The 121,073-nt window shown below is 39.5% G+C and overlaps 1 protein-coding gene across 3 annotated transcripts; it reads right to left on the bottom strand.

Annotated features, from left to right (window-relative positions):
• Nucleotides 1–3,009: 3,009 nt before the first annotated feature.
• Nucleotides 3,010–120,124, bottom strand: SHROOM2 (shroom family member 2). 3 transcript variants are annotated; one of them, XM_021527747.2, is made up of 10 exons: nt 119,872–120,124; nt 74,111–74,262; nt 47,931–48,059; nt 40,080–42,711; nt 38,079–38,182; nt 19,993–20,742; nt 15,731–16,276; nt 14,670–14,850; nt 9,875–10,147; nt 3,010–5,831 (listed from the first exon to the last, which is right to left on the bottom strand). In XM_021527747.2, exons 1-10 carry the CDS (start codon nt 120,088–120,090, stop codon nt 5,565–5,567), a joined length of 5,253 nt encoding a protein of 1,750 aa, XP_021383422.2. In that variant the 5' UTR covers nt 120,091–120,124; the 3' UTR covers nt 3,010–5,564. The 3 variants fall into 3 exon arrangements, with proteins under 3 accessions (XP_021383422.2, XP_021383423.2, XP_021383426.2); XM_021527748.2 differs by having other exon boundaries at nt 40,080–42,708; XM_021527751.2 differs by lacking the exons at nt 74,111–74,262; nt 119,872–120,124 and adding an exon at nt 50,167–50,272.
• Nucleotides 120,125–121,073: the final 949 nt, after the last annotated feature.

The following is a 121,073-nucleotide window of genomic DNA, read 5'->3' as shown; positions in this document are numbered from 1 at the left end:
TTTCCCATTTTATCTCTGTGTGAGAAAGCTGCTGAAGCTGCAACTCCTGGGAGTGGCAATGAATAGTATTCACAGGACTCATGCCTTTCATATTTAGATACTGAGATAAAAAATCTTATCTTCCTTCTATTGCTTATTATTTAGCCTGCTACTGCTCATTGTATTTATATTTCTCTGAGGCATTTAGCAAAGACACAAGTGTAAGTTATCAGTAATACACACTATGAAGAGCGGATATCTGGGAAGTGAAATGGATGTTGAAATTAAATTATTCTCATCAGGAAGATTTTGTTCATTTCTCTCAGGCTTTTGGACTTCACAGTTCCACCAAAACAATGTTTTGGTACAACTCTTACAAGCAGACATCCATCACCCCGTTTCCAGAATATGTTCTGCATAAGGAGCCCAGCAAATGCTGCTGTCACAAGGAACAGCAGCAAATCAACAACTGTTGGTGACATCGGACCACAGCTTCCTCAGAGCCAGTACTGGCTCCTCTTACAGAAGTTGCTGGGAATAAACAGTTTAGTTAACACAGCTGCAGCTTGGTATGCACTTAAGAAAAGGCTTTCTTTTACTAATTCCATTAAAATATAGGACCATAGACCTAAAATTCTTGACAGTTCTCACGTGGGACATGTAACATGCAGGCTTTTTAAATGCCATTTTGCTGGAGATTTTATGTTACTAAGTAAGTAAATTTGATTATTTTTCTGTATCTTCCACTACATCTTCAGCTTCACAGTCATAAATCCACTTGCCTTAATTAAAATATCTCCTGTGTTAAGACAATCATGAGCAGCAAATTAAAGTATTCCAATAAAAGATGAAATGCATTGGGAATCTGGTTGTTCTCTAGTGGCAAGGTTGCAGGTTAACAAATGACACCTGGAGAGGAGCTACACAGAATTCCTCCTTCTGCTTCACCACAGAAGGGATGCCAGAAATCACCAGATAGTCTTGATATCCCAGCCCTGGCAGCAGCCAGCACAAGTCAGCAGCAAGAGGCAAGAGGTAATGGCAGTTTGTGGATACATTTCTTGTTAACTTTACAGGGAGCAGTTTGTTGCATGGAGGGGACTTGAGAGGAAGGGAGGGCACAGACTCCACTAACACTGACCTGTTTGGCACTAGTGGAAGGCACATCCTAGCCACAAGGCCATGTCCCCCCTGCAAAACTCCGGCTGCCTCCAAGACAGATATCAAAGCATCTAAAAATGAAGCCACTGTGAGGATTTTTAACACCTGAGAAAAAATTTTGCATTTTTTACTAGCCTTATGCTCAGGAAAGGCTCGACTGCTGTGACTGAAATAAAACTCAGTCTAAAATACACAACAGCCCACTGGCCCACAAGGTTACAACCAAGAAAAAGGTGTTTACTGTAGGCTGAAGTGATACTTGCTCTGCTTGTAGGTGTGCTACTGTAGCCTGAGTGAGAATTACCTCCTACTACTGACCTGCACTCAATTTATTTCAATTCAGATTTTCCTCTGGAATGTAGTAAGTTAACCTACCTCAAATGGAACAACTTTATTCATAGCAACATTATAAAAGCAGGAGGTAGAAAGAATGAAACCCAAGATTTCACAGGCGAGTTGCTAATTCTCATGGGTTACCCATCTTACAGTTTATGGATCATTATAATTGGTTTCATGGATCATTATAATTAGTTAAGTTGCAGACTGGAACTGTGGTAAGTAAATGTGATGACCAATTTTCCACTGCTGACAACTGACAATATATAATCCAGTTTAAAGATGTAATTTTTAATTTTCCTAACATTCTGTGGGCACGATTTTCTCAAGTATACAAAAAAAAAACCACCAACAACAATTTATCCTCTAAAAAATCTGCACAACTGAGAAGCCCTTAATTAGAACAGGCCTTTACACTTCTGCAATGAATGACCAGACACCACTAAAACAGGAGTTGCTTTCTACTGCATATCATAAGGGCTTGCTAGAGCTACTGGATTGCCAACAGGTTACTTAAGCTGTAAAAACTGAGACAATTAAGTACACTAAAATTAAGCACAATACCTTAGGAAAGGTATTGTGAAATGGTGACTCATTTGAAATCTGAGGGTCTCAAATACCCCATGAGAGAAAATAAAGAGCTGAATTTCAGTTTAAAGAAAGGCAATTTAAAAAAATGCAAATAGCACACAAAAACTAGACTCTTATTCCTCTGGAGCTGCCATCCTGGATTATACCTAATGTCACAAGAACAGGCACAAACAGGTGGGTCCATCCATGTATAAAGAGAGAGGGAGAAGGGTGAAAAGAAGTTTAGAAAACTCCTACAAATATCCAAGTATTTTTCTTTCCCTATCTCTCTTTTCCCAGATTTTATAAAGACCTTCACAGACAATCACAGACAATTAATTTCCAGGATCAAGCTATGCTTCTGTGATCTGTGGTCACCCCTACTATAAATTTGTGCATACGTGCCAGTGTTTCCCAATAAAGAAGAAGATTCTGCAGTTAATCTGAGAACCCCCATTAAACTGAAGTTTCTGTGGAAGTCTGTTAAGAGTTGGAGAGTTCACAAATTATCTGCTCTTGCAAAAAATCTCACACACCACTGACTTTGGATATTTCTGTATGAAGTATCCATTCTAAACATGGGATGAAGCTGAAACAGTGGAATTCCCCAAGCAGGAAAATCTAAACTGCTCCCCTGGCATGTGCTCTCTAAGTGGTGAGAGACCTCATATATATTTTATAACCTCATAACACATTTTACCTTTCTGCCATCTCATATTCACACTCTTAAAATACTAAATAGACACAAACACGTTTCTGGTCCTTACACTGGGAACTTGAGAATGATTCATTACTCAACACATTAAATAAGCTGTACAACAACAACAAACTACTTCAGACCACAAGATAACTGGCCTGGCCTTGAAAAGCACTATTGATGGGCACCATGAGATGGCCAACACTGCAAATCAGCAAAGCAAAGCAGAAGCTTTTGACATTAACACTGCACACAAAAACTAACTCTACATTGAAATATACAGTTTATTTTCTCAAAGTCAAGCAATACCATTTATCAGTAGGTACATGTTAAGTGTCAGGCAGGAAAACTGTACATTTTCACTCTGGGCTGAAGGATCCAAACAGATGGAGAAGCATTGTGGGAATCTTTCACTATACAAAAAGATCTAGAATTGAGAACAACAAAGGATGAAGAAACAGCCATCCCCAGGATGCCAAAGGCAAAACATTAGCACCAGGTTTTTTTCAAAAAGCAACAGTACAGCTATTTACAGATTTACATATAATATTGGGAGGCCATCATCTTCATGTTTCCAGGGTGAGTGATTTTCAAAAGTTTTGGAAAAGGAAATGAGATATTAGTGTCTACACAACTGTTCTGTGAAAAGGATAATAGATATAGCTTTCACAATATTGCTACCTTTTATTAGAGATCTAAATCAAAGTACTGTATACAAACACATTGTAATTATATTATTCTTCACATTTCACATACACATTTCAGAGTAACCACAATATGTAAAATTTTTAAAATGCCACAGATAAAACAATGCACACTTTTCTCCAAGCTAAGACAAGCATAATTTATTTATGTTTAGTTTTGGGTTGGTTACGGTTAAGGGACAGGTTTAAGGACAAAGGGATCAGTTGTCCTAGGAACATAGCAGCAAATAACTGTGAGATGCCAGAAGACTACATTTCTGCACTAGGAGGGAGAAACTAAGGTCAGCTCTAGGTCTTGTAAAATGGTAGCTCCATTTGACCTCAACTGATGCACATCAACATAATTTCAATTAAAATTTGGTCCAGGTATACAAAGTAGTGCACGATAAGGGTGTGTGGGGGGGGGCAACAGTCCTTTTAATGTTTGCACCTGTTTGTAAAGGAACTGGTTCCAGAGGATTCTTGTTCCCCGGTTCCCCAACTCACAAGCAATTCACTGATCAGTGCCTTTCCAGTTCTCTCCCCACAAAAGAGAGGATTCACGTAAGAAAGACAGAAAAACTCTTGTAAATGCTGCCATACTGCAAGAGTAGTGGGAAGAATTCTTTGCTGTCATTTCAACAGATGACTGTATTATCAACCTGCTTAGCTACAGACTGGCATTCACATCAGCCTTGAACATGGCTTGTGGTTGGGGAACCTATTTGTCTGAGGAGCGATAAATCTTTTCCTTACACAATAGAAATGGCATACACACAAAGTCTTCCCAGACTTTCTTTGCCTGCAAAACTTTATCTTAATGTAGAACTTGACACTTAAGACACTATAGAATTTTACTACCGGTATCTATGCAAGTCAGCATGACCCATTACTGTGCTGCAAACATGAGTTAGCACCTCTTTTTAGAGCTACTGGAAATAATCTAAGTCACTGGCAGTATTAGGAAATCAGATTAGTGATCTGATACTGTGAACTGACATCCTCTCCTTTATCACTGTTCAATGGAAAAAACAAGCAAAAAGCCCCACTTATGTTCACAGTTACAATGCAGTTGCTCCAAGTAATGCACAGTATTTACACGGCAGAATTGCTTCTATTGCATTTGGTAGTCTGAGAAAGAGGAACAAACAGCATTATGTAGGTCAACTTCAGTATAACTTAATTGGCTATATAAAACCATCACAATGTTGAGCAACCAGAAGAAAAACACAACCAGTGTCCTTAACCTACATTTATTTCAATGAAGTGTAGTGGGCTTGAGACAAGAATAAAAACATGCATAAAAAAGCACAAAAAGCAGACGAGCCTTCTAAATAATTTAGATTAAAAATGTTTTTAATAAAATCAGCACAGTACTTCCAGTCTGTTTCTTAAATTAAGTACAACTTGGTAAAGAAAATCACTTGCATTGCATTAAGAGGGTGTACAAATATGTCTTGCAAAATAATTTTTAAAAAATCTTCAGCAAGGTAGGCATTAGGTGATTTGCAAGCTGCTTAAGAAGCATTTAACTAGACTGATTTTAAAGTTGTTTTCTGCAAGGGGAAAGTGCCATCCTATATACAATATTACAAAAAGTGTCTGATGCCACAGGATCAGAGTGACACTGTATTTCAGCCATCTGAATATATTAGCTATAAGATGCTTCCCCTATTTAATGTGTCTTTAAAAAAAACCATGAAAACCCACTAAATTTAGAAGTTCTAAATGTGTGTGCATTTGAGAATTGCTGTAGGGTTTCCCAGCAGACTGTGCAGCATCTGAACATAAAGGAAGTACACAACCTATTCTAAAAACCATTGTTTGCATGCACAGCTACCAGATTTTGAACATACTGAGGAGAAGGGTTGAGTCTCTCCCCTTTTGTGGAGCTTTCTGGAAGTTAAGCAAAGAGAAAAAGCTGTAGAGTCCAGCAATAAAAATGTGTTCTAAAAAATTAAATACATCATTCAAAAAAAATGAAAGCATTATTGCTGTTGTGAGAGCTATTTTTCTCTTGTGAACTTGTTTCTCTACCAGACACTCAAGCAAGCCAAAAGACTCATTTGTATACTTGGAAATGGCCCTATCCCTTCCTTCTTTCCCATTTTTCTGATTGTTGGTTGGACTCAGTGCCCTTATTTGAGCCGCTCAGGTTGGAGGCTGTCAGTCAGACACTTTAGCTGCTCCTCCCCCAGCTTGATCTTGTCCTCAAGCTCTCGCTGCTCAATGATGAGGGCTGACTTCATTTTCACAAAGTGCTCATAGTCTGCTAAGTTCTCCTCGCTCAAGTAGTTCGCCAAAATGTCGAAGACAATGCGCTCTCGACGATCCAGGTTCTCCTTCAATTCCTTTGCATCCTCATGTTGCTGGGTCAGCAGCTTTTGCTTATCTACCAATGTCCGCTTAGGAGAAAAGAAAAACGGTTAAAAATTCACTCGGTTCACTAGGCTGGGACAACAGCTTCAATTCTTAAGTCTGTTTTATCTAGAGAGATGTTCCTGAATATTGAGAAAGGTGGAAAAAGAACATGCCTTAAAATTTAGATTAATAAAATGCATTAAAAAACTGATAAAAAACTATAGAAAATCAATGAAAGATGCACAATTACTTTCTGTTGGCCTCAAAAGCATTATTTCAAAGATTCCTTTACTATTTAATAGTTATAAATAGCTGTATACAATATAGTTGCCTTTGAATAATAGTTCTTCAAATTAAGACTTAACTGTCTTATATCTTCCATACAGCACTGGCACAGCTGTGGTTACAGAACCCAGCAACAGACCAGTTAATGGAGCCATTTGTTCTTATACAGCTCCTGACAATGTGTATTTCACAATTCTGCTGCAGCCACAAGCCTCCACCATGACATGTGAAATCCTGTGGTCTTCAGACATGAGCAAGAGTGAAAGCTGAGGCAAGACAAAAGAAGGGCAAAAGGGAAGCAAAAGAAAGAGGATGGCAGAAGACAGCAGCCTCCCTGCCAAGACCACCTGTCTGCACAGCCAAAGTCCCACCTGAATCACCCAGCTATACTCCTTTGGCAGTACATGGAAAGAACAGGAACACCATCAATCCAACCTATTTCAGATGTCTGCCTACAAGTGATTGCTTTTTTCCAGTGACACAGTATGGCTGGCTTACTCTGACATCAAGAATCCTATACAGATGTCTGAACTTAATTAAAAAGTGTCCCTAAGAGGTACCAATGCATAACTTCTAGCTTGGCTTCAGAGATGAATTTTCTTTGAGAAGCTTTCTTCAAATAAGCCTCAGTCTGTTCTAATAAACGTGTCCATCTTTTTAATTTGCACCTTCTGTTAAATCACACATGCTGTTTAATAAGCCTGAAGGATTTACAGAGAAGTGTTTTTGCAGGATATAAAACAATCTTTTCAAGATGGAAGTATGAGACAAAGGGGGCTACAGATCAGTGAGCTCTAATAAACCTACCTGTCAAAGAGTTGCACGTGCATCCTGTGCTGACTCTTTCTATAGACAGACCAAAGCTCAAGAGTGAAATGTTTTCAGATTTGTGCTCTTAATGTACTTAAAATACACAACCTAGATAAACTCAGGATTCAAGACAGCTATGGAAGACAAGTCAAAAAAATCACACAGTATTAGAAAAAACAGTCTAATTTCCCTTGAGTTTATGCCAGGGGAAAAAAATCCCAAGTTGCAAGCAGAACTATCTGCTGCAAAGAGATGGAACTAAAAGTTCTCCTGAACTCACCAGGACAAGAAGCAGACAGCCTCAATCCCAGAAGTGTGGCTGGACTGCTCCCAGAGCAGCCTTGCAGGTGTGTGCATGCTGAGCAGCAGTTAACTAGCCAGAATCTGATGAATGCAAGAGGGCATGGACGCAAAGCACAAGCAATAAGAATACACTGGCCTTGCTGTGTAAGAGGAAAGGGGTTGGTAGCTCTTCAGATGAAACCCCTTTCAGAAGTTGAACTTGAAATACCTGATAGTGTTCCCTGTGGCAAAAAAAAAATCCACCTATAGCAGAGCATCTGACAATCAAAATATTAACTCAGCAGTCATTATTTGACTGCTTTTATTGAGAAAGTCTGGTAAGCTGTTGCTGGCTCCTAGAAAGTGGAAAGCTATCAAAGCAATGTTTATTAGACAACATCATCTTGGAAAGAAAAATCAATGGTCACTGGGAATATGCTCCCCAACAATGGTAGCAAAATCCTCTGTTTTATTTATATGGTACATTAGTGGTTCACAACATATTATCATCTGACCTACTAAAATACTAAAGAACAACCAAAAAAGCCACAAGCACCAGTCTAAATTCAATACTTCAAGATACATTTCATAGAATCATAAAATGGTTTGGGCTGCAAGGCACCTTAAAGATCATGTAGCTCCAAGCCCTGCTCTTATCAGACCAGATTGCTGAAAGCCCCATCCAACCTGGTCTTGAATATTTCCAGGGAGGAGGGCAGATACCTCCTGAGACCTATTCCAGTGCCTCATCACCCTCAGGAAAGAACCCCTTCCCAGCATCTTATCCAAACCTGTTCTCCTTCACCTACAGGCCATTCTCTCTTGTCCTATCACTACATGCCCTTGTAAAAACTCCCTTTTGTAAGCCCCCTTTAGGTACTGTCAGGCTGCTCCAAGACCTCTCTGGTATTCTTTTCTCCCGGCTGAGCATTCCCAAGTCTCTGCTTGTGCAGTGCTCAGGCCTCTGATTAAGAGTGCCCTTACTCTGGAAGGGTTCCAACAGGCCCATGTCTTTCTTGTGTTTTGTGCCCTAGAGCTGCATGCAGCACTGCAGGTGGGGTCTCACAGGAGCAGAATCCCCTCCCCTGACCTGCTGGCCACGCTGCTTTTGATACAGCCCCGGACACGTTTGGCTTCCTGGGTTGCAAGTGCACATTGCTGGGTCATGTTGAGCTTTTCATCCACCAATACCCACAAGTCTTCCTCTCCAGGGCTCACCTCAGTCCTGATGGACCTCTCCTGATGTTATTACGGCAAGACTGGTGTCAGTGCATGAGAAGATGATTGGGGATTGAAATATATTAGGGATTTGGATTTCTGTCAGTATAAATTTGACATCAGAACACACAGACAATTTCTGACTGTCCTTACTACACCACCTCCTCACCATCTTCCTTTTCCACATCCAGCCAGTAAGCTATTTTTATCATAGATCTCAAACTGTGTTTCCTATGAGCACAAATCATGGTAGCTCCTTCCCCATCACACAACTGCAGCAACACTTAGAAAAGATTCTAATGAGGGATTAAATTTCTCCAAGTGTCAGAAGCTTTGATCTGCCCTTTAATAAGCTGTCAAATACTTTCCTTTCCACCTCAGTCAGAGAGAAGTCTGAACAGCCATTAATCAAGTATGTTTGGGCTCAGCAGCAAAAGCACAGCTTCAGATCAGTCCCAGCACTTACTGGCTCTTAAGTGTGAAATAATGCAACAGGCTAAAGAAACAACATGAAGCCACAGCCTGTGGAAAAAATTCTGTTAGAACACTTAGGTGAACTGTTGGCATTTCAGTCCACAGCTACAAGCCAAAAATCGTACTTCATATTAATTTAACCGTAGAAGCAAAACTCACTCAAAACACACCCCCCCATCAACACTCTCTATTTATTTTAGCCTAAGTTTCACACTATCTACATCTCTCTTTTGGTGCATATATGTATTGCTATCTATCTTCTTCTTAGGTTAGGCCTGATGGCATTTGAAGTTAAAAAAATTGCTGCAAGCAGAGGTGGGATTCAACAGGTTAAGAGCACCCTGAATACTCCTGCTCCTGAAATTTTCGCTTCTATTGGGAGTCCTCCACATCACTACCAGGCTATTCTGCCTAAGTAAAACATGTTTTCTACTGAAAAATAATTTTTGCCACGCCTTCTCCTGTTCCCCCCCTTTCCCCCCCATTCTTTTTAAAGGTTTGTCCTTCTATTGTTTCTTGCTCCTTACTAGATATTGTGGAAGGAAGCTGTATGTCGTAGATGAGAAGCACTTTCTTTTTAACAACCTTATAGATTTGTATCAAGATCCTCACTTAGTATAAAGAAGTTTGCAAGGTTTCTGCATTATAGCACAAACACTGCTTTTCACATCTTGAATTGTTACCATATTTTTGTTAGCCTCCTTTTTATGCTCTTATCAGTGGATTCCCTTTTTCTTTAAACTTTTGCCAATAAGTCTGTTTTTCTAGTATGTTGCACCCCAAACCCACTTTTTCTCAGCAAGCCACTTGTAGTTACAGTATTCCAAGAAAAGAAGGCAAAGAGGAAAGTTTTAAAAAATCTCAAAAAAAAAAAAAAAAAAAAATCTCTCTCTTACAAGATTTATCCGCACACTATCCCTCATGTTGAGCTCTGCAACTTATATAAACAAAACCAGGCAAACTCCCCTATCCCATGAGCTTCCCTAAATGTAGGAATATTATTGTTGGCCCTTCTCACCCGTTCTTCTGGAGAGGTGCTGTCATCCAGGTTATTGAGGGCATTTTCCACCCGGGCCAGACGACCAGACAGGGACAGCAGGAGGTTGACCACTTTGTCAAGGTCGCCAATAAACATCTTGAATTTGTCAAACTCATTTGGTTTGCAGACTTCTTTCACAATGGCCTCTACCTCCTCTCCCAGGATATTGTTTGCTTGGATGTCTTCCAGAAGTGTCTCCCGTGCTTCTCTCAGCACCTGCAACTTCCTACTAATGCTGTCAATAAGTTCTTGCTGTGGAAAATAAAAGAGATAAGAATTTATTAGCACTACTGCATTTTTCCCTGCTTCTGAAAGTAATGTCAGCTAGCACTTTAATACATTTCCAACTTCCATGAAGCTTTGATAACGAGTGCATTACAAACAAATTGTCTGTGTCAAAGGTCTAAACCTCTGCATTCAAAGGTTCAGAACATAGCTGCACAATACTCAGCTTAAGATCTGTGCTAAAGCAAATTACCTTGTGGAAAAATATGAAGGTTTTTCGCCCTACCATGAAGCCTTCCTGATTTTTCTTTGAGCAGCTTTAAAGCTGTTATGAACAGCAGAAAGTACAGCATGTGTCTGTGTCTCTAAATATCAGGTCAAGTCCGTAACACCTTGCTGAAGAGATACACTTAGGAAGATACACAGTACTAGAAAAACAATCCTGTATTTTCCACATGATGCAGTTAAAACTAGGGCACTGTCAAGCTTTCTTCTCCTTTCTGCATAATATTAACATTCCTCCAATAGCAGTCCTTCCACTCTCAGAAAACCTTAGCATTAACAGTGCTTTACAACATTTCTGCAGGGTAGTCATAATCCCTAGAGCACAGGGAGTAAAATCTACTGTGTTGTACAAAGCAGCTCTGTGCAAAGCTGGGCAAAGTGGCTCTGCCAAAGGACCAAAGGAGCATCACTGTCCCAGGCCAGGCAAATACACAGCCTCACTTGAAGACTGGGGGGCTTCTGTACTATAGTCCCCACTGCCTGAGGTGCACTTGCACTGCCTTAGTTTGCATGTCAGGAGCAGAACCAGCAGAAACCAGACCAAGAATCCAGACCTCCTTCAATCACCTGTGGTCCCTCTGTGCTACTTTCCTGCATTTGGGCAGGAGGTCTTGCTTCTTAAATGCCCATTAGCTTTTGCTGGTGCACAAGTGGTGTAAGTTAGCTCAGCCAGCTGTCGACTCTGAGATCATTCACACCCTAAAAATGCCTTGTTCATTTAAATGTAGGTGCCTATTTGGTATTCAGCTAATTTCAGGTAAGAAAAATTTCCAAAGCATTCTCTAAGCATACACCTCAGTATTCCACCTCAGTGGAAATTCTGAATGAAAATTACATCCTTTAAAATAATCATTATTTCACAGTACCCCTAGCTTTCTTTTTAATTACTCATGGCATTCTTTAAGAACTCTGCTTTCTAAATGAAAATCTGATTACAAGCCTTCATGATTACTGAGAAACATACTGAGAGCAGCTGCTGCTCACAGAGGCCACTGAACAGTCATTGCCAATTTATTTTGGGAACAAAAACCAGCACAAAACAAAGTCTGTCATCTTAACAGAAAGCAAGTACACCGTGAAAATGTAGCAGCCTTTTTGAAAGTAGAAATTCAACCCATGGATTATCAATACTAGTCTTTTCCTTTTGGATTTAATGTACTCAGTCCAGGTCAATCTGGATCTGGGTTATCTGTTAGCCTTGGTGCCCAAAAGATTAAGGTAGTAAGCAGTTCTACAGATGCCTGCTTTACTGACTGATTAATCTGCAGGATTTGATTTTTTCCCCCTTCTCTCAATGCAAATGCTGTTTAGATTATGTAGGTCACAGTGCTACACTCTCATTTCCCTGAGATGACATGCACTGTGCTGCTGTTTCACCATGTGAAACACAGCAAGATACTGTGGTGCTCTATGTTATTATCTCAAGGTTTTTTCACTTCTGCAACTATGCTGCAACTTTCTTTAATAATAATAATTAAAAAAAAAAAAAGGGCACATGGCTGCTAAGCATTTACTGATCTGGTCTGCCAGTCCAGACCAGCTCTCTCAGTTTCATTATTCAAAAGAGCAAGAAGCCATTTTCCCAGTAACATCCTGTATAGTAACATCCCAAGCAGCTGAAGCTAACCTCTAAAGCAACAAGACTGTCATATCTATTAAGAATTGGATTACGATTACCAATTGCTTCATACCCATATGAAGTAGCCTCTGCATGCAGTAACTGTGAACTCACTACATCCTTTTGCTAAACAGTAGAAAACCTGTATTATATTCCATATCTACTGAGCCAGAAGATCTGCAGTCTACATCTTCAGACTGGCTGATGAATAATTTATAGCTGTGAATTCTGTACCAGTACACAAGAAAACAATAAAGTCATTCTTGCTGATGTGACTAGCAACACAGAAGGTGGCTCAGCAGAGAACTGCTCAGGTGGCTCGCTGCTTGGTATGCTTCTATGAAAATGATACTCTACTTTCAGCTCACCACCCCATTCCTAAGGAATTCAAGCCTCAAACCAGATAAAAATTGGTATGCATGAATTACTTTTATACTCTTCAGCAGTCGCTGAAATTTTCCTAAGGGCAAAGGGGAAACTTTTACACAGCCATATGTGGATTTTCCTTGTCACAAAAAACACTCTTATAGCATCTTCAAAATCTTCAACCTTCAAATGATCAGTATTTTGTAATTGTGGCAAACCTACAAGACACACTCATTCCATTCCTGCTAGCTGGGAATACAGGGATTGGCTCAAAAAACCAAAATAAAATATAAAAGAATTAACAACCTTATATGAATTCCAGTACTTATTTCAAAAGTAAAAAATATCACCACACATTTCTGGTTTGCAGAGCAGAGAACGACAAATACAGGAATCATTCCACAGTGGACTGCAATTAAGGTATCTCGTAACAGAACTACCCGTTTCCAGGAACCAAGAAACAGGTTCTGGGCACATGGCCCATCTAAAACTACTGAAGTCAAAGTGTGCCATTAAAATGTTCGGGTCCCTAAGAATCCCTTGTTAAACTGTTGCCAAATACGAGAAGCTGGACCAAGCTGTATCTTCTGTTCATTTAATAAAGATGCCTTGACCCAGTTACAAAGAGTTTTATATGTTTTCTGACAAGATCCATGATGAAAGCCCACTGAACTGAGTGCTCCATCTCCACGTGGAAGAGCAGGGAGAGAAGCAGGGCGTGTGCGCTACTACATGTACACCCAGAGAAGATGGGAGGGTTCTGCTAAAAGCCCGTTGTGAAAACCTTCCTGTGTCATATGATTAGTGGCATATACTGAAGCTGGGGGATGCATGCAGAAGTATGAAAAGGCTAAACATGATTTTCCTGTTAAGAAACCAACAAAAGTAAATGGCACTCTTGCTTATAAAAGTTTTAGTATTTAGTTTGTTGAGCAAACAAGAAAGGTTTAATTTTACCTCCCTCCTATTCTGTAATTAATGAGAATGAAACTAATTGTAGCAAAATCATGAATGTGACAATCATGTGTAGCACCAGATAAAACCAAATTATTTAAAACTAAATAAAATCCCTAATTTGTGTAAGTAGTACAGCTGTTGGATTCAGCAGCTGTCTAGAAAGAGGGTGAGGGAAGGGCTCCTGCTGCAGCCACACCATGCCCCTGGCACTGCACAGCACACTGAACTGTGCAGTGCAGAGGCAGCAGAGGGAGGCTGAAACAACACAGAGCTAATAGAAAACACAACAGCACACTCAAATGCAGTGCCACCCATGCCTGCTCTGAACCACAGGTGGAAATCTCTCATTCTTATTGACTAAATACAGTCTTAATAATTCAAAATAATTTCTTTGGGACTGGATTATCAAGTACACCCTGGCAGCTGATTTTTAAGCAGAGAGCTGACTTGGACGGAAAAGGTTTGCACACCACTGCATTACTGGCTTAGGTACACAGAGTTAAACTACATCCCTTTACTCGATCAAACAGAACATTTCCTCCAGCTTCTCCATATTGGAAACAATGATTAAAATATTTTGTGCCAAGTTACTAATGAGATGAATGCAATGATTTTACTGTAGGAAAACACTTTCTCCAACCACACAAATGTCAGATCATCATTGTAGCATCTAGGGAATTATGGTGACCTTTGATCAGAAATAAAACACCAAAGGATGGGGATGAATAAGAAGACTGCTTCCCTCCCTTGTGACAAGCAACTTCCACTGAATCTACCAGGCTAATTAATTATCTCCCACAATTTTTATTAATTTGGGAGGCAGGAGAAATAGTTTGCTGCTCATGAAAACAAAGGTGGAGGAAAAGAAAAAAGAAGGTGTGTGTATGTTCCTTCTCTCTTGAGACAAATCCAAATTCTGGACCTAAATTTCAAAAATTTGGAACAACTAAAACCACCACCAGCTTCAGTGGGATACATAAGCACTGCTGGGTTTTTTTACATAGTGAGAAATAGAGAAGGACCTCAAATGGAAAACGGTATTTTAAAAATCCTCCTCAAGACTTTTCCCTTTGAGACTTCCCAAAACATACAAGTTGCAAGAAGCACCTAATATGAAGTTCCCATATTCACAGGTGTACACTTAACTCATCCCCAAAACCAAACAAAATAAAACCCCCAGAACCAAAGGAGACTGTTTTTTTCCAAGTGATCCTGCACATCTAGAAGGCATTTTACTGAAGACTGTTTAGTCAAACAAATTTACATTTAATGTAATGAATAGAACTCAGAGCCTCCCATTACTCTTTTATAAATGTCTTTTACCTTCTTCTCTGACAAGTCATGATCCAGCTCATCTTCAGAATCATCCTCACTCTGCTGCTGTTGCTGCTGCTCCTGCATGTCCTTCATTTTAATCAGCAGCTCTGCCTTTGGTGCAGATGTGCTGTAGTAAGTAGAATTGGTTGTCAGGGAGATGGCAGATGGTGCACTCTGCTCCTCTTTCCTGGGAAAAAGTCAAAACTTTCATTAACTGCCTTGACACCCTAATTAATGAAAAGAAAGAAGAATGTTTTAGAGCCATCATTTCCCCAAGCAAGCAGGGGGTTCAAGAGAAAACTATTACCTATATGAATAAAAAAACCCACTGTGTGAGAATAAAATCTGTATGAATTCAGTATGCTCAGCAAAAGTTAAAACTGAAATCATGCAGATGATTATACATAATGACAAGAATTGAAATGTATCAAAGATATTGCATCTGGAAACAAAATGGAAAGTTGCATTTTACAAAGTAGTGAAAAAAAATCTCAGTGTCATATCAGTATCCTATTGAATTGGGATAGTACAATATAAGTATTTAACTTTTTGATTAGGGAATCATAAACAAACTTCTTGAGAAGGATATAACTCATCAGATAATTTGCATTAAGAAAACAAAAACCAGAACATCAATGTGGATGGAATTAATTTTTTTTCCTTCTTTGATCTCGTTCACTTCTAGGAAATGCCTCAGCCTGTTTTAAGGTGTCATAATAAATTTTCATCACACAAAGAAAGTAAGAATATTGTTCCTTTTCTATCCAGTTACTAGACTGGATGATCTTGGTAAGATATGTAATCAGGATGAAATGGCAAAAGTTAATTATTTCTTCAGCTGTCAAAAACTGGCTTTCAACAATGTCTTGGAAATCTTTCATATTGTACAATGCTGTTGTTTCTGTCATTAATGGTATCATGAGTAGTATATGCTTGACTACTATTTTATCACAGAAGTCTCAAAAAAGACCCTCAACAGAAGACTCACCTCCGGCCCCTATGGAATACTGACACACTCTGGATAAAAGCTTACAAAGACATACCAGCTTACAGAAGGTAATACTCACTTCTCTTCTGAAATTTTTGGAGAGGGAACTTTTGGCAGAAGTTTCCTGCGCTGCTGAGCTTCTTCTAGGAGATGTTCATCTTTAGGGAATATACCAACCATCAGATCCATTGTTGTTTTTATTTTCACATTAGGATCTAGTATGTCTGCTAGAGATTTATCTCTTCCCACAATCTCTCTGGCGAGTTCCTCTGACTTCCAGTCTTCAAAGGTCTTTTCTTTGGCCTTTACATAGCTGGATGCTTGCGTGGCAGCACTGCTGTCCTTCAAGTTGCTCCCAGGTTCTTCAGCTGGTTGAGGGTCTACTGGTTTGGTTCTGGCTTCTGGCTCTACACCTTGCCTGGTGTAAGCACAGAATCGTGAATAGGATTGCTCAGAAGTGCTGAGTGTTTTAATCTGGTCCTTTTCCAAACCACTGGGTAAAGCAGGAGGCTCCATGGTACTGGCAAGGCTCTGCCGACTCTCCTTCTCTGCGCTGCTCTCAGAATGAACTATCTTGATGGGAACCATTTTCACTGTAGTATTGTTGTCTATAACCCTTTCAATTCTGGAAAATAAACAAAATTCATCCTTAGATATGGAAGAACCTTAAATCTCAATTTGTATCTGCAAATCAGAGGGGAAGCCCAAAAAGACAGATAAGAGTAAGGTATGGACTATTCCTAGCACAGTACCTCAAACCCTAAATCTACACGTTATTTTCTGCCCTGGTTTTAAATTGTATTATTAGTTAATTTGTAAGGTACCCTAACATCAGCCTTGTACAATACTCGTGACACAGGACTTCTGTTTGTTTCCATGAACATGAGGGTCCAATCTCAGCAGCCAGGCACCAGATTTCAGACAGGGCTGCTGAATCACCTTTTACCCATTTGCTGCCACAGGCACAGAGGAAAACACGCCCTCGGCCCATCCTCACACAGATCCAACAGTGGCCTCGCCTTTTGGCCTGACAGGCTGATGAGCTGCCTGGGGAGTCTGTGATGCCCCCACATCAATTCTCAGCTCCTCCGAGGCAAGAGACAACAGACCAGATGGGAGCATCCCACAGGCTAGGTTTTCACTGAGCTACAAGAATAACAAAGAAGCACACATGGGAAACCTGGAAATCATTCAAAATTTAATTACATGGTTAAAAAAAAAAATCTTCATTTATAAAATTTCACATATGACATAAAAGCATAATAAATAGAGCCTACCATAGTGTCCTAGTTTTCCACTTGAAGAAGAGAACCCAGTCATTGAAGAGGATAACACACAATTCTGGATATTCTTTTTAAGAGAAGCTTGTAGCAGAAGTTCTGTACTGCACAATACAAAGGGCCACCTTTGCCATTCAGTAAGGAAAGGTATTTAAAGCAGAGGCTAACTTAGATTTTTAAACTAGACAACAACATGTTAAATAACATTACATAAACATCTGCAGTGTATGTAAACCATATAAGAAACTGAAGTCTAGTTTAGTGGTTCTGAGTTTGCAAAAAGTTTAAAATTATTATCATAATGTGGGTTTGGAACCTCTACAGCAAGGAAAGGAACATTGCCTACCAGCTAAAATATCTGGTTTCGTCTGGCTGGGTAGTTTGCCGCCTTTCAGATAAGTGACCAAGTCATACTACAGCTCTTTTCTAAGCGTGGATGTGTCACCTTCCCTAAAATAAGCTTATACGTTTCTACTGTTGGTAAAAGCAGAATCTGTTTGACTTGACATTTTTTGTATCTTGTATTTTAAATGTATATTTGCCTCTGAATGAGGCAAATGAATGAACATGCAGCCCCCAGTAGGTATTTACTTTCCACAAGTGCTTTGTGGATATGCTTTGGCATACCGATCCAACTCCTGGGACAGGTTTTCCAGCCCATGTTGAACCTCCCCACTCCCATTTCATCAGGCTGTTTTCATTCAAGGGGATTGTCATTTTAAAGAGCTATTTCTGTGCCCACTGCTTAGACCAGAGCTCCCCACCTGCAGACTGGGACTCTCCTCCTGACTGCAGCAGAGCTGGGCAGTGCCCAGCCACCACCCCAACCCTTTCTTTTGCTTATTTTAGTTAAATGCCAAACATTTGAAGCTCTATTGAAATATGAAGAAGAACATTTTGGAATTTGGGGGAAATATAAGAGGAATGCATAAATGTATGGAAGGCAACTGGAAAAGAAGTGAGCTGAGTGCAATTCTTCTCCTAAAATGCCCAGCATCTGTTTTGAGGCTTTGAGTACATTCCTCTCAGCCTAGTCAAATATTTTCCAGAAACTTAAAGCATTGTTAAATCAATTGCTTTCAGTAAAAGCAAGGACAGTTCAACATCAGGTGCTTCAAAAATTCTGTTTCTGCAATCACTACCCTCCTGATTTCTGAAGGTTTTCCATTTGTAAAAAGGCAGCGTGAAATTTTTGACTTGCAGCAACCCTTGCTTGTGGACATTCCAAAGCTTAACCCAACCACAAACAGTCCCTCCTTGACTTGAGTTTAGGTTTAGTGGAAATCTATTGATGCACTCCTTTCACCTTTGCTGTTGCTAAACGGCTGTCTTTGGTAATAACCGAGTTGTGTAAACCATCAGTGTACAGTACACCATCAGTACACCACACAGTAATGTGTGTGTGTTTGCCCCACACACATTATTCTACCTAAATCACTGCAGGAAACCCTGCACACACACTCACTTTGGCCTGCTGATGAACAAGACACTTCTGTTAGAAGAGTACAAAAACTATAAGCTAAAATCATCAAACATTAGCTGCCCCCAACATGCAAAGTGGCACGTCCCAATGCCCATACACAAGGAGCCAATAGAAATAATAAGCCAAATCTGATTAACTATGTATAAGATAAATCTATTGAACATATTTTATTCATATGAAATAAATACCATATGAAAAGTTCTGAGATGTGGCTGCTACACTTATTCTTTTTGGCCTGTTTTAGTGAGTAATTTAATTATTAACTAGGGACAATAAGTTGTGTGCAAACAAGAGCTGTCTGGGCCTAAGAATTTTAAATGTTAGCAAAAGATTCACAGGGTAAATACTTCATCATTCAGATATGGGCATATAATTAGGCATACCTCGGTACTCATTTCAATATTAAAACTTAGCAAAAATGGAAGGACAAATACAATTGCTTTTCTACACATGCTTCATATCTGTTCATAAAGAATACATTAAGGAAGTAAAAGCAAAATATTACGGAAGTCATTATCATCATCTACCTTAGCACATGGATTCTAGGGTTCATATGACATATTGCATTTTTCATTGTCAATTATATTATTACTACATGTTAAAAACATAGCAGAATGAAACCTCATTTTCTCCTCTAGTTGTAAGAGGTAAAACATCAAAGCCTATTTAGGAAAAAAGTGATTCATGTTTTCATGTCATGAGGCAAAATAGAAAACCAGTTTGTTCAACCATTTACATTAGAGAAAAGCCATGCCAACTGCTTTTGCTCAGAGAAGCAACCTCTGCATTAATTCAGCTTAGAGTTTTTTTGGTTTTTCATTCTTTAACCATGAACTATAGTGCTGAAGGATTTATGAAAACCAAGATTCCTGAGCTTCCTGGAAGAGTTTGTTATCTTGTGGGAGAATAACCTTTTATGATGTTAGCAGCATATGACAGATGCAGCAATCCATTAATTTCAGTCAGTTGTCTAATTCTGAGTTTATCTACCCTGGGAAACTACTGACAGTCTCCTACTGATTGTTCAGTCCTTGTCAACATGAAGTGTTGAGGACCCCTCCATAGACAACCTGAAGTGCCACATTTCACTCTAAAAGCAACATAAAACCAGTCATGATTTGGCAAGCATATATTAATTACTCTGTGTGTTTTCAGAGCAGATGTTCTCATAAAGGATCCAGCTTCCTTTCCCACATCTGCTTTGCCCCTCCTTACACTGATTCATGTTTATATACAGACTCAGGTAGGGGAAATGATGACAGGGATTTTTCTGACTTTGCCTGTACTTTCAGAGGAAAATCCCTTAGAACCCTTCCCTTTCATTTTCTACTAACTACCAGCTGTAACACCTGGGCAGCACAAGTCAACTAAAAGAAACCACAGACCAGCTGAAGGACATTAATGGTACCAAAAGCCAAAAGGAATTTCACACAAGTATGCGGTGTCTAAAATATGCTGCAATGGCTCAATGCTTAATGAACTTGAAGGATGTGTAAAGAAAAGGAAGAGACGCTCAATAATAAGGTCTAACTGCACAAAAGGGTGTTAATAAAATAGTAGAAGAGTTACATCTAGTACCTGGCTGGGTTCTCATCCTGTAGGGACACAGGAGGTTTATCAGTGAGCTTCTGTGGTGCAAACTGGGGAGAAGGGGACCTTGATGACTCCATGCCAGGCTTTTGAATATACCGATACTTGGAAGATTCAGACTTAAGGTGTGTTTTTTCTTCTAAGTGCTGACAAACATTCTCTGTGGATGACACCTGCTGGAGATGCTGTGGATTAGCACTCTTCAGTTTTCCATTGAAAGCTGCAGGACTCTGACAGAGAGAGGACTGACTGGCAAAGACTTGGGCGGAGCTGGGGGATGAGGACAGAAAGGGCCGGCTGGCTGCTGCCAGCAGAGATTCAGAAGAGGTGCCGAGCGGTGGCGCAGAAGTATCTGGTCGCCTGTATTTATCTCTTTTAGGTGGTGGTGGCCTCTGAGGAGCAGGTCCACGCTTCTTGTTCAGCAGCAATGGCTCTATTCTATGGTTTTCCTCTCCTTTACCCCAGGACTGACAGGAGTGGCTCTCGTTCAAGGTCTGTGGCTCAGAGTAGGGCAGGTAAGGCAGGCTACAATCCTTGCTCTTCTCATTCACATTTTCCTGAGAGTATCGGTAGTCACTAGGCAATGTCCCAGACCTGCCCCGACTCTCGTGAGGCAGAACTGTAGGTTCTTGCACGTGCAAAGGTCTGACAGAAGACTTCCACTTGTGGCCTGAATTCTGGTCCAGTTGATCACTCTTCTCTTGTGGGTTTTCCCTCAGGGCCCCTGTGTCAACTTGCCTAGAGAAAAGAACATGATTTTAGTATGTGTATGAATTTATCTCCTTCAGTGCAAGGCCAACACACCGACCCAGGGAGCTTGAACTGAGATCACATCCAACACTGAACACCAACTCCTCCAATCTATGGTAACTGTACAGCACAAAAACACCCTCTCATGTATGGGCACACATGGTGTACCTAATCTAACGTGATGAGTCAAAACATAATGTCAGGCTAAATTAGGGTATAGAGCACCACAGGACATGACACAACCTCTGGGTAACCCGAGGTGCTGCAGTGTGCACAGCTTACTTAAAAATGCACAGCCAAATGGCCAAACACTGGTAGAAAAGAAAACTGTCTCCAGAAGAGAAATTGTAATACTAAAATTTAATTCTCTTCTTGCTCCAAAGTCAGTAACAAAGTGTGTGAAACATGTTTCTTATCTAAGTGCAATAATACTTCAGAAACATTTTAAAATGTGAACTTTAATTACAAATCTGGAGGGTGAATTTTTGTGTATCTGCTGAAAAATGAAATGAGAGCAAACAAAATGTTTGCTGAAGCTACAAAACTAGGAAGGGGAAAATTGCTATCTCCTGAATTAAGGCAGAGAAGAAAATCTAGAGGTTTATTTTCCAGTCAGAATTATTTTAAGGTTGAACTTCTTTTGCCCTGTCAGCACAAATGGCAAGCAATGGCCAAAAAGGCCTTATCTTATCCTAAATGTTTTTGGGCTTATTCCAGTTTCACACTCTGTCTCTCTAGTCAGGAAACAGCCTTTTACAGTTCCATGCTTGTCCTTTACCATGAGACACATAGTACATTTGTGCTCACCAGGTAAAGACAAACTGGGGAAAGAGCAGAAGGCAGGAGAAAAGTACCTCTGGAGCCCTGAGAGGAGACTGGTTTGCCCTCTGCTTTAAAGGAGGCTGAAGAGACATTATGAGCTTAGAAAACAAGCTGCAACAAAGAAGTCAAAGGCTTCAGAGAGCTACTAATGTAAATTATGCTACTAACAGTGCTGGTCTCTGTATTTTTAAATAGTAATTCTGTAGTCATGCACTACTCAAGCCTTCTTTTGAGGTGACTGTGAAAGGTATTTTTCCCAGCCTATTTGTAAAATAAAATTTACTTGATTTTTTCAATGTAAACATGTTATTCCCAGCCTATTTGTAAAATAAAGTTTACTTGAATTTTTTAATGTAAACACGTTATTAACATCACTGTACCAGTTTTGAGATTGTCTGTAGGCAGTTAACACCAGTGTGTAGGAAAACAAAATTTGAGATAAAAGAACATAAAATAACTGTTAGCTTAAAGTCTGTTGTAAATTCAAGAAGAAAAAAAATTGGAGCAATTACATACTGCATTTCTAATTTAATTAAATTAAAACAAATATTTAAAATTAAGTACTGTGGAAAGATGACTGATTAGATGTGGATTCCTGAGAAATCACATACACTATCTTTCCCTCTCTCTCTCTCATGTGAAGTGTTAAACCTTAAAATTCAATTTTAACTGGTAAATTTTAAATTTAACATGAATGAGGAGATTAGCGTTGTTGACATTCAGGTTTCTTTACCTAAAAGTAGTTGGTTCAGACAACTTCAAGTTGTCTGACAAATTCAGAGTTAATTCTGATTTACAAAACAGAATTGACTCCTCTTTTAACAGTATTGACTTATTGACTCCTCTTATAACAGTAGATGAAGGACAGTTTTGTGAAATAAAAAATAATGCAAAAGGCCAGAAAGACCAGCACTATTCAGATTTGGTTACATGGCATCTTGGCATCTCAAGAGTCAGCTCATTGTCCCTAGTGATTTCAATGTAGGCAGAACCAGGCCTGTAAATACATCCACTAATTTTAATGGAAATATTTACCCAATGAAGACTACAGGCCTTACATATGAAATACTGTGTTTAAACCAGCATTTTTTCATTGTCTAGATAACCCATGAACAGCACAATTTTCTCCTCATTAACCCCTGCAAAAGCTCTTCAGGCCTCCCAATTCACCTTCACATCCATAAGCCACAACAAAAACCAGTGCAACAGATGCTCTCAGGTGCACAGAAAAATCAAGGGTATGACACAAAATGTTGCAAAGACATCAATTACATGCATTACCACAGCCAGTTTGCAAAGTACACCATGAACTTCGCATGCACATTGGGATTGGGAGTGGTGGTGGAAGCAAACAGGACCAAGAACACCACCAATCTGACACATCTGCATATCCAAAACATGTAACCAATATACTCATATATATATATCTATTTATCTGGCTCAAAAGTAATGAATGCTCTAGCAGTCCTGTCACTTTCCAAAACTGAGCAAAAGGACAAAGAATCACAGCAGAGAGAAATTTAGAGATGCCATATTTGCAAACACAGAGATAAAATTCAGAGATTACACATATGACTTCATAAAGCTTCCACAAAATTAATAAAAATTTTGCAGCGCCACACAAAATGGATCTGAGGAGAAGTGGTGGTACATTCAACACTGAAGCTAAATTGCATTCAGTGTGAGTGCATCTTCATGCAAAACATGCTCATGACATTATTTTGGAGAGATGTAAGCTTACTGTTCAGAAAGGAGGAAAAGAAAACAAGCTTCAAGCCCCAGGAGAACACAGTGGCAAGAACCTGCAAAGGTGTTACATTATTATCAATACTGAGAAGTCCACTGAGCTGTTTGCTATTTGTCAGTGTATCATGTAATAATATGCCCAGAACACAGCTGATTTGGAAATGAGGCCCATAGGATTATGCAAAGATAACATACCACTGAAAGGAACTTATAATTTATAACCAAACATCACAAAGTGAGAAACAGAACAGTTTTAAATCATCTGAAAACATGACAATTGACTTAATTACTATTTTCATTCTAGATAACAAACCAGCCAACATCAAAACCATTAAACTCTTAGCTATCTTCAAACCCAAAGCTCCCCCACCCCCATAATACAATGCCACGATCACCCAAGTTGCAGGAACCTTTCTAAGACAACAGAACCAGGAAAGCTCATACAAATTCCCCACCCAGGCACGGCACATTACAGCTTTCACTGTCAGACAAGTTACAGCAGTCACTTAACCCGAGCTGCAAAGGAAGTGTAATTAAGAGTCTTATGCTATTGCTACAAAGTAGTATTCAGTAAGGGTGAGTCTAGTACAGGAGTCTAACATGAACCTTTTCTACTGCATTTGTTTTTAGTATTTTGCTGTAGGAGTTTTCATACCTAAGTGGCAGGAGGCAAAAAACCAATGCAGGCTTCTAACTGAAAAGAAGGAATTGCTTCATTACATAAACCAGTCCTTCACATTTTTGAGAAGCTCTCATTTAGTAGAGGGCTCAGCATTCCCAGAGGGGATCTGTGTGGAGAGACAAGAGGCTGAGCACTCATCAGTGAATGCAGGAGGAGCTCTGCTCTGTGTCTTGCACTTTCCCAGTGGCCATAGCCACCAGCATCACTTACTGCAGTGGGGGTGGGAATGTGGATCTCCATACTGGCACAAAGGACTTTCTACATAAATGGACAAGTACATCTCTCAGTTTCCTTCTGTCTCCCTTAGCTTGGAGAATACACACTCAAGACTGAAATGTAAAGACTAAGCTGGGCAAAAACTTCCCAAGTCTCATCCCCAGCCTGGACACCTCCAGTCCCCCAAGCAATAATACAACAGGCTATTCCAACAAACTAGAGAGAGGTAACGGTAATGTGAGCTCTTGCATGAAGGTTAAAGCATATACACATACACATAAATACACACTAACCTGGAGTCTGCCAGTCAAGTCAGTGAGCATTTACAAAAATGAATCATTATGTATAGATGTCTATCAGAATAATAACATTTTTGGTTGCCATAAAAAACAACTCCAAATCACTTTCTTCATTTGCCCCATACACAAGACTTGACTAAATCTTGATAGAGAGACAGAATGATCTGATCCAATGTTGTATCTCAATAAATGAAAGTGATTGCAATAAACTCAATGTGTTTGATTTTTATCTGTCTGATTTACAGTTTCTTGAGAACACTTTCAGGCCAAACTAAACAGTGCCACAAGACACTCTGACTTCAAAATCCCAGACCAGATAAGCTTTGCAAAAATGCATTAGCCAACATTTGAAAAATGTATCATTCATGAAGGACCTGACCTCTGTGCAAAAGTTTCACCATAAAACATAAGCACAGTTATATAGCCAATGATATGTCCTGCACTAACTCACTGACAAAGGAAAGCAAATGGAGTGCCTGTTTTTGATTTAATTTAAATTCCTTCTCAAGAACTACAAGGTACACTGGAAAAAGGCCTTCATACCTGAGCATGACTCGACCATAAAAGTCCTCACCCTACAAAAACGAACACTCTCAAAATGCAGGCCACAGTTTTGCAGTCCCTTTAAGGTGACCACATGCGGATACTCTGCCAGAAGAGGCAGTCTCCTTCTTAGACACTTTGAGCTTTGTCTTCCTGCTCTTTCCAGCATACTACAGAAGGAATTGCACAGCCTCACAGAAAACTGGATCAAGGATCTGACCTGGCTTGAAACAGATAATTATGTGGCTTAAAGCAATTAGGAAACACTGTCTTTGCATATGACAAAATTCTGTTTATAGGCACAGCTCTTGCCAATACTTTTCAAGCTATGAACTTCATGTGCTGAAACTGTGTTTTCATTGTGTATTTTTCTGGCACTTGGCACACTGGGATCCAAAAGCACTTCTGCAATAACGCACAAATAAAGGGTGGTTTCTTCTATCCAGTGTAGTTCTGCTTGAGACAGCACAATGCTATGAAGTTAGAAGGGGGTGCATAGGGCAAGACTGTTGTAAATTCAGGAAAAAATTTGCCACTGAATGCCACATTTTAATCCATATTGATAAGTACCAACTAATGCATAGTGGGTGCCTTCTATGATTTCAGAAACTTCAAAGGTTCAAAGGCCTCAGCTCTCCTAATACAAGAAAGGTGGAAGCCAAGTAGGATGTTCTAGGCTATCTCAGGTCTCACAAGATACCTATGTTTAGACAACCATTTAGCCAACCAAGTTTAGCCAACTTAGAATTAAACCTGAGCTCTCTGTGGACTATAACTTGACTCAGAACTTCATTTGCACATAGATGTCTCCCTTCTATTATTTATCTGAATCCTCATCTGAGTCCCATATCCTTTTTTTTTTTTTTTTTTTTTTTTTTTCCCCAGAGGGTCCAGGACCACTTAAGCCCTTAAATTGGTTTTACTATTGCAACACTCAGGAGACACTGACAACACAACACCAGAATTTAGACATGCAATACCAGGGCAATTATTTCACCAGTGGTTCATTTTTTCTGATGAACTCTCTATCTGCTTTCACTACTGAGTCAGTACAGCACACACTATCCACCAGATAGCAACACAGGGAGCATATTCCAAAGATGCTGTATACGACAGCTTTATGAAAGTACTTAGAAAACTTAAAAGATAAATGCAGAGAATAAAGATCCCTCTAAAGAACCATGATGGCTGTACCCTACAGTCATGCCATGAAAAGGCACAGCATATAAGCCACTACAAAGAAGTAGACCTGTCCACTGCCTTGGTCTGAAGAGACAGTTGATGGCAACTAGCATCCAAGAAGCACTACTGAAGCAAATGGTCCTGAAACCAAAACACATGTTAAGATTAAAAGAATAATGAATACCGAATGATGAGAGAATGCTTTCTCTCTCTCAAGGGAAAAAAGAAAAAGGCCAGTCAGAAGACAACTGAAGGTACAAAACTAGCAAGATATTTCACAAAGTATATCCCACAGCACATCACTGGTACACTACAACCCGTTTATCATGGTCCGAGTCTTGGTTTTCCAACTCTGTCTCTGAAAGCCTGTTAACATTATCCATGCCTCAATGGCAGCTATCTGTTTAGTCTGTCACACTAAATACAGCTTACTTGTTGCACCCAATGTGATAAAGCAAAATGTCACTCTACCTTAACAACCCTTGCATTATCACCTGGCTTTATCATGGAATAAAATACAGTAACAGGCACTGCTTGCCAGTCCATCAATCCCAGCAGAATTTCTCTCCTGTCCTGCATGCATGGCACCATACACACTGCAATGAGTTTTCATACCTCATTCTGCCTCTCTAAAAATGTTACCTCTTTCCCCATGAAATTCAGAAATAAATAACAAAGAACATGTCCACTCCAATTCTGCAGTAAATAAAAGTTATGTTGATGGATGTATGTAGGCCAGTCATGGATAACAGCAAAAGACACAGGCCCATAACAAAAAATAAAATCTGATTAAAATTATATTTCTTATAGCAGCACAAGGGCCTTTATGCAGAAGGGAAGAATTTTGTGGGAAAGGGCAGGGGGAGCGATGCTTTCCTTTCCTTAGTTCAGAAAACAAAAGCTCCTCCTTCATTCTGCTGCACATCAAAAATAAACAATAAAAGGTAATTTTTATGGCTGTATTCTTACTGCTTTATCTACTGCATTCTTCTCCTAGCACAGAGGGGATTACCTGCATGGAATTAAAATTACTTCTACTCAAGTCAGCCAGTTAATATGTTCAGTACTTACACACTAATATTCTGAATCATCAGAATATCCCACCAATATAACGAGAACCATCATATTACACAAATGGCAACCACTGCAGAGACAAAAGACAATATTTTCCAACACTGTTAACAAGGAAATCACAGTCACATTAAAAAAGCTCAAAGAAGAATGATTGTTTTGTCAATTTACTAAAAAACCCCCTACATTCCAGTTGCCACTCCTTTGATTATTTTTACATTTAGACTTTTTTGCCCTGATAAAGCTGTTGCTGTTTTCTTGTTGCTATTACTACTGAAAACAGCTGCTTGCAGCTGAACAAGAATTAGGTAACAGAAGACAAGCTATAAAATGAAACACTTTGTGAATAACAACTAGGTCACCTGGGATTCTCAGGCATTCTCTCACCAAAAAGAACACATAGTTAGCTTATCTCTAAAGGAAAAAAAAAATCCTAAACCAGTTGTTTAAATTAATTAGCATGCACACATTTCAATAGCCATCTTTTCACTCTGAGCCACACTCACCGCTTGCTTCTAACAGTCACATCCAATTCTCTCACACTCCCAGCTAACAGCTCCTGCTGCTGTGGAAAAGGTCTTCATGCAAGCCTGTACTCCCAGTAGCAGGCTTGCCAGGCAAATAACAAGATGAAAAGCTCTCGCACCACCCCTAGCCGAGAGGAACCCTGAGCCTGGCACCCTGAGCCACAACAACGGCACTGCAGCTCTCAGTCCAGAAAACAAGTATTTTCCAAAGGCACTGCCTTCTAATTCCAATGTGCATGATGCCAACTGTGAAAACAAAAGCTGCTAAAAACAGCGCGTGTGTCTGCGAGCATATGCACACAGAGCATCTTAGCTGGAATTAACTCACGTTTTCCTCCTATTCTCCCAACCCATCAGCAAGCAGAGCAGTCGACTGCACTAAGCAAAATAAAATTCTGTACCAAGCATTGCATCATTGCTAATTTGTTACTGTAGCTTCTGCTGATAGAGGCAGAAGATGCAGCCTGTGCTCAAAGACCTGAAGAACAAAAGAAATACTGTATGAATTAACACTGCAAATTTCTGTTCGCAACCGACAAAAAATGGTAAATACAAATCTCTAGCCATTTCTTTCATGCTTTAACACTAAAGACAAGACAATCTTACCAGGATTTACAGCTTTTTACCCATATTCACTGGATATGTCAGCTTTACATCCCTGCAAATGTGCCAGCCAGTTTGAAAGCCTTGCAGAACTGAATCTGTCTCAACCTCTGCGTCTCATTTACTGTAACACAGAGGATTTTCAAAGCCATGCCTCACAACAGCTGGCTTGTTTTTGCCTGCTTCCTATGATTGACAAGTTCATACAAGCTCTGTCAACTTTAACCTTGATAAGTGAAGGCTTAGTCTGTATTGTATGTTACATCACCAGAAACTTCTGACCTCAGGGAAAAGATCTCAGAGACTTCAAAGCTTTTCCTTTCCTCCACCCCCACCTCCTGGATTTGCTTATTAAAGAAAAAAAAACCAACAAAACTTAAAAGTCCTTTAATTTTTAAGGGTTTTCATTTGTGAAAATCATGATCTGCATTTCCACAACTACAGCTCTGCAAGTTTTAACTATTCACAATAATTTTAAAAGATCAGTGTTTCACTAAGTTCCTCTCTGAACAACATTCAAATAGCCAGGTCTTTAATTCCAGAGGAGAGTCTTCATCAACAGCCCTCCAGCCTGAATTTTTTTGCATGTGTTGTGTGCACAGGCGCCCTCTCTTGCAGGAGATTCTGCAGGGAAAGAACTGAATGCTTTCATGCTGCATGAGCACACTGCCACCCCCACGCTCCATCTTTAGAAGGCATCATGGCTTTCATCAGAGCAAAGCTCAAGCTCCTTTCAATTTATCCATGAGAACACATTAAAGACTTAATAGAAAAGTTATGGATAAGGCTTTAATATGTATGAAAAGATAATTTTAAAGATGACCACTTTAAGAGGAAAATGTTTTTTAAACTGCACACAAAACCACATAGAGCAGCTAGATATCTAGTTAATAACCTCCCCGAAATTTTTTCTGCCTCCAAAAGCTGCCTATTTGATTTCAGTAGAGAGCGAGAAGGACTTCAAGAGAAAAATCCAGTTTACATAATACAATACAACTGGTTAACAGATTGCAGAAAGTCTGGCTGGCCCATGCAGAGAAATGGAAGATATAGCTGCCACATTACTTTTTAGCACAAAACTTCACTCACATTTACTGATATAAACAGTCTCCTGCATGACAGTAAACCATAACCACGTTGCCTAAGGGCTTATAGCAGAAAGAGAATATTTCACAGGCTAGCTTTTAGTACCAGAACACCATAAAGCCATTCTGTATGTCAGAAATGCATGAATTGCTACACTGAGGAGACAAATCAGTCACCTATTTCCAATTATGCTTTTCATCAAGTCTCTTAAGGAAAAATAAAATCTACAATGCATCAACACATTATGTTTTTATGACTTTAACCACTGGAGACTACACCTTACATTAGCTCTAAATCTCCATATTCAACTGTTATCAACAGGGCTACATATAGATAGCTGAATTTTAAGCAATGCAACAAAAATGCACATCTGTAGATGGTCTGCATTCTAATCCTATTTCCAGGAAAAGCAGTAATATCAAATCAGAATACAAAAACTAACTAATGTGTAAATTTATCTCTGTTTCTCTCTCCACACTTTTGTGTGTTATTCTTTCACTCACACCCAATTTCAGAATAATGTTTAGGACTTCTTCCAGCTACTCATGCTTGGTAATACTTACCTTTAGGGGCAGGAGAGGAAACTTTTCTTAAGAAGAAACCACCCTCCAACATCTCCTTTTATCAGCCCATGATGGCCTCACATACTCCTAGCTGTCACTGCATGCACAGGGAGGAGAACAGATGTGCCAAGAGCAATTAAAGCAAAAATAACTACTTGGTAGCAAAAAGCTACAAGTAGTAAAAAGGGAAATAAGAGATAGGATGACCAATCTCAAGTTTAGAAACAGGGATTCAAAGTTCACCTAATAAACCAGAGGGAGGGGGAGAGTCCACATTTTCAAGGGTGTGGAGAATGCACAAATTGGATGGGGGAGGAACAGGGCTGTATTACTGTAGTACTGCAAACCAAGCACAGGTCTTGGAGGTAGTCCAACACCCATTTAATGAGCTGTTGGTGAGCCTTGTGGAGCATCTCACTAATCTGCAGGACGCACACCTGACAGCCGCCGGCTGCCAGGACAGCAAGGAATAGGGAGGCAGTGGCAGGAGCCTGCAAGTTTTAACAATTTATTTAGCCACAACCAACCCCCAAATCCCAAAATAATGCATTTGTGATGCTTATGAAGATGCCCACGCATCTCTCAGCTCATCTAGCATGGAAGTTTTAAAATGGACAACAAGAGGAAGAAAAGGGCTACAAGTGGGACAATTTATCATGCAACTTCTGCCTTGATCCTGAGGCATGAGAAGAATCTGGTGCAATACTTAGCTATTTGAAGAGCTACCCTGTGCCAGTGGCCATATGTATTTAGATGAATCTTTTTTGAAAGATTAAGAATCCACACAGTGGTATTTAATTTTGAAAAGGACATTTCCATACATGAGATGAATATTTTTCAAGAGAAAAAGCCAGATGGTATAATGCTAAGAGATAACATACAACTGAAAATATAATATATGAAACTCAGAGAAAATGTGTAACAACTACCAAAACACCCAACCACCATTCTTCCTTCCCTCTCTCTGCCCCTTCCAAAGGTTGAATTAAATAGCAATTGAAAGGAACATCCACCAGAGAACTTAGATCCTATGCAAATGAGGAAAACCCAAAACTAACCTAGCAAATCAGATGTATAAGCAAAATATGGTAAATAAAGAATTTTTCAAAGAAAAGCTGAGGTACAAATCCTTAGGGGTGTTAGGATTTAAAAAAAAAAAAAGAAAAAAAAAAAAGAAGGGAAAAAAGGGCACTTCTTTAAACACAATATCTGCCAAACAGATTATAAGGATGAAAGTACAATAGTAAGAAAACAAAGCAAATAAGGTTGCAGGAAAAAATTGACACAGTCTCCACTTTACAACTCCACAAGCAAAGAACCGCCTTTGCAGGAACTATTCTCAGATGCTGCACACCATTAAGAGTGGGTACTCATAAGCTACCTGGGCCATGTGACAATCACCTGAAACTTCCACAGGAAATTGTTGAACTGGGATCTGTGATGCACAGCTACCCACTCGTCTGATACTTGCACAGCTGCTTGAGTACAGTGACAAACAGTGTTGGGGAAAAGAAGGTGTGAGGGTGCTGAAGAGAAAGAATGAGGGAAAGAGAGCAAGAATTAAAAAACAACTCCTCATTATGAATCTGAAGAACTTCAGAATCATAAACTTAACATGTGAAATAAGCAAAAATGTAGAAATTTTATTAAGAGATTCAGAGCTGCACTAGCGAGTAAAATTGACGAATAATTTGGGCATGTGTAGAAAAGATACGTCTTGGATGCACTAATAATCTTAGAAAGAGTAACTATACATAGGAATAAGAGTGATCTGGATGACAGAGACTTTGGATTTTTAGATGAGTTATATAAAGTTAAATTTTATCTCACCTGAGGCTCTTAAAAATTTGACTCCCATGAGACAAGAGTCCTCACTGGTCTCATCACATCATTCACATCAGAACTCATTAGATACAGATTATTCAAAAAAGGGGTGAAAAACTAGGTGGCAGCAGTTGCTGCTATGAGGAAATTATTCAGATTTAATAAATGCAAAGTAACCTACAGGAGAGATTTTCCTATACTTCACCAACCTATACAATGATGTACAACAGAAATTACTACTACACAAGTTAGGAACAGCTGAATTTCACAGACTGTTCTATGAACATACAATCTTTGCACTTCACAGCAGTAAAAAACAAAACAAAACCCCCAAAATAAAACAAAGATAGGCAAACCAGCAGAGGCTTGACAAGATACTCAGCTGCATGGCTCCTGGTTTGCCCTGGTTTTCTGTTCCCCCCTCCAAGCATCTGCTACTGGCTTGCATAAAGAAAAAAAACCTGTCTAGGTAGACCTTTGGCCTGCTTTTAAGCATCAACATCCAGCAGCTGCCATCCTGTACCAGTGATTCAAGGTTCCACTGTCTCAGAGTGTGATATTTATAAATCTGTTATTAGTCAGTCACATATGCTAGCACACTGAAATGACATAATGGTTCATGGAAATGGAACTTAAATTAATTACAAGTATTCACAAACCTAAGGATGATGAAAGGTTACAGGAGGTTTCTCATATATGAATAGATGCTGTTAGACTCACTCCCCTCTATATGCACAGCAAGAGCTACAGTAGGTTTTCAAACAAAATATAAACTCTTTAACAGCCCAGACTGTACTGTGTCATTGCTGTATGTCACACACAATGACATCACTGGCAAAAGAATGGTCTAAGAAATGCCTTAATAATCTGTATCCCATGACAAAGAGATGCTAAGGACATGGACCTGCTGGAGCAAGTCCAGAGGAGTGCCAGGGAGGGGATCAGAGGGATGGAACACCTCTCCTGTGAAGACAGGACAAGAGAGTTAGAATTGTTCAGCCTGGACAAGAGAAAGCTCTGTGGAGCTTGTTAACACATGCATGAAATGTTTGCCAAAGCAATTTTCCCACTGATTTCTAAGGAAACAGCTGGACAAGATCATACTATTTCTTCCTCACACAGAAAAGGAGGAAAACATTTTGCTTACATAGCTCTGGTAATGTCTTGGTAAATCCTTCAATACCTGAGACATACTTGTCCTGCAATGTCAGGAAAAGTAACTCACAGTTTGACTGTTAACTGCAACAATAAATGAGGAACCTCAGGATGGTCAACAAGGCCAAATGCCAGGTTCTACTCGTGGGTCAGAGACATCCCAAGCAGAAGTTCAGGCTAAGAATGGACCAAGATCAGCCTTGGGGGTGCTTGTGGACAAAAGTTCAATAATGACTTGGCAGTGTGCACTCCCAGCTCAGAAAGCCAAATGGCTACACCAAAAGCAGTCTGGCCAGCAGGTCAAGGGAAGGGATTCTTCCCCTCTATGCTGCTTATGTGAAACCCCACCTTGATTACTGCATTCAGCTCTAGGGTTCCCAAAAGAAGAAAAATGTGGCCTTGTTGGAATGTGTCCAGAGGAGGACCACTACTATGACCACAGGACTGGACCATCTCATTGAGGACAAGCTGAGAGAGTTAGGGCTGCTCAGCCTGGAGAAGAAAAGGCTCCAGGGAGACCTTACAGAAAAACTGGAGAGGGACTTTTCACAAAGGCATGAAGTGATAGGACAAGGGGGAACGGCCTTAAGATGGAAGAAGGCAGGTTTAGATCAGGTATTAGAAAGAAATTCTTTACTGTGAGGGTGGTGAGGCACTAGAATGGGTAATCCAGAGAAGCTGTGGACTTCCCATGCCTGGAGGTACAAATGAGCAGCCTGGATGAGTCTCTGAGTAACCCAGTCTAGTGAAAAGCTCCCTGGGCATGGCAGGAGGGTTGGAACCAGATGATTTTTAAGGTCCTTTCTGAAACGAACTATTCTAGGATTTAATTATTCTTAATAAAGAAGCTTAAAATAGATATGCAACACAATGCTGGCAAAAGTTCCCGTTAACTATTTTAGGAAATGGCCCTTTTGCTACATATAAAAACTCCCAAGCCTTCAAGTTTTGTATTTCAGTAGCTCAGTTCCTTTTTCACCTGATCCTAACACTGTATACTGGTACCTTATTAATTTTTTTGCCATCACAGTGAAGGAAACCCAAACAAAATGTATAATTTAAAATTTCTGGAGTTATAAAAACCTGTGTAGTTTCTAAGAATATTTCCAATGACTAATTTACATCATCTACCATTGTGAACATGAGGAAACTAATTTGTCCAAATGTGTATTGTGGATTGTTGGGGTTTTTCCCCTCCCTGTTAATTACTTCTCATAGATATGTAAACCCCAACACCTATAATGCTCACAAATCAGAAAAAGCTAAGAGAAGTAACTGTCTTATTTACACATGTACATTTTATATGTCTGTACATATATACATACAAACATCCATATAGGCATGATACAAATAAACACATACACAAATGGAATACTGGTAATTTTTAAATCCTTTTCCATCTCACTCAGTTCAGAAGACACAAGTTGTTGCTGAAAGTCCTGTGTTGCTGAAAGTCTGCCTCCTTCCTTGCAAAATAATTTGCTGCTCCTCTTCTCTTGGTAAGCATGGAGCCTAGATATTTGCCAGGTGTTGAAAAATCTTGCTTGTAAAGACCCTAATAAAAAACCTGGGAACATATCTATAAACTCCTGTTTCTGGATTATCAAAGATTTTTTTAGAACATTATACTTGGGCATTTAGGACAACTTAAGCATTAAAAAATTATTTTTATTTTGGTTTTGTATTGTAAAGGCTGCTCCTCTGTCTTCAAGAGCTCAACTCAAATAGGAGTAACCACTAAGGTATGAAAACACTGAAAAATATTTTACAGTGTTTAATTAGAGTTGAGTCACACTGTGGTCCTATACTTGACACGCATATGCTCTTGGACTTGACACCTATTAAATGTCAAAGTATTTTCTGCAACGTGTGATCTCAGATATACTTTTTCACTTTCTGAAGTTAAGTAACTTTAATAGACATCAAAAGAACAAATTAATAGAGCTAGGAGTCAAATGTTCTTAGAAAGTAAATAAAGGCAGTGGCTGTAAACATCTCTAGTAGATGACAATCTTAAGAATTAGATCATAAAGCATGATTCTTTTGATGCAGAATGACTTATGTGTACATGTCATACTGCAGGAACCCAGAGACTACTGGTCAGAGCATCCATTTCTCTCTAACTTTTTGAAAGTCTATTTCAGCTTAGAAATTGTGGAGACTTCTATAAGGAAGGTAATTATATAATCAGTTTAAGTCCTTTTACAAATGCAGAAAGAGAGACATGTTTAAAGAAACACAGATTTCACATCCGTAAAAAGGTAAGCTTTTGTAACTAATTAGACTAATTTGAAATAGACAAAATAAAAAAGTTTTTTTTTTTTTTTTAACAGATCAGCTGAATTGCATAATGCTTTTAAGCTTTCCTAAAATTAGGAACATACATAGAATCACATCAACCTCTCAGTATAAAAATCCTCATCTCATATAGGATGACTGCATCCCTGTGAGTTCATAACAATAGTGGTTTGGTTCTTCCATAAGAGATGACAGTGGCTGCTATGGACCCCTATTTTCTCTTCCTACAAAATACCCTAAACTATAAAATACCGCAGTTCAGGAGAACATGGTACAGTTCTTCTAAAAAGGGAGATGAACAACCTGAATTCACTGGAAGCACTCAATAATCTCAGAGGGGAAAAACAGAGCTCAAAGATGAAAGAAGTTCACAAACTCTCATAATCAATTCAACATGCACACACCCCCCACACCCCCCCCAATTTTTCAAAGTACTGTTAATTTACATTTTACAATTGTGTGGTAAAAAAGAACAGCTAAGAAAATACTATAGCAATACACTCAGGAGAAAAGAAATTAATCAAACATCTTTATTTTTGCTTGCTTGTTTTTAAAAACTCAATTGCTGCTACAATATTCAAACCCTTTTTCATTCTAGAGTCAGTGCATTTAAAAAAAATTTCTATTTCTGAAGAAAATAATTAGGGAAGCTGTAAATGGTAGCAATTAAAAGTTTATTTCAAGGGGTTTTTTTTTGTTTTGTTTGTTTTTGTTTTGTTTTTTTCAAAACTACTGAAGGGGAGGGAGGCCAGAGGTACCCTGTAATGTAGGACAGTCTCTAAACTAGAGAAAGCACCCACGGACTCCACAGCTGTCTCTCAGCTTGGGTTCCTGAAAATCTCATGCCCATAAATGCAGAAGGGCCACTCCCGTGTTCAGCCCCATCACATTTTGGTAGCACGAAGGACACTATAGCACACAGGTCCGAGTAGCACAAATAAACAGCTGCCAGTTATTTAATCCAAACATAAATTTTAAAAGAGAGTATTAAATATGACCATAAGGAAGACCTCAGATTTGTTTACTATTCATGTTCTAGAATATACCCTGAATTAGGTAGATTTGCTGGCCATTTGCAGATTGCTAGATTTTAAAAATAGAAAGCTAAATGCCTTTAGGGCAGCTGAAAAATCATAAAACCAATCCATGCCATGAGGCCAGTTCCTTTTGAGCACAAGAATGCCTTGTAAAAAAGGAGCACACGGAAATAGATATTCTTTCCCATAAGGCAGCCATTCATTATCACGCAGTGGTGGTTCAGAGCACAGGAATTAAATGCCCAAATGAGGGATTTTAATCAGTTATTTTTTTGAATACAGAAGGCATATCAAGCCTCTGCATTTCACAAAACCTGCTATAATGCACTAAAACAGCCAAATACCACATCTGAAATAGTGTGTCAGAATATGCTCCAGCTGAAAAAAAGTTACTGCAGCTGGTGCCCGGGCACGTGACTTTCCATGATCATAAAGCAAGAATTGTGCTGCACAAACACTGCTAAAATGCTGGCGTAGGAGTATTATTCATAGGCTTTTGTGACTCGGCTTCGGCGCTGGTGGATGGAAATCATTCCACTCGCCCAGAGGCGCTGCCCTGCTCCCGGCTGACAGTGCCCGCCCCACCCGTGCGCACACTCGCACCCCTGTGGCTGCTCCTTTGAGAATCACTACCCTAAGTACAAAGGGCTGCCAAAAACTAGAGAAAGAGGGGGTGGCCTCTTCAGCTAAGCCATAAGCAATGCAAAATACAATTATTTTTGTATTTCTGTATTTTTGTATTTTGTACATTGCAGAACGCACAAATAAATACTAATTTTTTACAAGGTTTTATGGTCACAGCTAGAGTTTATGTTTGGTACAGTTCATCATTTGCTCTCCCTTGAGAGATTAAAACCACTTACAGAACTGAGGAAAGCCTACAGAGGTTCTTTTTTCCTATGCATGGGTTCCCTCTGTTATGAAACCCAGGGCTGTCAGACCTGGCAGCAGCAGCGTGTGCACAACCCCAGCTCTGCTCTGGCAGCTGCAGAACCAGCGACTGCTGAAATCACTGCCTACACCCATCAGGCCAGAACCAGGAGAACCCTCAGCAGGCTAGACATCTAAAGGATTTTAACTACACTGTGCATACAGGCACACCTTTGAAAAGGGTTTGGAAACATTGTATATTAATTAAAACATGAATTTACAGAGAAAATCACAGCTCTTCAAACAGTAAAACAAATTTTAGTGTCTTCTATTCATGTACTGTATTCTGTAAAGCCAGAAGAAAAGCAAAGTCTGATTTACAGCACTACTATGCTTCAGCAGCATGCTATCTTTGCCAGGGATAATACTGGAAATCTCTTTTGGGAAACCCCAGGACCCCCATCTACCCCCATAAAAACCCATAACTATCACACAAATAATTCATGCACACAAAAAAGAATCAACTGCCTTTGAAGAAAATATAATGTACTCAACACTCAATTTCTTTAAGCTCACACTAGACACCCCAAAAATGTCAGTCCCAACATTAATTCTATTATATATATTGAAGTATTTGGGGAGAAGGAGGGAAATAAGGGAAGAAGGCACTGCAGAAACTCTGAAATCATCACAGCAGAACTTGCAGTTTGAGTCAGGAAAAGATCAGATCAGAGAAATTTGTCAAAAAGATTGGTCAAAATCATCTTTTAGAGAGACAAATTAAGAAACACTATGCTTACCTTACAGTGCAGTTCCTTTCATCCAGTTTGTTAATGTTAGACAAAATACACTCCCCATCTTCCTTTAAATCCTCTGCTTGCCTCCTTACTTCAACTGGTACTTTCTAAAAGAGGTTTGTAGTACAAGTAAGAAACCAAGTCATCATGTTTCAAACTCCCAAAAAAATCTATGATTATGGAGCCTTTAATTTGTGGGTTTGCTCTGTTCAAATATACATGAAGTCAACAGCATAGCATGTTTTAAGCTTGTTTGGTGTTAAGCAGTACAGCGTGCTCTGTGACCTCCTGCGCTGCACTCCCGACCTGGCTGTGTTCACCTTGCTGTTCTGCTTTCCTGATCTACAGAAAAGCTTAATGTTTATATAAATGTTTGCAACTTCCATTTGGCAAAAACAAACAAAAAAAAGAGGCATAGAAGTTGCAGAAGAGCTGCTCACATTTTAGGAGATGCAAGTATGCACCAGGTTGTGAATCCCTGTGCGAGTACTTCAGTTTCTCAGTAAAACACCAACAGTGCTGTTCCAGAATGTTATTATCTCCATATCTTCAAACAACCCCGCCCAAAGCATAGCTTTGCATTACAAACACTGAACCTACAGGAAATTTAATTGTGTATTAGCACTGGAATAATCTGAATCATATATGCAAAACAACATCTTTATTTACTTCAGTCTGTTGTAAGCATCTTCAATGCACTTATCACCATATTTTCCAGGTGCCTAAACAGGTGTCTGCTTTTTGCCCCAGGAGGCCTATACTGAACTTAAGAGTAGTGACTAATAAACTAGAAATGCATACAGGGAATAGATCATACAATTTTTTTCCTGCTAGGTAGGCAATTATTTAATAATTCCATGAATATAATTTTCAAAGTATGTTCCAGGTGAATATTTTCAGTACTTCAAATCTCTATCCTAGTAAATTATCCGCATAGTTAAGTCTGCACATAGAATTCAAAAATAACTTTTGCCAAACTTAAAGACAGAAAAAACTTATGGAAAGACAGTCCAGCCCTTTAGAGATCAACATTTTTGTTTCTTTTTGAGCTATTCTCATTCTATTCCATGTCTACACACACACACACAGAGGTGACCTGTGCATGTATGTATGCAATGTTTTTATCAAGAAGGGAAAAACAAAGAAAGAGTAATATATGAGTGCTTTGCTTCACTTCTATTACAGAAGGTGAAGTTCAACACAGATTTAACACACTGCGACTCCTTATACATATCAGGCAATCTCATAGTAGCTTGAACAACATCTTTTAACAGAGAACTAAAGAAATTTGGTTCCTCTGTTTACTTCCAGTGCCACCTGCCAACCATTGCCTGGCCCTGCTTGGTTAAAAATTAATGTAATATTTACTTGTAAGTTGAACAGACTTTTGGCATCTCTCTAAGGAATAAATGTATGCATCTTAAATCAAGCAAACTGACATAAAACAAAACATTAAGCAGTTTCATTGTTGCTGTGGCTTTAACATTAACAGGTGTATTGTAATCTCTAAACTTTATTACGCAGAACTTTTGTCTTATATAATTTTGCATTATCAAGTTTAGAAGAAAAGAGGAAATCCAAGGAAATTATTAGACCATTAAAAAATTAGAGAAAAGTATGTATTATTTACATGTGGAACACTTTTCTTCACAGGTTCAGAGAAATCAAACAGGGAATACAGCCACACCAATGAAAAAATAAGTCTGAGTGAAAATTTGAACCTTCAAAATCTCTATTGTAGAAAAGAGGATATTAGCAAATCAATCATGTTTTTTTTCCATCTCACTACAACACACAATTGCTCTTGTGCAGCATAAACTTTGATCTTCCTCATTTTATTTAAGACGGCTACCTATAACATTTACTCCTTTACTGACAAAAGGCAAACACCATATTAGTGTTACTAAATTGGAAATTTTCATTAAAATTTCTTTTCCCTTCCACTCCTCTAATGTCCTCCAACACACTGGGCAACTTAAAGCATAATGCAAAAGACACTTGTACCTGTTTGTAGAAATCAGTGGAAGGGGATGATCTAGATCTCTCATGGGTGTATTGGGATTTCCCATGCTGTTCATGGCCTGTGTCGAGGATATTATCAGCTGAATGGTACCTTCCTGAGCCCCTTGGCTCTACTGGCTTCCATGGCTCCTTCCACGAGGCCTCATACTCTGCAAAGGTTCCCAGGCGCAGCGGCTGTGCAGATTTCCCAATCCTCTCAGCAGCCCTACTGCTGCTGCTATGGTGGACACTATCTTTTGAAGCATGAGAAGTTTCAGGTCCAACAGAGGCTACCCGACCTCTTCTCTCATACCACAGCTCCTCCCTCTCTTGTGCTTTCCTCTCTGTCCTCTCAGGTTGTCCCTCTGCTAGACCATGAGGACCTGGTTTCTGTGATGATTTTCTAAATGCAGGCTTACTTGTTTCTTCAAAAAATTTCCACCTGTCTGCAAATGACCCCAGGGCTTCTTCTGATACGTTTGGACGGCAATGAGCATGGCATTCATCCTCTGATATGCCCACCTCATTCATCTTCTCTGGTTCTGAGTATGACTTCATTTTTTGCTCTGTTGTGAACCTCTTCCTGGCTCCAATCCGAGAAATGTGATGAGTGCCACTCCCTGTAGGATTTGGTTTGGCTTGTGTAGCCTCAAGGAATCCAGAGACATCTTCAGAAACCAAAGCCAATAATGAAGAGTTGTGACTACCAGTTTTCCGCTCAGGGGACCTGGGGAGATACTCAGCGGGGCTGGGCTCCAAGTCCCGACGTTTGAAGGATGTCGCACTCAGAACTCTGGCCTGGGCTTCCTTGAGGTGATCTTTGTAGGTGCTAGTAAAGTTTGTATCAGGGGAGGTGGTGACATTCTCTGTTGAATCTGGTTTCCAGGTCTCACAGCACTCCTCTGTTTCAGATGACCCTACTAGTGTAGCAGTACTTCTACTTTTCTGCAGCTTTGCTCGTCTCATTTGGATCTCATTTCTGAGGGTTGTTGCAAAACGATCACTCCTTCGTGCCTGTTTAGACAGGTGAGTGTCAAATGAGGTCTGTTGCTCTGATACCACTTCTGGGTTGTTCGACTGTTTTTTCCCTTCCTGAGCTAAAGAGTGCAACATTGGCGTCCTCTGAGGAGAAATCTTGCTACTCTCATCTTTCCCCCACCTAAAATCTTTCTGAGCAGATCTGTTTTCAGTCGTAAGGACACAGTCCTTTACATACGCTTGCTGACTGTGCCTAGTTTCACTTGCCTCAGAGCTGTTCTCACAGGTTTTCTTTTGTCCAGATTTTTCAGTATGATTAGGTTTTTTAGATTCTTCTACTACAGCACACCTAGCATCTTCCTCTCTGTCCACTGGATAATGACTACTGTTCTCACACCTCGTCAGTGAAGAGTCAATAGATTGTTGAGGTAGATAATATTTTGGGTTTGGGGCCGTTGTAGTAACTGCAGAATTTTCATGAGGTCCAAGTGACAAATCAGTTCCCACTGCAGGTTCCCAGCTGTCATTCTTAAGCTGTAGTGGTTTTGAGCTTCCCTGAGCAGGCTGTTTTGCTGTCACGCAATAATATCGACTTTGTCCAGTGTTGTCCACCTTCTGTTCAGCAGCACTGTTCAAAGAGGAAGTGTAGAGCAGACTGGCTTGGTTTGGACTGTAGCCATGAAAATGATCTGTAGTTAACTCCTGAATGCCACTGTAGGACAGATAATGTTGCTGATCTTTTGGTGCAGCTAAGATTCTTGCACTGTGATAAAAGGTGCTCTCATCACTGTACTGGTGCTGGTGGTGGTAAGAGTAAGCAGACTGTGCGAACCTAACGTCGGTGCTGGACAAGGATGGCTGCAGTTTGCTCACAGTTCCTGCATTACTACTGTACCTTTCACCAGCTGAAGAAAAAGTGTGTTCTGAACTGAGATCAGATTTGTAATTTGAGCTGCTGATCCTCCTGTCACATGCTCTGGATGGCCGTCGCTGCTCTGCAGTTTCCAAACTCCAGTCACTCCTGGGCTGAGATCGATTCAGGGCTGTAAAGTGCTGTGTGCTGGCACCCTCTGAGAACACAGGGCCATGGGCTTTCTCATGGCCCTTGGTGGCAGCAAAGCTATCACTACGAAGAGGTGGGGGTGGGGGGGGAGGAGATGAAGACTTCTTCTTATCAGGAATGTACCAGACAGGTCCAAAACTGGATCTTCCCGAGCTAGTGAGCTTGCCATCTGAGTGTTCCTCTGTTCTAGGACCTTTGTTCTCGTATTGGATAGGAGCTGGCAAATACCCAGGTTTGTCCTCTGTTCCACTGCTGTCATTCAAAAACTGGCCAGACTTGCTTCCATGCTTAGCAGTCTCCCAGGGCCCCACTTTGTAAAGCATGTTCTCTGTTGAAGAAGTGTCTGCACTGGACAGAGTGTGGTCAGGGGTGCTAGAACTCGTGGAGAAAGACCCATAGGCTGAATCCCGCTTACTTTGGCTCCCTAGATGATCAATGCTACTATTAGACTTTGCAGAAGAAAGTCTTCCATACTGGGCTACTTGGGGAGTGTGGTCCCAGCTGTCCATACTTCCCAAAGAGCTGAATTGGTCAGAAGTGCGATATAGACTTGACTGATCCCATGAGTTTGAAAGGTCATGAGAAGAACAACTACTGAAGGAAACAAAAAAAACCCGTGTCAGAATAAATATCAAAAATGTCACAACATACTTATAACCACCCATTCTAATAATATTAGTTAAAATCCATCTGCACAGCAGTCAAAGACAAACATTATAACAAAACTGAAAGTTTGAACACTAAGTCAGGGCTCCAACTTAATACTCCACAACTGATTCAAAGCTTGAAACCTTAGTAACTAACTCAGCTTCCCTATGTAAGTTTGCCAGTAAGTAATAATGCATTTATCTCCTTAAGGGTCCCTTCTCCCCCAGCAAATTGCTGATTTTGGTGACATTGCTTATAGAAAAATTTAGCTTGAGTTCCATTAGCTCCCACTTTCCCAGGACAAACACCAATTTATTTTTCAGCTTATTTTCCAGGCACCTTGAGTCTTCCAGCTATTAACTTCACATACTTCCTCTCTTTATCTCTGAAATATGACTCTAAACTTCTTCGGCCCCTGATGTTATTCCCTTTTGTCAATAAGTTACTCAATAAAGTTATTAACCACATCTGCCTATTTGTTTGATGTTTTAACTTTTAAGCAGAGATGCACTAAATGCATTTGTCTCAAATACCACCTGCACATGCACCTTAGCAGTGTGGTTTCAAACCACTCTCAAGTAGACACTCTTAAAACAACATTCCATTCCACCCAGTTCCACAACATTGGCAGGAAAACTTCAGGAGGAGATGCCATAGCAACATAAGCTCTGCATGGCCAAACAATCTTCTGACTCTCCTTCAAGAATCCTTACTGCCCCAGTTTCTCCCTACCACTCTTTCCTTTATAAAAACCTCATCTGTGACACTGTATTTTCTTCAGGTCTTTTGCTAAGGACATTATTCCAAAATCATGCTGCTTCTGTTACCTTCCTATCCCCCATGAGTTTTGTTTCCTTTCCTTTCATTTATTTTCTCTCTCACAGTACCACCTCCTGACAGTCCAACACACTGATGCTGAGATCACAGTCCTGACAATTATTCTCATCACATCTTCCTGTTTGAACTTCATTGGCAGCTCCTCCTGCTTTTACAAACCAAATTCAAATTCTTGCCTTTGCATGCAAACCCCCTTGGTAGAAATCCCAGAATTATTCCACTTCCCTGTAGCTATAATTATATGAAGCATCTATCAAATCTTGTGTTGTAAAGAGAGCTGTGAAACCTAGCAATGAAATTTGATTAGTCCACATAAAAAATACAAAGAATGATACAGGTCTTTTCTTCTGTCAAAAATATTGCAAATGTCAACTCAACAGTTCTTTAGAATTCAGTACTAACAGAATTGGTTTTCTTCCCCTCTACTACTACAGCCTCTTAAACTTCTTTTCTTATACAACATGGTCAAAAGCAATTTATGTTAAATAAATATCACTTTATGCTTATTTTCTAAAAGCATTTTGTTAACAAGATACACTAACAATGACCTCATCTTGTGGGGTTTTATGTTCTTTATTTTTTGCATTTAAAACATCTTGCTGAATCCTTAAAAAGGTCTTAATTGTAATCTTAAACTGATACTATGCCGCATGTAAAAAGTATTGTGGTCATTACCAGGATGTTTTGGTCAAAGAATAACGTAAGCCAGATATTACTAAGAATTGCTGATATTCTCACTCCCCTGAGCACTATGGACATCACAGGACCATTAAGGTTGGAAAAGACCTTTAAGTTCACAAAATCCAAACAGATACTTGATATTAATTAAAAGAAAGATGCCACTTGTGCAGGAAAGCCTCAGTTTACAGGTAAATCTGCTGGTATCAAATGTGAAGCAGAGATAACATCAAAGGAGGTCAAAGCCCTGCTAGAAATGCCTAATGGAAACTCAGCAGAAGCAGCAAGCACTTTAAAGGAGGACAGGAAGGCATGTTCCTGCAAAGCATGGCCTCCTGTGGTCCTAAACTGTAGGGCAATCCTCCTGTGAACCCTGACATGGAAGAGAGTGCAGAAGCCAGTTCTGCCTGAGCCTGGCTGGTATCCCAGGATATCCTTCTCTCAATGGCTGTTTCAGAGCAGACTCATAGAAGCACCAACAGTGCTGGTCAAAGTCTGGTAGGTTAAGTCCAGGAATAATCTACAAACACCATCCCTTGGCCACATTGGCCAGTAAATAATCCTTCCCAACCCTGGACCCTTCTGCTCCTGGACCCTTACAGAAATGGCCTCCTCTCAGCAACTGCATGGGATTACAAATCAGATGCACCTGACCCTAACTGCCCCAAAACCTCAGTTTAGGTAGCCTTCTCAAAGCACACTTGTCCCACAGCCATACCTGTAATACCAGAAGGAAGCAGCAGAGGTGGTTGAGTTCATCTGTACAACCAGGGGCACAGAAAAAAACCCAAAGGCTCCTCTGTTATAGTATACCCTACTGCAAGAAAATGCAGGATTTAAACTTTCAGCAACTTAAAATAGTTCAGTTACACTCCTCCCAGAAAAGTGCACTCAACCTTAGTTTTGGATGGGCCAGGAAAAACGTTTGCACCATGTTATTAAAGGTGCAACTTCTGTGAAAACGACAGAAGACTCACAGAGGGAAAGGAAGGCACCAAAATCTTTACAAGTTCAACTCTCTAGCCTTGCATGAGAGGTATCTAGACCTAGCCTAGTGCTCCCAAAGATAACTTACAATTTTTGCATTAAAGTCACATGACAAAAACCCCATACATATAGTGCTGGATGTGGAGGACTGGATTCCAGGACCACCCTCTCTCCTATATACTGGTACAGCCTCTTCTGATCTGTCTTCACCAAGCTTCATCCACCTTTTCAAATGCTCAAATTCATCAGCCAGCAAAATGAAAGCCCCAGCAAAACCAACCAAGTAAGAAAACCTAAAGCAGATCAAACTGCACATATCTTAACCTAGCAGTAGACAGGATGGACAGTCTTCATGGGGCTGTTTTCATCAGCTGTGCCCCACTCCAACACAAAAATGTGCCCTCCCCCAACAATACTCCCCCCCAAAAAACACTCTCCATGCTTTACAAGTGATTTAGTGAATTTTCACACTCTGAGAGAATTCAGGTAGGCACATTCAAAAGAGATTTTAGGCTTTGAATACCAATCTCAGATGCTTAGCCCAAGGAAGGACATGAAATTCCAGAAATAGCCCAGGGATGGGATTCCTGGGCTAGAAATATCCCCTCCTCAGGATATTTCCATTATCTCCTTGCATAGTGCTGCTTTCAGCTACTGATTGCTGTGCTTTCCGGATCAGCTAAGCCTTTTGTCAAATGCACTTGTAAAGTGGGGAATCTCTGAGGCTGCTCACCTCTTTTTGCAGATTAGCAAACCCAAAGAACTCCACCCTGCAACTGAGCCCAAAGTATCAAAACCTTGGGCTGCCGCTATGGGAATGCTGGGTGTCCACCAGCAGCAGCATGGTAAGAGCACCTCTGCCACTGAAATGGTCTTGGACAACAGACACTAGGGCTGACAAATCTCCCAAATATATTGTCTTTTAAGTGGGCAGCACAGGTAGCCAAGGGGTTCAGCATGGCAGTGACCTGGGAACTGTGCTATGAGACTGTGCTAAGGCCACTACATCTTTCACCAGCATGTGAGAAAGAAAGAGTCTCTTGATTTTATTAGTATTAGGATCTGCCAGCAGTTGTGGTTATTTCTGATATGTGGGAGAGGAGTGCTCTATTCCCATTCCCTCTTCCTTTACACCCACAATTTCCTGACCAAACCTCATTTTGAACTGTCATGGAACCATTTTTTTCTCTTTTCTAAGTATTGGAACACACCCAGCTCCTATCAAAACACACCCTGAGACACTTCTTGCAGTATTTTACTTTCACAAGGTAAAAGGACAACCACCAGGAAGAACAGGAAGCATATAATGATTTACAGCTTAGTATAGAAGACTCATTAATAGCAGAAATACTCTTTAGCTTTAGTATTGTAATGAGGAACCCTATAGAAGATTTTAGAAATTTCTGAATTTTGTTTCTATGTACAAGCACATGTACTGTCTTAAAATCTATAAATCCAAATCAATCAATCTACATGATATTTAAATCAGTGTAAACCAGCATAAATTGTAAACAAAGTTTCTAAAACTTCTACTACTAAATTATTACAAAAAACATTTTAAAAACCCCTTTCTGTTGATTTTATTCAAGAGCAGACAGCAACTTATCTTAAAAACAGCAGGGAGCTCCCTAAGAAAATGGTGTAAAAACATTGTAAATGTTCATCTAAATGTAAAAATTAGATGAAAAAATAAAATACTGCAGTATTAATGTTCTTTTGTTTTGACTACCACAAAACATTAACCTCAAGAAGTAACGATTCAGCAGAGAATGTACAGCAATAAGTACAGAAAACCAAAGTCTACTTCCCAAACTGGGACTGCACACCATACTATTTTTCTGTAATGCTCAGTGTAACTGTGGCCCAAATGGAAACTGAGAAGGAAAATGTAACAAAGAACAAAAAAATAACACCCCCTCCCTCCCAAAAACCAAGAAAATCGTTCATGAAAATGATAAATAATGCCATCTAGGAGCTGGAAACAAACAAGAACCTGCAACCAGACACAAACAGGCATTACCTAAAGGTTTAGAGTTCCACAGCTAAAACTGCCTGGGTGTCAGCCTTTCTCCATTAGTGTTGAATGTGACCTAACAAATATTACAGTGCTTTAAACAGTGACTGAAGATCATCGGTTTTATTACCTCTCTAGACAAGCAAGATCACAGATGTAGGGAAGGATTACAGAAAGACAGTTTAACTAATTAAACCAGTAATACCTTAAAAGACAACAGTAAAGCATTCTGTACCCTCTCTTTAGAAAAAACCTGTTTAATTGTTTGAAACAGTATTTTTATTTTCTTCTCCTTTTCCTATTTCACTTTATGACTGTTAATTTTGATGGTTACTTTGCCTTAGGATTTTACCAGCAGGCATTGAAAGGAAATGCAGAGCAAGAAGCATAACCTTGTGACTGCCTTTAAAGCTAGTTTCTTACCTTTCAATCACATGGACATATCACAGACTGTTTCAGAAATCCACTCATCCACACGTCAAACTTCCCCAACTCCCCCTTCATGCACTGCAAGGACAGGCAACTAAAGAAGTAACACCATGACACTGCGTTGGTTGTTTTTTTAAAAAATAACCCTCAGCAACATGAGCTGTGTTATTGTAGCCTTGCTGTTAGGAGCCAAATGCGTGTAACTTAAGCAGAGACTCACCTTGCATGGTAGCTGGAGTGCCAGGAGGCGCAGGCATGAGAGGGAAGGTGTGACGTGGCTGCCTCAGGTTGACTTTCGGTAAATTTGGTTGCGTGCCAGGAGTGCGGCCTGCAGGCTAGGTCATTCCTTCTGAAAACAACAGAGGCAGAGGGTGCTACTTTAGTGCAAACAGTTCAATAAGGTGATATGCAGCAAAAAATCTACCAGGGCAGCAGTTTCACAGATAGCACAGAGGCATAATGACTTTAAATGACAGCAAAACTTTCTACATGCATGCATGCCAGTTTTGAAAAGACATCACCATTTGTTTAAAATGCTTGAGATGCAGTGAAATGCCAAATTATTTTTTTAATGGGTGGTGAGGTGAGTGGTTTTACAGAGACTGATAAATTTTAAAGCGCCTGACACACATCCAGACATTTAATAGTTAAAGCTAATATTAGACTTAGAACTCTTTTACAACTTGACAACAGTAAGGCTTTGGTAAGATTTTACTGAAGGTAGGTGCATATGGGAGGAGCTAGGAAGAAACGAGTTAATGAAAGGCAGGATTAAAGCCATGTACATTGTTTCATACAAGTTAGTGCTACAAATAATCATATTAATTCCAGGCAAGTTCTGCTTCAGCTTTTGAAATGTTTGGCATCCCAGATACGCAGGGAGGTTTTGTTTGTTTTGCTGTTTTCTGGGATTGGTTTTTAAAGAATACAGCTCAGTATCATTTCAGGAAATTATGTAAGTCCCCAGTATCTACCTGGATATCACCTCCAAATGTTCCTGCTCACAGAGGAGATCCATTCTAAGTACCAACAGTAGGTTGTTGTTAGAGCTTTGCACCTTAAAACTGTTTTGAAAAGTTGCTCCATACGTGTCTACCCCCTTCCTTCTGCTCAGGAATTAGTAACTACAGCTTGCACTGCTTTCTGAGGACTTGCTGTTTGTTACACCTCTCAGCACTCATGGATTAAGTGCATTCTTTTTTCCCTAAGGTTAAATAAGCCTTCTGGGTGGAATCCAGCTACTTCTGTTTCAGTGAGCAGATGCCAATTACAGGCCATTTATCTAGACCCTCACATTTGGGAATGAAGCAGGACCTTTCTTGAAAGTAATTCTCCTGCCCTTCTTCTTGACTTGTCCTGAAGGTAGTGTAATTTAAAATTTAGATGCAGTATGAGGCTTGAAAAATCCCCTCTCTTGAAGTCTGAGTCTGAAATAAAGGTTTATAGGACCACAGTTTTTAAGATTTTATAATGCACTTCTGTACATAAGAAATCAATTACTCCAAGGTTAAGTAATTTGTCTGAGTTACAGAAGTAACTTCCTACACTGAAGAAGTGTTCCATATTTTCAACTTGAACTGTAAAAAGATACTTCTACTTTTTTTTTTTACTCATTCCTCCTTTTTATAAATTTGTCTGTTATCAGTCTGCCACTGCATTTAGAGACCAAAACTAAAGCCAGTCTCTTCAAACAAGGTCAGCTGTGAGTACATGGCTTTTCACAGTACATTCAGGAAGGTCTGAAGAAATCAGTGATGAATTGCCTTTCCAAACTCTGCATGCAGGATTACAAAAGGAGAATAACAATTCTACAGGAAAACTGTAATTTCATTACAAAGTGTAGCATCATTACTGTCATAAAAAAAGAAGTAATTGTTTCCATAAACAAAAACCTACTCTTCTCAGCGTGACAAAAGAGAAAATGGTTAAGCAGAGCTTCTCTAGTTGCTCGTTTTTGATAGGCCATGACATTCAGAGAGTGGAGAAGTCCCAGTACTCTCAGTGCAAACAAGTGCAAAAGATTCTATTCAGCCCTGTAATGACAGGCTCCAGACAATCCTTGCTTGCCCCAAGCATGTGTGCAGGTATGGAAAAAGTTATGATTCCACTGTTCAGCTGCACAGAACATCACATGCCCCTTTCCCCCACTGCTCAGCTTTAACAGTACTGACAACAACTCAGCAAACCACAAATACCTGGTAAGGCAAATTCAGCACATCTCGAGGCATCAATTCAGCTGAAAAGGTTTATCTTTTATGAGACAATTACTTTTCTATGATGTACTGCTAAGGAAACACAAGACTAGGAAACTAGCACAATACAAGAAGCGTTTGGAGCAAAAGGAAAAGAAGGTTGGGAAGAGGGCTTCTGTGACAGTTTGGGCTTGACAAATGGCAGGAGGAATCCAGTCACTGGGAAGAAACAGAAGGGATGCACATGTAAAGTCAGTACTGTACCTCATGGAACTTGTCAAGATCTTGATAAGATAGTTCCTTGCTACATGAATGTCATTTTCAGAAGGCATTTTCTGTGCTACAATATCCACCACCACTTTCATCTTCCTGAGCAGCCAAGAAAGGGGAGGAACAGACTGGACTGAGTTGTGGCATAAGGCAAGTCAAGTGGACAAGAATTTACAAGTTCTGTTGAATTTTCTGAGAGGGTCTTTTATTTTTTTGGATGTAATGGTCTGAACAGCCTAAAAATACTGGTGGGATACCTAAAAGGTGGAATCTCATAGATATCACAAACACCTGCTTTTGTTGGGAAGTTTACAACATGACTAAAAATTAATTCACCACGCATAGTCAACAGTACTTTTCTGATAGTAATACTAATTAAATTGTAATAATCTATCCTGCACTTCAAGAAATGACTTTTTTCTTAAAAGTGGACTACGACATAAATATTGATTCCAAAACTCAGCAAAAGGATAATAGGACTAGAAAGGAAAAATTAAAAAATTCAAAACAGGAATATTTTGCAGGCAACTGAAGAAGCTGGAAGCTGAGCATTTACATTCTAATGTAATACCTCTCTATTACTTCTGAGTGACAGAATGAGATCATCTGAACCTACAAGAATCTCCAGCATTAATGGAAACATTATTAAAAGCATTTCACCGAAAGTATCTTTCTACCAGTGCTTTTACAGAAGCTGCTGGAAGGAAAATGTTGATAAGCATAGAAGACAGGTTACAAAAGAGAAAAGATAAAAAGCCAGCAGCTGCAACAACAGAAGCATGTATTTCCCCAGCACCACCTTCTCCAACAGAAATTGTATCATTCTTATCTACCAAACAGCGCCTCTGTTGTAACCCTGACATACAGGCTTTTGCATTTGGAGTAACCAAAGCAACAATGTGACAGGCAGTTCCAGAGGCCTGCATCCAGATGAAGATCAATTGCTAGAATTTATTTCATAGAACCATAAAATAGTTTGGGTTGGAAGATCAGTTAAAGTCAGTTAAAGATCACTCAGTTAAAACACCCCTGCCATGGACAGGGGCACCTTCCACTACAGCAGGTGGCTCACAGCCTCATCCAGGCTGGCTTTGAACACTCCCAAGGATGAGGTATCCACAACTTCTTTGGCAACCTGTTCCTTTGCCTCCCCACCTCACGGTAAAGAATTTCTTCCTAACATCTGATTTGTCCATTAATGTTTCATTCCAGCTCATGCTGGAGGAGCAAAGGCCTGACTGCTGGCACACACCTCGAGGCGGAGGGTGCGCGGCAGGCACACGGGCAGCGGCAGGCACAGAGGCACAGAGTCCAGCGGCAGGCACAGAGGCACAGAGTCCAGCGGCAGGCACAGAGGCACACAGTCCAGCGGCAGGCACAGAGGCACAGAGGCCAGCGGCAGGCACACAGGCACACAGTCCAGCGGCAGGCACAGAGGCACAGAGGCCAGCGGCAGGCACACAGGCACACAGTCCAGCGGTAGGCACAGAGGCACAGAGGCCAGCGGCAGGCACACAGGCACACAGTCCAGCGGCAGGCACAGAGGCACAGAGGCCAGCGGCAGGCACAGAGGCACAGAGGCCAGCGGCAGGCACACAGGCACAGAGGCCAGCGGCAGGCACACAGGCACACAGTCCAGCGGTAGGCACACAGGCACAGAGGCCAGCGGCAGGCACAGAGTCCAGCGGCAGGCACAGAGGCACAGAGGCCAGCGGCAGGCACAGAGGCACAGAGGCCAGCGGCAGGCACACAGGCACAGAGGCCAGCGGCAGGCACACAGGCACACAGTCCAGCGGCAGGCACACAGGCACAGAGGCCAGCGGCAGGCACAGAGGCACACAGTCCAGCGGCAGGCACAGAGGCACAGAGTCCAGCGGCAGGCACAGAGGCACAGAGGCCAGCGGCAGGCACAGAGGCACAGAGGCCAGCGGCAGGCACAGAGGCACAGAGTCCAGCGGCAGGCACACAGGCACAGAGTCCAGCGGCAGGCACACAGGCACAGAGTCCAGCGGCAGGAGAGCCGCTATCCCGAGGCACAGCGGCAGGCACAGAGGCCAGCGGCAGGCACACAGGCACAGAGTCCAGCGGCAGGCACACAGTCCAGCGGCAGGCGAGCCGCTATCCCGAGGCACAGCGGCTCCATCCCCGTCCCAAGGATCGCTCCCTTCTTTCCCGGCCTTGGTTCCCCTGGCCCGCCCGGCGGCCCGCGCGCCCCCTGCCGGCCGCCCTGCGCTGCGCCCCGGGAGGCGGCGGCTCCGGCCCCGCCGTCGCTCCCGGAACGCCGCCTTCTCTCGCCATTCCTGGGATTATTTATTTATTCCTCATCCCGGCCGGCAGGGCGGCACACTCTGCCGTGACCACACCGTAGTGGGTTTTCTCCTAGCGGCTGCACCCCTGGGACTGCAGAATTGGGCTCCACATACACAGCAATCACTGACAGGGCTCCCCACAGCACATCTAAGTAGAAGTGAGGACTAAAACCAGTCCTTGCAAATACAGTGTCGCCCACTGTTCATCTGTATCTGCTGTGACAAGAAATAAATCATGGAATCAAAGAATGGTCTGGATTGGAAGAGATCTTAAAGATTATCTCGTTCTAGCCCTTCTGATGAAGGCAGGGACACCTTCTACTAGACCAGGCCATTTGCTCAGTGCCCCATCCAAGCTGGTTTGAATGTTTTTAAGGTACAGGCCATCCATAGCTTCTCCAGACAATCTGTTCCAATGCCTCACCACCCTCAGAGCAAAGTTTTTCCTAACATCTAATCTAGACCTACTCTCTTTCAATTTGAAGCCATTCCCCCTTGTCTTGTCACTATATGCCCTTGAAATGAGTCTCTCTCCAATTTCTTGTAGGCTCCATTTGGGTTCTGGAAGACTGCTATTATGTCACCCCAAAGCTTTCTCTTCTCCAGGCTGAACACTCCCGGTTCTTTTAGCATTTTCACATAGGAGAGCTGCACCAATCCTCTAATCATCTTGGTGGCCTGCTTTGGACTCGCTCCAACAGGTTGATCGTCCTTGCTGTGCTGCAGATGCCAGAGCTGGATGTGGTACACAAGGTGGGGTCTCCATCCTAATAAAACCTGGGTTTAGACAAGAAATCCCAATTTTTCAAAAGTAAAAGGACAGACAAGTCAGTGATTTCAGTCAGAACTGAGCTGAATCTACAAAGACAGAAAAAAAATCCCAAAGCAGAAGCATCTGTTCTTTTTAACTGTTACACACTGTCAGCCTGAAATTCTTGAGTGAAAACTGTTGTAGTGATAATTTATATGAAAGATTCTTTAAAAATAGATATATTCCCTTTTCAGTCACATTTCTACAGAAAGCTGTAGACCATATTTCAAGGTACAAACACAAGAATTTGGGAACCAGTCAGTGTAGTGATGCTGAACAGCAGCTATCAAAATAAAACTCTTCTTCCTCCATTCACCACAGTGCAACTCAAAGCTTTTCAGCAGTGCAGCAAAGCCTTTCTGTGTTGTTAACAACTTTGTTTTTAAAATGGCCCAAGTTCACTTTTCCAAAGTTGCATCAAGAGGTCCAAACTACTGGCAGTCATTTTAAAACTTGTCTAGAACCAGAAATTTAGCCTAATCCCAGTGTAACTGGCTACACAACATGCCAAAGATGCAAGGCTGGAAATGCAGAAAGGCTGCAGCCCTGAGATAAAACGCAAACCTGCACAAGTTTAAAGGTCAAGTGCACAAATCACTGGCATTCTCAAACAAGCAGTATGCCCGAGCACTGCACTGCAAGGTACAGCTCACAAGGTGCCCTTAGCTTGTGTCAAAGCCAAATAAACCAAACCACGCTGCTCTTATTTGTCCTGCAGAAACAGAACCAGTTACAAACACTGCTGCTCCTTGCCAGCCACACAAATTGCCTAGGAAGGGTTCAGTTTTTGCAACGTCCTCAGCAAGCCGCTCACACATTTTTCTTTATTCCATGTAGAGAAAATGTCAAGAATTTGTAGTGACAGCACAGGTGCTCTTGTTGTCTGCTTATAAATCCCAAACAGCTTCAAAGTTCTCAGCTTTCTCACCTCCCCTCCCTTACAACAGTAGGCTAGACATACCAATACTTCATTAACAAGTTTTTTTTAGTAAATCTGTATATGCTGGGGGAACAAAGTCTTCCCAATCCATGAGGGTTTTTTGCAGTTCACCAATCTTTTGTTCAGTAAATTAAAACACACTAGAAGACCAATATATAATGTAATTAACTGGATATACAAAAAACGTTGCAAAGGAACTGCTAAATAATTTATTCAATGTATTAAAACATGTTTGGATTTTGTTAGTCTTCTGAATCCTTGGCAGGAAAAAAAAGTGGCCGAATACCACCATGAGTCTGCAGTTACCCACAGGGGCCTCAAATAAAAAGAAATTGACAATGCAACTGTTTTTCACTCCAGAGGCTGTTATATGTATTTGTCACTGCAGATTTGAAGAATTCATCTAATTGCCTAACATGGGAGCTCATGATTAGAACTGGATGATTTTTCTAAAATGAAGATTTTTCTTTTTAAAGAGCACTTAATTTGATCTTTCTTCTTACCCTCCCGTTAAAACAGACAAACAACATTCCTTTCTATAGAATACCAAAGGAGTCATTATCCTACAGAAAGATATCCAATATTATCTATCTCAGACAACTATATTCATAGAATTCAAATTACTTCATGCTACATCAGTCACCACTGGCAGATCTATCTGCCAGGGAAATATGGAAATGAAGTATCTAAAATTTGGCAAAAAGCCATCACCCAGCAGCAAAACTCTACACGGAATGCGAATGGTTTCTCGTGTCATTCTCAGTAATTAAATACATGCAGGAGTTAACCTATTTTAGCCTAAACCAGTTGTTATCAATTCCATTTAAAAACTCTTGATTAAGTCCAATACAATTCTCTGCTCCTTCCCCCTTGCCATTTTCAGTGTTGTCCTGTCTCCTGACATAAAGGTACGTCTATATCTTTGGATGTAACAACAAACCATGAGAGGACAAAGCATCCAGAACTTAAGGTGAAACACTTTTTCTGAACAGCCTCCTGCTTTATTTTTTCTTCATTTATCTAAAAATGAAGGAAGGAAGGTGGTATGTATGCCAGAAAGAAAATGCAAAGGAAGAAAAATTCACAAAGTCCTCCTGAAAATTTTCATGCAGAAATTGTGTATTAAAGGATTTCCCAAATTAAAAAACTTCCAGAGTATATTTTAAAGTAAACCTTCACTGTCACTCATATCCAACAGAGATTTTATATATATATATATATATATATATATATATATATACACACACACATATATGCAAAGTGACTTTTTAGGCTTGTCTAGTTCCAAAATATCCACAATTTCTCTCACCAGGCTGATGGTTTTGCACTCCAAACACTGCTTTTTTGGTCTTCCCAATATACTGAAGCACTGCTAAAACCTGTCCCACTACTCACTTATGAACTCACCTCTGTGCTGCTTTCTAGAGCATCACAGCCTCTGCCACTTCCTTTCCTTTCTCTTAAGTCTGTTCTACTGCCTTTCCCTCTGACTCAGCCTTAGATCCCAAGTTCCCACTGTCCCGGGGCTAGACAGCAGCAACTTAAATGCTTTTTTTAAAGTACACTCTCTGCCAGCATACAGACTGTCCATCCTAGAGATCCTTAAACGTCCTTTCAAGTCAGGACAGAAGATACAGTAACTGCATTAGCCTCTCCAAAAAGCAAAAAACAGGGCAGATAAGGCAGAAACATCAGGACTTGAAAGCTTAACTGTAGAGGTATCACACCCTCACTTTGTATTATAGAGATTAAACTTAAGATGTGTAAAATGTCTTTTCATGGTGAGCAATAAACCCCAAAAACTCTTGGTAAATATCATCATGGCAAGTATTTTAGGGCCATGTCTTTTACCTTTGCAGATCTGTAGTGAGCTTTATAAAATCAACACATACCATCATCTCCTCCTTTCTTTCAGGGTCACTCCCTGAATACAAAAAATACCTGAATGGAGCTGTTTCAGATGAAGCCAAAACCTGTCTGGATTCACATCTGGCTTCTTCACAAAAGGAATGGTTAAATCAGATGCACTGCAGGAACAGTTAATGAAATATTTAATTAAGTAAATATTTAGAATAATACTGCCTATCCCCAGTAGAAACAATATATTTTCATCCAAAAAACCCCATTGGAGTAAGAAGTAGAACCAACCCAACAGGCCCACAATAAGTCTTATTGCTCATCTATTTATGAGCTTACACTTCTTATTTACTCTAATACTGCTTCTCAGCCTATTCACACAACACTTGGAATTCTCAAGTAATCTTCCAAATAAATACTAGTCACATCACACAGCATCCAGGACCCATTTACTCCAGCTTAGCCATAACTGAGACAAAAAAATGAGTGTAATACTGTAAAAAATTACAGTACTTTCCAAAATAATAAAGAACTGAATAAGCTTTTAATGTAGAAATTTTCCCTTGAGGCATCTTGGTCTCAGAAGGACAACACAGACTTGAAAGAGAAATCTGCTCCACAAAAAACCCCAAAAAACACTAAATAAAAAGCCCCCCCCCCCCCAAAAAAAAACCAACCAAACAAAAAACCAAAACAAACAACAAAACAAAATCCTCTTCTGAGGATTACAAATACAAGTGCATGTAAAATTTTCTACTTCTTCCACTGAATTGAGGTAGCCATGCAACTGTAAATCACTCTTTGATATACAGCATGGTTTGTAAAATGGATTTTTATTGTCATAAAATATCATTTTCAGATTAAAACAGACATTAGAGTTTTGGCACATTACAGAGCTCATAATTTGGGCAGGAAATCTCAGCTGCCCTAACATGTTGGAAGCCCAAGGCATAAGGTGGTTACAGTTGCAAAATCATCCAAGTAACCTCTCCCTCCTTACCTCCCAGGGCAGCTCAAGTTTCAGGTGAAATTAATTGTTAGTTCCAAATTAAATCCCGTTCTTAATCTCCAGATGATGACTGCAGCCATAACAGGATTAGAACACACAGCAGTATGATTTGAAACACATAACCATTTCTCCACTGGCAAAGGGCAGACATTTTTCTGCAACTTCTTGGAGCATGAGCTACTCTCTTCCTATGCCTGTACTAACTCAGGCCAAGTATTTCCAACATTTTGTGTAGACTCTTAATGGAAGTAGAAGGAATCTGCATGGGCAGGTATAATGTTGTCTCTGACAGCTCCTACCACCCTGTGTAGGACTCTAAGAAATACAATCCATGCCCTCCATCCCTAGGGGGGAGATGGGAACTGCAGTAAAGGCAAGTGCAAGAAGCTGGATCCTCTGCTGAGGCTGGTTCTATATCCTGCTTCATCTTCTGACATTTCATCCTGTGAGAAACTAAGCTATTTCCCTTGATCTGGATACACTGAGAATAAGTATAAACCCTCATTTTGAGCAGATACATGGCAGACCTAAAACACAATCACCTGGAGCTAGAACTTTAAAAATGACCAGACAACTCTCATTTCTGGGATTCCCAGAACAGCACTGATTTTGCTTGGGGAACTAGGTTTTTAGGATTATTTTATAGAAACTGAATGTGCCAAGATATGCACCCAATTTAACATCATTAGACCTGAATGCTGGGTTCAGTCACTTCACAGCAAAATAAAAACCATTTTCCAAGCAAAATTGAAAACAGAATCACTTCACAGCAATAACAACACAAATCTTCAATAGATCATTTTTCTTCCAGCCCAGCTCACACTACCCCTTCAGATCTCAATCTTTAGCCACCCTAATTATCACCAAGTGTAAGTTTTACAAGAGAGTAAATCTGGCAAAAGTAGAATAATAAATGCCCACAGGTTGAAACATACCTGTGCTTCGATACATAGAAATCAAATCAGAAATGATCTAAATTTTCCAAGCCCAGATCAGTTACAATTGATGACAAAATACAGGAAAAAAAATGCTTTCATTAATATTCATAAATAGTTACTCCTGCTGGCAAAGCTTGTTTGTTAAAAAGCTGCAGGAACTATCAGCATCCATCTAAAATGATCAAGTAGTTTAATAACTGAATTCATCCATGCATTCTTCCTGCATAAACCAAGGTATCTATGGACAATCTCACAACAGACCACACAGATACTATGATTCATATGCACAGATACTATACATTCATATGCAAATTGTACCTACATCACTATTACTAAACTTGGAGTGGTGAATACGCCTCTCACAGTAAGTACTTAGCTGTCTGCATTATATGTGCTACATTTAGTCGTCTTTAGATGGGAAACAAAACTGGCTTTTAACACTCCTTCGAGGGTGGTACAGACACGAGGATGTCTAAACAACCTCAAAGAATAGAATAGGTATCTTCATATAGAAAAAAATCACTGAAACACACTGAATACTACATATGAGCTCCAAGTGACAAACAGAAGTCTACTATTTTATAGCTTTACTCAAAGTTCAGTGAAGTCAGCAGAAAGTGTGATGGTTTTTATGTGCCAGTGCTCTGTTATGTATTACTTTGTGTTATAAACCAACAGTAACCTGCAGACATTGATCCTAACTCTTCTGGGATCCTTCCCCACAAATACAGTGAGCAGATCCCACCTGAGCAGCCCTCTTGTGTGAGAAGGTCCTCACTAGAAGATCCTCACTCTTGTGTGAGAATTAGCCTCACCAGATTAAGGAATGCTCTAATGGAGCTGACTGGCCTGTCTGGTCGCCACTAAGAAGATAGAGACAGAAACACATCCTGAGCCCAGGCTGCTCCAGCACCCCACATTCACAGCATATATGTTCTTGAAAAGTGGGAAGCAGTGACTGCCTGGCAGTGACAAAAAAAATATCGTAAGTTAATCATTTAACTCCCTCCCCCTTCCCCAAACTGTGTAAGACAAGTGTATTTAAATGATTAGGCTGTTTTTCGCTCAGCACTTCATATTCCTCTACTTCCCAAGCAGAAATCCCACAACCCTTTCTTTAGATTTATCATGAAGAACAAACTATTTTGGTCTCACATTTATCAACATACTCATTTCCTCTTGCACTGTTCTGTAAAAATCCCCTTCCACCCTCGTGTAAGCTCTGCACATGTTGGCAAACAACTCACAGCCTGGGAAACATTTTCTACTGAACTTTCTCTCCATACCACTAAAAGCTCAAGGTTTAAAAACTCTCAGGCCTTGACACGCTGAGTTCTACTAAGAGTGACTTTGCCACTCCATTTGTCTCCATCCCATACTGGGATGAAGAAACCACCCAAGAAAACTGGTTGCAGACCTCTGAGAAAGTAGCAATGCAAACTGCTCCAGTGCCTGGCCCAGCTGGGAGATGAGTGGTTTTGCTCAGCAAGACAAAGCAACTGAAGCCAAGTCTGCCTGAGAAATGGGAGGCAAATTTGAAAGCAAACAACAAAATACTCTTTTCAAAGTCACCTCCCCTCTTCTACACCTGGGACTCCAGTTTAAGAATCCCATAATGAAATTTTAATCAGATGCATTTGAGACAACAATGCATAGCTTTTTTTATCCCCCCATCCAACAAGTTACAAAATACACAAAAAAGCCAAGAGAAAGGCACCCTGAGCACTGGTTTATCCCAGCGTTGGAAAGAAGGGGTTAGGAGCTGCCGGAGCTCATGAGTGTCCCACGTCCCGTCCAGGCTGACAGGAGCCTCCCCAGCCCTGGCACAGCCTGAGGTACCTACCCGAGCTCCGTGCTGGGCGGTGCCTCCTCCCTGCGGGTCCCGGCAGAGCTCCGGGCTGGCGGAGCAGCCCCGGGCCTGGGGCGGGAGCGGCCCCGAGCGAAGCGGCGCGGCCGAGGCGGCACCGGCGGCACCTCCCGGGCTCTGTGCCCGGCAGACGCGGGCGATGCCGGCGGAGCAGAGCATGGGGCTCTCAGCCCTCTGCCACCGGCTGTCCTGTGCTAATCTGCGGCCCCAGTTTAGGGATATAATTAGACTCACAAAGGAGCCTTGTTAGCGCTCCCCACTAAGAGCCGCGAGCACTTCAGATTAGTCAGAGCCACGACTCTGCCGCTGAACGCCGCTGCGGAGCTCGGCGGGGAAAAACCGAGCAAAGCCCAGAAAATGAAACCAGAGGACTCTTCCTGACGCAGGAGGAAGGAGTTTGATCTGTTCTATCCTTTTCTAATATTCTAAACAAACATATGGGCAGATGGGTATGGGTCACTGCATTGTAAAGAAGTTAATGTCCCCCATGAGATGACAAAGCTAAAAGAACATTTCTTAAGAGTTGATGGATCATCAGTGGTAGTGGAGAGTTACAGATGTTTTTGCTACACATGAAAAACAACCAGGCAGTCTTCCCAGGGAGCAGCACTTTCCCTAAAAGAGAGGCATCCTGTTACATCCCTATAAATAAACCACCTCAGCATGCAGGCACTGGAAATCATCACCTACAGAAAAACGTGGCAGGTACATCTATCCCCCAGGGAGAATGATGTTACAAATTCTGGGGAATCCTCTCAAAGGACAATTTATTTTTAAAGTCTTCTGAAAAAATAAGCTTTACTCCATGGTCACAGAACTAATCCCCTTCTGCTAGCCAGATTTGCACATGTAAGCTTGCTTGATGGTTGTTGACCATCATTATACCTGAGGATATAAAAGATACAGTAACAGGCTACACAGAGTTTCTTTGGGGGGAAATGAAGAAGATTAATTACACTGTACCATTAAGGATTGGCACAGCAGAAAAAAGATAAACTTTCTTCTTACATACTGGCCTGTATGCCACAATCACGTTTTCCTTAGGTTCACTGATCCATCACACTAAACAGCAGCTATAAATTTTTTTGGTTCTGTTCTATAACAGAGTGGACTGATTGTACCATGGCATCCTTACGAACAGACTGACCCCCATCCTGCATGTGTAAAATGAATGGCTTCTCACAGGTCAAAGCAGAATGCATTTATAGTTGTAAAGGAAAATCTGGAAATTCTATGGATTTACAGAAATACTCAAATTTCAGGAAGGAGGTTGGCTAAAGGGTAAAAAGTGGTCTCATTTTATGCAAGCATACATATTTGGATTTTAATAAGAAATACAGTTAAAACAGCATATGACAGAATTACTAATTACAAAGAAGTCCAATAGCTCAACTGTGTGAACCTGCTGGAAAGTTAGATGGCATCTGGCTAAAACTTTGTCAGCCAGATTGATATATTCTATTAAAAAACAACCACAATTCATATAAAGGTGAGAGTATAGATTACTCACAGATGTTAAACCTAATGTAGTAAGGTTTTTTTGGAAATAGCCCTTAATAAAGGTAAGCCAAACCTAGCATGATGCCTTGCTTATTAAGATTAACACACATGCCTGAGTGTGTATGTGCATACTCAGTCCACAGAAAGACTCCAGCTTAATGGCTAGCTTTGCTAACAATGTTTCAGAAAGAGCCTAACAACCATGGAGTTATTGCTCTGTTAATGATGCAGACCTAACAAATATTATTCTTGTTGACTTATTTGGAAAAACAGAGAAGTAAAATTCAAGTGGGAAAAATAACTTTTTTTCCTGAATTTCCAGAAGCAAGTCCATCCTCTCTCTAAATACAGAAGAATAAAATGAATAGGGTAGATACTATTGAATCTGCTGTCTAAAACACAATGAGAATTACATTGATACAGGTAAAAGATGAGGAAAACTAAGTATTTCCTTAATTTTAAAGAAAAATAAAACCTGACCCTCAAAATACAATTGACTAATAGGATTTTTAATTTGCTTTAAAAAGCCTCTTTTCATTGTTAATCTGCAGATACTGCTGAGCTGTCCTGCTAGACTGCAGTCAAAACAGCAAACAAGCTCATCTTACCTTCATTTCAAAGACTACTGGGCACAGCAGTACATCTCCTGTAAAACAGCTAAAAACAGTCACATAATTGCTATGAAAGCTTTCCCAGGAGACTAGTTGAAATATTTAAAATATCCCTGAAAGAGTGCTTATGTGACATATAGGATCCAAAGATGAAGGAAGGTGATCAGATAAATGCCATGCACAAGAGTTCAGCCTACAAAAGAAGAGAGACTTTTCAGTCAAGGGCCAAGATCCCTCTCATTCAAAGCCTTATCTCAAGTGTAAACCTGCCTAAGAGCATACAAATAAGTAAACAACTTGGAATCATTACTCCAGTTGCTGCTGGGTTACAGCATACAAGGAAAAGGAGCCTACAGGCAACATCACACACTGGGTATTCATAATGCAGACGTGCTATGACACTGGATGTACAATCCCAATAGTATCGAGTCTGTGTAGCATCAAACAACTGCTCATTAGCAGCTGTTCTTGAAAGAGGAAACTCTGTCCCTAGTTCAAAGGAAACCCCTGCACATTACAATCTGAACTTCCAGGCTTTGCCTTCTTACTGAAAATTAAAACACCACCTAAAAACTTTGTATTAAAAAACACAATAGGTCAAGAGTTTACCCCCCATTTTCTTCTCCTTTCCCATCCCCAGAAAGAGAAAACACAGATCCAGGGTGAAAAGTTTCCAAGCTTTCACTTGGAATACACATATCAGTTTCACTTGAAAAGTTTCCCACATAATTTTTTCCATTCCTTTTAATAGCCAAAGTTGTAGGAAGTAACTTGCTCATCACCAAGAGCAGCACCACAGGAACAGCAGCATCTGCAATCAAGCCATTTAATGAAGATGCCCATCCCTGTCTCTCCTCCACCTGACTGGCTGCCAAGGCAGATTTCATTCCCCTCCAAGCCTCCCCCATCTGTCCACCATCCAAAAGCTTTTGGCTTTTCAGCAAAAATATACCAAAAAAAAGAAGTTAAAAACCTGAAGGCTCAATATGCCTGTTCCATTGAGATCTTCTGGGAAACACACTTGCGACACTTTTGCCTAGACTGACCTTCCTGCACTATTAAAATATATATTACCACATTTAATTTAGGAATATGCAAAACCACCACAGTATGCTTATCCAACACAGACTGTTGTGCCCCAAGGCAAACATTTCTAAATAATATACATATGTTTTAAATCCCTTAAGTCTTTTAAATGAAAGTAATAGCCACAAGAGAGCGCTACCAGCAAAGAATTCAGTTACAGGGATAAATCAGATTTTAAGCTATTCAGTGTAATAAAAAAATAAAAACTGTGGTTAGGCAGTCTTATTTTCACATCTAAAATGTGACCTCAGACACTTAATTGCTACAGCTGTGATCTTCAGAAGTCACGAAATATTCTGGATGCCTCCATTTTTGAAGGTGGAATTTGAGATAGAGCAATGACTTTTTCTTTGTTTCAAAGGGAGATTAATCAGCAGTTTCTGTCTTTTTTGCACCTTTAAAATTATCCACTCTGACACCTGAAATTAACAGCTTTTCTAATATTACCAGTCTTTTTCCTGAATGTTTGTAGCTGACTAAAACTCAATGCAATGAGTTAAAACAACAAAACTGAGGCCTTGTTGTTGTTTATGATCTCTATGTACTGAGTATCTGAATACCCCGTACTCCCTTCTTACTTATCTTTTCAAGAAAAGTGCCAACAAATTATAACAACAAAGTTGATCTATTTTTCTGGAAGCAGCAAATGAAACTGCAGCACTTTTGTCTATGCAAAACAGGAGTTCCTGTTTTTGCAATTTCAGCTTCTAGTATCTTATCATAAAAGGAAATTACTTCCAAAAAGTATCCCCAAAAAAGAAGTGACCTAGAACTTAAAAACAATAAAATGAAAATATAAACACATGCTTAACTTACAGACTTCTAGGGGAAAGGAGAGGCTCTAAAAGAAAAAGCAGTAATGAAAGCAACCTATTAATATTCAGATATTCTTACAATGCCAAATTGAACCAGTATTTTGATAGACAAGTTATTGACAGAATTCTATTACATGGGTATTGTCAGAAATCCCTAGAATTTCAGCAAAGCAGCATATTCTACCTTAAATGCCCATTCTCACATGCCAAAATTCACACAAATATCTACACAATCACCTTTTGCCTTGCTGTCAACCATGGAGAGACCTATAGGGCCTGTAGCACTGCTCTTTGTTTTCTCCTCCCATGTCAGATAACCAGCTGGCTGAGGTCCCATTTGACAGTCATCCTGCACCTGAAAAATGGAGCAAACAGCAACACCACACTACAGCCAACCGAGCTTCTTTTAATGGAAGCCATGCTGGAAGGAATATGACTTTGTCATAGCAGCTCCTTTCCTATCCCATGCTCTAATAAATTGCATTTTGCATAAAAAGAAACTAAAGATGCCTGGAAAATGCGCTGCTTCTGTCTGTGAAAATAAATAAATGCAAATAAATTATCAACCCTAGTGCCCTTAAAGACTTCAGTCATTAACTTGAAGAAATCAGGATTTCACCATAACTATTTGCTCAGGTTTTCCTTGTTCCCCAGCCCAACTGTACAGGCTTGAGCAGGATGGAACAACAATTTCATTTATAAATAAGATATGCACTGTCAACAAAGAGGTATTAATTTGTATGAGGTATAACATCATAAATCTTCCTGCCTTCTGAATTCACAAAAGCCTACCATGATAAAGCTTTCATATTCTGGAACTGTTTTTCCTTGCTCTGCCCTGGGGATCTAGAGAGACACATATGGATGTCTGAGATAAAAAGTATTGCTCTTGGGATTTACTGTATATTATATAAGCTACATAAATATCTTTCCCTCATCCTTATTTTTTTGCACATTCTACTACCTTTTGATGGTTAGATAGCATTAAACTCCTGATGTCACCTTCTTACCTCAGATTTTACCATGACTTATCAGAATTCCTCAGAAGGATAATAAAACATTTTTCATAAGTATTTATCATTTGGAAACATCTGAAGTGCTTCACACATTGAATAAATTGGTTCTGGCAGGATTTATTTTCAAATATTTCAGAAATTATCATGCCACGTAAAGTGCTAAAGAAATTAACCTTTAAGGTAAATACAAAAGAAGTGTTATTCATCAATAACATTGACGAAAAACACAGCCTCTGACAGGGCCAATGCTAACAGCAGCAGCAGGAGTCAAAATGAGGGCTTTTAGGGTGTCTTTCCATGGCTGAGGTGAAGGAGCAGGAAGCAGAGCAGCCTTCAGACACACTCCCCATTGCCATCTTTGCCCAGGACGGGCAGACTGAATACCAGAGCAGCACACGGCTGCCTGTGCCAGCCTGAAATGCTGCCTTCAGCAAGAAGGAACTTGCCACATCCTTGGGGCACACAGCCACAGAAACCCTGGTGCTGCCTGTGGCCAGAAACAACAGGTGTGTTTTGCCTCCCAGCCACTCGCCACAATAAGCTTACCCTTCTATAGCCATCCCAAACGACTTGAGGTTCCTCAGAAACCACATTCCAAATACTGGTGTTTCTACACAGGTGTGGTGTTTTCCCACACTGATTTCAGCTGTACTTTACCTCACCACGTCCAAGGTGACCCAAAAACAGGAATAGGGAAAGGGAATTCCTCTTGTCCCAGGGCATTTCAGGAGACAGCCCAGCCCTACTTTGTCTGCATCGTGGTTAAAATGCTGTAGCCACATGATGCAAATTATGGAGCCTCCACAAAGAACTATCCCACAAGCTGGTATGGTTCAAGCTATTCTGCTCTGACATGACCTACGCCAAACCGGTGACCGTCCCCCAGAGTGCTTTCTTCCCCATCAAAAGCCAGCCCTGGTTCAGCTGCCCTGGCTGCTCCATGAGCCAGATCAAAGCACTGACTCTGGTTTCAATTGCAACCCATCAGAAATAGCCCCAAAGTTCAGCTTTTGTCATTCTGCCCTTCCTCTGCACTCAGTGTGAAGCTGGACTAAAAGCACAAGGTCTGTATAACTCAGCAGTGTGGCAGCTGTGACTCTGTGCCAGATTTTTTTTGCCAGGTGATCCAATATTATGTAGATTCAGTAGAAACAACCATAAAATACCCTGGGTTTCTCGTGCAAGAGATAAGATGCAAATTTCTTAAGTTATTCAGTAACTAAATCTGCAACACACTAGCATTCCTGCCCTTCTTTGAAGTGGTCACATTTCTGAAGTTAAGGGTTGGATTCAGAAATTATTTTAAAACTTCTTTATAATCTTTTCAAATTGGAAGGTGTTACATGTAGTTACTTGAGCAAGTAGAGCACAAACTCTCTACACTCAATATGGTAGATACTTGATGCTGAAATGTGTAAGAAGTGCCAAGTTGTCCAACTTGTTTAATCATTTAATCCTCAGGAAGGGAAATATGTAACCTAAAATAAAATTTCCACAAGGAGAAAACTACAACAGACTGAAATAGGAGTATTATTCCTTCTCTCTTGAAAATGGGCATGTACATCTCAACATCCTTGACCAGTGTTGAAAAACCCAACACTCTTAAGTGCTTAAAAGCAGTCCCAAACAATCATTTCAAAACATACAGAACATACACACAAGCAAGCCTTCAACATACAAAGATCATCTATGACATAAAAAGATTATTCATTTGGTCTTTAATGGATCAGTTTATAATTCTGTTTCCAGTCAGGAGTCTGAAGATATCTACAGTATTATTGAACACATAAAAAAATTATCTGTGAGTGCATGCAAAAGTATTATGTGAAATGACTAAGTCCAGATCCCCAAAGTTTAGTTTCCTCTCTCTCACCCAAGGGGTTACATATTAGTTTCCAGCTTCTACACTGAAATTCACAAGTGGAAGGCAGTTTTCAGAATAACTCCAATGTATCACCTTGTAAAAAGCTATGGTTAGATCCTGTAAGCACTTGTATACTTTTTTATCTTCAGTCATGTGAGTGCTCTTATTAAATTGGATGAGACTACTCATGCTCAAAATTAACCACTCTGACAAGTGCATGCATGATTGAAGGAAAAAAACCCACTACTAAAATCCAGTCATGACTCACAGGTTGTTACCATTTGATGGATATCCCATTCCACAAAAAAGCCATGTTGCCCAATTTTGGTAATTTCTTTAAACAAAACTGAATAGCACTGCCACAAATAACCTTTTGAATAAGCATATTCAAATTACAGAATATTTCTTTCACCTACAAGGAAATGTCTGTGCGCCTCCTAGTAGCCTAAACATTGTCCTAACAAAGTTGTCTTGGTAAAATATAGTGACATCTGTTGTCATTTTGGCTGTTATTTAAGCTTTACAGGGCAGATTTTTTAGATTTGCAAAGAAACAAATTATAGAAGTTGCCACAAAACAAAAACATGTCAGTCATGACATAAGTATTTGAAAGAAGCCTGGAAGCTGTATAAAACAAACATCCAAAATCACAAGACAACAACTTGCTCTTTGAAACCAGAACCAATACACCACCAACTGGAAAACTAAAGCTTACAATCACCTCAAGCATCCGTCAATGTGTCATTAATAGCATGATGCTAATGCAACTAAGAAGCAGGTGAGGTGGGCAGAAAATTGGGAAACATAAATGCTTTTTAGATGTAGAACCCCACCAAAAAGGCAATTGGCATGGGAAACATCCAGGGTGGTATTGCTAGGGTTACAGCAAAGGGAATGTGAATTCACATTGTTAATGTGTTCGGTTAAGTGACTGTGATGCAACCAGGAAAAATGGTCCTCATCAGGGCTTTTCTACGGTATAATTTGCTGAAAATATAAGATGGAAGCGTGTGTTCCTCCTTTTGTCATGTCCATTCCCCTTCCATCAGTTTTGCAGGATCACACAGTTGAAGGATGAGGAGCACAGTGGAGGCCCTGCCAGTCTTGTGTTTGCCCATGGAGAATTTGGAAGGCAAACCTGAGCAGGAGGGTCACAGTCTCCACATGGGCTGGCCTACTGTGCCCCCACGAAGCCTGTGTGTACAGGGTGGTTTATTTGGCAGACGCTCCATTAAACATTCCTTCATAGAAAGATCCTGCTGGGATTATCGGGCACTCCTTAAAGCATAGGACATCCACCCCAAGGTTCTCCTGAGCTGGGCCTGGAGGTGCTATGCAGTGTGCATGATGCACCATGTTTGTGCCTATCTGGTTCCTGCCACCTCACTGTGAGCCATGGTAACGCACTGGGGTCATAGCATGACCCTAGCCTGGTCATGCCATGTCACATATCCTGAAATACGTGGCTTAGTCTCCACTGAATCACCAGGCCTGGCTGGGAGCAGTGTATGTGTCCATACCTGACACACATTTACACCTGCCCATCCTGCTGAGAGAAAAAGCGGGAGCTCACAGCAATCTACTAACCAACTTCTCAAGTGAATTTGCAAAGTGGGCGTTTAAAAGTGCCCAGCTCTTCCACCAACTGTACTCCCACAGAAATGTTCATGCCTTGCACTTGAAAGCTGTGTGCATCTGTTAAAAGCTGTGTGCATCTGTTACAAATACCCAATCCCAAAGATCTGCAGCAGAACATCCTGTTACACAGCTGTCAGTTCCAAGAAACAAAGGTGGCAAGGGGCTATCACACCTGCCCACTTCTTACAGCAGTGGTACATGTATGTAGATACAGCCCTGGAAAGCCCTAATATAGTTTCTTATATGTTTCCAAAGTCTGGTTGAAAATACAGGATTTTAAACAAAACAAAAAATCCATTTTTGGTCAGTTAAGGCCAAGGTCAGTCTTTAAAAAGGGCAACAAGAGAGAAATCACTGCTATTTGTTTTGCCATAACAAACCCTGGTTCCAGAAGAAATGAAATCTTAATTGAAAGACAAATTAGATTTCACTTGTACTCAACAGTGGTTCTTCACAAATGCATTTGGTTTATTGATCAATGTGTTACCATAATCAGGGACAAAATAGTATACTAAATGTTTAAAAGTAGAAAAACACAAGTAATTTTGCAGATTGTTTCCTATACCATTTTGGTGCCTATGAAACTAGAAGTATCAAGATCAAACACAGGTAAGAGACAGAATTCACAGTCCTCCATCTGTATCTCATAACTGTACAGAAAAAAAAAATCCTAAATTTTCCAAGTCATTTCACAAACTGATATTCTCAAGTTTCACAGAGTATTTCTGCAGCCACAAGGAGCCCTGAATTACAGAGTTAGCTACTCCACAGGTAGGTAAGACGATGTCTCCTTGCTAAGTTACACAAAACCCATTACAGAAGGGTCACTAGTGGTGTTCAGGAGGTTTCTGGGTTTCTGATCAGACTGTGACAAATTTCAGTGATCTCCCATCTGAACCTTGTAAATGACTGTCAAGACTTTTATTCATAGATTTCTGCTCAGGCCTCAGGTGTCTGAAACAGTGCTGTACAATCTTAGAGCCCCAAGACATTCATTAAAAATTCCTTCTTCTGTGCTTTAATTAAGAGTTGACTATCTTTATAAAGTGCCATGCAAATACAGATAACTCTAACTTTCCATGTCTAGGTGTTTATAGCACAATAATCTTGAAAGTCATTTCCCTTGGTAGGATTTTGCACAATAATGTCTGTATTCATACTACACTTCCAATGACAAGTGTGTTTGCTCCCACTCTATTTCTCTCTCCTTTAACAAGGGACTTCCTCAGCACTACAAAAAGAGCTTGCACTTCAACAACATGAAGGCACAACACCAAAATGCTACAGAAAAGAAAAAAACCCAACAAGTCCTCATATGTACACAATGTGGCCAAATTCCAGAACATTAGAGCTTGTTCTCAGGCACTGGCAGTACCTGCAGAGCTGGCCAAGTTAAACAAAGTCCAGCTTCTCATCACTAGCAGACCCTGTGGAAAAAAGGCTCCTCTTTCCCTCACCCAGCCATTTTGACTGCTGCTAAGAGAGGGCTCAAGTAGCCAAGAGGACAACTCATGTAACTTCTTAGGGTGACTCCCAGAGGTGAAAATCTCACTCTGTCTTTAATACATAACACATGAAAGCCTCACCTATGTCCCAGTTTTTAACAGTTTAATGTGTCTAATGAATGCATAATGAAAAATTCATCCTCACCATCAACATTTGGTATCGACACTCAGACCAATTTCATTTGTATGCAGATACATACACCATTTCCAAACAAAAGAAATGCTCATGTAATTCCTGTAAGAAATGTCCTAGACATAGTCTGCTTGCCATTTTCCTAGGAAAAGAAGCTACTCAAGGAATTACTCAGTACTACATTGAAGAACTAGCACACAATTAAGATGTATTGTTTCTACAAATTCCCTTGAGAAAATAACATGAAGCCTCCTGAGTCCTATTTTAATCCAGGACCAAAAGTACACTGCACTTGTTCTACTATCAATATATGTAAGCCACCTAAATGTCACATTTGTTGTTGAGCCAGTTGCACAGTCCTGATTTGGTTTAGACCACAACTATGCAATGCTTTCAGAAAATACAGCAAAGCATATATGCTGATAGCCAACACATTTATGCTGAGTATTTGGCACTTCAGACAGTTTCATAAGAAACCAGTGTTATTTTCCCTGAATCAGTCAAGAATCCTATTCTTTAAAAATAGCAGGTAAATACAGGTTTTTTTTTTTTTTTGGAAGCCAGCTACCACTGCAGAAAACATAAGACCCTTAAGAAACCTTTGTCATAGACACAAAGTAATTGTTGTGAATGAAACACATTACTCTTGCTAAAATATTTTCCCTTGGTCTTCCCTGTAAGTACATTAGACTTCTAAAGAGACAATGGCATGTCCTCCTGTTTCCTACATACAGTTAGATCAACATAGGATCAGGCTGTGGCTCTACTGCTTTGAGAAGAAATTCCACAGGGATACACTTCTCAGCAGTGACAAATAAAATGTGATTTTCCTCTATTAATTATACTGACATTATAGCAAGAAATGTTCTCTACTTTCCAGAATAATTTTGTTAAGAAGTAATTTTTTCATAACATAATATATTTTTACAAGTTTGCTTTTCACTTTTGGATCAGTATACAAATAGGTAAGATAAATGACACATAAAATCTAGATCTTAGCTATGCACTTTAACTCTCACAGATAGCAAGAACAACATTATTAAAACAAAGATTCCCTTAAACTTCAGGATTTAGTTGAACTTCAAACCTTCTATTTTGTGCTTCACATTATCACACTCACACCCACAGAGAATAAAATGTTAAACCAATGCTACAGAGAGGCGCCATAGTGCTAGACAAAGGACACAGAGCAAGCAGACAAAAAGATGCTAAGCTGACTTGCAGATCAATACTTCATCTTCTATTTCTACAATGAAAGGAAATTGCAGGACTATTCCCAGTCTCCCCTGGGAACAGTAAGTGTGGATCTAAAAATGTAACAGTAAATGCGATCTAAAAATGTTAAAACAGCCATTTGAAGATTGCTGCAATTGATTAAAATGCAGACTCCCTCTGAAAAGTGGTGGTCCTACCCAGTTGAAAACCTACTTACAAAAGTAATTTTGTAGTCAGATCAGTTCCCTGATCCAATTCAATCCAGATTTGCAGGAGTGATCACACAAAGACTAAATAACTGGTTTGCTTAAAGACATGGCTGTTTAAAGTACTCATAAAAATTCAGCCTAAGATTTAGGGCAAACAAAGCAAAAATAATACTGTTGCTCAAACCATAACTTCTGAAAGAAAGCATACAACAAGACTTTTACAAAAACCTGGATCATTTCAACTTCCAACAGGAAAAGTTATTTCAGCACAGTGACAACAGTGCATGAGAACAAGCTGGCCAAGAATAAATGAGTCTGGAAGTTAAAAGGTTTCTGACCGTCAAAGGACTGATGTCCTAAGGCAACTTTCCAAGAGAAAGAGCAAAGCTGACAAACCAAGACAAAAGCCCCAGCTAGTTTCATTCACTAAGTTTTATGAAATTTTATCTAATATTATGCAGGCTTGTCAATGACCCAAAGGCTATTGCCTTGTTTGGAAGCTATGGAAGTTCTTAATGAATTTCAGACAGTAATGTTTTCTCTAACAGCCACTGTTTCAGCCTCTTGGCCAGACCAGCTAGCTTGTTTTTGACCATTGCACACATGCTAAAGAAGGAAAAAGGGGATGGATGATAAAGGACTGATGAAAATCCATCTGTTTTGCACCAAAGTGCTCAAGGGCATGTACACCAATGGGATTCTGCTGCCTGCAGAGAATGGCCACAAATCCGCAGCAGCAAATCAGCATTTGATTAGCTGCAGCAAAGTTCTCCAAAATCAAATGCACAAAGTGAATCATAGGATCATCAATGTTGAAAGAGACCTTTAAAAGATCCAGTCTGACTGTCCATGCAGCACTACCATGGTAACCCCTAAACCACTAAAACATAACACCCAGAATCAGATCCAGGTGCCTCCAACACCAGGGGGTGACTCCACCACCTCCCTGGGCAATCTATTCCAAAACCTATCCACCCTATTGGTGAAATAGATAGTTTTCTACTACCTAATCTGATCTTCCCATCTTAAGGCCATTTCCTCTTGTCCTCTCTCTCACTGCTGTCACAGTAGAAGAAAATGGTCCCTACCTGACTGCAACCTCCTTTCAGATGGGAGTAGAGAGCCATGTGGTATGAGTAACAAAAATGGCACAGCTGTGCTTCTCATGAGGGTATTTCTGCACCAAACCTGCTGCCATTTCCAAAGGTAGGTCACAATTCACACATTCTAAGCAAATTACTGTCATAAAATTTAAAAGCACCAAGAGAGGGAATCTTTTTACTCGGTCTAAAGCTTTTCTTGGTAATTAAGACTTGCTGTCTTGGCAGATTCTTCAATGTCTATAAAACTTCTCAACCCTGAAGTTCTGCCTTTCTCTGACAGGAATAACTTATGTAACCTCTGCCAACAAGTGCTTTTACTGGAATAGCCAATGCAAATTGGAACTGCTGAACATCAACATGATTTATGGTAATTGTGAATGTATTTTATTTTGCATTTATTAGCTCCATTGCTACAAAAATTTGGTGAGAGCTTCTGGAAGTAGCTATTGTTGAGGATATAAACTATCAGCTGTGAAAGAGCTCCAGGTTCCCATAATTCCTTCTATCAAAATACTTTCTAAAACCAAAGGTGAAATGCATGAAAAGCACACTTTTGTACCTCTCTTACCTATCACTGCTATTTAAAAAAAGACTGTCCTCATTTGAGACAGCCTCAAACAGTCATTTATAGACTAGATGATCATATCTGTCAAGTTCAAGTTCCTAGCATTTTTGGTGTTGCATCAAGATTCCTTTTTGATTCCAACAAATTCTCACATGAAAGACTGGCTGGTATAATTTAATAAAAGTAATTAACTAGAAAGTTCCAATACACCAGAGCAGGAAATTACCAACAAAGATCATTCCAATTTCTTGGTAGGAATTTTTTCAGCAATTACAAGATTTAGCCTACTTTAGCATTGGTTCACTTCTGTCAAAAATAATTATGAAAATTATTTTTAACTCAAGTTAGTAAAAGTTGTGTGAACTTAAAAGTGACAAGTCAAAATGTCAGAAAGTTTTCATACCATAAATGAGTTCATTCTGTTTTGATAAATCACTTCACTTTTCCCCTTCACTAATAGCCAACTGAAAGTATTCTTTATGCAAACCACTTATGAAATGCTTGAGACGTCAAATACTTTCAGAGTGGGTAAATGCTTTTCCAAAAACTTCCATGTAAGCCACTCCTCACAGCACAACTGGCCCACATGGCAGATGTGCTAAATAACAATGCCAGTGTCTGCACACCAAAGGCAGGGAAGCAGGGCTGACAGCCTGCAGTGCTTTGGGCACTGCACCTCAGGAGGACAGAGGCAGTGTCCTGACTCACCACATCACAACAGCACTCACAGAGTACATGCCTTGGGTTTTGCTCTGATCAATAGGCTGCCTCTCTCCACATCTTCTTCCATAAAGGGTCTGTGTTTAAGGACGAGTTGACACCACATAATATGCACATTAATAACACTCAATGAAAGTCACTAACTTGCCAAACCTTGGCAAATTTAGTTGCTCAGCAGCTTATGGGATGAAAGGGATTTGGTGTTCCAGCTAATGACACAAGCTTACCTTTTCACTACGAGCTTCAGTGTCTTGTGTGAGCCTTTCACCAGACAGATTGCTTCTTGTCGGAAGCCAGACAGGCCCACATCATTGATGCCAACAATTTCATCCCCAGCCAGTAACTTGTCTACAGCTGCAGCCTTGCTCCCATCTTCTATCTGGGGGGAAAAAAAAAAGTGTGTAACAAATGGTAGAATTATATAGGTTGCATAGTGCCACCTTTAAAATAAACTAATAAGCTTTCAATACTGGCTTTAACAAAAATTAATACAATAATTAAGTGCTTCACATAATTAAGAAGGCACATTAAAATCACTATAAACAAATAGTAATTATTCAGAGACCATTAGAATAGTAAAGATATAAAAGAGAGGAAATCTCCTAAGAAAGCTAGAAAGCTTGAGGGAAATTTGGGAATGTAAGGAAGAACTTCTTTGCTGTGCATGCACTAGAACAGGTTGCCCAGAGAGGTTGTGGAGTCTCCCTTCACTGGAGATTTCAAGAACTGTCTGGATGCAAATCTTGTTCTTGGATGACCCTGCTTGAGCAGGGAGTTTGGACCAGATGATCCACTGTGATCCTTTCCAACTTGTTCAATTCCATGATTCTGTGAAAAGCATCTGCCATCTTGACCTCTGCTCAATGCCGCATGTGTAATCATACTTGCAAATAGAGCTTTGGGCAGGCATCTAAAAATCGGATTCTCTAGAGGAGGCAGTCAATAATATTAACCATTTTGTTACTAACATTCACACACAGCCAACTCCAAAGATCTGGCATGGAATGAAATCCCAAAATACTGCTTAAGAGCTGGTCCAGAAAACTAAGGTATTTTCATCAGGAACATAACATTTAGGAAAATACCTGAAAATTTACCACCCATATAGCTAATTAACAGCTCTGGCTTTAAAAGACAGTAATACTAAGGGAAATTCACTGGCAGATTATTTCGCTGCCACAGGCATCTCTTGAATGTATTAAAATTTTACACAACTGTTCATAACATGTAGCAAAAACACAAGATAAATTCAAGATTCAGGCTTTTGTAATTCCCACCCCTACCAAGTTAAAAAAATAAAAGTTACCCATTTTCAAAATTTAAAACAAATCTCTCAAGCTTGATCAGACAGATTAACAAGTACCAACAGTTTGAACTGATTTCAAACAATGATTACAAGGATGTTATGAGGTTATGCTAGGAGAAAATTAGAAGGCCCAAAGCCCAGCTAGAACTTGATCTGGATACTGCTGTAAAAGACAATGAAAATATTTTCATAAATACATAAGCAAACATTGGAGGGCTAAGGAAAATCTTTATCCTTCACTGGATGTGAGGGGATCATCCCTCTAAAGGATGGGGCACTTTGGTATATGGTTTAGTGGTGGACTGGGCAGAACTAGGTTCACCAGTCTATGATCCTGAAGCTATTTTCCAAATGAAAAAAGTCTATGATTCTAAGTATAGCTGTAGGTATTGAACATTTTGCAATTCAATCCTTTGGCTTTCTAGTTTCTTCCTATCTCCTTTGCTGTCAACACAGCCTCTGGCTCCTGAGTTTCTTGTCTTCATGAGCTATGTATTTAATTGTATTGCTCCCTCACTTGCTCATAATCCATATCCCACATCTTCCCATACATTTGACACTTTATCTTCAAAGACTTTATGTCTTCATTATATTTTATATTGACTACAGTATCTCTGAGTCCCACATTATTAAATGCCAGCAAATTTACAAAGAGTAATTCCTTGTAATCATCCCAACTGCAGACAGTTTCATAAAGAACTTCCATCTTCTGAGGCAGCAAAGTCAGTCAGCAATGAGATAAATCAGAGGACAGTAACTTCATGAATTCTAAAGCTCCCAGTACAGGTTTTAGAAAGAGTCCAGAAACAAAAATATGAATTTAATAACATAATAAAAAAAGCAATATCTCTAGATGAAAGTACTTTAGGATGATCTCATAGAGCACTCAATCTCATTGAAGGCACATAAAAGTTCTCTTTATGTAAGTTCATTATAGATGTTCTTAAAAATCTTCAGGCTTGTAAACCTAAGCCAAAAAGAGTACTATGAAAAATGCTTAGTCTTATATCCCATTCTAAAACACTAATTATTAATAGTAATCAATAAACTTTATTTACAGAACTTCTTATCTTTAAAAAACCCAGATAATTAAAGATAGAGCAAGTTTCTACATCCCGATACCATCTAGCTTTCGAGTTATAACCTATCCTCCAACCTGCTCACATATCCACCAAGCATCAGGAATCTACAAGAACATCAAATTATCACTGCAAATCTTCATTTAGGTTGGAAACAAGGGAGTAGCAGTGGAAATTGCTGAAATGTAAGTAAAGATTTCAGTTCAGAGATGTCAAATGTAAAGCATCTGCCATATAAGGGACACTGAAGTCAGGCAGAGTGGAACAAGAGAACAGGCAGCTTGGGACACGTATCTGAAGCCCAAGTGGGTTAGGGAAGTGGCACAAAAAATATTAAGGAAAGTCAGAGCTAAATCACTAGAATTGCTGCAGGAAGGTCAAAGCGGAGGGTGGCTGTTGGGATGGGACACAAACGGCAGGGGCAGAGAGGGAAAGTATCTTGGAGGACACTTGAAATTCCAAATGTAGATGACAAACCATTTGCAGCCCTTATGCCCCAAGCAAGGCACCCAAACAAGGCTGAGATGCCCCTGGGCCCCAAAACACTTCGGCAGGACCTTTTTTTTATCTGTAAAAGAAAAAAAAAAAAGGGGGGGTAGGGGGCAAAAATCTGTCTCCTAGGATTTGAAGGAATGTTCATTGTTCTCAGTAAGCATGTTTGTTTTTTCTTCAGGCTGGCAATGCACTGACAGCAGGGAGTATTCAGTTACCCCCTCTGAGTTTTAATTTCATCAGGGAAACTACACATTCCACACAAAGTAAGCTTTCCAAAGAGATTCTGGCTGTCCAAAACAACATCAATAAGAAAACCCTCAAAAATATTTAAAAAATCGAAACCTAAACAAAGCTGAGGCCATCCTCATGAAAACTTCAAGTGGCTTTAAGATCACCTACAGATAATGAGAATAAAAACTACACATCCATTCACAGTAGAAGTCTCTTTAAGCTCAATAAATTTAAACATAAACCTTTCATACTCAGATCCCCGCATGGCTGTACAGATATGATTCTACTTGACAATACACTTTCAAGTGGAAATGGGAAAGTTAGACAGGAAAAACACAGCTTCTTCTGTTACACAGAAGTCCTTCCTTTAGTCATAACAACTAAAAACATTAGGTTTCGCACATATATAAAAAAACACAGCCAAAAATATCTACCAGGAAAAGGCCCCTTCAAATATACTGCTATATTAACCTGCCTTCTTTGTGCAAAACTGGACAATGCCATTCCAACTTTTACTTCAGGTTTTCTTCTGTTTTATTAGTTTTAACATTTATTGTCTTTATTCACCACTGAATAACTTTCCATCTCATCAGGACTTAACCAGAAGTGTAGATACCAACCAAAATATATAAACATTTTAGAACTAGCAAATACACTCAAAAATGTCATTACCTGTCACACCTCGACCACAAATGTATTTCACTCACCATCTTCAGAGTCAGCTGTTCTATGTTGTGTTTAGGATTAAGCCCAACTTTTAAGACTGAAGCCTGCATTACTTATCTACGTAGCATCAATTTCTTTTAGGATTTCAGGTGTCCAGAAAAGCTAGGTCAATAGCTGGAAATAAAGCCTTGAAAATGCAGAGGGATGTTTTAAGATGTCTTTCAAGAACAGTCAGGAAGAAGAGATCTGCCTCAGTCACTGTCAGCTGGCAGACACGACTGGATGTAACCTAGCAGGAACTGAACTCCCATAAGCACATCTTAGCATTTTTATAGCAATAGTAAGAAATAAAAGACATAGAAGAAAAACAAACGCCTTTTTTTCTCATAAAGAACAGGCATAAACTGTGGCAGCACAAACATATAGTTACACAGCTGATCTTGAATGAGCAAGGGTTCTAGAAATGCCTGCAAACCATGCCTTTGTTATGTACTAAAAAAATCATACCCTCATACTGTGCTAAATTAACAAGTGTAAACATGTTGACTTCCTATCCTTAGCAGTGATATTGGTATGCTACCAAAGAAAGTGTTTCCAAAAGAAGATGAAAAGGATGTTTGTTGACCAAAAGCATCTGCTTAGACAGTTTCTATTTCTCACCCTGCTGTCCCTGATGACCTCCCTATAGCCAAGAGCAAAAGCAAACTTAGGGATCCGTGCACCAGGAAGGATTGTGAGTGCAGACTTTGCCATCATAACAGTATCTACATTAATTGTCACAACTTCCCAAATTTATTTTTGCTTATATCACATCCACAAAACAGGAAGAAACACCGATTCAAAATGTAGATATAAGGATTTAAAAAAAACTGTTGAAAAAACAACACACACGTAAATCTAGTATGTGAAATTCTTCTTGTAAAAAGAAGATAGAGCCTTGAAACATGGAGAAAACATCTAACAGCTAGATGCACAAACATATTCAAAGGATACTTACAATTCTCTATTCCCCCCTGTTGGTAATTAACAGAAAGGGAAAAATAATGACCTGACTTTCCAGCTTTGAATTGCTGCAGTGTTGATGGGGAGCACCTATTCTAGCATGTGACCCCTTCACTTCTGTGTTTATCAGGTCCAATGCTTTACTTAAAAATACCCACATTCCTCTATAGGCACCTGTATAAACAAGCAGGAGACAGGTTGGGGAAATGCTGTGTCATATGAGAGATCTAGTTTTGTTTACAAAGCCAACAGTTTCTTGTCCAAGCTCTCTTTGGACAGGGTGGGAGACGGGATGGAAACCCAAACTCACAGACAAACACAGGAAAAAACAGCACCACTTATCAGCATTCTACTATCAGCTGTGATAAACTATTTAATCATAATTCATTTCTAGTACAGCCAAGAAATGTTTCTGTGGTTGTTTGTATTATGAGTATCTAACACAGTTTTTCCACAAACCTAAGAATCTTTGTAGAAGATCTTCAGAACAAATAAAATGTGGAAAGTGTCAACTATTTTGATTTGCAAAGAGTTAAAGGAGAAAAACCTTTACAGTTCAAGCCTGGCATTTGTGTAACTTTAAGGAATGAACAGAAAATAACAGATCTGACCTAACTCCAGCTATACATTCAGCTAATGCATTCTTGGGTGGCAAAGGCTGTATTCACCAGCAACACTCATGGCTCAAACTGAGGCAGGATAAAAGAGGGGTGCAAACTCCAGCAGGACCTAACTGGTCCAAAGACAATGGGTGTATGTGTATATGCAAAGCATCACACACAGGCATGCATACACTAGAAGCTGAGCAAGGCTAATGCATTTGACTTTACATTCCTATACATCCTTCCCACTCTACATGAACTTTGAAAGGGACTGTTGGAAGGACACCTGGCAGGGAAGAAATTCCAGCCCCATTTTACAGATAGGCTCAGAAGCATATATGGAAACAAGGTCCAAAAAAATGCAGCATGGCTGCAACAAAGCAAGGAATTCCACAAAAACTTTCACATTAACAAAGGGTACCTATAACCCTGAACCACCTCTTCCCACACACTGCAGATTAAATAATCAGCATTAATTACTCAACATGAACTTTAAACACCACCAATATTAAAAAAAAACAACAACTCAATGATAAGCTACCAACTTGCAAACTCTGTGTCTGTGTAATACTATCCAATATTATTATCTTGGCAATTGCTGCATGTCAATCAGGCACGTGGGTGTCTGCATTTGGTGACACACTTAGCCCAGAAGCCAGAACTTCCCTTTTGCCTGGTATCATAAATTCATGACCCACAGCCATTGTCCATATTTGCTCTTCCTGAGATTATCTTTAAACATTATAGCAAACAACATTAAATTTTAGGAATGCTTAGTCCAGGGCAATGTATTTCCCTAATAGCAATTTCTTCCCTAGACCTGAGGGAAACAGTTCATGGTCACTGTCACAAAACCACTGAAAAGAGAGAGAAATCCCCCTTGCCCAGCTGCTCTTTCAAATTGTCCCCCATTGTCCTGTACAGATCTTGAGCTGGCAGAAGCCCTCCCTTCTGTCAAAAAAAGATTCCAAAAATCAAAATGGAGACATTTTTTTAAAGGGCAGAGTCCAGTAGCAGGACACGGTCTACCACAGCCTTTTCTAATTGCTTGTTATTAAGTGTATTTAAATATTTGCATATTTACCCAGTAATCTTTTCTTTTCCATGTTGTTTTTTGCTTGAAAAAAACCATATTTTGAAAGTTGGTACAGTTCTTTAAGTATTTATTCAATTTTCACAATGGTGCCCATGCCACTGTTTTGACAAAGGGCTGCTGTCACTTCCACTAGAACAAGCCATTTTTGTAGGGGATTTATTACAGCTGTAAAAACTGACTCCAGGCTGAAACCTAACTTCAGAGTTCCTCATGCCAGAAATGTTTAAGTAGTATGGTAACACTTCCCTTTTTAACAATTCATGCATAAACTGATTAATATTTTAGTTCAACCTACATTCATACTACCATAAGTCTGTGAGAAAATATTTCCAATTATAAATAATCAGTTACTATTTCTAAAGAGGTTACTGTTTTTATATCTGTTTCTTTAAATCACGGGGCTGTATGGACTATAGACCAATTAAAGTAATTGAAGTTAAAAATTTAATGACACTTCCCCCAAGAAACTAATGATAACAATTTCCAGATGAAAAGTATCAGGAAGAGAAACTTCACATAGACTGTAGGTTTTAAAAAACTGAACAACAGCTGTTTATTTTTAAAGATTTTTTTCAAAGTGATTCCATTGTTTCAGCAACAGAAGTTGGAAACTTTTCATCACTGCTGAACAATTCTACTAGAAATAAATTAATAATCATATAAAAAAAAAAAATCCAACAAAAACCCAGAACCCACAAACCCCCAGAAACCCTTGATGTTTGGAAAGCACAGAGCAAATGTATTAAAAAAAAAAAAAAAAAAAGTGGGGCTGCTGAGTGTCAAGTACTTAACTGTTTTTTGCCATTAGTACCTAAGCTTTACTAGTTACATTTTATAGCTTCTAAATAATATTTGCACATATGCCAGAGCAGCACACCTGCATATATTCCACATCTACAAAGTAACTAAATACAAACTGTAGTCTTTGGAAATCTTTATATGCAAGAGCTCCTCTGGGGCAGCACAAAACCCTCAGGGAAGCTTCCCAGCTCTTTCAGTCCCTACAACCTTACTAAACTTGCACCCAGCCCAGAAGAAAGCCAAAACAGACCCAGCTTACATGGAATAAGAATAAGGCCAAAACAAGAATGGAAAAAAATTGAAGTGAGTGAAGACTCTGGAAGCAGGGCTGATGGCAGAAGCCTGTTTGTAGTGTTGATCCTGAAACTAAACAACTCCAGTAACACTTGCAAAGCATAGCTTTTTTTTTTTTTTTTTTTTTGGGTAGCACATCACCAACATCTAAACACCTTCCTACTGCTGTTTGGTACAGAATTCATTCAGACAATCTGTATACAACTTATTAAAAAATTACTAAGAAATGTCTCCCATTTACTTCTAGCCATGAGTTTGATTTTGCATTGAGCAGAAGCTAATAGCACATCCAGCCCAGAGAGACCCATCTGTAGTCACAGATGCCTTACACTGTTTTTATATATATTTTGCTATCTTTTTTTTCCCTTCCAAATGACAGAATAATCTGTATAAGAATGGAGTGAATAACTGTGCTATGGAAAGAAACAGCCAGCTGGCCAAAAGAGAACTGTTTTCTCTATATGTAGTTTATTTATTCTAAAAACCTCCTAGCAGAGAAGTTTGATAGGGTTGGATTATCCATATTTATTTGCCCAAGTTTACTTATGGATGACTATATATATAGGCTGTTTATGTATGCAATCTGTGCAGTTAACATTAAGCATTTTTATAGGTCTACCTTTTTTTTACTTTCAGCTATTGCGAACAACGATAAGAACGGTTTACAAAGAGGTTATGCCTAGAAGCAACTTGCATTTTATCTGTTCAATGTGATAACAGGAACAGACTTCCAAGAGGAAAAATATGACCTGACAAAGTAATCTTTCTGATCATAAGGTTCAAAGTTTTTTACCTTGCAACTATCATATGCTTTCAACAACACTGGTTTATCTTTATGTCTTCCTGTCCATCCCAGGAAAATAATGTCATCCTTTGCCAATGTGCCCTTGACAAAAACAGACCAAATGCAATCCAACAGCCTACAAAAGTACTGCATAATTAGGGAAAGGGTAGGAGTTACTGACAAATCAAACTTAAAAAAACCCTGAATGTGTCTGTATGATTGTGTAGACAGGACTGTGCATTAATTAAAAAAGGAATAGACCAGTTTCATCAACTTGCAGTTTGTTTGTAAAGGACTTCAACAGGTCTGAGAGACAGACATCGAAAGACCTAGTGAATGGCAACAGTATACTTGCCAAAAATAAATTCAAACTATTTCATTCAGTCTATCAGTCTAAATGTGACTTTTTACAAAAATTTAACTTGCATTCTATGCCTATGTCTACAGATTTCTGTGGTTAAAAAAAAAAAAAGAAAAAGAAAAAGCTACACTTTTAGACACAGGTAATACTGATTAAGACCCAGCAACAGAATAAAAACTGCTTCACTGTGTGTTAGTTTTAAAAAGCACTATGATGGGTCTGCCAAAATCCACAGGAATTTTACAGAGTGTTAGGTTTCCAGTTTAAATACTTTCCCTTGAACAGCCCATTTTTAACAGAATTCTTATCTTGACTAACTCATACCATTATTTGGTTTTAATCACAGCTGCTGTTTGCAATCCTCCATGTTTGTCATAGCACATATGCTCACTTCTGAGTCAGTTAGCAAGTATAACATTTCCCAATAATTCTTGTAATCATATGCCTGAAAATGTGATTTTATCCCAAAAGTAAAAGTTACTTTTAATAGTTACTGTAGAAGTATTTAAGAACCCACTATGTAGTGAACAGAACATAACACTATACATCTAAACAAAAATCTAGCAATGAGAATGACCTGCTCTCATAATAACTGACAGTAATTTCTTCAGTAAGACTTCTCCATTTTTAAAATTATTCCACTTTAAAGAAAAGGAGGCTCAGTAAGGTGCTGAATTTTGAAGTACGTTGTTTAGTCCGTCAACTCCTCTGCAAAGAAAACAAACAAAAGACTTCAAAAGAAGGGTCAGGCTCCTCCTAAAATTTGAGTGCTTTAAACTTTAACAACAGATTTTGCTCTTTTCATTAACTTTCAAGCTCAATTCACAATTGACATGCACATTCACAGAGTATCCAAATTACAGACTGAAGCTGTCCCTTGCCACCATCTTCCTCAATAATTCAAATATTTAAAGCCAAGTTCAAAGAAGATGACACATTTATCCCTTCCTCCCCCACCCCAGTGCTAAAAGTCAACAAAACCTGAAGCTGTCTTGATTCATCTTTGTTTAATTTACACAAACCCATTTACTCTAAGTATGTAGTACTTCAAACTGAATAGATGCAGATATCTACTCCCAGTGTGTGAAAGCCATGTTTCTGCTGTGCACTCTGCACACCATTTTAATTCTTTATTCTTAGAGCAGTAAAAACTCGGAAGCAAGTGGGATGACCCTCAAGAAAAAAAAGTCCTATTATAGAAACAAAAAAGGTCTGGGTAACCTTGCCCTTAGTTTGTCTTCTGTTCTTATTTATTACTGTCTTAGGAAAGGAAGAGAGCTTCCCTCACTCCAATTTGACCCAGAAGTCAAACATGAAAAGATGAAGAATCAAACAGTAAATACAGCATTAAATATATTTTTCTAGGGCAGGAATTGCAATGTAATTGCTCCAAAAATTACCAAACACAGTTCACAAAGCAAGCTGCAAAGGACTCTAAGGCAGTTTCTACTTGCTGAGGTTCACTTTTGCCACCTTGCAGCATCTGAGCTGCCTGGTATGGCCAGAAGCGGCTGCTTCTCTGGAGGCAGACTGCTCATGCAATCAATGCAAATCTCTCATGATGCTCCAGTAATAAAAAAAACCACCAGAGTTTTATGCAGTTTATTGACAAGATGGAATACTACGCATCTGTCTTCCTAAGGCACATACTTGACTGACCAGAGCATGAAACATTCACGTAGTCAGAGTTAAGCACCAATATCTTAAGTCTGTTCTGAGTCGAGAGCTTGAAAAAAAGTAAAATTCAGTTCTGTGGAGAGGATTTAATCTATACCAATTTACACCCCAGGCATCAGTATCATTATGGCATCCCTGCCCTTTTCCCCCTAGCCATCAGTACCCTGTTACCATATATTTCAGATCTAACAAAAAATCAAAATCAACCAAGCAAAGGCAACAACAACAAAAAAAAAAAGGCTAACAAAACCCCCTCCCTCAGCAAACCCAAAATTTTCTTTAAAATAATTTTTTTCTTTTTTCTAAACAAGCCTAGATGTTCATAATTTCAAATCCTTCATTTTGTGTAGTTTATTATATAGACTATTCCTTAAAACCTCATTACTGTATATCACCACAAAACATTAGAAGAAGTTCCTTCCTCATGAAATATTTACCATAGGAATTAGACATGCAACCATTTTTCTGTGAGTATCCTGCCACCTTTTCTCAATGTCAGAGGCTTAATTATTCCTAGGATTAATGAGAGATAATTAACAAATTAAAATAATTATACTGGGTCAATGACAAAGGTTATTTTTTCTTAAGAAACTACAGGATTGTGCTGTGAATTATCCATTAATGCACTAAAATCATCATGGATTGTAAATTTACACACATAGAAGCTTCAAAAACTGTGTGGATTTAACAGGAAATTGTAATGTAGTGCTCAAGAATTTTTATATTTAGAAGTTAGAGTATGCTTACTCCTCTAAATGGACATTTTCCAAATTGACTTTACTTTGCAGGCCTTTTTTCAAAAAGCTTTATTGTATTACACATGTTACTGGCTTAATTTAGCTCTAGGAGCAGGCAAATTACTTCAAACACTTTAAAAAATGAAGACATATCTAAACATTACTCACACAATTAGCTGCTTTTCCCAATTAAAAAATGTGTATTAAACTACAACAAAACTACTCAGTTTGACAAACATCTGTATTTCTCTTTGGCAAAAGTATCTGTCATCTGTGCAGATGCACTTATTAAAAGACACACTCTGCTCAGGCAGCACAACCCACAACTTCACTGTGCAGCACTCACTCAACTATGAGTGGAATTTTGGGAAAAGTGTCTGTACAATAATTCTTGTGACACAGGAGAAAATTTATAATTACACTTTATTTTCTGACATTGGTGGTGGGTCCACTGTGTGTGCACACCAGCATCATACACAGAGCTTCTTGTCTCCCACAGCTGCCCATGCCAGCAAACATGACTGCTTCTTAGGAGTGTGTATTCCAGCAGTATGCAACCACACTCATGAAAAATTCATGTCTGAGCACACCGGTTTAGGATGTCAGTGTTGGCAGGAGGTTGAATGTTCAAATATGATACTGCACAGGAGTTTTTGTAGTTGCTCATCTTGATAACTGAAAGATGATTAAAGACTACCTTTAAGTCACTAAAAACACCAGAGGAACAATCTATTCTTCTGAATGATAAAAAATTAAATCACATACTCTATTACACAGTATGCAACAACAGTGGCATACTGAAAAATTTTGTTAGCACTATATTTATTTAAATTATCTCCAAATTCGGTTGGTTTTGCACTCTAAATTGTAGGAAAACCTTTTAATAGATTTTATCATAATAAAAGAAATTTGAAGGTCTGACTAAAACTGCAACTGGAGAGCCCTCTGGTCTTCCCTCTGCTCAGCCCTCTGAATTAACCTGGGAGCATTTGGACTATTTCTCTGTACAGATGTTCATATTGGGATACTCCTTGCTTAACAGGGAGGTTTCTGGATTACCTGTTTCAAGCACTTAATTACTAAAAGACTGCATATCCACTCTATGAGTTAAACATCAGACACTGTAATTACCAACTTGCAAACCTCTGGAGTTTTTTGTTTAGCTAGCTATGGACCTGAAGACCAGTTAATTAATAGTTTTGAAGTATGTGTCCAATCTCAACTCCTGAAGATGAACCTTACTATCTTTACTAATAACTCTAATGGTCCTTTTAACATGTAAAAGAAATTATATTCCTAAAAGTAGACTTGGAGCTTTTGCTTTTATTTGATTGCTTCTAATATTAAAAGAGTGTATTATTACTAAAGATCATCATTAAGGACTGCTGAGATTAAGAATGTATTGCAAATCTTTTTCTAAGCAGGTCAGTCAGTACAAGTCCACCACTGTGTTTTTATTAGACAGCTACTCTTATGCTTCCTGAGTTGCTCTCTGTTTCTTTACCTCAACAACAGCAAACACTACGAGAAGCCTGAATTCCCATGTCTCAGTTCCTCCCACTTATGTTCATCTTGTGTTTCAGAAACAAGGGTTTGTACCTTCACAAGCACTTGAAAAGCACTACACAGATACACCAGAAAGACATGAAGCTGAGAGGAATTTGGAGGAAAGTTGCACTAATGTTCTTGAATTTTTCTTGTCCGATAGAGGTGCAGATGTACCTTTTGGGAGCCCATCCCAAAACTCTCAGCTTCCTCCCACTAAGCTGAGCAGCGCTCTTAATTTCTGGTGAACTGTGGAGAACAACATATTTATTCTTGCCAAAATACAGGAAGGCAGACACAGGCTAGCAATAGCAATTTAAGTTGCTCTGGGTCCACACCACACAGCAAGGTATTAGCAGCTGTGATACTGTGCTGATGTGGGCTGAGGTTGATACCTCTTGAGACACTCAAGAGAGGGAAGAACCACAGCTTTTTACATGAGGGAGTTTCTGGAGGATGAGTAAGACTGAAGTGCAGGAAGTTAGATAACTCTGCACTAAAAGACCTAAAATTCCCATTTCATTATTTGAGGAAAGCTGCGGATACTCCTGCTGTGTCCACATGTTTTCTGAGCTGCATGAAGTAACTCTAAGTAAAAATATATCACAAATATCTCTCAAGTGCATGGACACTACCAGTTAAAGCAATCACGGGGTATCTGCTAGACAGTACCTCTTTCCTTCCTTCTCTAAGCCACTGATTTTTGCTTATACAGAAATTTTCTTACGTTGAAATATTAGCAACTTACTTGGAGAGACAGGTTGGCTACATACAGGGTTTTAGAGCTACAACAGATCCATAAGTTATCAGTCATAGGTTTTTTCCTTGTCTGGCCATCATCCAATTTAAGTTTACAGATAAAATTTCACTTCATTTTCCATATGGTTATCCAAACCACAAGTTTCATAGTTCTCATTTCAAATGCAAATCCCTTTCTCTTCCCTTCTTTATCAGTTATCTACTAAAATTACTATTTGTATTTCACTATTATTTCATAAAATTAATTCAAATTTTGAAAGTACTATCTTTTTAGTACACAATCTTTGAATTCTTCGGCTTTACATTCCTATTTTATAACTTTTCTGGTATGGTATGGTGATTTTTCTATGAAGTTTAAAGGCTGTGATCCAAAGAAATATCCACACACTAATTCTACAATACTGTTGCACTACAATTCATATTGGAACTGTGATATTTCCTAATTATCAGCAAGGCCCAAAGTGCAATAAAAAGATCTTTTAGATGGGAGAGTTTTGTTATTGACAACAGTGAATGAAGCACTTTTGGGGTCCAATACACGGCTATGTTGTTTAGCAACTTTGTGGGACTAAAACAGGAATTCTGTACAAAGAGTATTCACTCTGCTTTGGAAATTCACCCTCTCAGTGCTACCTGGCAGAGCCACTAGAGTGGCATTAAATGCTACTAATTTTCCCAATTCATTACTTCCTGTAAGCAAATCTCCAGAGGAATACACAGAACATAACCTCTGTTGGACATGGTAAGTTCTCCACAGTGATCTTCTAAAGATACAGGAGCAGACAGTGTGCTGCCACAGAGCCAGCTCTATCATCTGGTGTCACAGCTACAGCTTACTCAGTATCAATTTTCCAAGAGCTTAGCACAAAACAGTGAACAAACTACTAAGTTAGTGTACTTAATAATGCTACAGTGTCCTCACTAAAATGGCTTAAAGCTGTAAAAGTGCAATTTTTAAGTTTTCCACAATCAGGAAACTAAGACTCAAACCTGGATAAAAACACTGCCTATTAACACTCTAAACCAAATGTGCATTTTCAGGATTCCTAAAGTGTCTGTCAAGTGCAAGCAAGGAAAAGCTGGCTGAGTTTTACAAATTGTGCAACTTAAAAAATGGTCTTGTGATAAGGAACACAATACTGCTTCTCCTGATAGAGGTATTAATTGGTAATGCTCTCCCCCATGTTGATATTATGTTGCACCTCTGCCTTTCACAATTCCTTTTGCAAAAGGAATGTATTTTTTTCTTCAGGATGATAATCTAGATTAGGAGGCAATATAATCAGCCTTTTAATTATACATATGCAGAAGGAGCACAACAGTTGCTTTGCTTGTCAAGAGGATTTAAAGATGTAAGCAGCACAGGGCCAGAAAAAACCCCATTCATTTCGAAAATTAGTCTTCGACCAGAATAGAGACGTAAAAAAAGGCTTCTCATTTGCTGATATAAAAATCATACTTAAGATTTATCACCACAAACTCTATGCAAAATGAAACCAATAGGAAAAGTCGCTTTTTTAGTCAATTTCAACATTATAGATAATTTTAATACAGTAAGTGATACATTTAAAAAGCACCTTTAAGGCAACTTCATTTTGCAACATGTCAATTTTCTGAAGAACACAGTGAAGAAGTTACTTTAGCTCCAAAATCCTAACAGACAGCTTCCTTTCACAGAGCAGCATCACCCATACCCTACAACACTTTGAGCTGTTCCAGAAGTTAGTTTTTCAATTTAAAAATAATTTTAAAAACAAACAAACAAAAAAGGGAAAGAGAATGCTAAATAAAAGTATTCCTTACCTGACAGTTTTCTTTTGCTTTTATGTTGCCCTGTTACCAAAGACAGAAAAAGGAAGTGCAATTCCATCAGTCAATGTACAACTCAAAGCAGTCTCCTGGCACTGGACCAGCAAGCAAAGCTGAACTGGTCCCAGTGAGAGGCCACGGTGAGGTTTGGTGGCCTGGCCACAGCCACCTCCCTCTCAGAGCTGCTGCCCACCCATGGGAGCACAGGGCAGGCTGCTCCTTATGTCGCTTGTCTGGGGAGGAGGGGGGAAGTTACAATATATAAAATTTGAGTTAGGTATTCTCTCTTGGTTTGCAGTTGACAAGTTTATCTCAGTTTGTACTGGCTGTGCATTGTTTGCCAACAATTGCATCCCAGAGGCTAAACAAACTGATAGATGGAAGGGACAAAATACAGAATCCAGCCTTCAAAATTGACCCATCTGCTTGGTCAATGGCAGGAAAGTGCAAAAGAGCATTTTAAAGAGCTTTGCAGGGGGGAAAAAAAGTCATCTTTTTGTGGACAAAAAGTTTAAAAAAAAATCCAAATCGATGAATCAAGTGGGGAAAATGAAAGAAAGCAAAATAACCAAGTCAGGCAAGATGCACTCATCAGCAGCTGTCCTGTGGCTGAAGATACAAAACACCTCTCTGTTAAATGAACACACTGACAACATTTGAGAGCATTAAGGAATTATTTTAGGGCAATGCCTAAACATGCTGACATTTAACAGGTTTTCTTTCAGACTCAGAGCAACTGCTACACAACACCAATCAAAATATTTAACATTATTTTTAGAAGTTGTTCAAATTGTACAGTGTGGATAAACAAACAACACTGCTGCAGATTATCATACCCAGCCATGTCCCACAGTATAACTACAAATATTAAATAGTTACTCCTTTATTTGGCATTAAAGCAATACTGTGATATATTTATTATTTCTTTGTTGCATTGAGCAACACCAAAGTAGGATCATTGCCAAAATATTTAATGTTAAAGCACATTTCTATTAAATTCAGCATTTGCCAAGATGCAGAGCAGGCAGAGTTGAGACACGGCAAGACTTTACCAGTTCATTTCTCTGGACTCAAGGAGAGTTTTAAGGGAATGCTTGCAGAATGACAAGGCTAGATAAGAAACTCCTCAGCAAATTTTGGCCAGCTCCCAAACTCAAATATTGGAATTGAATTTTGAAATGGTAAAAAACAGAAGAACAGCTATCTGGAACATGACATTTAACATCGGACTTGTGTAAAAACTGGAAAAAAAAAGTAATTCTGCTAAATATTTTCACTTTTAAGACAGAATATATTAACTGAGTAAAGGACAAATAAATGTGCTTGAACTCTCTAGCAGCATGCCTAATGCTCAAGGTTGAAGTACAACTGACCCCACACAGAGCCATTTGAACATGTGCCAAATGCATGAAGCTCAGAAGTTTCATGCTCCACTAAGGCAACTTTCACATCACTCACTGGCTTCATCTGAGATCAAAAGCACTAAAGGAAAAACTGTGCAGAGAATCTGATTACAGATGGCTTTTACTGATGTTTTCTACTTAATCTCCTCTGGAATGTGAGGTCATAGCCCTCTCATATTTTAAAAGGGATCTATATACTATTTGCACACTCAACTATTGTCACTGTACTCTATTTTGCTTTCTCATCCAAGCAACGTGACTTGAGTTTATTGCAGCCCAGATTCCTACCCACAAAACATGTCCATGGGCTGTATGGTTTCAGAGGAGATTGCACTTGACACAGTGCTCATTGCCTTGTAAATACAAAAATATTTTATATGTTGCAGTTACCTGTATTACAGTCTGTAAAAGATGCAAGGGCTAGAGTTGTAATCAGTGCTGAAAAGAACATCTCAAACCCCTCCGGATTTGTTTGCCCAGAACAAATGCACCTACATCCTGCAGGTGACATAGTTCACTCTACTGTTTTTCCCATCGACCAAAATTTATCTTCACACATCTTATGCGTTGGTTGGCAGGTTCCAACCAACAAAACACAGAAAATTCAAGGCCTAGCCACACTGGACAGAATCCTCATTCTTCTTAAGTCTAAATGTCCAAATTTTTAACAAGAAATAAGACTTCCTTGCTTTAACCTCAGTTTTCTCATAGAGATATTCTCCTTATTAAAAGCTTATTAAAATCCTAATGATTTGAAATCTGTTTTTACTGTCCTTAAAATTCTCAACAACTGTGAAAGCATAAAACTGAAGTGGTTCAAAATATTCTACTTGAAAAACATACTGAAAAGTAAACATTCTTTGAAAATAAGAAGTATTTGAGAACTAATTAAAAAACCTTTCCTTGCTGTTCATTGAAGAATTTACACCGTCTTTCAGCAGTCAAATGAAGAAGTGAAAAGAGAGAAAAAAGTTTTTTCTTTCCTGTTCTCAACCTCTGCCTAAGTTTAACTTTCAGTTGTCAGCATCTTGTGTCTTACAACCGGCACTTTTAAAAATTACACCCAACTAAATTGTGCTACACAAAAGGCATTAAATTTCTTCTTAGTGCAAGGTACAGTTGTAATACAGAATGTAATGCTGATGCTCCAAATAGAATTTAAACTGTAGTCAGTGTAAAGTCTTTTAAATTCTCATGTGATAAATTACATTGGATGTAAGTAGATCAACAATCCTAGAAAAGTTGGCTACATAGTTCTTTTCTTCTTTAGTTTTTGCAGTGGTCAGGCTCCTGGACTTTGAGACCTCATGTTTTTCTATTCTTTGTTTACTTGGTCAGAATTCTCTCCTCTATGTAATTGTTTCACAATTTGAAATGCAAAGGGGTAATACCTTTATGTGAATATCTTCACCTGGGGGGCCCTTCTCCCCCATTTCAAACTATGTGCATGTGCTTGTAGACACTTCAAGTGTAGCAAACTGAAACAACAGAAGTATCTTCGGGATCAAAAGCCAGTTCCACCAAAGATAAGAAATGCAGACCCACACTGAACTATACAAACAATGAAAAGCTTGCACCAGGGTCTTTCAGGCACTCAAACACCAAAACCTGCTATGCAAGACACAGCTGAATGTGACTTTCTCTATCCAGAGAAATTAGAATTGAAGGGCACAAAAAATTGCACTGATTCATCTGAACTCTAATCACTGGTCCAGTCCTGTACAGGAAGCATCTGCTACAAGCTAAGTACAACACAAGCAAACATTTTTGCTAAACCCTAGAACAAGCATGAAACTGAAATTACAACTGCGGGTGAAGTACAAATAACTCAGTAACAGGCTAGAGAAGGTTTGCTCCCTACCTTTCATACAAGAGCAATGTACAAATAGAAATGTAGAGAGAGATTCTTGCTGCAAGTAATGGCAATTTCAGCTACTTTACACCCAATTGACTTACTCTACACAAATCAGTCAAGAGATTGAACTGTCAGATCTTCTGTACAGTCAACTGCAAAGCTTCCCCTGCTACCCCCTTCAGCTGTGAGAGAGCTCCCAAGCATGGATGCACATACAGATCAGGAACTCATGACCTGGCAACATTTTCAGGCATCTCTGCAGTTTTCTGGGGTCTTCAAGGGATGCCCCACAATCCCACTTCACAGGAGGTGCCAAAGGAACTTGTGGCCAACTTCAATTCAACAGAGTAATAGCTGCTAGCCTGAATCATTTCCTCTAGTCTTATCCCAACCTAATTCTGGCTCAAGTGTCTATCTTACAGTCTCCCTCAAACAAATGTGGACACAGAGGAAGCAGGCAGAATAATCACACAGCTTTCCTGAAGGGGATATTTTTCCAACACCTCAGCTCCCACTGCCTTGCTTACCTGTTTCATGGCAAGTAAATCTAGCAACATTGTTTGTATATATTATGTCACCTCTAAAATGTCTCCAAAACTAGAGCAATATAAACAAATGCTTTCATAAAATTATAAAAGAGCATGTCTACCACAATAGTGCCATCCTCAAGCCCAGAGAGATGTTGCACCATACTATTCCCACTAAAAAACAAACACAAGCAAAACAATCTAAATGCAGGGAAAGACTCATGTTCTGATAATCAATTCATTTCTAACAACATGAAAGTTCAGGAGGGCTTCCCAAGTATTTAACTTAGCAGTAAATATAAGTAACAATGCACAAGCAATGCATACTAGCTTTTAAGAAATAAATCCAAGCAATTCAAGCTTTTAAAAATGCATAGTCTCTTCTTATCTCGATGCTTGTGTACAGGTGGACAATAGGAAATTAAAGCTCCTTGATTCTCAACTGCTTTGAGTCAATTAGTCTTAAGTAATGAGATTAACATTAGAAGGAAGATGTTCTTACTTATCACTAGTAAGTGCTTCCTTTGCAAGAAATGTTGTTTGCAACCTCTTTCAGGCACCTGAAAACAGAGGCCAGGAACTCAACATGAATGAAAGAAAGCAGAAGTCCAGCAGTTGGTCACCCTTGAGAACAGGGACCTCAAGGGCAAGTTTAAGACACATTTAGCAGCATTCCATGAGGAAATTTGACAGCTATCTCATCATGGTATTTTTCTTCTACAGATAGTGAACCAATCACCAAGGATGTCAAAATAGAAAATTTTTCATTAATCCCAATTCCAAACATGAATGGCTACAGGAAAATGGAGATGTGAAGGTAAGCTAAGCAATTCCTAAAGCTTCTTTCTTCAACAAGCAGGCCAGAGTGCCTATTACAGGTTAGGGGGCTTGGGGGGCAGGGGGTGTGTTCAACCCAAGCCTGCAGCACAGCGGTCAAGACACAGCAGAAGGGATCTGGAGATTGGACTTAGTGAATCAGCTAAAGAGGTCTAAGCAAACTGATGTTCGTAGTGAGAACTGTACAATTCCATTCATACAATGGGTGGCAGTGGGCCAAGGATAACTTGCTAAAAATAAGAGACCTAGAAAGATAAAAAAGCAAAAACATTTCTCACAATATAGGACTAGAAAAGGGCCAGATAGTACTGCACACATAATTATTAAAATATTCCCTCTTCCTGAAGGATCTTCGAAGAATATAACATTTCCAGTGACAATAAAAGGGGAAGAATGGGATAATCCTTCATAGCTGGAAGAAAAATATAAAACTTGACCATTTGGAAGTATTAGGAATATGGTAGAAGACTTGTTTTAAATTAACACTTGCCCATTATCACTAGTCAACTTGATAAAATTCAATGTGAAAATGAAAAGGCCAATTTGAATGAGTCTTTTTCCATATCACCTAGATGCTAAATAAAGATACTATTTCTGTGCATTTGTTTTCCCTTGATTTTTTTTCCCTCAATTTTAAAGATCAAAGTCATAAATTTTCAAAAAAGAATATACCTAGCACTCAGAACAACAAAAGTGTGTTTTTTAATTATAACTGCATGGGTGGGAGCTTGCACCAATTTTTTTCCACATCCTTCATCCACATAGGTAAGCTGCTGTTGAGGATGCAAGATGAAACAACAGATAATTAAAATGATAGGTTTCCATGAGTGCAAGATGGTTTGCTTACCCATATAAAGCAGTTCCTCACTATTCTCTGCATTAAGAATAACTGTCTAACAGCAAAGAACACATTCGGCTCCTACCCCCTTCCCCACACAAAGCTAAAATCCCATTGATATAGAGTTTTTGGGTGGAGTAACCAAACTTTTACAAAGCAGCTTGACTTTTTCCCAGACAAATGACTTGGCTGAACTTAAGAAACTCCTTTCGCTATTAAAAAATTCCACAATAACTGCAGTTCTAAGAAAAATCCCAGAATCTAGAGTGGAAAGCCCCTACTGAATAAGGCTTCCAAGAGTCAGCAAGTCTTAAGAGTTTATTTAAATAGAATTGTCACTCAAATATCAGCAAACTTCATGGACCACACTGAAAGGGAACTAAACAACATAAATCAGGTGGCTATTGCAGCTTCCCCAACAAAATCTTAGCTCTTTATAAAATGTCAAGACAGCTGAATCTTAGCCGAGTTCCTAAAGACAGCTGCATGCATTTAATTAAGTCAAAATCAAAGCCAGATGGCACATGATGCTTTTCCAATAGACTGGATGCTGTCACAAGAGGCACTACTTAAGCATTCCTAGATGATTCCTGGCACCAGTGGCTACAAAAATCTCTTTTTACAATCTACCATACACCCCTCCCTTTTTTTCCAGTCACCCAGCCTTTAAAGAGGGTGGGAAGGAGGAAAAAGAGAGCCCCTGAGATAAATTGACTCAGTGTGTGGAATGCAAGGCAAACATTCCTGTACAAATTCAGATTTGATTTATTTTCTTTAGGAAACTTCAGTGCAGGAAAAACCCCCAATTGTCAGTCCTTGCCTTATACTCACTAAGGTTATCACCTGTCTTAAAGGGAGAAAATGAAAATAGGTAACTATAGTTCAAAGCACTGCACAGCAGAGGATGATGTTAACACTTTAGCCGGTACTAAATGAAAGTGAGCTGGCTACAAAAGTCCTCATGAATTTGGAAGTATATGACTGAAACATTAACATTTCATCTCTGGACTGCATTATCTCTCAGTAAAAAATGACAGTGGATGTTTCTGTGGTCAGCACACATGCAGTGAACTCCTACTCACCAGGAAGGCTAGCAAGTTATTGCCTGTTGTAGTCTGCCAAAGTTCTACAGGGTTGAGCCAGAAAAGACTGGCAATACCATATTTTACTTCCAGTACTGCACACAGTACATGGAATTAAACAGAGAGGGCATGAGCAATGCTGCTGGTCATGCTTCTCAAAGCTTGTAGAAGCCAGATGGAATGCCCACCAAGGTGCGTCTCCAAGGTGATGGGGAATGAAAAGCATCAGAAGATAATATAAATGAAAAATATGCTGCTGACAAAACACCTCTGCTTGATTTTTACTTTGAGATTTTACTGTTCCAGAATTATTTAAGCAGCTGCTATATTGCTCCCAAAAGGATTCCTGAAGATGTTTAGAGCAAAAGGTGGGAACCATTATGTCTTCTTAATAGACAAGGATGGCTCAGAGGCCCTTCCTTGCATTCTCTCTCCATGCTTCCATCAAATCATACTGACTATGGTTCACGTTTTCAAGTATCTCATTGTTAGAGCAATCAGACAAAGCATACACACAGACAAAGGCACAGGACTACATTTTTAGGTTATTTCTAACTGAATGATCTACTGCTGAGCACTACTAGGGACAAGGGTTTACTTAAATTTTAATTGTGATTGCCACATTTACACATATTCAGTCTCAGCTTTCATTTTAAAATGGAATTACACACTTGCACTGAGTATCTTACTGCTCATGCAACCTGGTAAAAACTTATTTCCAGCACTGCTGAGGACAAAAACTTGTCTGCTGAAAAGGGTGGATGTGTTTAATAATTTCAGCAGAACAATTCCTTTCTCCTAGTTAGTTTAAAGCTCCATTAATCTTAATGCAAAACAAAACAGTTTCCTTTAACAGCCAAATTCTTGACCTTGAGCCGTTTCAGTGTCCAGAGTTGGGGGCTGGGGTAGAAGGGATGTAGATTGACTACAAAGAGTTGAAGAATAAAAACACTTGGATAGCAAAAAAAAAAAAAAAAAAAAAAACGGGAAAAAAAGAGAAAAAAACCCCACAAGACTAAACTAAAATTATCTCTGTGAAAGATTAACACCTCCATTCCTGCCATTGAAACCTGGACATCATCTCCATTTTTATTACCCATTTTCAGATAGATTTTTAGATATAAGAAGCAATGAAAATTATGAAAAGACAACCAGGAATGCACAAGCTAATGACTTTTAAATCACCCATCCTAGCACTAAACCACCTCATTAGCTACTACAGTATTTTCTGACTTATGTTGCAAAAGAAATTCAGTCTAACTAGGCAGCATTATTTTCAGTGTGAAAAAATATGACTTACAGAAGCTTTATTTGTAGAAGCTGAAGAACCATTACCTCTTATTTAGATTTGATTTTTTTTGTTTGTTGGTTTTTGGTTGTTTTTTGTTTGTTTGTTTGTTCAAAATGAATTTATTCAAACCGTTTATTATATATAAAACCAGCTCAGAGTTGGACAAAATAAGACCTTTAAACCTATAACTATTCTCAACAATCAGCATCCACAGGGATTCTTACAAACGGGTTTAATGCTCACTTTACCCACTGCTTTTCCATTACTGAGTAAGTGCTCAGCGCAGGGCTTTTGCTGCCGGGACCTTACAACGTAAGTGCCAGACCCAGGTGGCAGAACACATATGAGTTGCCTCTAAAATGGCATTCAATTGCCTGTGATTTATCTCAGTACTTTAAGTTGTATTAAATCGTGATTTTCTCACTACATCTTGCAAGGGGCAAGTTTCATCAATTGATAGTATGTGCCCAGCATCAACTGTGGCTAAGGGGGCACACAGCAGTTCCCATAGGATGATTTCTGCGTCTCCCACACTGGCACCACCTTAGCTGGAGAACAGCTCCTCGAGGCTGCTTTTGTTTGAAATCCTGCTAAATGAAGATTTTTAAATGGCTCAGACATCAATGAGTCATCCTGTGTCAGCGCCTACAAACCTTTGAGGGGCCTTCTTTTACAGAGAAAGACTGGACAAAGGGTAAGACCTAATTTTGCTTATGAACTCTAGAAGTTCTCATTCGACTAAACTTTTAGTCTAGTTGACAATTGCAGACACATTAAAGTACAGAAAAACAAAATAATTTGGATTACGTTGACAAATCTGATTTTCTTCCACGGGTACCTACACGAGGCTGTTTGTGAAACGAGAGGTATGCTGAGCAGCACTGTTTTTTCAGTAAAAGAAAAGTCCTTTGAACAAAAGTTTCTCACTCAACACAAAAGAATTTTTCCTATCATCTCCCTCAGATGCTTTTTGGCTATCATTATTGCCATTTACCATACAGTTCAGCATGGTTTACCTGAAGTCCCAAAACAAAGTGCCCGTTATTCCTGTAAGAATACTTACATAAAGATACTTATAAAGCCTGAAGAATTTACTATTCTTAACAATTTCCATTAACCATCTATGACTAGAGTGGCAGAGCTAGCTTCACACACAGCCTCAACAGGTACTTCAGCGTTAAAAGCTGAATAGAAAAGAGAATAAATATATGCAAAATGCTAGCTGGTTAGATGCACATAAAGCAGTATCCATCATTCTGTGGATCCAGAAGACTTAGAAGTCACTGGATAAAACTTTTTGTTCCCAAATGAGGAAAAACGGTGACCAGCATAAACACTTAAGGCCAAGTAATACTTTAACTTAGTGGCCTCCTCCCTCTTCCTCAACTCGCAACAGAAGAAATTGCATAACAGAGCAATTGAAACAGCCCAGCAAACACAGCAGGTGGTCCTGTCTTACAAGACTTCCACCAATGGGTTTTGAAATTTTACACTTAGCCTGGTATGCACCCACATACATTAAAGAGCCTAAAATGTTAAACATCAGATGCAAATCAAACATTTACAAAATACGAACCCAATTATTTTGGACAAACCTTGCTGCAATCACAGAGGAATGTATCCTTTGGCTGCTATTATGCTCACTTCCATTTATTTATATAGAAAAAAAGAAGCAAACACTATTTTCTTACCTTATTTTTTTTAATTGGCAACGTATGGTACGAAATAGTAAATGTTAAGGCTGAAGAGCAAATTTCTGTCTTTTAATGAACAGACTGATAGCAAATCTTGCTAGTATGAGATTTTTAGTGCTTGTCTCAGTTACAGAAGAGAGGTCCTGCAATTAGAATACACTTTGCAATAATTTTCTGTCTTTCAAATAGGGGAAAAAAAAAATCAAATACCAAAAGATAGTGGTTTTGTAATCACATGCTTAAGACAGCCCAATTTACCTCAATCACAGTAATAACAAACTGCTGCTCTATTCTTTCTTCAAAAGTACCAGAATACTTAGCTTGTTAAGTCTCTCTGCATGAAAGAGTTAAAAAGCACAGATCTGCCATCAATTAATCTTTATTAAGACTCTCCAGAACAAATCAAAGGTCTCAGTTATTTAATAGCAAAACACAAAAATCTGAGCTATTACATTTTAAAAACATCCAGAAATGTTGAGCACAAGTTGAGCAGTTCACACAATAGTTGTGTCGATTTTTGCATTTTATTTCAAGATCTGTTTCACAACTATTACCTCCTTATATGTAACTACAACAAATCAAGGGACAGAAACAGAAAACTGTAACCAACTCAGGCTTACCCATATGTAGCTTCCCTGCACACAAACACAGCAGCATGGCACCTCTCGGTTAATTAGCCCATTTACAGTAAATCAAGCCCACAGCTCAGCTAAGATGCCAGCCTGCTGCATTCTCCAACCAGCCAGTAGGTTGGGAGCAATGATATTTTCTCCTGAGCACAGCTGAGTTCATGTAACTGAACAAGGGTGTGACAAAATAACAGAAAAAGAAGATTACAAAGAATGCCTGAATCTTACACTGAAGTTTCTTTTGCCAAAATGAGATTTGAAGAAAGAAGTGGGGGCCTTTTAACAAATCCTGAAACAGGATCCAGGCCCCCGGGTAATATCTAGTTCACGACATAACCTTACATGCCCTTATTTTCCAATAATCTCTATTTTGGCACCAGATGCCTTGAAAAAAACCTCATAATTATGCAAAGACTTGTCATTTCAAAAGGCTCACTCACAGGTCAGAACTCTTCTTTAAATAAGGGAAGCAACATTGTAACTCTGGCTTTAATGAAGAACAAAAGACATGCTGATTCCTTGTGCCTGAGAAAAGCAAATTATGTTCCTATCCAGTCAATGCCAGATAAGTGAATTATGTTGTCCAAGCACTTGGAGAAATGAAAGAAAACAAATACAGCCAGGCAATTCCACACCACAGAGAGAAAATGAACATACTAAAGAAACACAGAAAGCATTATCAATACATGCAAGTGGGTTTGGGCCCAGCGATTATCAAATGTCAAGCCTCAGAGGTAGAATATGATCTGAAAAAGCTTTTAAGACACGACTCTCCAACAAATCCAGGACTGGTTGGACAGGAGTCTAACAAATAGGACTGTCTCACTGAGAAACAGCTTCCTCCTAGAAAGGCAAGGTCAATTATCCAATTAAGCAATAAAAAATATTTAATAACTTATAAAAAAAATAACAGGCTATGGTCTGTTATTCCATGAGACTACACACACAAAAGCCCCAAACCCTGAAGTAATGCTCAAATTTTGCTGGTAAATGTCCCTGATCATAGAATGGATTAGGCTTATGTCTTATAAACAAGATATAGGAGCACTGACAGAATGAAAATACAGCTGCTTGTAAAATCTGCTTTTGGCCAGGCATCTGTGAGCATAAACCCATTGCTCACACTGCAAGACAGGTTTTATTTCAGATCACTCTCCAAAATCATAGGGACCATGTAACTTCATTTTGTATACCGTCTTTTCTGCTCCCTTAAAGTCACTGTGCTGCTATTCTAACACATGTCAAGAACTGCACTAGAGACTTTTGGAGATCAAGAAGAGAGCCTCAGTATTTGATTGGAGAAGTCAAAATAAAAAATTCAGATCTGCATTCACAATCTCTACAGATCCCACGTAACAATTTATGTGCAATAAACGTACTCAGCAAGATGCTGCATTGCCACTAACAGTTACGTAGTGCATTATGTACAATTTTAAAGAAAAAAAAGTTTCAGAGACAAACCTAGAAATTCCCATATACCAGAATAATTTCTTACAAAATAGAGAATCAGTAGAACAATCACACTGATGCAACAGCAAAAGGGAGGAAAAAAAATCTGACCACAACCTCCAAAACAATCAAGACCAGGCTACGTTTTAAAGCAACTCCTACTGCAGACTATGACTCCTCATTTGAAACCACCTCTCTACCTTACAAAATGAAAGCAATATATTATTGTCTACAGTAGCCCCACAAAAGTGCAGAGAAAATTAAGGCAAGCCCATGACTACTAGTTTCTACCAACTTACACATTACAGAAGACACGGCATTAGCAAAACACAGGAGGCAATAACAAAAGGGGATTTCTGCAGGCTTCTGTCTCTTAGTTGAGTCACATTCTTTGCAACTCAACAGAAAGAATTATCTGAACAATATACTTTTCTCCCCAGAGAGGGTTTCTTAATTTTAGATGGTGCTTCTTAACAAAACTTTAACAAGAAATTATGCTGTCATAAGTTTAAAAATAATTAATCTCTAAAAGCCCTGTCAGAAGAAAACAAGAGACAGAAATAAAAAGGCCAGTTTCACAATATTGGAGGGATAGCAAAAACATCTCACTATGCATCTACACTATGGACTGTGCTGTTCAGTATTTCTGGTTTCAGGAGGTTTTGGTTCTGGGTTTTGTTCATGTTGTTTTTAGTAAATTTTTTTTCAATCGATCTGCAAGAGGATGAACAAAGTTTGTCAGTGATGTAAGACTACCTGGCTTAGTCAAGGCTGCACTGGCTGCAGAGAGCCATGCAATAAAGACTGAATTGCTTAAAGTCACAGTAGATAAGGGAACAGACACACAAAACTCCACGCACACCCACACACAAACACCACCCAAGGCAAGGCTCTCTGGGCATGCCAGAGATCATCACTTGCATCATGCTCTGCTGTGCTCTGAAAACAGTTCAGTGGTCACCACCAAACAAGTAAACAAACATCTGGATTCACCAGAAAGGGAATAGCTTGCTCTCTTTCAGGCACATGATGATCCTGTGTCATTCAATTCCCTATGTTATTGTAAACTGAAAGTTTCATGTAATCCCACCCAAACTAGAATCCGGCAGAATTTAGAACATAAGAGCACAGAACAGGCTAGTGAGAGATACCAACCCAAAATCTTCATGAAGCTGATTTAATCAGACAGACTTGAGCATAGAAAAGACATAGCAAGAAGAATTATTATATAACAGACTGTAACACACTATTTTGAATCCACAAAAATCAAGAGGGACAGTTATTTCTCAGAATTATAACAAAGCCAGTTACAGTTGTGTAAAATAGCACCATTTTCTTAAAAGCAGGTAGGAAACCTTGCCAGTACATACTGAGAAAGGCAAAAATTAAAAAATACAGTGAGTTTAAAAAAAAAGTGTCCTACCATGAATTTGCTAATTAACACAAACAATTCAGACATCCCTACCCTTCTACTAAAAAACTCTATCAAAAGTGGAAGGGAAATAATAATTTAAAAATTACATTATACTTCTGCTTCTTAGAACTATTCCTCAGTTATTATTATCAGAACTATTCCTTTGCTGCTTCCACAAACAGGAAACTAGGTCCAGCAGACTTTGTCCCTACTCAGTATAGCTGTCCTCATGTTCCTAGATACAGGAGATAGGCCCACCCAGACACTATCCCTGTCTCACAATGCTATGGAGGAAGATGAAGGAAATAAACCTGTAACACAGAGTACATTAAGCTGGCTATACAACAGCTACTACAAAATGCATGTTTAGCAAGTCAAGAAGAACAAAATATAATTTCTTTTTTGATTTAAAAGTAGAGGATGCTGTCAACAATTACAGGTAAGGCATTTTCAGAAATAGGTATAAGGTCATGATGTCTCTAATCAACACGGTCCTAGTCAAGAGCAACAGATGTTGTTTTCAGGACTAAATAGGTTTGGAAATACAGTATACTGGAGGACTGCATTCATAGAACAGATATTCATAGGATGGCAATCTCAAATGAAGGAGCTACAAAAACAACAGAGGTCTAACTCTGAAGACAAGAACAAGCACTGAATGATGAAGGAAAAGAAATACAGGCAATAAATAAAAATCCTTAAACTATGTGGTACCAATTAGCCTGCAATATTCATGGCAACACTGTATGTGGAGCACTAAGATGATAAAATTCTAAGAGTATTTTGAGTGTACTTACAACCCAAAGTCTAATAGAAGCTTTTGAAATGAATCTATACAAACCTGTATCGCTATTTATTAAAAATAAAAAGGGCATATAACTGACTGGAAAGAACTGCTAACTTATCAGGCTCTTTGGCTTGGACTGGACAGTAGATAAATCACCATTTTGTCAGCACATACTGACAGAGGCTCATCATAAACAGACTCTACCAGTGCCAACAGTAACCATTTATGAAATAGAAGAGTTTCAGCTGAGAATTTTAAAGCTCCATGAGGAAATTGCAACTCCAATCCCTAAATAAAGCTGACAAATACTCAATTTTTTGCAAGATCTCAGAATACCAAAGCCAAGTTGTGGCAGAACAAAATTACGTAAACTTACGACTGAATAAAAATAATTCACAAGTTTTCTCCTTGCCTGCAGTGAATCTATGGATGCACACCTAAATAAAATGAACAGAAATCTTCCTAGGCAACATATCCTCAACTGAAATTACCGGTCTCCTAACTTTCCCAGAAACTGCTTTTTCCCCTCTGTGAACCACCAGAGTATGCTCTTTAAGACCTAAGAGTATTAGTTGTCTCTAAATGTATGCAATTTTAAATGTGGAACAAATTAGAAGCTGCTCTCTGAGAATACAGAGAGATGTTTCTGCAACAATCATTATACAGAGACTGCCACAAATCAGGAAAAAATATGTCAAGCCCTTAATGGAAATCTTTGATTAGCAAAACCAAGATGTTTTCCTCATCAGTGGGGTAGCCAATACATCATTATTGTTCATGACCTGCATGTTAAGAGCTCATGACATTTGCAAATCTATTAGCCACATTTATTTCCGCCACAGATCATTTCTTCTGAAACTACCAAGCAACCAGAAACTATGCCCTGATACAAATCCCACGCTCAAGGAGTCACAGGCTGGCTCCAGCCAGGTTACAACAGAGCGGCGGCGCATCGCTGTGACACAGCCGCCCCCAGGAAGGTTTCCTTGGGAGAATCAGAGCACAAAGCTGATCCAGCCACAGAGATAACCACAAGTTGCTGCTATTGTCATCTTGCATAATTACTTCCAGTGCTGCTGCACACCCTCATGTCTCCACCCAAAAACAACCCCAAGCAAGAAGAGTATCTTGGAAGAAATAGTCACTGAGGCTTAACACCCTTAACACCAAAGAAATTTTATGCATTTTCCTACCTAGTGCAAAGCACATTAGAGAATCACAGAATAGTTTGGGTTGGAAGGGCTAGTTCCTCCCCCTGCCACAGGCTCAGATGCCTTCCACTAGAACAGGTTGTTCTATCTTTTGTTTTCATTAAAAACAGGTTACAATTCAATTACACTTACAAACCATCAGATACACTCAAACTCTATGATGAGGAATTAATAACAATGAAAGTAGGGAATCCAAATTAAAAATTAAATGCCATTTTGGTTTCAACCCTAAACTTTAAGGAGGTTTTTTTTTTTACTGCTAAGGTGGTCCTTATGAAGAGAACAGATTTTTAGGAGAATTTCTCTACACCACAGAGATGGCCAGACAAAGAAAGCTTTACCTCCAAACACTACTATGACATTCAGCATAAGACTAAGACTGACCAAGAGCAGGTAATAATACAGTATTCAAAACCACACAGATATGGCATTAAGTATAATCTTTTAATTATAACTTGCATCTAAGGAATTTCAGTAGTTTTTTTCCACAGCTATTGAAGCTATAGCTAAGTCCATTAAAAAAAGAACATAGGGACAAAATAAAAAGAATGACTAAAGAAATTCCAACACTATCCTCTATAATCTCAAAAGTCATCTGGAGTTTAACTGATAAATGGAAATATTGTACTATTTCAGAGTAGGGCCTAATCTCATATCTAATATAAACAATCTTATGATCATGAAAAACAGGGATTCAAAGCTGTGTTTAACTATCAACAAAACCACATATTTTCATTTGAGTATCCTGCAAACATAATGCAATACAAAATAAAACCCTTTTTTTTTTCCTGTACTTATTAACCTGAATGGTATCAGTCAAAACTTTCATTGCTCAGATGCCCTGTGACTAATCAACAACTTGACAGATTACAGATCCTATGATTTAATAGAATTTACTCTGCCACCACACAACTCAAGCTTTTTGGTTTTCAATCCCAAAGTTTTCTGTTTCTTCAGAAACTGTGAATGGACAACATACTAAAAGGGTCCATCAGTTCACAATCCAGCTTTATTTCTCACCTGCTTCTTCAAGTTTCCTAAGATTAAAAATCCCTTGAATTTTGGTCTGTGTTTAAATTTCCTTGAGTAAAATACATTTTGTCAGTTTTTAAGTAACTTTGGCTATTCTCCAGCACCATACTAGATTTTCAACATACTTTTAAAAAACTGGAAGCTTGTATCAATTGTTGCCACCAGGATTAAAAAACCTGCCAATTTATGGTGACTGCAACCTTGGCTGTAACACCCAAGACCCTGCACTAACCCTTCTTTTATTGCCACTGCATCATCAGCTTCACATTAAAAAATTGGTCTCCTCTTGCCTAGAGGGAAGTCCCTATCTCATGTGCACAACCTGCACTACATCACCGAGGTGCAATAACTGAGGTAACAGTTTACAGGTTTGGGTTTTTTCCCATTCATTTGGGAACAGGCTCCAGCATTCTGTAAACAAAGGTTATGAACTTCAAGATTTAATTTTAATACCTAACTTTGAAACCTTTCAAGAAACTGGCATCCATTATCAGATTTTTGGTCAGTTCAGGAAATTGATCTGTGAACATAAATCAAATAAGAACAAAATGCATGTGAACTGTCACTTTTTTCTAAAAGAAAAACACCTCAAAACCAAACTCCGGAATATGCTGGAGGTCATAAGGTGTCCCTGCTTTCCTTCCAAAACGGCAAGCTTTGCATAACATGTACAAGAATGGAAAATTCCTTTTCTGACACTCTACATTAAAGCTAGCTCCACTGTTTAAAACACCTAACCACTACTAGTCATGATCCTTCCGTCTCAACTCACAGCCTAATCAGAAAGGGAAATAATTCTCAGAATATCTCAGAAAGGAGACACATTTTTCTAGTGCTTTACTAAAATTTAATCAGCACATGGACAACTAACCTCAAACACTACAAAACATCCCCTAACCTTGCTACACACTCTTGTCTTCAAAACTAAAGCTGGATGAGATGTTTTAGCTGCATGACTCACAAAGATAGAGAAAAAACAATGTGCTTTCTTGCGTACCAAAATTCACAGGATACTTTTTCAGGTCACAGTTTGTTATGTGTACTCTGGCTTTGAATGAAAAAAAAAAAAAACAAAACAGACTGATAAACTTCAAATACAACTACAAAAACACAAAAGTCACTGCTCTTCCTGCAAGCTCTTGAGTTCCTGTTCATTTGTATTTAAATTTATAGAAAATACAGACATCATTTTTTACTCTTATTTACATATTACACCTTTCTAATAAAGTAGTATCTAAGCCATGGTTTTACAAAAACCATCTTGTGTCATTTTACTCCAAGATCCATTCCAGTAATTAACCTCAGGTGGTATTAACCACTTCACTAATCAAAGTTGTTCAATGCTGCCACTATGAGATCATATTTTCTTTCAGTGTTTGATGAATTTGCCACACTTCAATTAGGTAGAAACACTCTGTAGTACATGTAAGGTTCAAACATTGATTTTTCTTACATTTCAACTGAAATGGCTTACCCAGTTCCAAGAAACAAATGCAGAAATAAAATTATGAAAAGAAATTTTTATGTTAAGAAGTAAAACTGGCAACTACATTTGAAACATTCTAGTGAAACACTTCCCCTCCTTCAGGGGAAGAAGTAATCAGACAGCATCCACAATGTCATGCTTCATGTCTCTTCACCTTTAAAATTGTTCACCTATTAGAAGTCTCTCAACTTCAAGTCCTGAGAGAAGGTCCTTCATGCTAAACATTTTGCAGGCTTTGGCCTTTAAAGGCAAAACAAGCTTTGGAGCTAGGTAAAGAAATAGCATAGTGAAAGAAACAGGTAAAGAAAGAAAATGTTGACTAAGAAATGGAATTCAGATTCACTCATGTAGAGAATGACAAGGGAAAAAGAATTTTAGGGAAGAAGAGCTAACACTCAAATGGGTTATATGAAATTCAAAAAAGTCTGAGCCAAAGCACCAGAAAAAACCTAGACCCACTGCACAAGGTACACCAGTCACCTTCTAATGCTGAGCCCCACAGGAAAATTAGTTTGGAAAATGCAGTTCAGCTGATAAAGTTACATAGACACCACTAGGACACCATTTTTCTTTTGCCTTCCATTAAAAAAACAGTAAGTAAAAGCAAAAAAAAAAAAAAATACACCCCAAAACTATTACAATATAAAATGCAAAGACCAAATCACTCTGTAAAATGATTTCAGACTTCTGTAATCGTTACACATACACAACCCTAGCCCACATTCCTTACAACCATTCAGAATAACATGCTAATGTTAAAATTCATTGACAAACAGAATCATAGAACGGTTTGGTTTGGAAGAGACCTTAAAGATCATCTAGCTCCAAAACCCTGGCCATGGGCAGGGACACCTTTCACTAGATCACACTGTTAAAAGACCCACCCAACCTAGCCTTGAACACTCCCAGGAATGGGGCGTCCAGAGTTAACAGATATAAAAAAATCAGAAAAATTTTTTAAAATTCAGTGCAAAATTCAAAAACATTTTTAAAAAGCAGTAATTGCTAGCAGCTTGGTATTGAAAGGTATAAAACCAATTTTATTTAAATTTTATTAAAACCAATTTTATTTATCAAAACAAGAGGCCCAAAAAATCTTCACAGAAATTTCTCCAAATACTGAAGACAACTTGGCCATAAGAACTTGCACACAGCATCAATCAAATGGACCAGAAAATTCTAAAGTTTTAGGCAAAGAAGTCCCTATAAGAGATGCAGATCCAGCTACAATATGTCATGACTTAATTTAGTCCTGATTTAGTGAACATGCTTTCCTAGATAGTCAAATGTCAAATATTTTTGGTAGCCAAAAATAAAACCAAGCAAAATAGTTTTCTTTTTACTCTGATATTAATAAAGTTATGTCCATTCTGTCCTCAGAAGAGAGGTGAAAACATTTTAGATTCAGACTGCTCATTAATAAAAATTCAAAAGTTAGGAAACAGGAGGTAAGTATTTTCAAAATTATTTTGGTACTTTAATTTTCAGTGGAAGTCAGCTGGACTAAAGCCTGTTAGTCACTGCAGAGCATGTGACTATACCATGATGTTGCCACACCCTGCTGCTCATCTGCACTCCCTCTAATCAGTTAATTAAATTGCTCATGCAACATTTCCCCAGTCAGCTTTCAGCAAAATAAACCAGGTTGTTAAAGACTTGATGTTTGCAGCACTGGATTAAAGGTGGAGTCCGCACTAGCCAACACCTTTAGGCTGAAATGCAGGGTGATGGAACCAATTGACACAATACAGACAGTAGCCTCCAATTACTGCTACGAATGTGCAGCCAAACTACATTTTTTTATTTTGTCTGCAGTTAGAAGAGAACATGCACATGCTCCCCTCATTCTGCTGAAACTTGTATGCTGTGCTATCACCTTAGACAATTGATAAAATCATCATCAATCTTCATCATTGACAGTATCATTCTATTATAGAGCTGTTAGTGCCTGATAATCATCAGAAATTGAAGGAAATGAAAGTGGTCAGCAAGGACACATTTTGGCTACAAAAATATATTTCTTTATGAAGTTGTATTATCAACAATTGTTTCAAATGGCTGGCTGACTCACCTCACTCCATTCATCTCTTCTACTTTCTGAAGTACCAAAAGCATCTGTGCTTTTTGAGTAGGTATTGGGTTTAATTTTGTAAACACAGACCTAACTGTACACTTTGGTACATTAATTACAATGAACACTGTAGATAAAACAATACTTTGTGCTTGTGTCTGCTGTGAAGAAAAATGTACAGAATCACATAGCTATAGCCCTTTGACACAACTCTGTATACCCAAAGGCTTTCAAATATCTGTGTTCTAGGTCTTAATAGAAAGACTGTTAAGTATTTGTCACTAATATTTCAGCCCTTCTGCATCAGGTCTGTTTCATAAGAAACAAGATTTCTGTGAAATAGTACGAGTTCTACTTGTCACCAGAGGCAAAGCAGACACAATTCCACAGAGGTACACAAGCAACCCGTGGTAAAAGAGGTAATTAATTTACTAGCTCTCCCAATTTTCAATGCAGTACATTTACAGTTCTTTGCTTCTGATAGTGCTCTGTTTTGAAGCTTTGTCAACTCAGACCCTTTACTGGCTTCAAGGGAGCAAACAACCACCAAAGAGCCACATGTGTCTTCACTTGCATATTCTGATCACCAACATCTTTGACATAACAGGTCACAGCTACAATATTTGTTAAGATGATGATTTTCTGAATCAGACAGAAGAAATTCAGTTGAGCAACAAAGGACTTGTCTTGCACCCCTCCCTAACAAGAGACTGAGTAATTACAGAAACTCCTCAGGTCTCCAAGGTGTCAGAAAAGGCACAGCCCTACTCCTTCCTTGTGATAGCAATCTTCCACAGCAGTCAGGAAAAACATCAAGTTCCCAGAAGGTAAAAAGTGTAGGAAAATACTTATTTTACTAATACATCACTGGAGTTTCCATTTTATAAGCAGGGGAGCAAATTGTTTGATGTTACCTTTTACAAAAAAGGATAAAGAATAAGAAGTACACAAGTTTTATACACAGTAAGAATACATAGTTTAAAAGGGGGAAAAAATTACCTCAGAACTTAAGATGTGATCTACCAATTTTTTGAAATTTAGAAGAAGCATTATGACATGAGAGTTGCATTTAAAAGAATCCAGTATTTATATCATATCTCCCAGCCACAGAACAAGACGCTGTTCTTTAATTTTACAGGAGCCTTTCTATTTGCAAATAAAGGCACTTGACCAAAATAGTCATGTAAGAAGAAGATTACAAACTGTTTATAAGAACTGTTTTTTAAAGTATACAGTTCTCTTAAGTCTTGAGTTAACTATGCAAAACAATAATTGTGTTTAACAGACACATGAAGCTTGAAGTTTTCACTGTTATCCTAAAATTGTTTCCACATATAAACACCCAATAAAACACTACTGTATGTCAACACAGTGTGTTTGCATCTTTCTTTTACTTGATTTAATGTCTGTGAAATAAGTGTTCTGCTATTCCATAAAAAAAAAAAAAAAAAAAAAAAAAAAAAAAAAAAGAGACAATTGCAAATGTTTCTGCTGAAAATCTAATGCTCTGATTTCTTCTGGGTCAACAAAATATGTATTTGTAGAGAAAATAAAAAAAAATGCAATACTGTAATTATTGAATTATCCAGAATCCAAATACTCATTGGGAGTTGTATAATTCACTACATCAGATATGAGCCAGCTAAACACCCACAAACCTATTTTTGCATGTAATTTGTTTAAGAAAATTAACACACTGATGACTAACTGACACTGTGTAGGAAGTACTTCACTTCCTTTGTCATTAAATCATGTTTCTGTGATACTATCCTAAAATACTCAAGTATTTTAAGGAAAAATACACAGCTTCCAAATAAAGTATTGCTATCCCCAAACAGTATTCACTGAACCAAATCAGAAGATTATTTCCTGAAGACTAGTTTAGACGTATTTGAGAAACTGGGAGACACTGCTTTATTTCATAATTTATGTTGGAAGTTTTCAAAGCACCTGTGTAGCAAAGTATGTTTTAGCTCAAGAGAAAGAAAAAAAATCCAAAATAATCTGTTTGTATAGTTTTGTGAAGGTTTTTTGAGAAGAAGCATATTTTAGTGAAGAAAAAAAGTACTGAAACTGCAATTTCAAGTACAGCAATAGGTATCCCTGCATAATTTCTAAACAATTTTTCTGTACTTTCATGCTCCCCATTGACAAATCCCTCCCTCCTTCAGCTATCCAGACTTGACTGCAAGTCCCTTACAGAGAGAGAATATACTAGAAGGACTGAGGATGAAGAACTTGTTACTCTAAAATTAAAAAGTTTGGCCATTTTAAAATGCTCTGGGTATTTTTCAACTAAGTTTCACGTGGATTTTTTTTTTTAATTAAGAAAAACAAACAAACAAAAAAACCCAACCAAAAAACCAAATCCAAACACTCAAAGTACAACTTAGAATGAAGTCTCCATTATAAAAAAACTTAGTTTGAGTAGGTTATGCTACAGTTTCCACAAAATCAAATTGAATTCACCTTCACACATCAGCAAAAGCATTCTTAGACTGCCAAACTGCTCAGAGATGCCTCTCTGCTAGTACCAGAACATTAAACATCCAGTTGCCATAGATGACACAAATGCAGAGCAGAAGTCTAGAGTATTTTCTGTGAGTACAGAAATGATCTAGAACTTATAAACATGACTGACAGAACAGCAAAGAGCCTGGAACAAAGAAAAGGTCCAATAAAACCACCTACAATAACAAGAACACTGTCAATCATGATCCATTTTCCTTCTGAAAGCTCATTTTAGCTAGAGAAATTTCTGCAACAATGGATGAACCCACACTGTTACTAGCTATCCAATGAGATAGTCTCTCAAGCACGGAAGTAGATTTCCTTACTATGTTACCAATTTCTAGCTTTCAGACACTAAGATCTGTCCCACCTTGAAAAACAGGCCACTCTATATCTTTAAAAAAAAAAAAAAAATCCTCATTCATAAGTACAGTTCTTCAAAAAATCTGTATCTAAGAAACATAACATGTTTCCTAGCTCATATATCAGCTAATAGATATTTCTAAGTAAGAGGAATTTAAACATTTCAAAGAACCTAATGATTTAGAAATGGACAGATTTAAATGGAGAGAAAGAAGGGCTGGTGGCAAAGGAGAAGTCTTCCTTTCTATATGGGGTGAGGTAGGAGAAGCACAGGGACAGGATGTGAGGCATTCCCCTCTGTGCCAACACTACTGAGCTTTTGACTAAACAGCTCAAACCTTTCAGTAGATTTTGGCATTTCATCCGGGTTTGGAGGAACTTTGAAATAACCACCTCTTTTCTATCATTAAACACTCAACTCCATCTGTTTCTACTCTACCCAAGAATTGTGTACCTGACAAAAGCTATTTGGTTTCTCAAAGCTGCAATTTGCTGCACTTCTAGCACTTACCAGCAAGTTGGCTCTTTCTGCCTGGGGGAGTCCAGCATATCACAAAGACCTTCATATACACAAAGGCCACTAAAACAAAGCCCCAAAAGATTATGTGGCAGATGCCATTCCCTTATCTGCAATAGGAGATCTGTGTTTACCAAAAACGTCCTGAATTAATCAGAGACTGAACACTAATACTATATTAATTTATGGAGAGAGGAAGGAAGTTCTCTTCTAAGTTCATAAATATTGTCCTTGGTAGGTAATACCTTTCCCCGGATCAGTTTGATAAATCAAAATTAAAAGTTATGCTCAGAAACAATCAGAGAAATAAATGTTTAAAAAATATTTTAGGTAAAGGCACACACACTACAAGTGCAGAATGATCTTGCTCAGTAACATTTCACCTTACTACAGGTACCCATGAAACATTTGGGTATGTGTTGAGGAACCAGGGGTTTCCTCAGCTTCTCACACAATTGATAGCAAGTGGCAGGCACCTCCTGAAAGCAATTCAGAGTACTTAAGTCCTGTCTAAACTAAATACTACAAAACACTTTTCAAAACTATCTCCTTCTAGTAAACATTCATCTTAAACCCAGATGAACACCAGTGGAATTCTGCTACTTGGCAAAACAAATACAGAGGGTCCAAACACATTCAGAAGTGCATCAAGTTGATTTTTGAAGACTGATTCCAGTTCAAAACTTTGTAGACAATTTCTGTCACCAAATGAATGCATTTAAACACAAAACACTCAGTTACCCACTCCAAAACCCCTACATTCTCTCTTGCTTGTATATGACCATGTCTGTGAAGTTAGTATAAAAACTACAATTCTCAATTGTATTCCCCCAGAGTAGTGATAATATTCTTGGAGAGGGTATGAGGGGATAAGGAGAGTGCAACATACTTCCTGCATAACCTTTAAGAAACTGAAAATATTATGCTATGTGGAATTAGAAAACTTCCAAGATTGTTACTTATCTTAAAGATAAGCAACCCACACCACAAACACCCTCAAAAAAGCCCCAAACTAAAAACAAGCCCAAACCCAAAAGTCCAGAATTATATTAAGTTTTATAGAGAGGCATCAATATCAAATAGGTTCAAAATAGACAGCTGAAAGCAAGTCCTCATAGACTAAATGAAGTCTCAGCATAACTGCATTCATTTTTATTTTACCTGTGAAAAATCTTCATGCACTGTATCTCTTAAATGCACAGCAAGTAAAAAAATCTTAATATCTAGGACCTGTCTCAAACTTCTATGACAAACTGACCCACAGAACCAGATCCATTACATATTAGGTATTCTATGTATAGATTACAAATGCATAGGAAGACTAAATACAAATAGCTTTTCATGAGAAGAAAGAAGCTAACACGCTATAAAATACTGGCTTTGTTACTACCAAACAGTTGTTTCCCCTAATCTATTCACAGCCACGTTTCAATTCCCATTTACCTTATTCTTTCCACATTCCCATACTTTAAACACTCATTAAGCAGGAGAACATACAATGAATCAAGGTCTGCAGATAAAAATAAAGTACAGTCTATTGAGTAAATGAGTAAAGCATATGTAGCATATGCATAAACACCACACATAGCCACACTGGTGTTCCTCTTAAAAAATAAACAAACAAAACCATAAACATGATGGATATCTACATATAGATATATATATATATATATATATTGCATTGCTGGCAAACCTCTGATAAGAGCAAGCAATAACTAGAAGTGTCTTGCAGACCTCTTATGTCCACACTAATGTCTATGATGCAACCAAAATTCATACTGAAAATTACACATATGTATGAACTAACAACCAGAGAAGTTTAAATTGTCCTTTAAACAGACCAGTCAATGCAGCTGTCTCACTCTTACTGCAGTAACTATTCCCACAAAACACACAATTCCTCTGCCAGACTCTACAGACATGAATGATTCTGCTTGTGTTTTCTTTCAAACTAAAAATTCATTATAAATTTGACAGTTTTTGCCTGAGTAGCTGAAAGTGGGAAATACAGAAGAGATAAAAAACAATTTGGAAGCAACCAGTATATCCAAAAGTTAGAAGTTCACTTGCTGTAACGAAGTTTCTTAGTTCTGATTTTAAACAGAGCACTCTGAGTCTCCTGGAAGATTTTTCTCCTGAAATGTAGTGTGAAATGCACAGAGGAAGACTACAATTTCAGTACTGCAAGCACACACCACTCTCATGCTCTTTGACTGCTGAGCACCTAACTCAACTGACTTGAGACTTCTGAAGTCACAAGGTTTTAAACTATCCTTTCATTTCAACTCCTTGCAGTTTTTAGATCACATGCAGCAATATCCAAAACAACTTTTAAATGAAGCTTCCAAAACTGGTGCCATTTCAACTGTTAAAGCCCTTGCAAAAATAAAACAAAACACCAAAAAGAAAACAAAAAACCAAAATAGCAACAACAACAAAAAAAAAAAAAAAAAAAAAAAACACACACACAAAAAAAAAACCCCAACCAAACAGAAAAAAAAAAAAAGCCAAACCCTGCAAACCCAACGTTCCAAGCTTCAGACTTCTACACCACACATGAGGGTGGTGGGCTCCATTCTACCAGTAAATTGAGTCATAATAAAGAGGTCATTCACTAGCCATTAAAGCACTAAAATTGAGACCATTCCCTTCATCAACTAGCTTACCAAATTAAAAGCAATAAGATCTACCTGCATCAAAGCAAACCACCACCTCTCTTCCAATAGTAGAAACCTGGGATCTAACAACCAGACTCGAAGGAAAACTACACCCAGAACATTTTCTATAGCATTGAAAAAAACCCGATTTTTAGCATATCTGGCAGGGGGAAAAATATAAATAGCTACATGATACTATTTCAAGCCTAAAACATTCATTTTAAACACATTTCCTAATATTTCTCAAATATCAAACTGAAAAACACAAAAAGGTCCAATTCAGACCATAAGCCCCTCTTGCAAGATAAGAAGTTGAATAAATGTTTCAAAAGAAACACAGAACATGATCTGATACATTCTTTCAAAACCTTTCACAAATATACTTGTTAAAATTCTGAACCATACAGGTCAGTAATTCTACCTGGGTTTGATGACCAAGAGAAAATGAATAGAAAACAAAACAGACTGAATAATCCTCTATGTATTATCTTTCCAGAATTGAAGGAAGTGAATGAAATTTGTTGGGATATGGAGACCTAGATTAGAATTCTTTCTTGGCCTCAGTAAAATGCCTCCTAAGAACTTATAAAGCATCTATTTACATGAATGGCTGCATTTAAGTTGAAGCAGTCAGGAATTTCACAGGATTACTAGTAAATGCTAGTTTTCTGGACATCAAACTTCACAGCTAAGTTTAAGAATTGTTAGTGTCTACAAACAATGCAGCTCACCTCAAACGCCTAACTTGAGGGAAGAAACTGGTATTTGTGTTTGATTGTGTCTTTTTTTTTAATTCATTTGTATACAGCATCAATAAAGCTCTTTTCCACCCTAAATATTGTTGCAGTATGGTGATGCAAGTAATTACTTTTAGTTACGTGTTTAAGGCCAAAGAATAAAGAATTATCTAACTGAAACAGTAATCACTACTGAAACAACAATTTAATACAAGTCACATGGAGAAGTCTTAAAGCCAATTAATAGAGAAGCATTTCTTTATACAATTTAAGCGATTGTTAGGTTAAACAAATTACAATTCACACCTAACCACAGACAGGAGCATGTTAGGAAAGTGCAGTGGAATAAAGAAAATAGAAGCTATAAGTCTGTCTGATACTCCTTTTTCAAACACACCTCCAGCTGGGGCATGAATTCAGCATTGATTCAGGAGACATGAACTCTATCTACTAAATCAACAACAAAACTTCTTGCAACAGTCCAGGTTTCACTTGGAAATCTTGCTGAAATACCAGCCAAGCTCAGCCTTGATTAGACTGCAATGAGATCATAGCTTGAGGAGGGATAGCTGAAAGCTCTTGTAAAGCTAATACTAAAGAGAAATTTATTTAAATGATACATTAATCTTTCTTGAAATGCATGAACTAGAATATTCTCATATTTATTAATGTAATATGGATAAAGCTGACTGCAGAACTTCAGCGCTCCTAAGGATATTGTTAGTACAGGAAGTTAAATTACTTTCTACCCACCACCCACAATCAATAGTATGATTGACACTGCAAGTTGGGCATCTCAGATAAGAGCACTTTTAAAGTAAAAGTAATCAAGATAATGTAGTTATGGGAGATTTTAATGAGATTCCCTCTTGAGCACTCTGACTTTTCATTTTCATTATTTCTAATAAGACCTCCCTCTTCAGATGTTGTTTCTCTAAATAAGAGGAAAATACAAACTGAGGCTCTTGAGACTTCTAATTATTGTCCTCAAAGTTTTGATTTCACCTTTTGTTGAAATATGCATGTTGCCATAAAAGGCAAGTCCTTTCTTTCAAGATGTCAAATTAGGCAGGAACAAGCTGCCTTTGGGCAATTTTTTTGGAATGTTATCACACACATGCAGAGATCAGAAAAAATGTAAAGCATTTTTTTAAAGGGACATTAAAAAATAATGGTATGCAAGACAGTGACAATGCTAAAAGACATTTTTCTTAAATATTAGCAACACCATTTGCACTTGGGTGGGGCAAGCATTAGACGACCAGCTATGTTTAAAGATCGAGCAAGCTGTATCATGCACCATTTTTCTCTGTACCTATTGCAGCAATAACAAAAAGGGCAAGGGAAAAAAAAATCTAAAACAATTTTTAAAAAGGCTTGTGCCTGGCAGCTGAACTTGATACTCTGCTTACTTGGCTCTATTTCTGGACTATTTCTCCAAGTCTGGTTTCAGGTACAGGAAGAAAAGCTACTGTGAAATGCGTAAACCTGTCCAGCCCTAAAGTGCTGGGCCCACTGCTGGGCACCGGCACTGTGACTGTGCACTGACCTCTCCCGGGGAAAAGCACTTCCCTCACAGCATCAATCATGGAATAGTTTGGGTTGGAAGGGACCTTTAAAGGTCATCCAATGCAACCCTGCTGCAATGAGCAGGGACAAAACTCCAGCAGCTGAGCACACGATTACACCCTTGGTAAGGCTGGACACATTTTCACCTCTTCAGCATGCCTTGCTTTCTCTGATTATTGGCAATTTGGTGGATCAAAAGACATTTGTTTTAACTGACTTGATTTCCAGCTAAAAAATTCTCTAATAGTATTTGCTGCCAGTATTTGCCTTAGAGGCTGACTATGATACCTGTAATAAAAAAATTTCCCTTCCTATCAGCAGGTGAAATAGCCACACACCCAGAGAAACAGAGAAGTGTATTACACAGAAAGTGCTGAAAAGTGAACACCATATACTTGCTCATGAATTTTTCAATTAAGGTATTTTTTGGTGCTACTTCTCCAGCAGTTGTATCGTATATGCTAAAGAAAGCGGCAAATATTTACAAACACAAACTTCCCAGCGTTTACATAAAGGTACAACTTTCTTCAAAGGCTGATCTTTCTGAGACAGGCAGAATTTTAGAAATCCCCCTTAAACAGCTGCTATCTGAGACTCCATTCACACCTTGTCACATTCCTCGAAGAGTTGGCAGTTGTCGTCATCCACCCTCACTTCCCCAGAGATGTTCTGGACTAGAGTGAGACAGAGCTTCATAGCCAGCTAAGCTTAAGCACAGTTTGAATCCACAAAACCAGGAGTTTTTCCACAGATGCCCTGAAGGATTTATAGTCCACTGGGCTTTCTTGGGTCTCCAACTGACCAGCCATCACTCTTCTGAGAAGGAAGAACACATGGAAATGGCATCTCCTCATCCACGGCAGCCCACTGATCTCCACTCAGGAACAGAGTAACAAGTTCAGAGCTCTCCTCAGCTGAGAGGAGACAAACATTGTATCTCCTGCAACGAGGGACTGTTTTAATCACTCTCTTTTAAATTACTCTTCCCACCACTAGAAGCAGTACAGTAAAAAACCAAAACATCACCATGAGTAGGCTAAATCAAGCTGGAAAATTTTGCAGCTAAAAAAATCACAGTCCTGGACACACAGGTTTCAGTCTTTGGTTTCAAAAGTAGTTCTAGACCACCGTACCCAACAACAACAACTAAAAATACACTCCAAAATTGAAACCCAAGGATCCAGGTTACCCTCTCATTCACAGGTCTGTACAGATGGACCCAGACTGCTCGTCCACACAGCAGCACAGCTGTGTGGTTTCACTTATTTATTCCCTTGCAACAGACCCAGTTTAAAAGGTTCCCAGGCACAGACACTTCTCTCCACATACCCCAGCCACATCCTCATGCCACAAATACTTATGCCTGTTACTTAATACCTAGGTAACATTATGAATAAGCATCGTTGGTCAGTCTTTAGATGTAGCACTTATTAGCCATTGCCAGAAAGGTGGAATTATTTGAATTGGTACTTAACAGCAAGTGCATACATAACAAAATAGCTCTTTTCTCCCTTTCTCAAATGCTCCCAGGTTTTCTATTCTCTAATTCAGGACACTGGTAAGCAGCCAACACTCTTGCAGTCATTTTTCAGCCTATACATCTGACACTGACTGTTGTTCCTTGAAAACAGCACTAGGGAAGTGATCTATAAACAGATGGTTTTAAAAGTTCTCACTGGGAAAGTTTGTAACACAGTTGTTTCAAGGGTGGGAGAAGGGAACCAACTAGAAAACTCACAACAAAGCCAGATGAAATATAAGATTAGTATAATTTCTGCTGTGGATAAAACAGGCCTTGTTGACCTCTGACACTCCCTGGCACTTTCAAAATGGGAAGAGGCAGAGTCTGGAGGACTTGTAGACAAAAGCATATGTATAACTTTCTGACAGATCTTGGCCAAATGTGCTTTGCTAATGCGATTTTTTTTCACTACAACATATGGATCTATTTTCATGTGCTTTCACTGTGCAACATGAAAGCTGTCTTAACTGCAAAAACCAACAATTACTGAGAATGGGAGCTCTTAAGTCAAAACACATCCAGATGAAAAAAATTTTCTACGAAACGTAAAGCATTTCTTTAACTTGTGTCCAGTGCTGTAAGTATACAAGGACAAGAAAATAAAACCAAACAAACAAAAAAACCCCACCAAAAACAAACACCAAAGATAAAAAAAAAGGCAACCAGATAGTGCATATATATACCCAAGCATGTCCCTCTCCACCGTCTTCGGCGCGTGGATTTGATCACTATCCACAAAACCTTTTTGTGGAGGGAAGGGACAAACAAAGGGCTATCCTAATTACTTAGAATTTGCAAGTGCAAAGGCAGCGGAGAAAATTCAGCCTCGGAGCCCGGAGTTTCAGTCTCCATACCTTCCTGCGCCAGGAGCCCGGAGGGAAAAGAGGGAGGGAGCAGCCCAGCAGAGGGTTTCGGGTCCCCCAGCCAGTTACCAGCGCCCACAGACGACAGCGCCGGCTTTTTACTGGGGCGTACGAGCGGCCAGGAGCGGCGGCTCGCAGCCGCCACGCTGCCTGCGCCCGGCAACCTGTTGCCCCCGGAGCTGCTGGGATGAGCCCCGCACCCTCCGGCACCGCTCCCCAGGCGCTGGCGGCGGCCGCGGGGCCCGGCAGCGCCCCCGGTCCGCGGCACCTGCGCTGGGCGCGTTGCCCCGCGCTGCCCGCGCCCCGGGCTGCGGGCAGGCGGCGCGGCCGGGCTGTCACCGCCGCGGGCACCGCAAAATGGAGCCGGACCCACCTCCCCCCCGCCCCGGCGCCGCTCACCTTGGTGATGACGAGGGGCTCCCCGTGCTCCCGTCCGCCCTTCACCGTGAAGCCCCAGGGAGCCCCGCCGGTCAGCTGCACCTCCACCAGCTTGTAGCCCTCAGCTGCCCGCTGCTCCACCATCACCATCACGGGCCCCGGTTCCACCAGCCCGGCGCCGAGCCGAGGGTCGCCGACGGCCAGGCGCTCCCGCCCGCCCCGCAGCCCCACGTCCTCCATGGAGCGCCCGTCGCCGCCGGGGCTGGCTCGCCTCTGCCGGCCGCTCCCCGCTGCGCGCCAGCCGGCGGCCGCCCGCGGAGCCACCTACCCGCCCCGCAGCGCCGGCCGGCCCGGCCCCATCGGCGGCGGGAGAGGGCTGCTCCGCCCGCCCCCTCCCCTTCCTCCTCCCCCGCAGCCCGCGGTATTGTCTCACGCCGAGGCCGGAGCCCGGCGGCGGGGGGGCGGCACCAACTTGTGGCAACTTGGCGGCGGGGCAAATGCCGCCGAGCAACGCGGGGCGCTGGGAGGAGCGCGGCGGGGATGGGCGCCCCCGCCTCCCCTTGGCCGCGGAACGAGGGCGAAACCCGCGTTTCACCAGCCGGGCAGCCGCTCGCCCCTCCCAGAGAGGGGCAGCCCGGCAGCGAGAGCCCCCGGCAGAGGAGGAGGGGAGGGAGGGGAGCAGCTCCGGGCCGGCCGCCAGACAAAGGCAGCGGCGAGAACGTCCGTGAGCCCCGCGCCAGCCCGGGCTGGGACCGAGGCCGTACCGTGCCAGCCCCACGCAGGGGCTGCCGCACCTCCCGCGGCCCGTTCCCGAACAAAAGCGGCGAGCAGGTGGACGGTGAGGCGAAAGGGCAGCCGGCGGCTGCGGCCGCCCCCGGGCAGGGACGCCCCGCCCTCGCCGTGCCAGGCGGCGGGGGGCCGGGGCTGGGAGTGCAGAGGGGGCCGGCTCTTGCCGGCTCTGCCCGTCTGGCCGTGCTGTTCGGGGAGGGGAGGCCGGGCCATGCGGGGGGCAGGTCAGGGGGCAGCCGCAGCGGGAGCCGAGGAAGGCGGAGCTTTCCGCCGGCCCCTCCTGGCCGCGCTCTCCCGCCCAGCCCCGGCGGCGGCGGCACCGTCCGGCCCGGCCCGGCCCGCAGGAACCGGCGGGAAGCACAGGTGAAGCCTTCGGCAGAGAAATCCAATAGAGAAGAGATTTGGAGTCCCAGATTTAAAAGCCAGTTTGATGG

The sequence above is a fragment of the Lonchura striata genome, chromosome 2 (assembly GCF_046129695.1).
Source record: "Lonchura striata isolate bLonStr1 chromosome 2, bLonStr1.mat, whole genome shotgun sequence".
NCBI classification, from domain to species: domain Eukaryota; kingdom Metazoa; phylum Chordata; class Aves; order Passeriformes; family Estrildidae; genus Lonchura; species Lonchura striata.
This window is presented reverse-complemented; position numbering and strand designations above follow the sequence as displayed.

Coding starts and splice junctions, on each gene's coding strand:
- SHROOM2 (XM_021527747.2), bottom strand. CDS start 120,090: ATGGAGGACGTGGGGCTGCGGGGCGGGCGGGAGCGCCTGGCCGTCGGC. Junction 74,263..119,871: donor AGCCCCTCGTCATCACCAAG/GTGAGCGGCGCC, acceptor TTTTCCCCCCAG/ATAGAAGATGGGAGCAAGGC. Junction 48,060..74,110: donor CTGAAGCTCGTAGTGAAAAG/GTAAGCTTGTGT, acceptor TGTTGTTTTCAG/AAGGAATGACCTAGCCTGCA.